This window comes from Malaclemys terrapin, chromosome 1 (genome assembly GCF_027887155.1).
Source record: "Malaclemys terrapin pileata isolate rMalTer1 chromosome 1, rMalTer1.hap1, whole genome shotgun sequence".
NCBI lineage: Eukaryota > Metazoa > Chordata > Testudines > Emydidae > Malaclemys > Malaclemys terrapin.
Window position 1 is genome coordinate 196,699,540 of NC_071505.1, and position 105,419 is coordinate 196,804,958.

At 41.4% G+C, this 105,419-nt stretch overlaps 2 protein-coding genes across 10 annotated transcripts; one reads left to right on the plus strand and one right to left on the minus strand.

Moving 5' to 3' along the window:
• Positions 1 to 13,022: 13,022 nt before the first annotated feature.
• Positions 13,023 to 83,867, plus strand: PKNOX1 (PBX/knotted 1 homeobox 1). 9 transcript variants are annotated; one of them, XM_054005086.1, is made up of 15 exons: positions 13,086 to 13,101; positions 24,245 to 24,497; positions 29,531 to 29,620; positions 42,333 to 42,434; positions 51,825 to 51,952; positions 53,478 to 53,649; positions 67,084 to 67,254; positions 69,921 to 70,020; positions 71,298 to 71,395; positions 74,803 to 74,841; positions 74,987 to 75,115; positions 76,105 to 76,181; positions 77,598 to 77,770; positions 78,138 to 78,224; positions 79,032 to 83,867. In XM_054005086.1, exons 4-15 carry the CDS (start codon positions 42,384 to 42,386, stop codon positions 79,241 to 79,243), a joined length of 1,437 nt encoding a protein of 478 aa, XP_053861061.1. In that variant the 5' UTR covers positions 13,086 to 13,101; positions 24,245 to 24,497; positions 29,531 to 29,620; positions 42,333 to 42,383; the 3' UTR covers positions 79,244 to 83,867. The 9 variants fall into 9 exon arrangements, with proteins under 9 accessions (XP_053861070.1, XP_053861061.1, XP_053861080.1 ...); XM_054005095.1 differs by lacking the exon at positions 24,245 to 24,497 and having other exon boundaries at positions 13,023 to 13,101; XM_054005105.1 differs by lacking the exon at positions 13,086 to 13,101 and having other exon boundaries at positions 23,343 to 24,326.
• A 14,337-nt stretch (positions 83,868 to 98,204) lies between these two features.
• On the minus strand, positions 98,205 to 103,488 carry LOC128830609 (fibulin-2-like). The gene is made up of 2 exons (XM_054016475.1): positions 103,426 to 103,488; positions 98,205 to 99,068 (listed from the first exon to the last, which is right to left on the minus strand). Exons 1-2 carry the CDS (start codon positions 103,466 to 103,468, stop codon positions 98,551 to 98,553), a joined length of 561 nt encoding a protein of 186 aa, XP_053872450.1. The 5' UTR covers positions 103,469 to 103,488; the 3' UTR covers positions 98,205 to 98,550.
• Between the last annotated feature and the right edge of the window lie 1,931 nt (positions 103,489 to 105,419).

Consider the following 105,419-nt stretch of genomic DNA (forward strand, 5'->3'; position numbering starts at 1 on the left):
CAACTTTCTAATTCCAGAAAACCAAACACCCTAGCCCCTACCCTGCCCTGCCCACTGCCCCTCCCATTCCCAGAGGCCCTGCCCGACCCCTTCCTGAGGCCTCGCCCCCACTCACACCATCCTCCCTCCCTCCATCACTTGCTGTCCTCCACCCTTGCTCATGCTTATTTTCACTGCAAGGCCCAAACAGGCATATTTATTGTTTTGACAGATATATTATGCTAATTTCAGGTTTTATTTGTTACAGGACGCTAGAGCTGGCAGCGAAATAGTCAAAAAGGGTAATTTTAAAAAAAGATTCACAAAGGTTTTTATGATTCTTTCCTTCCCCTCTTCCGATTTTTCATAACCAGCTCTATGATTTTTGTTCACTAAAGTTATTATAATTTTATGAGTGGAATTAGGATCACACATTATCACAGCTTCAGTGGATCCATTAAAGGCCCACTCCTGAAGCCCAAATACAAATCCATAGAGCACAACCACAGAAATGCATACATGTTCATATACCTATATAAATAAATCTGTAGAAACTGACTCCGATACCTACATGCAGATACACACGTGTATTCATGTGTACACATCTAGCATGCACTAACACATATACTTCCACGTTATTTATTATTACAGTTGTTTAGTGCCTAGAAACCCCAACTAAGATCAGGGCTCCAGGATGGTAGGTGCTGGACATACTCATAAAAAGAGAGAGTCTGCAACAAAGTTTATAATGTAGCTAGACTGAGGGAGGGAGAAATGTATGATACTTCGGCTCTTCTGCAATTACTAGTCAACATTCACTTTTTAAGAAATAATACATTTCCTTTAGAGTTCCCTTCTCTTTTAAAAACTTGTTATGAAATGAATACACGCATATTTTATGTCATCAATTTTTTGTGTGCGCAAGCCAGCAAAAGGAATAAAAATCGAAGAGTTAGGCTGCAAATTTTATTCACACAGGTATACACACATGCGGCAAACATGCACCTCCCTACACAAAGAGAGACAGTCTCTTATACACATACAATGCATGCGTGCACACACTTGCCTACGCAGAGACACCCAGACAGGAAGGGAGAAGGGTGGGCTGGAGGGGAAAAGATGGGGAATGGGGGTAGAGGAGAGAGGATGGGGAGGGAAAGAGGCCAAGGATGAGAGCAGGGTGGGGGTGAGAAGGGGCAGTGAAGGAGAGAGGAGGGGGTATAGGGGATATGGGGGGATGGATGGGGATGCAGGGGGAGGCAGAAGGCTACAGGTGCATGAGGATGTGGGGGGCACAGGTGTATAGGGACATAGTGGGAGTGCAGCAGTGTATGGAGGTGCAGGGCTGTGGGGGGTGAGGGACATGAGGGTGGCGGCTCTGGAAGGTGGAGAGGATGGGTGGGAGAGTGCTGTAAGGGGTACAGGGCTGAGATGGGTAGGTGTGGGGGGCAGGGCAGGATGGGACGGGGAGGGATGCAGTGAAGGAGGTAGGGGTTGGGGCAGGGAGGGACGCAGTGGGGGGGATGGGGGTATAGCCCCATTTCCAGCACTCAGAGATGAGGATACATACCTCCAACTCTGGGGTCCGGCAATGGGGCAACAGACCGCGGTCCACCGCAGGGCATGTGCCACAGCTTAAGCCCAGCCACAGAAGGAGTGCAAGGAGAAGAGGGCCAGCAGCAGTGGGAAAGGCACGCGCCACGACCCCTCAACAGCCGCTTGCTAGGCGTGCTAGTTCGTCTCCTGCCGTGCCCCAGCCAATGGGAGCTGCGCCTGCAGTTGGGGGGCAGGGCAGCATGCGCACCCCCCGGGCTGTCCGTAAGCCTAGGAGCCGGACATGCCAGCTGCTTCCCAGGAGCCACATGGTGGCTAGCAGAGAGCCTGCCAGTCCCGCTCCAAGGCGCCGCCAACTGGACAGTCAATGACCTGGTCAGCGGTGCTGACCGGAGCCGCCACGATCCCTTTTCAACCGAGTGTTCTGGTCGAAAACCGGACACCTGGTCACCCTATCTGTAAGCTGTGAGGGTCTTAATCACCGTACCCTAGGCTCCTTATCCTTGGGTATCCCTCCTCCACAAATAACTTCAGTAGAGTGTTTGAAAATCATGAGGTGTTCCCAAAAAATCATTAGATGGACTAAAAATCATGTCAGTTAAACATTAATAAAGGTTGTGTTCTGTTTATTTGCCTTCTGCTCTTGGAGCCTTAAGTGTTCACATTTTCAGGTTTTTCCTTGCAACCATGAGGGATGCAGAAACTGGGTTTTTTTTAAATGGAAGTTGAGTTTCTCAGGTAATAACATGATTCTAGCAGCTGGAGCCTTAAATAAAACATAAAATATCATGAGACTTATGATAAAATTCAAAGAGTTGGCAACACTTGCATGAAGCAGCAAAGTGAAAACAATGTTTATTGTCAGTTTCATGTTTGTTCAGGTATTCTGTGAACTTGACCATTCTGATCTGTTTTACTCTGCTGTATCTTAGGAAAGCTGTGAGCAACAGGAAAGGCAGTGATGCTGTCTGCTCTGAAAGCACCACTAGCGGGGTGAAAGTAACTTAAAGGACTTACCGGTACGCCGGAGTCCTTAGGAGGGGGCGGTCTCAGCCCTGGATCCTTTAAATAGCCACCAGAGTCCCGCCGCCACTACCCCAGGGCTCTGGGGATGATTTAAAGGGCCCCAGGCGGTAGCTGCGGCAGGCGCCCCACGCCCTTTAAATCACCACCCGAGCCCTGCCGCCACTTCCCCAGGGCTCCGGCATCCGGGCTCTGACGGCAATTTAAAGGGCCCAGGGCTCCAGACGCTGCTGGGAGCCCCGGGCCCTTTAAATTGCTGCCAGGGGAAGCCGTACCGGGGCGTACTGGCTTATTTTCACCTCTGACCACTAGTGATGTTTCCCAGGGTTGTGAGGCACCTAACTACCACTTACCCTGAGCATGAAGAAGTCTTGTCTGTGTGGATCAGCTCCCTCATTCTGCCAACCTCTGGCAACACAAACACTGCCTTCCAGGCCTCTGCTAGCTTTGCTCTCTCTGTACAGGTTAGTCCTCCAAGCATCTGTCTGGAATGCCCAGCTCCTGATCCACTGAATGCTCGTAGAACTCTCCGATTCATTACTCAAAAGGAACAGGACAGGCTAGCTTACTAGTTTTAACTCAGGATCGCTACTCTGGTTAACAAACAGCACTTAGATATATTTATAGTGAAAACAAGAATAAGTTTATTATCAAAGAACAGAAATTCAAATGACAGTAAGTAAGAGTATTGGAAACAAATGGTTACACAAAAACCAAAACCATAACATGCTTTCTAGAGCCTAAACTAAACTCACAAAACATTCCTGTTTCCTGCTGAATAACTTACCCTAAGTCCTTTTCCTAGCATTTTCAACCAGGATTACTGAGATCCTCTGTTCATAAGATCATGCCTGCTGGCAATGTGTCTTCACAGATTGAAGGATGCCAGGGCATGTCTCTGCACCCCAGATTTACTAAACCAGACCTTTGATCTTCACCTGAAAACAGGGTTCCCTCCCCACCCTTGTTTACCTTTTCCTGTTAATTTCCTTCTGAAGTCTCCACAAGCTCTTCATTAACATTTCACTCAGTATGCTAATAGATTTCTATTGTAAAACACGCAATACACAATGGTCCACCAAGGAAATAGGTATCTCACACTTCCAGTCTGGAGAAGTTTTTTCTCAATTTGAATGACTTGCATTTAATTACAAGGCCTAGAGGAGGTAATTTTCAGCATATATACATAAATCCTCACATTTTCTGTGCATACATCTCACAGTGATTAGGAGGACCAGTGTGACACAGACTTTCATTAGAGATCTTGCATGACATTCTTTTGGTGAACCCAGGGGATCCCTGCACTGCCATGTAGCCCTGTGCCCTCTGCCAGTTGGCATAAATAGGTGCTTGGGCCATCCCATTGGCGAGAGGATTTTACAGCCCTGAAATACAACACATTATAAGATTTAAAAACATATATCAGTCTAAGAATCCACCAGGATCCTGTCCAAGATGAACCATTCATAGTGTTAACAGATTTTTCATTTTTACAGTATGTATTTTCTCAGTTGGTTTAGATCATAAAACAGATATATGTTGTCCTTTTTTATACGCAACCAATAAAAACTTATTGTCAGTAAAGTAAGCAGTTCAGGCTCTGAATGCACATAAGAAGCAGATCTGTTGAGGAAGAAAGCATTTTCACATAGTCACTTTTCTAACCATATCGTTTTAAAAACTATTTGTTTATATAGAAACTAAAATATGGTGTGATCTGCTGTTGCATGGATAGCCACCTCACTGTGGAAGTGCAAGTTGATTTCCTGTTTCCCGAGCAATAGTGATATTATGAAAGATACTGTACTGATACACAAAAATACAGAGTAAAACAAATGGGAAAGACAAAACTTACTTTTGAGCTTGTAAAAGGAGTTTTCAAACAATAGATAATGAAAGATTAAGTAAAATGAAATACTCTTTAAACATTTTTGAGACTATGGGTGAAATTCTGGCCCCGTTGAAGTTAATGGCTTCAGTGGTGCCAGGATTTTGCCTTGTAACTACATAGTTTTTATGGTGAAAGTGTTTCTTGTCTGATTCATTTTTACTGTTTAGATAAATACAGAATAACATTTTCTGGTGTTTTTCAGCCCACGTAGGGCCCAATCCTGCAAGATGCTGAGTTGTTGAGTAACTTAAACTCCTAAGTTAAGGGTTTTCAGCACCTTATATGAGGAATTTAGCATCCTGCAGGACTGAGCTCATAATTGGTGGACATGTATACATTTCCTTCCATGGATTGTGTTTACACTGGTTGATCCCTTTTTATTATTTTCTAAAATCTTCATAGTTACTCATAGCTTCCCTTTCTCTACCCTAACCTGCCCCACCCATTTCATTATTATACTGAGTTTTTATTTTTCAAATCTTGGCTCTGTTATCGGGTATCAGATTGCAGGCTGGGGGCATTGGGATCCCTGGAGATCTTAACAAAACCTCATAACTGTATATTTAAAGTCCATATTTTTCATTGTTTCTCAATAGTCACCTTATTTTTTCACTATATTATTCACTCAGTCTCAAGCTGTTAATAGTTCACTTTTGCATTATGAATTTTTATAGCTTTCTATTCCCCTTCTCTTTTTTCAACGTCCTATCTTTTGTTTAAAATAGGTAGAATAGGTTAGGTAATATTATTATTGCTACACCATATAGTAAATTTTAGGTGTCATACTGCAACTAAGAAGGTTTATAGTATACAAAGGGGAGCGGGTTACTGTAAGTGTAACTGAATAGGTGTAGTAGGGTTCATATATAATGTATACATCTGTGTGAGGGATAACTTTTTATTCATTATGAAATTTTCAAATGACTTGCAGATGTATTACTGCTGCAGCTGTTACAGATCTTATAATGGCATTAAGCTCTGACTCAGAGAGTAATTTTGAGCCAATGGATTCTGGCAGTGACTACAGTTGTGATATTCCCACTAAGAAAACCATTATCAGCAATAGGAATGAGAGGAGAGACTGGACAGTAGAAAAGCCTGGACCAAAGCACGGATTTTGAAACCTTTCTCTCTTTTAACTACCCCAATAATGTCCCACCACAATACTTTCCAGGGGAGTATCTGGAACTTATGTAGTCATTACATGTTTTCACCCACACGATATTTTCAGTTTCTAAATATCTTCTAACCAGATTATTTATACTAAATAAATGTTAAATAAATGGTAAAATATTATTGGTGAACTTTTTAAACCAAAAATGTACAGTTTTTATGGTTTCTGTAGCAGCTATAATTGGGCACCATTGGGCACCTGTGGTGTCTTGTGTACACTTTTATATTATAAAATTGTGGTACTTTGTGCCTCTGGAGACTGTATATAATAATCAATATATTTATTTGGTTGGCAGTGTGAACCATGCCATTGTTCTAAGGATTAACATATGTCCACCATAATACATAATTAATGTGACTTTTTGCATTTAATTTTCTAGTTTTTTTTAATTAAAGAAAGAAAATGTGGAGAATTGATTGAACTTTCAAATAGGCATACAGAGTACATTTATCTGAATGATATCACACTGAAATAGACAATAAGTGGGTTTGTTTCAATCTTCTGATATCAAAAATATATGGGAAATACAAGCATGCTCATTTTTGTGAGCAGACATTTTAATGTGCAAGGGGCAGCATGGCAAAAAGTGAATGAGTCTGACAGTGTTCAGTGGTATTGCTCATAAAGCAGGATATGTGAAACAGACCCTTGAGACAGAAAGCTGAATTGGACATGTGAAATCTTGACTGTGGATAACATCAGAAAGCACATATGAAGAGGGTATTTCATTGGTGTAACTTCTGATATTTCAGAATGTTTTATAGGGTGTGCCCGGTTACAGTTCTGAAAAGTTAATTTATGGTAGCTCAGAGGGCTCTTGTAGTCTATGTAAAGGCAATAAAGTCACATATAATAGTATTCCTGACACTCATTGAAAGTACTTCAGGTGATGACACCAATATTTGAATTCTGGACACAGCTCAGTGTGATATTTAAGTGTATAGTTAAGTATATTGAGATTTATAAAAGGCACACAATCAACATAAAAGTATGCTGTATTAAAATATCCTTATCACTGGTACTAACAACACTTTACTTTATTAAAAGAGAAGTTTTAAAATATTGTTTACTTTTTACTATTCCTGGAATTCTCAAATATTTTGATAGTATAGACCATATCTTAATGGAGATTTCTCATAATAAAACTCCTCATGCATTTTCAGTCACATAATATCACTCTGGGAACTACAGCAGTTGCTTGTATTGAGCAGTATTATCAGGAAAATATGTATGTATTTTAACTGCCTTAATGCAATGCATTGTGTCTTTTTTTAAAAGTTAATATTATTCTCTTCTTTTCCTCTTCCTTTCATTTTTCCCCTCCCATTTGTTCTGTTTCTCTCTGTTCATGCTTCTCTACTGTCTTGCCATCTTTTACATTTCTTTCACTGCACATGCTTGCTTGTTATGTAGACCTCCTGTTCCTCTGCATACATTGTCCCACAGCTTGATTCTCTTTTCTCCTGGACATTATCTCCAGCAGCTACCTGGTCTTTTGGACATACCACCCAGCTGCCTTGTTTTCTTTTCTTCTGCTCCCCTGGTCACTCCGCTCCCATTTTTTATTCTAGATGCTAAGTGTAACTCTTGGTTCCTCTCCTGTTCCATTTATACAGCAGAGGCGGGCTGGCTGGCTGGCTGGCTCCTTCACCTCATTCCCAGCTGCTTTTGGAAAGCCTCCCAGTTCTTCTATGCTATAAAAACCCTGGAGACCTGTAAAAGCAGCTGGAAATGAAGAGTAAAGACAGATCTCCATGGACCATAAGCAAGTGTTTTGTGGACCTTAGTTTGAGAACCTCTGATGTTTGTTTTCTTTTTGCTTTGCATTGCATTTCACTTGGGACCCAATCCGTCTCCCATTGAAGCCAACAGGAGTCTTTCCACTGACTTTAGTTTTGGGAGATAGATCTGGCCCATTTATTGGAAAGTGAAAGTAGACTGGTTTTATTTTTATTTCTAGTCAGTTTCATTTTCAGGTTCTCATGCACTGACTAGAACGGGTCAGCAACCTTTCAGAAGTGGTGTGCCGAGTCTTCATTTATTCACTCTAATTTAAGGTTTCGCGTGCCAGTAATACATTTTAACGTTTTTAGAAGGTCTCTTTCTATAAGTCTATAATATATAACTAAACTATTGTTGTATGTAAAGTAAATAAGGTTTTTAAAATGTTTAAGAAGCTTCATTTAAAATTAAATTAAAATGCAGAGCTCCCCGGACTGGTGGCCAGGACCCGGGCAGTGTGAGTGCCACTGAAAATCAGCTCGCGTGCCACCTTCGGCAAACGTACCATAAGTTGCCTACTCCTGGACTAGAACAATTTTGTTTGCATTTGAAACACTACAGGGTAACAGTTAAATAAAATGTTCTCATTTAATTTTTATATTTAAATCAAAAAAGTGTTTTGATACATATAAGGGCCCCCTTCCTTCTCTGCCCCCCCCTTTCAAAAAAAAAAAAAGATAAAATTTAGGTTTAAAATTTACTGTGTCTTTTCAAACAGTTTATATTTTGGAAGAAAATTTGCAATCGAATGACCAAATACCCACAATTCCTTGGCACCAATAAAAAAAACAGATAATTTCCCCTCAAACTCTGTCTATATAATTTATGATATCTGAAATGGAAAATAAATGTACTGAGTTATGAAATAATTTAGCTCCATTACCATTAAATTCCTGCAGCAAAGAGCGTTGCAGGTAGGAAGGCAATATAGCATTGTTTTGGGGTATTTTTGTAATACTATTCACTCTGCTGTATTTGTTGTGCTGGTACTATCAGCTAACTTTTCAGCCATTTGTTAAAACATTAAAATGGGAGTGAAAGGTGTCAAAGTATTGGAGAACATATAGAATGGAATATATGTATATATATATATATATATGCCTTTTATACTCAAGATAGCCTAACATTCTTTCCAAATAACGCATTCGATACCGGGTAATGCAATGACTCAACTGTATAAACAGATGGAATAACTATTATGCAGCCAGTGATTCAGCTAACATACAGCCCTGGAAATTAGAACTTGTTTTAATGAGAGAGGGAATGCCAAACGGGAGATAGGATTTATTCCTTTCTCTTTTTGGGAAATGTCTTGAGGTCTTTACTTTTTCTCTGAACAGAGATGGGTAAATGAAACCACTGTGTGATATCTCATCCAAAGAATTACATCTTGATCAGGGTGCAGAATTCCCTTTGAGCCGTACTGCACTGCAGTGCCAGCATTTGATATGAGCCCAAAGCCTGCTGTGGAACATGATCTCTTAACATTTTTGCCTAGAGGGAATGTTATCAACTGAGTTATACTGTATTCATGGACTTAATATCTACTTAGATTCAGTTAAATCATTAATATTAACTTAAATAGATTATTATTAGTATTAACATGAGTCCCACATCTATTGTACAATGAGTCCCACAAGTTTTTTTCACTACTGTTACTATGCCACGTAAAACTCTAGTAGACTATATGAATGTTCAGCATACATGGACAGACATACAAGGGCTGCTTTTCTGGATTCACTCCAAATAGCCATAGGACATCAAAATGGTTAACATAGATCTCTTATTATTTAACTGTTTTTTTCCCATTAGTAACAAAAGAGAGCAGCAGTTGAACCCTTCCTTTGTTAAAGCTCAGCACTTAAAGAAACTGACATCATTGTAATGGAAACCTGTGCGAAACACTATTATGCCAATGTTATGCCAACCTGATCATTGGAACTAAAGTTTTTATTCAGTATAATGTTATGCACATTAGTGATTTCCACATACACAGTAACCCATCCCAACACCACTTTAAAAACATAGCTTTTAATGCTTAAATATCAAAAAGCTTCAAAGTACATAATAAACTATTGTCAAATGAAATGTTTCCTTTTTTCTGTTTGAATATGTTAAGTACAAAACTTACATCAATATGATACTATGCATACAGTTTTAACAATCAGAACTTAGGAATTGCAAAAGTTAAGGATGTCACAGTAACCTTAACAGGTGTACTGTGTATATACAGGATCCTGTTTTGCCCTCAGATATAACTGTACAAGTCCTATTTCAGAAAATTGTAGTTGTATGTATATCTCTGAGAACAGAATTGGGCTTGTTATCTATTAAGGCTACCTTTAATAACTTGAGTCCTGAGCTTGCAAACACTTATGCAAATGCCTGACTTTACAGCCATGAGGAGTCTCATTAAAATCCTTAGGGTTGCTCATGGTGGTAAAATTAAGCATATGCATAAGTGTTTACAGGACTGGGGTTTAAGTTATTAAAGGTAGCCTTAATAGACAATAAGCCCAATTCTGTTCTCAGAACTACACATACAGTTTGTACTCAATATGTGCAGTATGAAAAAAAAGTTAAAATTAGTATGAGAACCTTGGTATTTAATTACTTATAACTGCAAGACTTTAGTATTGCCAGTCATTTTAAGCTTTTTGAAAATTGTAATTGCAAGCATTAAACACTGTGACAGCTAGGACAATATCCTAGGCAAACCTTATTGAATTAAATTAAACCTTATCAAATTAAGTTTAAGTATTTTAACAGTTCATTAGATTAAAAATGCAAAAGTTTATGCACTCTTAAGGGACTGTATGTATTTCTGTGGGGGGAAGGGGATCACAGCCTTTCAGGAACTAAGAACAGTGGGAGTTCGGGGGTGGGGTGGGGGGACGTGATTGGGCAAATTAACTCATTTTGTAACACCTTCGGAGAGCTACCACCACCTGGAGAGAGACTTGCCTATACTCGTTCAAACTGAATTATCCAGGGAATTGTCCAACAAAGAAAAGATTTTTGGTTAAATAGCCTGAGCTAAAGTGACTCAAGTGCTTCATTCTGATCCAGCAAACGGACAGACCTCTGCTCCAAGTGGGGCCCCAATCCTTAGGGAAGGGTTGGAAAGTTTTTGGTCCACTGAGGCCCTTTTAGATATGGGAGCAAGTTCTGAGAGAAAACTGTTATGAACTGGAGGGATTTGAAGGACTAATCACCAGTCAGAGCCTTGTTGGGGCAGGGTGATCTCTGGTAAGCTTACTAGCATGAGTGTAGGTTCTTTTATTGTTTTTAATATGATTTGACTGTAGTGCTTTTAGCTTAAGAATAAAAGTGCTTGCTTAGAAAGAGCTGTGTGGTAACTTATAACTGTGGGTAATTACACTGTCTACTGTCTCTGAGCAGAGCAGCAAAGCAGGCCTGCCAAGGCAGTCTATCTTTTCGGGTTAACACAGTGGAGGCAGGCAACTGTTCAGCCTGGAAATACCCCAGTCAGAAGGGAGAGAGACATAGGTCTCTACCCAAGAGAACTGGCAACTGCGGAGCCTGGAGCTAAGAGCCTAGAATGGGTTCCCTTGCTGGACCAAGGAGGGGGAATACAGGTGCAGTTGCCCTGAACTGTGACAACCATTTTATTCAAAAAAGTTTTTGTATTCACTTTGTATGTTTTCTAAGTCAAAAAAGGAGATTTGCACATCAATATCACCATTGGTTTATATTATGTACTCTCACAGCTATGAAACTCTACAGAGTGCAAGAGCACTACACCCACCCCCCTCATTGTGGCTCTCCTCTACCCTTTGTTGTATCATTCCCCCTGTCCTGGACTCTTTGTGGTGCTGGGCAGGGGGAGCACATGACTGTTTGGCAGCTAGGTGTGGAGAGAGAAAAGAATGCATATTCTTTCCTCTAATTCATTTTCTACATTTTTCTTTTTCCTTGTTTTCTCCTTTCACTGTTGCCAACCCTTGAAATTTTAATGCAAGTCTCTTGATATTTTGTTGGTTTTCTTAAAGCTTTATCTTGTGGAGTCAGCTTTCATTTTAAAAAGAGGAAGTTTCTAACCCCACTGGTTGCAGAGTAAAGCCTGCCGTGAACCCTAAAGGCTCAAAAGCCAGAAGGCAAATAAAAAATACAAAATGTATTATTATTATTATTAAAATCTCATGATTTTTCAGACAATATTATGAGTGTTGTCACCTGATTTTTGAAAACTTGGGGTTGGCAATACTCACTTCCCCCCTTACTGTCTCTGCCAGACTTATTCTTTATCACATTCAAAGTCTCTAACTCCACATGGATCTGAATGTACAGAGAAGTGGCAAGAGAGGGAGCTCACTTGGGGTATTGTCTACACTACACCACACTGGCACAGCAACGGTGCTGTAATGTAGACACTTCCTACACTAGAAGAAGGGGTCTTTCCTTGATGTAGTTCATCCACGTCTCCGAGAGGCGGTAACTAGGTCAATGGAAGAATTTTTCCGTTGACCTAGCTGCATCTACAGTGGGGGTTAGGTCGACCTATGTTGCACAGGATATGAAGTTTTTCACAGCCCTGAGCAATGTAGTTAGGGCTACCTAAGTTTTTGGTGTAGACCAGGCCTTGTAGGCCTCCTCAGGCAAGAAGGCGGCTAAAATGACAATATGTGACTGGCTAGGTGGTGATGGTAGGTGTAGCGTGACCAGATTCCAGAGAGAAAAACTGCAGGTGGGGACAGAGCAGGGTTTTGATAGACGGGGAGAAGTGGGGTCATGCTTAGGGGATATGGGACAGGCCTGTGTATTGCATAGACACTCAGCTAGCCTGCTTCCAATTTCACCAGCTCAGCTGGCCAAGGCTTGTCCCTTGGCCTGGGTTTGCAGAAGGCTATGGCAAACAGAGTGCAGCAGTGCCCATTTGTGTAACACCAACAGGCTCTGCCATTCCCAGGCTGCTGCTCCCCCTCGCCCCCTGCCTTTATTTTATTTGCATCCCTGACTGTGGGCAGCGAGGCCCTGGGGATGGGCTGGCTACGTGGGGGGCAAGCACAGGGCCTTGCACGGCGAGGGGGGGGGAGGGGACAGGGGAGCGACTGGGACACAAGCCACACACACAAGGGGGCCTGGGGGCATCACACCTGCCAGGGCCTGGAGGGAGGGGCGCCCTGGCAGCAGAGGCATTTGAGAGCCTGGGGGCAGCAAAGTGGGGGCGCTAAATGCTAGGCCTCCCTCGCCAGCTCAGGGCAGAACCATAGGGGACAACAGCTGTAGCAGGCCCTGATGCAGATGCCTCAGAAGTCGGCTCCCCCGCCCCCGCCACTCCCCGCGTCACTTGGTATCTCCGTCCCCCCGCCCTTGGGAGTTGGTTTCACCTCCCTCTAACCCCGACAACACAGAAGAGGCGGGGCAGAGACCGCACTCGCCCCGCCCCCTCATGAGTATTCATTACGGACGTGTGGCGGCACGTCGGCGTGAGGAGGAGCCGTGCGGCCCGCCCAGCCCACTCGCTCCGGCGAGCGTAGTGGTGGGCGTGCCCTGCGCCGGCGCTCGCCCCGCCCCCTTGGTGAATATTGATGAGGCGTGATGCGCAGCGTGCTGTCGTATAGTGTGGCGCCGACGGCGATTGGCCGGGTGCATGTGTGCGCGGTGACGCGTGTCGCGGCGGTGCGGGTCCCGATTGCTGCAGCCGCTTGTCAGTGTGACGAAGATTGGCACCCAGGTAAGCGCTGTCACTCAAACCCGCTCCCAGCCATCCATCCATCACGGCGCGCCCGCCGCCGCTGGGCGGCCGGGCCCAGACACACAAGCAGACCGGGGATGGCGGGGGGAGCGAGAGCCCGCCACACGGAGCAGCGGGGAGGGGGGCACCCGCGCTATATCCAACCCGGGAGGGGGGTGGATAGGGGCGGCGGCGGCGGACAGGCGCGGGGAGGGGAGGGGGGAGCGAGGAAATTTCTGGAACAGCCGCCGACTAACCGTTGCCTTTGTGGGAGCGCGAGGGAGGCGGCGCGCTCGCGCGCGCGCCGAGGAGGAGGAGGGGGGCGGCGCGAGGGAAGGGGACGGGGAACAGCTGTTTGTGCCGCGAGGGCGGCGGGAGGGGGGACATTTAAAGGGCCTTTGCGAAGATTCCGATGGCGCGGGGGTCGGACCGGGGGAGCTGCTGCCGCCGCCGGGCTTTTGGGCGGGGGCACTGCTCTCCCCCTTCCCCCCTGCAGGCTGGGAGGTGGGGCGGTCGCTGCCGCTGTGGCCTAGCCTGGCCCGCGGCAGTCCCTGGGCGAGAGAAAAGAGCAGCTGCCTGCGTCTCTGCTCGCCGCCTGCCGCGGGCACCGCCATGCTGCTGCCGGGCACCGTCTGCCGATAGCCCAGGTTATTGTTGGGCGCTGAGAGTTTGAGTTACAGTTTTTCAAGCCGGAAGAGCCCAGGAGATCATCTAGTCTGTGGCCCAGGCCGCCATCAGCACCACTGTACAGGCTAGAAAAGCTGGCCTGGGTTCCTGCCCCAAGGAGCCTACAGTCTAAACCCGTGAGCCTGACACCAATAGACCTGGCTTGCACGAGTGGGTTATTAGGCCCCCACATAAACAACAAAGATACCCACTGTATCGTTCACAGTCCTTCTCAAATCCCATCTTGAATTCCACTTTTTCCTTGACACCCACAAGAAATCAGCCAGTTAATGAATAGTGGTCTGGCAGCATGATGCCTTTGAAATGACTCAGAAATTACAAGTTGTGCTCATAGCTAGGCTAGGCAGTGGCTGGTCTTATTAGCTCTATGCTAAACTGACCTGCTACGTTATAGTTGTTGCAGCTTGTTTCAGTTTATATTATAAGCAATTTGAAGAATGGAGCATGACTTCCTACATGTTTGCACAGCACCTAGAACAATTTGGCCCCAAAACTTGTCTGGGGCCTTTGGCCACTATTGTACTACATATACATAGTAATAATATCGGTACCCCATTTTATCTATCCTGAAATATTTCCTCAATTAGCCACACATCCGGAGTCTGTGGAAATGTGTGTCCTATGTACCAGTAGATATCACCCAGAGCTCACCAATTAAAACTTCACTGGTTAACATTTATACTATGTGTTTCTCTGCATGTCATGCTTTATTTATATTTTTTAAGGTGGTTTTTCATCTGTACAATGGTGTCCCAGCAGCTAATATTTCCAGCACTCTTGGAGATGCAATTGCTGTTTTTGGATTTGTATGCATCTTTCAATTAATGTCCTCTTTTTGTCCCAGTCATCTACAGAAATGTAGCTGATGTGTGGTTTCAGGGGGGAAAGTGAGGTTTCAGGTTTATTTTGATAGCCTTATGAATTAGGAATGTTGTGCTACATAATAAAATATTTTATCCACATAGAGCAATCCAGGCAAAACTTATTTTTTAATTTTTTCCCCTTGTTCCTACTTGGACTCTGCTGTCTGTTCCTTTAAATATCTTATTGGAGTAGAGAGTATGAAACACATTTTGGCTTAGTTTGTAGACTTCTTTGGAGAACTTGGGAATCACAGAGGGTTTTTTGAAGATCAATTTACTTTATTATAAAAGGCTCATATAATTTAAAATGTCCTATTTAAAACTTTATTTATTTTTTTAAAAAGCTTTCTTGTACACAGTTATCGCTGCTTGCTTATTCTAAAGTCCATGATCTTGCTCTCATTTCAAATGTTTAGTCTATACTCAGTTTTTGTACTGGGTATACCTAATTCAGTTAGGGGTTTTGTTTTGTTTTAACTTGAAGGAGTTATATTAGTTGGACCCCTAGTTATACGGGATTGGAAATAAACAATACCTATATGAGAATAGCTATATTAATATAAAGCACCTTTGTACTGGCATAACTGGGTCCACATAGGGGTGTTGTACCTCTTTAACTATACATGTATAGTCAAAGTGTTACAATTTGTGTTTGTGTGTATACAAGCCCTAAAATGTATTTCAAGAATGTTAATTGTGTATACAGGATACTTTAATCTCTCAGATTATATTGCAGGCCAGAAAACTAATGACTGCTGGAGCATCAGAAATTTCCTGATCCAAACCCACAATCTCCAGGGTAGCAGATAATAAAAATATATTGTGGACACATTTTCTTAATACCTCTGCCAAAAATTGCAAAAAATGTGTATATTTATAAATTAGTAAGTACAAAAAGTTATAATGAACTGTCTTAAATTATTGAAAATATCTGAGAAATGAGACAAATAACAAATCACATTTATTTGGTGATACAGAACAGTGTGTCTTTTGAGTTTTTGTTTTTACTATAGCTTAGTATTTAATGCTTCTTTATTTTTTGTTACAATGAGAATAATTTCAATGCTCAGTTTGTGTTCCAAACATACCTTCAGTTTAGTCTGTCACCAGGAATACTTTCAGTTTTAGATAGTCCTCTGCCCTGATTTATAATAAAGGACACAAATGTCAACGTCAAAATGTAAACTTTATGGCAAGTTCTTAATTTAGTAAATCACTTAAGGACATACTTTAAGCATGTGAATAGTTTCATTGGCTTCACTGGCAGTGTGGTGTAGAGGATATAGCACTAGAGTGGAACTCAGGAGAGCTGCAGTTCTATTTCCGGTTCTGTTACTGACCTGTTGAGTGACCTTGGGCAAGCCACTTCACCTGTTTCTCCATTTGTAAAGTGGGGTTAATTATACCTGCCGCCTTTCATCTGTGAAATAGATATTTATTTATTACTCACTTGCTTTAAGTGCTCTGCTGAACTAGAACAGTATTTAGTTACCATTTGCTGTATGCTTTATGGAAGTTTAAGAACTCTATGTGGTGTGTTACAATGGAAATTGTGATACACACTTGGAAAGTCCAGTTTGGCATACAGGTTGTTGGCTTGCATTCATTTTCTTTATAGTAAAAGGCTTAACTTTTAGATTTTTGTTGTTTTTATTATTGTCCATGTCAAATATAGTTATAGAGGCCTGGGTACTTCTTTGAGGCATTCGTTATTTGTGATCTCACACTTCACGATAATAGAAGTGATTCCAATGTCCTAAGCATGGAACATTGGTAGCCCAGAATGAAAGTGGGGGAGGGGAGAAAATACAAGGCAACCTTCATCTGACCATGTCAAATTTTAGCTAAGTAAGCCTCAAAACAATCCGGCGCGGTAAGTAAATAGTAATAACTTAGTTTCTTCCTCTGTACAATGGTGATACTGAGGCTACGTCTATACTAGAGACCTTACAGCAGCACAGCTGTATCGATGCAGCTGCGTCGGTATAAGGTCTCCCATGTAGCTGCTTTATGCTGACAGGAGAGAGTTCTTCTGTTGGCATAATTAAATCATCGTACCAGTAGCTATGTCAGCAGGAGAGCATCTCCTGCCGACATAGTGCTGTGCACACTGGTGCTTCTGTCGGGGTAACTTATGTTGGTTGGGATGTGTTTTTGTTTTTTTTTCCCCACATCCCTGACTGACAAAAGTGCTAATGAAGACCTAACTTGAGGTAAGTGACATGTCCAAGGTCGCCCTGTGTTAGAACTGGAAATAAAACCTACATCTTCTGCTTTGCATACATGTGTTCTTCCTCCTTGCATCTACAGAACAATTTTGTGGACGACTTGTTTGATATGATAAATATGTGATCTAGGATAGAATAGTTGTTGGTTATTCTAAGTATTTCAGTTCCAAGTGGCAAAGTACAATCAAAAATCTAATTTAAATATCCCTGGACTTCGCTGGGTATCGTATGGGAAGGAGGGAGAGAAGGGTTTTCAAGTTGAGAGTTTAGCTAGGTCTCAGATTGTTGTTTCTTGTTCTGTTACAATCTGTGTGTCAGATCTGTGTTATAATAGAAAGAGTATGTCAACAACTTAGTATTAGTACATAATTTAAAGCAGTGATACTCAGACCTCAGTGGTTCAGGAGCCAAAGTAGCGATCAACATTACTCACAGAGCTACAGTAGTGTGAATTCATTGTTTCATTTTCTATACATATAGAATTATTTTCCCAGCAAAATGACTGACCAGGTATTATTATTTTATCAACTACAATTGTTTAATAAGCTAGTAAAAGGATTCTGATTGGTTAATAATTAAATCATGTTGTTTTAATATCATGGGATGCAAAGAGCCTCAGGAGACGCATTAAGAAGCCACTTGTGGCTCCCGAGCCTTAATCTCAGTATCACTGATTTAAAGAGTGAATTTTCTGAACAATTTATAAAAAACCCAACTCTTAAAATTGAATGGTGTGCATCAGCAGTAATAAGCCGTGTTTAAATTAATGTATTATTTTGTGCTGCTGTATTAAAAACAAAAAACCCTTGCTATTCCTCATTTGTCTCTTACTGGTGAAGCTTTTAGTAAAGACTCAACTGATAACTGAGTAAAATACTTTATCAAAAATATGTAATAGTTGGGTCTACATTCCAGGCTTTGTAAAGCAGATCTTGACAACTGGGGATAGAATTACCAGTTTAAGAAATAGTCATATACTGTCCTTAGAGTGGCATTCTCTGTCTGGTGGAACTCCCCATCTTCTGCAGTTCCTATTGCTGATAATAAAAGGGATATGGTGATTTACTTCTAGTGGAATAAAATAAAAACGAATTACACTGCCAGCAGATTAAACCTGTATTTATGGGCTTTCAGGATAATTTCTCTGCCCTTTTTGAGGATATAGTGAGTTTTGGGGGTAGTCACAGTGGGCTAGGCCCTCTCCGCTTACTTACTTTAGAGTTAAAAACAATGGACTAAAGAGTAGGGAAAACAGTAATACAGGCTTAGTTTTTGTTCTCTCAAATATATGTCCTGTATAAGAAACATGTGGGATTCTAAAACAGGAGTTGGAACTTAAGTACATAATATGTGTGTGTATAGAATATAGAGGAGTGAGAGGTGTGTGGGTGCATGTATGTATGCACTGCTCATGCTGTACCTGTTTAGCTAAAGAACTTATGTTTCCAGATCAGTCAGTTCATAACCACTAAATTCATATACACCTCTACCCTGATATAACGCGACCCAATATAACACGAATTCGGATAGAACGCAGTAAAGCAGCGCTCCTGGGGGGTGGGGCTCGCACGCCGGTGGATCAAAGCAAATTTGATAAAACACGGTTTCACCTATAACATGGTAAGATTTTTTGTCTCCAAGGACAGCGTTATATCGAGGTAGAGGTGTATATTCTAAGTGATGAAGGTAGCAATGCCTATAGTAAGATTGCCTGACACTCTCCGTTATAAAATCCTGTTTTCAGTTGCTTTTAACTTCGGCAAACTTAAACCATTTGGGCTGTCTTAAACTGAATTATTTTGGAAAGTTTCAGCTAAAAGAGTTCAAAGATTTCTGAGAATGAGGTTAGGGAAAAATACATTTTGCCAATTAAACAAAATCTTACAGCCTTTGTTTTGAGGGACATGGATACAGAGACTTGAAATTTGATAGGGTGATTGCATTTGTGCCAGGATTATATTTTTGGCTGCCCTTGTGAAAACTAGCTCAAATTTATTTGAGTTATAAGCCTCTGGAAAACGTTTACATGTGATTAGCAGTTTGTTAGAGTTTGGCAGCTAAATTCCATGAAGATTCCATCTGCACTGAGCATGCAGCATCCCAGGGCTATAGGGGCTGAGCAGGACCTTCCCTGTAATTGCTTCTCCCAGTTACTAAGGGCTGGTCTACACTGTGTGTGTGTGTGTGTGTGTGTAAGATACATTGACTTCAGCTATGCTATTCCCATAGCTGAAGTTGCGTATCTTATTTCGACTTACCTCGGGTCCTCACGGCCCAGGATCGACGGCCGCGGCTCCCCCGTCGACTCCGCTACCGCCGCTCGCCCTGGTGGAGTTCCAGAATCGACGGGAGCGCGTTCGGGGATAGATATATCGCGTCTAGACGAGACGCGATATATTGATCCCCGATAGATCGATTACCGGCGGGTAGTCTAGACGTACCCCAATACTACTGTGGTGCCAGGCACAGGAACTGAGTGTCTCTCCTGTCAGTGCTCCTCCTACTGGTGCTCAGACTGCAAGAAGAGCAAGGAGGAAGCAGACTGAGTGAAATGCAGAAGGGTTGGTAATGAGGATAAGAACCTGGTGTGGAAGGGGAACAGGAGTCAGGAGAGGGCAACAGGGGCAAGATTCAATAGGACAAAAGAGGGGGAAAGGAATGAGGGGGTTAGGAACTAATGGGAACAGAGGGAATAAGGGAGCGGGACAGGAGTTGGGTGTGGAGGCATCGGGAGGGATGGGCCAAGAGATGTGAATGGGAGCAGAAGGGGATAGGGAGAGGCTAGGGGGAACAAGAGCAGAAGATGCTCTAACCATTACGGCACATTGGAATTAAACCCATTATTCTTAATTCAACATTCCTTTGCTAGCTACAAAATAGTTGTGAAAGCCACTGCCAGAATTTGTCTCATCTCCCTCTAGTAGCAGGTCCACATAGTTTTCTACTGCTGCTGGTTACTCCATTATCTCGTGGCAGAGGACTTTGCTGTGGATGTAACCATCCCAAACCTACTGGACTCCTGACTTATTCAGTGCACACAAGGACTGTGCTCTAGAGAAGCATCTGGGTTTTGTAGTGAATGAGGCTATGGTATTTAGGACCCTTGCTTCATTTGTTGCAGAAGTTGGAAGGTGTGCTGTGAATAAGGCAGGGGACTGCAGGACGAGCAAATGGTGGTTTTGTGGTTAAGACAATTGAATGCTTCACTAGAGAATTGGATTCTATCCCTGCCTCTGGAACGTAGTTCCTCTGTGATTCTGGAAGTTACTAAACCCAACATTTTCACAGTTAGATGCTTATTGGGTATGCTTTGTTTTCTGGGTGCCCAACAAGAGACATCTTGGGCCAAATTTGCAGAAGTGTGAAGCGCTCATGATTACAAGTGATGTCAATGGTAGCTCCAGTCTGTCTACTCATTGCTATAAAATACTAAGTACTTTGAAAAACCAGGTCTTGGGCTTCTCAAGTTGAGCACCCAGAATTAGTAGACACTTCTGACATTTTTGTCATTGGTCTCTGTCCCTTAGTTCAGCATGTCTAAAATGAGGATAATATCGAATCTCACTGGGATATTGTGAAGATAAATTCATTAACATTTGTAAAGAACTAAGGTATTACATTGAGAGCACCACAGAAAAACCTTTAAGAAATTAATAATTCTTTATTCTGTTCTGCTTTGGCTGAAGTGCAGTAGATAGTGTATGGGCCACACTGAATTATGAAGCTAAAATAAAATATTGAATAACTACCCATTCAGAAAGCACCATATGTTAGTCCCATATGAACCTAATTTGGCTAATTGGAGGCCAAGTGAAGCTGCTAAAGCCAGTGGGAATAGGGGACTGTGATGAGCAGGAGGTCACAAGCTTTCTAAGGTTCATGGCGTAAGGAAGCGGGCATGAGCAGGTGAGGGAAAATTCATTTACCAGGAAATCCTAAATGGGTCCTGGAGATTAGTGAGGCACCTATGGCTGAGATCCCCTTCATGGGGCCTTGAGATCAAAAGGAGGGATAAGGAGATTTTTCCTCCCCCTACTCCACTTCTGAACTTCAGGTCTCCTTCCAGTCCACTCTATTCCTTACCACCATTCCTGCAGAATTTAGGAGGACAGCCCAAGTCCTGTGTACAGTAGGAAGCTGAGAGGAAGGGAACTGTTGTGTTCTGTAGGAGAGGATCCCTGATTCTGAGTACCCTTGTAGAGTTACAGGACTTCTCTTCACCAGATGGGCGTGGGGACACTGGTTATTTGGAGACTTTGTAGCCAGCAGCCCCAGCTAGCATTCACTCCAGACCTCCAGGAGACTTTCCAATCTTTGGACCCCCTTCAGTTTATAGGAAAAAGGAGCCTACCTCCAGCTAGTCTAAGGTTTCTTTTTAAAAAAAACAGAACCTTTAAGGTGAAATGAAGATTGCAGGCATATATATTTGGGTTAAGTGAATGTTACCTCAAGAATGCTAGTGTAAAAACAAAAAAAGGAAATGCAGAGTTAGTTTGCACTTCTTAAATGAGGCATCCTAACTTGTTTAATTCTGCCTTCATAGTGATGCACTTAGAAAATTAAAAACTTGTGCTTCCTTATCCATCCATACTAAAGTTTAATTTTAACAGTGACCATAAAAACAAGAAGAAGAACAGGAGTACTTGTGGCACCTTAGAGACTAACAAATTTATTAGAGCATAAGCTTTCGTGGACTACAGCCCACTTCTTCGGATGCATATAGAATGGAACATATAATGAGGAGATATATATACACACATACAGAGAGCATAAACAGGTGGGAGTTGTCTTACCAACTCTGAGAGGCCAATTAATTAAGAGAAAAAAACCTTTTGAAGTGATAATCAAGCTAGCCGAGTACAGACAGTGTGATAAGAAGTGTGAGAGTACTTATAAGGTGTGTATATATATCTCCTCATTATATGTTCCATTCTATATGCATCCGAAGAAGTGGGCTGTAGTCCACGAAAGCTTATGCTCTAATAAATTTGTTAGTCTCTAAGGTGCCACAAGTACTCCTGTTCTTCTTTTTGTGGATACAGACTAACACGGCTGTTACTCTGAAACTTGTCATAAAAACAAGGTTCATTTAATCATACAATGGTTGTGCCACTTCGCAACATTGTTAGTCATAAGTAGCACATATAAAATAATTTTACAAATTCCTGGTTTGACAAACTGTATATTGAAGGCAGTCTTTACTCACTCATCATTAAGGACCTAATCCCGTCAAATGCTGAGGGCACATAACATTTCATGTGAAATGCACAGTTCCTTATAGGCTCAGTCTCTATAGTGACACTTGGCCACATGCCATCAGACACAAAATGATCCATATGCAGATTTAGCATGCCCAGATTATTACATTAGATTACTTACAAGAAAAAAGCAAAGATTAATGTAGTAACAAAGTAACAGTGAAGATGTCTCTATGAAACATAAATCCAGTGTTATGTAATGCATATCTTTAACACTCCACATGCAAAGAAATGATGAAAATAAGCTTTTGTCTCCTCATGGGCAGAGTTTGGGTGCCTTGTTCGAGAAACTTAACATTTCCAACATTGATTTCCAACTTAACATTCTTGAAAGATAAGATGCACTCAAACCTTAACTTTGCCTTACACTCTTTTTCATGTCTGTGTGGGGTAGTGGCTTGATTGGATCCCAAAGCAGTCAAGGGAAAAGTTATATAAAATCAAATTTTCCTCATACTGTAATGGAAAATCATACCAGTGACTTTCTTAGGGCTTGTCTACATGAGGCAATTGACTAGAATATTCTGCTATAGTGGAACAGTTATTTCGCTATAGCTAATTATTCTGCTATAGCTATGCTATTATAACTCCCCTGTGTGGGCATGCTATTATGGAATAACAGTGACACTGTGGAATAGAATGGCCATGCTGCAAAGTCACTCCAGCATAGCTATAGTGGAATCGTTATTCCGCTCTAGATATGCTAGTCAATTTCCCTATGTAGACAAGCTCTTTTTGCAAGCTGATGCTTTGGGAATCCTAAAGACACATATCAATATCCTTCAAACAAACAAAGATTACAATATTTTTAGCTATCCTGTAAACAACAAACAGCCACTTCCCGGCTCTTTGAGCTCTGGTCACGTGTAGTATATGCTCAGTAGTGTTTAGGTAAGTCAGAGACAAGTAATCACTGCAACTGCAGTGGAATGAGTGAGTCCCTGTGACACAGTACACTCTTGTACACTATGTTGCTGTATTATTGCATTAGTAAATTCATTGATTTAAACAATATCTTTAATGTATGCATTTGTTAAGGTGTGCACAGGTCTTCGTGTTTTTAATAGATGAAGTAGGCATTGAGAGAATGAGTGTGCAATGTCAATTCTTCAATTAAGATGCTAGGATATTGTGTGCTTTCTTTTATAGAATTGGGCCTCGGCTCAGGTTACCTTGTTTTGGTTTTTAGCACAAAACCTCAGTGGTGCTTTGCCTTTTTCAAGTGACAAAAGCAAACTGCCTTTGATTTTGACTTCCTAACCTATAGCGATATGCAGTATTTTACACTTGCCAAGTTACTGTACTCTCTCTGACCATATCAAGCTAAAATAGTCTCCATTTTGGCTTTCATTGGTTCCGTGGCCATTGTGATCATCTAGTCTGACAGCCTGTATAGTATGCGCCTTAGAACTGAGGCCTCCTCCTCCCCCACAACATGCTGTAAAAACTCCACTGCCCACCACTGTCACAGCAACTGTTTTTCTGCATATAAAAATCAGGGCCAGCATTAGGGGGTAGCAAGCAGGGGCCCCACAAAGCTAAATTGCTCAGGCTAAGGCTTGAACTGTGTGTGGCGAGGTTCAGGGCCCTAGGCTTCAGCCCCGCACAATGGGGCTTCGGCTTTCTGCTCTGGGCCCCAGAGAGTCTAACATTGACCCTGCTTGGCAGACCTCCTGAAATCTGCTCAGAGCCCCCCAAGGGGCCTCAGACCCCTGGCTGAGAACTGCTGTCATAGAGCACAGCTTTTAGAGAAAATCTAATCTTGTTTTAAAAATTGCCAGTGATAAAGGAGCCACCATGACACTTGTAAATTGTTCCAATGGTAAATTACTGTCACTGTTTTTAAAAAAAATGGTCTTATTTCCAGTCTGAATTTGTCTAGCTTCAACTTCTGGCTATTGGATTGTGTTATACTTTTCCCAACTAGATTGAAGAACCCATTATCACATATTTGTTCCCCTTATAGGTACTTACAGACTAATCAAGTCACCCCTTAACCTTCTCTTTGTTAAGCAAAATAGATTGAGCTCCTTGAGTCTATCACTATACCACATACGGTATTTTCTAATCCTTTAATAATTCTCATGGTTCTCTGAACCCTTTCCAGTTTATCAACATCCTTTTTGAATTGTGGACACCAGAACTGGATACAATATTCCAGCAGCAGTCTCATCAGTGCCATATATGAGGTAAAATAACCTCTCTACTTATGCTCAAGATTCCCCTGTTCATGCAGCTGAGGATCGCATTAATCCTTTTGGCCACAGTATCTCACTGGAAGCTCATGTTATGGTGATTATCCACCAGGATCCCCAGTTCTTTTTCAGAGTTGCTGCTTCCCAGGATAGAATCCCCCGCCTGTAAGTATGGCCTACATTCTTTGTTCCTAGTTGTATACATTTATATTTAACTGTATTAAAATGCACATTGTTTGCTTGCGCCCAGTTTACCAAGGGATCCAGATCACTCTGTATCAGTGACCTGTCCTCTTCATTATTTATCACTCCTCTAATTTTTGTGTCATCTACAAACTTAATCAGTGGTGATTTTATTTTCTTCCAGATCACTGATAAAAGTGTTAAATAGCATAGGGCTAAAAAACAATCCCTGCAGGACCCCATGAGAAATACACCTACTTGTGACCTATCAGCTAGCCAGCTTTTAATCCATTTAATGTGTGCCATGTTAATTTTATGTCCTTCTAGTTTCTTAATCAAAATGTCATGTAATACCAAGACAAATGCATTACAGAATTCTAAGTACATGACTTCAACACACCTTTATCAACCAAACTCGTAGTATCATCAAAAAAAATACCACGTTAGTTTGACAGGATCTATTTTCCATAAATCCATGTTGATTTACATTGATTACCCTTCTTTAATTCTTTATTAATCAAGACCCATATCGGCTGATCCATTATCTTGCCCTGGAGCAATGTCCGGCTGAGAGGTCTATAATTACATGGGTAATCCTGTTTACTATTTTAAAATATTGGAACAACATTAGCTTTCTTCCAGTATTCTGGAACTTCTTCAGTGTTCCAATACTTATTGAAAATCAACATTAACGGTCCAGTGAGCTCCTCAGCCAGTTCTTTTAAAACTCTTGGATACAAGTTATGTGGGTCTGCTGATTTAAGTGTCCAACTTCAGTAGCTGCTGTTTAACATCCTCGTGAGATTCTAGTGGAATGGAAAGAATGTTATGATATAACTACCTCATCTTTTTTCCCCTATATACAGAACATAAATATATATTGAACACCTCTGCCTTTTGTGCATTACTACTGATAAACCTACCATTTTCATCTAGTAATGGGCCAATACTATTGTTAGGATTCTTGTTGTTGCTAATATACTTTAAAAACTCCATACTATCCTTAACTCTTCCGGTCATAGATATCTTCTTGTATCCCTTTGCTTTCCTTATCAATATTATACCATTCCTAGCTTCTGATTTATATTAACTACTATCAACTTCTTCTTTTTTCCATTTTTATATAATATATATGTGTGTGTGCATTCACTTCCTCTACCAGGTAGATTTAAAAAAAAAAAAAACTAATATGGTATTCTTCCTCAGTTGTGAGATTTTGGGCATTTAGTATGGTGTTCTAAATGATTTCCAATTATCATTCACATTTCTCTGATTAAATTCCTCCTCCCACCTGACTTGGCTATAAGTGTGTTAAATTTTGTGAAATTGGCCCTTTTAAAGTACCATGTGTGTATATATATTACTGGTCTGGACTTTACATATTTAGTGTGCAAACAGAATAATCAAGTCATGATCACTTGTATCTTAGCTACCATTAATTTTTAGTTCTGTGACCAGCTCCTTTTTATATGTTAAGATGAGGTCTTATATAGTTTCCCCCATGTTGGATGCAACACTTCTTGAATTAGGAAATTGTCATCTATACTGTTTAGAAATCCAAGGATATCTTATTGCTGGCAGCATGAGACATCCAGAATATGTCACTCAAATGGAAGTCCTCCATGATCATGTAGCATTTCCCCCTATATATTATAGGTAAGTGTGTAAGGAGCTGGTCATCCTGTTCCCTAGTGTGTTTTGCTGGTCTGTAGTAGACACCAACTAATACCCCATCTTGTGCTTTATTTGTTAGGACATTGATCCATAAATATTCAGGATCATTTTATTCTAAGTTGTCAGTGATTCAGAAACAGGTAATGTTATTTTTGACATAGAGTGCCACTCCCTCTCCCCTTTTGCCCACTTTATCCTTTTTAAATAGGGTGTAACCATTGATTTTAACATTCTAATTGCCACCAGATTTCAGTAATAACAACCAGACTGAATTTATACTTAAAAAAAATGAGCAATTCCTTTTATTACCAGGGTCCTAGCATTGGTGTTTAGGCAATTAAAGAATTTCTTCTCTTTGTCCTTTGGTTCCTTTAATTTTCTTCTCAACAGCTAAATCTGTTCTATATGAGTGCTCATACCTTCCCTCTTTTTACCCTCTTTAAATCTTGCCCTATTTCTAGGACTACACAAGGAATAAAATTAGTTTTAAAAAACCTCAGCAATATTAGACTCAAACCTCAAAGGCTTCACACTGTCCCAACCTGTGGAGGCCCCATGATTTCCTGTGGCACTCCAGTCTCCTCTCCCCCCCCCCCCCCCCACTCCCTTTATCTCCAAAAAGATCCTTAAGAGGACAGCACATGCAAACCTCCTCCAACCCTCCCTCCATCATTTTCTCAACTGATGTCTTCTGGAGGAAAACATAGTGGTCTGCTAATGCCTCAAGTATCTTCATGGGGAGGACTGCATAACGACAACCCCATGTGATTCCCTCTCATCCAGACTAACACAATTTCCTCCCACAGCATCCTTTCCCATCCAGTCTCCACACTTCAGTAGCACTCTTCCACCTAGGTCCTGTCCTCCTTAAGCACCTTTCTCTGCTTACACTTGGTGTCTTACATGAGGGAGGGTCAAGGGACTGTTTTTAATTCCTAGAGGAGCAGTGTTAACCCTCCCCCATAGAAAGAACAGGAGTACTTGTGGCACCTTAGAGACTAACAAATTTATGGAGTAACTGTATGGAGTGGAAATCCATCAACCTCATGAAAATTTGTTAGTCTCTAAGGTGCCACAAGTACTCCTGTTCTTTTTGCGGATACAGACTAACACGGCTGCTACTCTGAAACCTCCCCCATAGAGTAGAATACAATCCCTAGCCCACAACAATACATATAACATGTACCGATAACATTCATAAAGCTAATGTGTTGTACTTAAAGTACTGCACAGGATCTTTTCAGGGGGAAAAAGGCAAAACGCCACATTTATTAGTAATACGTATATTAATTAACATTGTATCATATGCATAGGAGATATAGAGAGAGAGAGTACACTCACACACACACAAGCACACTCCGTCTTGTTGTTGTTACCAGTTAGTTGCTCCCCTTAACTACACTGGCCAGGTGAGTTAGATGGGGGAGGGGGTGGAGCCGGGCTTCTGCCTATCCGGATCGATGCTCCCATGTTGTCAAGACGAGACCCGGGATCCTCTGCAAGACACCTCACTTTTATAGCATCTTCCCTCTCATGCAAATCTATACCAGATTCAAAATCTGTGTCAGTGTCCATTGGTCCTTTGTGCTTCTTTCTTCTGGGTGTTGTCCCAATGCTGCAAAGAGGGTGTTTCCAAAAGAAGGTGGTTGCTTCTAACCCCTGAGGCTGTCAATATGTCTGCTTGTCTGGCTCCCAGCCCCTCTCCAAGGGTTGAGGCTGTCTGGAGGTGCTGCCTTCCATGTCTTCCTCATTCACACCTCCTTCATTCAACAGGACAATTGATTAAGAGTGGTGGGGGGGAGGATCTTGTTCTACTGCTAGCAAAAAGACATTTTCCTTCTATCTTATTCTATCCTTAGGGGCTATAACATTATACCAAGGGCAATGCAAAGTTTCTACATGAGGCTTTGAAACAAAAGTTTCCATATACCAAGGCTCATCAATACAAGGTTTCTATATGAGGCTTTGATACAAAGTTTCATGAAAACAGAGGTCACACGTGGGTAGACCCACTACAAGGTTATATGAAGAGGCACAATGTAAAGACATATGAAAATTATCAGAGATTTATCTACAAATGTAGTAAACCCCAGATATACTGCCTGCAATTGCAGTACTGAGGCCACAGGATCTCTCTCCACAAAGACAACAGTGGAGAGTTGCAGAAAACAAGGGGTGTCCAGCTGCTTGTGGGAGGTGGGGCTTTGGTGGATAAGGGGGAAAGTACTGTGAGCCACTGTGTCCTCATTATAGTTTATCCCAGGAATAAAAAGCTGGCCCTTTGAGGTATTGGTTCTACACTGAACACAACTGAAGTTCTAGATCTCAAATCCAACCATTTCCAATTCAGTTTTCAAAATTTGGATTTGGCGTTTGTCTTTTTTCATTCTAACTAAACTTTAGAAAAATTGCTTTATGCTTAGAAATATGGAGTCTTGAATAAGTGAATACATAGTTTTATTTTAAATCACAACTGTGTATTAAAGAATCACTGCTTTTTAGCTGTTGTTTCACTGCTCGACCTCTCTATGGCATTAGCATCTTGACCATTCCCCTGAGATAGTTTTATTGACCATAAATTTTGCTCCTGGGTTAACTCTCATTTTTCAATAGTGTTTTCAGGAACCATATTTTCTGAGTACATTTTCATAATTTCTGCATCAGTTTTATGCTAGTTTTAAATGCTAGTTTTAAAATGTCAAATACAATTCAATATTAAGTGCTAATTTAAAGAAGGCTTTTTAAATTGCTGTGTAAACCTATAATACAACCTCTCTGCATACGGGATAAATAATTCCTAACATTACATTCTGCATATTTTTTCATGTAGTATTTTGAGAGAGTACAATTAAGAATGATATAAAAAAAGCGGATTAATAGTTCTTGACTCTGTGTTTAATTTGATATGGAAGAGCTTTCTTTAAGACAGTACACAGTTGTTCCGATTTGCCATCACTGGATTTATTTTGGAATTTGCCTTGTGTTGCCCAAGCAAATAGATGTTGATCCAGAGAGTAAAATACAAAGGTTCCACATACAGTGGAAAGAAGATCAGCAGTCACAATATTTGCTTTCTTTTGCAAGCACTAGCAAAAGCAACATTGGAGGTTGTAAGATGAGGGCAAGTCAACAATAAAGACTGGGCAGTTTATTCTTTTTTTAATGTATCCTTTTTTCCCCCAGCAAATCGAAATGGTAGAAAAAACATCTTACCATTTTTTTTTTATATAACCCTTGTTTTTATTACTCTGTTTTTTGGGGGTGGGGCAGATTCATTTCCAGCTGATAAGCTATTTACCAAATTATTATTTCCATCTGAATTTTTCTTTTTTGATTCCTAGGTGTGTATCTGCTATCTTGTGCACCAATGAGCCTGGAATTCAATCTGCTGGAATAAGACAATGGCCTCTACGTCCAGTTGAAATAAAGGGGTGAGCAGCTTCCTTGCAGCTGGTACCATGTTAACTCCTCCTTTAACAGGCAGTGTGCAGATGGAGGCAAATTTCATTATATTTTCTTCGCTAGCCTGCCTTGGGCAGGAGAAATATCTTTTTTTTTTTTTTTTACTTTGCTGTGTGTGAACACAAAAAACATGGATGGTTGTATAGAAAGTATTGGTACTACTGGTACTGCTACTAGTCATACTGGATCAAGTCAGTGGCCCACATCTGTCTGTCTGTCTAACTGTGGCCAGTACTAAATGCTTCAGAGGAAGGTGTAGTTTAATAAACAAAAAATCCTATAAGGAATAATTATTCACTAATAATTCCATAGAAGTTTCTTCTTGACCCCGGACAATTAATGGTTGGTTTATACCCTGAAAAATTAGGTTTTATATCTCTTATAACTATCTGCTGTATTTAGTCTTACTGCAGATGACATTGTTTATATCTGTTTCTTTATTGAATCCTACAAAGCTCTCTTTTAGCCACATCTTGCACCAATGAATCCCACAAGGTAGTTATGCCTTGAGTTAATATCATTGGGTGTCCACTTTCTTAGTTTATTATGAGAGTAAATAGGAGAACATGGTTGACCTGTATATCATTAAGCATTTTATATACCTGATTCAGCTCACCTGTTGACCTCCTGTCTAAACTACATAGACATTCTTGTTCACACAAGGAAGTCTTTCCAAGCCTCTAATCATCATTGTTGCTCTTCTTGAACCTTCTCTATTTCTACTCTATCCTTTTTTAATTGAATTATATTTTTGCTGACTAGAATTGAGTGCAATATTACAAATGAGGATGTACAGCCAATTTATATAAAGACATTATGTTTTTTCTTATATTATTCCTTTTTTAATAAAACCTAACATAATTTGTTTTTTACCACCACTGCATAATGAACAGATATGTTTCTTTAGTTATACACAATGAAAACTCAGTCTTTCCTCATAGACATAGAGTCATAGACTTTAAGGTCAGAAGGGACCATTATGATCGTCTAGTCTGACCTCCTGCACGTCGCAGGCCACAGAATCTCACCCACCCACTCCTGTAATAAACCCCTAACCTCTGTCTGAGCTACTGAAGTCCTCAAATCATGGTTTAAAGACTTCAAGGTGCAGAGAATCCTCCAGCAAGTGACCTGTGCCCCACGCTACAGAGGAAGGCGAAAAAACCCCAGGGCCTCTGCCAGTCTGCCCTGGAGGAAAATTCCTTCCTGACCCCAAGTATGGTGATCAGCTAAACCCTGAGCACGTGGGCAAGACTCACCAGCCAGACACCCAGGGAAGAATTCTCTGTAGTAACTCAGATCCCACCCTATCTAACATCCCATCGTAGGCCATTGGGCATATTTACCGCTAATAGTCAAAGATAATTAATTGCCCAAATTAAGCTATCCCATCATACCATCCCCCTCCATAAACTTATTAAGCTTAGTCTTGAAGCCAGATATGTCTTTTGCCCCCACTGCTCCCCTTGGAAGGCTGTTCCAGAACTTCACTCCTCTGATGGTTAGAAACTTTGTTCTAATTTCAAGTCTGAACTTCCTGATGGCCAATTTACATCCATTTGTTCTTGTGTCCACATTGGTACTGAGCTTAAATCATTCCTCTCCCTCCCTGGTATTTATCCCTCTGATATATTTATAGAGAGCAATCATATCTCCCCTCAACCTTCTTTTGGTTAGGCTAAACAAGCCACGTTCTTTGAGTCTCCTTTCATAAAACAGATTTTCCATTCCTCGGATTATCCTTAGTCGCCCTTCTCTGTACCTTTTCCAGTTTGAATTCATCCTTCTTAAACATGGGAGGCCAGAACTGCACACAGTATTCCAGATGAGGTCTCACCAGTGCCTTGTATAACGGTGGCTTCAGTTAATTTAGAGCCAATCAGTGTGCATGATTAGCTCAAATTGTTCTTTTCAGTTTGCATTACCTTGGAGTTGTCTTTGCTGAATTTTATCTGTCATTGTCTTGTCCAGTATCCTCATCATCCACCGAAATCCACAGAAGGAGGCTATAGGGGAGGACAGCTCTGATAGGATTCCTTTTAGAGGTCTTCCTCAAATGTTCCATTTAGAGGAGATGGTGTTGGAGCCCTCCTCAGTGGAATGGGCTACAGATCTGCTTCCAAATATCTCTTCCTCCTCCCCTTCCACATAGGTGGGGGAGATGCAAATGTGGGGAGTCCTCTCTGTGTCAGAATCAGGCATGATGGGGTCATCCAGGCTATTGTTAGGACCTTGTTAAGCTCCTCATGTTCTTCTGTAGGGTTGACTAATTTACATAATTTATCTGCAGATTTTGCCACCATACTGTTCACACTCATTTTCAGGTCCTTTAATAATGGTATGAAATTACATTAGTCTGAAAAAGATTCCTTTGGACAGACTCCCTATTAACCTCTTTACACATTGAAAATTAATGATTTATTCCTATTTTCTGTTTTCTCTCTCGACTAGTTTCTTACTAAGAACAGAACATCATCTCTCATTCTGTGACTACATAGTTTCCATAGTAGCCTTCTGTGAGGGACTTAATATGAACTTTCAAAAGAATTTTACCAAATTATATCTTCTGGTTCTCCTTTATCCATTTAATTTGACTTATTTAAATAATTATAGGAGATCAGAGAGGCACAATGTATATTTATAGAGCCATGTTGGTTTGTCTCTGAAATCACCATAAGACATGAAATGTGAGTAGCCTATAACAGTAGGGAAAATGTACAGTTCTTATCCTCACTGCATTTACAAGTGAAGACATCTACATGGTTTCCCCAAGCATAAACTATCAGATAAAACAGAAAGGGACACACCTGAAGATACGATGAAACTCTAAGAAAGCTGCTACTTTAGAATGTGGCCCTTCAGAATCATACAAATTTTAGTGAAACCTCCACTTTAACTGGTAAGATGAACACTGGTCATTACAAGACTGCTTAGTCCTTACAATCATGTGTCTCAGTACAGTAACAAAATATTTGCTTATAGCGCGGGACCGCACATGGATCCCAAATTTAATTACCTTAATTGGAATCCCTGCTATAACGCGGTCCCCGCGTTAACTCGGGACCGCGCATGGATCCAACACCCCGTGTTCTGGCGAGGGTCCAGTGTACAAGTTTGATTATTAAGTGCATTTGTTCCTTCTATTCTCACCTTCCCCTTTTTTATAACTTCTGTAGTGGAGAAGTCTGTAATATTTTGCCATTCCAAAAAAACAGATACCGAATCTATAATTTTATGGAGATGGAGTAGCAGTTAACCTTCAAGCTAAATATTGTCCTCTAGTAAATATATGGGACAGTGGAATTTGAATAGTAAACCCAAGACAAATGTAGCAAGAATTTTGAAATGTTCCTCATTCTTTCCATTCCATAATAAAATACTGGAATGACACTAACCTAGTAGTAATTACTTAATAAATTTGGGTTAGAAAATATAAACCTCCAAGTATCTAAGGATTTGAAAAAACTTGTTGATCTAATTCCCAAGAAAATAAATGGAAATTTGGCTTATGAAACCCTCATTTAAATACTTCATAATTTCATTATCCTTTTTTATTTTATTTTTTTATTGACCTTTCCTAACGTGTTATTTATAAAGTAGTATAAAATGTGAACCTTTTATTGGTCCTTGTTACATTAAAGGGTGGTGCCACACACAATATTTAGCACCACATTTAAGAAATTAAATAACAAAAATCTATATTAAAATTAAAGTTGTTTCTTAGTGCTGTAAAAGTTTTCCAGAACATAAATACTCTCACCATCCTGAAGAGATTAGTCTTAGTAAGATCAGGTAAGCACAAGACATAGGAGAGCTGGATTTATTTTAAGGAGGGCAGAGAGGGAACGTCTCTGAGGAAGCCAAGGAGGTTGTTCCAGGAGTAGTTGGCGGCCGTCTAGAAGGCAGAGATCTGAAAATGGAAGAAGGAGACGAAGGAAGGAGGAAGGCAAGTGGTCAGGGGGAGGAGGAAGAAAGCATAGGAAATTGAGGGTAGAAGAAGAAATGAGAGCAAAGATGTAAGTGAAAGACAGATTATGTAAATCTTTCTAGGTGATGAAAAGGAGCTTTAATTTTATACAGCAAGAGATGGGAAGGATGGAGGAATTAATAGGCTGCAGGTTTAAAACAAACAAAAGGAAGTACTACTTCACACAATGCAAAGTCAACCAGTGGAACTCATTGCCAGGGGATATTGTGAAGGCTAAAACTATAACTGGGTTTAAAAGAGAATTAGATAAGTTCATGGAGGACAGGTCTGCCAATGGCTATTAGCCAATATGATCAGGGATGCAATCCCATGCTCTGGATCTCCTCAGCCTCTAATTGCCAGAAACGGGAGTGGATGACAGGGGATGGATCACTTGATATAAATATATTCTGTTCATTCCCTCTGAAACATCTGGCATTGGCTACTATTGGAAGACAGGTTACTGAGCTAAATGTAACATTGGTCTGACCCAGTATGATCATTCTTATGTTCTTAAGAATAAAATGTGGTAGTCAAATGGAGTGTGAGAAAACTAACATTAGTAGCATATTGGAATGGTAAAAGATAATTGAAAGTTATAAGAATAAAGATAAGAGGATGATTGGGTGTAGACATGTTTTGAGCAGTGGTCACAATGAGAAAAGGACAGATGTGGAAATATTAAAGAGGAAGAAACAACTGGATTTACAGGGAGTGGATACATGAAGAGGAGGAGAGAGAAGGTAGATTTTTGGAAGTATTGTAAAGTTGTCAGAGAAGGGAGAGGTTTTAGTAGAAAATCTTAAACCTGTTTTAATATGTCTTAAATTTGAGATGGCAGTTAAATATGCAAGAATAGATTCTTCTTCGAGTAATGTCCCTATGGGTGCTTCATCTTAGGTGTGTCTGTGTCCCTGTACCTAGGATCTGAGATTTTTGGTAGCAGTGCCTGTTGGACTGCACATGAGCTCCTTCTCCCCCATATCACATTGTGAGCAGCAGCTATATAGTGCTATTTAGTCCAACTACCATCAGTTCCTTTGCAACCTCCCTTGGCCAGAAATGGAGTCCTTGCAGAGCCCTTTCTAGGCAAGTGCCTTTAGTGCCCTTTATAATATGTTTTTTTTTTTTAAGATTTAGTTCGTTAATAGTTGTTTCCATTTTCTTTCCCTTTTTCTCCTTGTTTAAAAAAATATTTTTTTTCTTCCTCCTAGTTACCCTGTAGGTCAGATTGGTGTTTCCCTAAATTCTTCCCTTCACAGGAGTTATCCCTACATGGGGTTATGCCAGAATACCCCGGGTTCAAAAGGTGCCTCTCTTGCTGGGAGGCCATCCCCATGAGCAATGGGCATTCCCTGTGCATTCGTTGCTTGGGAGAAGTGCACTTCCCACAAAAATGCATCCACTGTCTCAAGCTCAAAACTCGGGCCCGAAAAGCCCGTGAATTGAAGCTGAAACTTTTAATGATGGAGAATTTGCTGTGGCCAACCTCAGCCCTGGCATTTCTCCAGAGCAGCGATCACCGACATCTGCCACCTCACACTCTCCACTATCCATGAAGAGAAAGGCAACAGAGTCTCACAAAGAGAGTAAGAAAAGGGCCATAAGTTTGTCTACCAAGGAACTATCCCAGAAAGAGTTCCCTGACAAGGTCGGTAGCCTCCACACCGTCAGGTACTATGCACAGTACCTTTGACTCCCCTGGGACCTCCAGTACCAACACTGCCAATAAGTCCAAGGACCCCAAGAGGGCTGGACTAGACAAGACTGCACTATCAGGCAATAGAGGCAAAGAGAAGCCCAAAGACAGCACAGAGTACACTACCTAACCACACAGTACCGAGCGCTTTGGCACTGACAAGAACTTTGCCGCCATCTACCTCACAATCAACAGAGCGCATAGTCATCTTGGCACTGTCTGCGCCAACAGTATTGGCATTGATGCACATATCTCCGATGGTACCCATGTTGATGCCGGTGCTGCAGGAATTTAGATTCCCAAAAGACCTGGTCATCCGAAGAAATGGGTTGTAGCCCATGAAAGCTTGTGCTCAAATAAATTTGTTAGTCTCTAAGGTGCCACAAGTACTCCTGTTCTTTTTGCGGATACAGATGAACACGGCTACTCTGAAAACTGGTCATCTCTGAGACTCTGGAATCACCCCTGCTTCGCACTATGCTCCCAGCGGTACACACCTGTCCCTACAGAGTGTAACCGGTACCACATTGTTCACCATCACCATCTGGGACTGCTTGCTCCTTCTCAAGTGAAGATGATGAAGTTCTGTATTCAGTGATATTGTGTACCTTCCTCCCCCCTCCCCCCCGCCCTATCATGGGATTACACAGTGTGACCCGCACACACACATACTAGATGCCAGGAGACCAGGTGTGATTCAGGGCCTTTGTATGGGCACCCCATGGATGCCCCCCCATGCCTGTGCCATGCAATGGCCTTGCTAGGATTCATGGGTTGCTTTTACACAACAGTTTCCCAGAGGGAGAGTACTCAGAGGGAAAGACCTAGACACTCCCTGTCTTCCTTGATATCCAGATCTCAGCCTGAAGGACAATCTTTTGAGGAGCAGGAGAAAATAGAGGAAACTACGCCTCCGACCAACATCTTGTTATCTTCACCAGACAAGACAATTATGCCACGCAGCGCTCCCCTCTTCCCCCCCCCCCCCCACATCAGTAGATGACTTCAAACAATTTCAAGAGCTATTCCAAAAAATTGCAGACTCTCCAGATACCATTGGAGGAAGTGAGAGAATCACAGCACAAGTTGCTGGACATACTGCGAACCTCCACATCTGCCAAGATAGCACTTCCTATCAATGAAGCCCTTTTAGACCCAGCCAAGATTGTCTGGCAGACTCCAGCCACGATACCCCCCACATGTAAGAGGGCCAATAAAAAATATTATGTCCCCTTCAAGGATGTGGATTTCTTATTCATGCATCCCACACCATGCTCCTCCTCTCCCTTGGGGCACTGCTCCTCCTCTTCCCCTTGAGGCCATGCCCCCAGGCCAGGCCGGAAGCCGGAGCTCGGCTGTAGTAGAATGAGCATATTTCCACCCTCCCCCCCCATCTCCCTCCAGCAGATGGCCTTTCTTGTAGCCATCACATCCGCTTGTAGCATGGAGAAAATGGGAACCCTTCTGGCGTACCCATCCTACGCAGTCTTCTTCAAAGATAATGTCACATTAAGACCCCACCCAAGGTGCCATCTTCCTTCCATCTGAACCAACCTATCCACCTTCCACCTTCTTTAAGCCACAAGGAAATAAACAAGAGGCCCTTTCGCACATGCTAGATGTTCGTAGGGCATTGGCCTTCTATTGTAGCTTTCCTGAACAATGTACCAATACCAGAGATTTGTAGAGCAGCATCCTGGCCATCCGTGCACTACGCAATTGAGCAGGACTCGGCATCAGAGGCTCTGTTAAGGCTGACTGACTGTCCTATCATCAGTAACAAAGCCAAATCTGAAGCCCCAGCCTTCCAACCAGGGGGACTGCTCTATAGTTACCTAAGGGGGAGCATCTATAGGGACACTCCTCAAAGAAGAAGAGAAGGTTACTCACCCTGTGCAATAACTGAGGTTCTTTGAGATGTGTGTCCTTATGGGTTCTCCACTACCCACCCTACGCCTCGTTGCTTTGGAGTTCAAACATGGACTCTGCAGTAGAGAAGAACTGATAGCATTTGGACTGCACAGTGCTATATAGCCACCACTCAGGGTGTGGGATGGGGTGCATATGTGGTCCAATGGGCACTGCTACCGAAAATCTCCGATCCTAGGCGTAGGGACGCAGACGCATCTAAGGTGGAGCACCCATAGGGGGACACATCTCAAAGAATCTCAGTTACTGCACGGCGTGAGTAACCTTCTCTTCTTTGAGTAGTGTCCCTATAGGTGTTCCACCTTAAGTGGACTGGAGAGCAGTGCCTCCTTCCATATGTTAGCTAGAAATATGAGGCCGGACTGAGTTGGAAGGTCACCAAAACAGCATTATGAGGTCACCAAAACGGCATTATGGCTCAATTTTCCCATCTGTAAAATGGAGATACTTTCGTCTTCAAGTGCTGTCCCTGTGGATGCTCCACATCAGGTGTCAGTGCATCCCGGCGCTGTTGATCAGACATTTTGAGGAGAAGTGTCCATTTGGGGGACACATGTGCAGTAGTCATCTCATGGCACTGTTGGCGCCTCATCTAGTGCACACACGACCTGACCCCCCTCAGTTCCTTCTCCACCATCCTTGGCCTGAGACAGAGCTCCGTCGCAGTGTCCCAGCATCTCTCACAAACCTAGAGAAACATAATTAGAAATAGTTTGTTTTTTCCTAGTATAGTTAGTGTTTGGTTAGTCTTAGTTACTAAAAAAATCTTTGCAACTGGCCTCTGATCCAGGGCAACAGACTCTTTCCACAGGAGCTCCCCAGCTATATCCACCTCAACTAAGGACAACACTCGTTCCCCTAAAAGATCAAGGAAAAGAGCCACAACTTCACCACAGAGAGAGCCGAATAAAAAGAAACTGTCTCCTGCTAGGTCACTATCTTTGGTGCCTACCACTCCACGGGTGAGTCCTTTTGAGGCACAGTGCACCTCTGGCAAAGTCCGCACTGGGACCTCTGCCTAGCCCCATCGGAAGGACAAGGAGTCGAGGCATGTACCTAAGACTGCCTTCTCCTCTAAAGCACCGACCATACTGTTAAGAGACACGGCACCGAGGCCCTCACCACTGACTATGCCTCCACCACTGGTGCCGGCGACCCCATTGGCACCGACGGACAGAGCCAAGATGACACCATCCATACTGAGCAAGTTGGGACCACAAGTCATCGGCACTGTCCCTGGTACCATCTAAAACAATGACATCAGTACTGACGGTGCCAAAATCAACGGCACCACATCAATTAATACAAAAAAAAAGACCTTGTGGTCTCTTCAGTAGTGCAGTCACCACTCTTCAACATCGATGGCTCACCTGAGCATACAGCATCAGACCATCCTCGCCCCTCCTCCCCCCCCATTATCGAGTGATGATGAGATGAACAGGAAAAGCATGCCTTCTCTTCACCCACAGAACACAGACCACCCTGCAGACCCATTAAATCAAAGGCTCCCTATGGACAAGACGTGCAACCTTGGTATGGTCAACCATGGATGTGCCCACCTATGCCCTTTCCTATGCAATGGTCAGCCTGGAACCTATAGGCAGCATACAGGGCTCATTACAACAGACCTTTAACCCCACCCAGAGGTAAAATAAGATCACCACCACCATCCTTCATACTGGAGACCTCGGAAGCTCAGGAGGAAATGGGATGAGAGGGAAGAGGGCACCGAGCAGGACATAGCAGCACCTGTGCATAACTCTTCTTGGTCCCCACAGAAAGCCATAATGCTGCCACCTCCCACCATGGCTGATGATTTCAAACAGTTCCATGAACTGTTCAGAAGGGTAGCACAGAGTCAGGAGATCCCATTCAAGGAGGTGCAGGACACCCAGCACAAACTCCTCCAGATTCTCTAGACATCGTCTGACTTCTAAAATAGTGTTGCCCATAAATGACATCAGGGAACAGGCAGAAACCATTTGGCAAACACCAGCTACTGACCCACCAAAATGTAAGAAGCTAGATAGGAAGTATTACGTGCCCGCCAAGGTTATGGATTTCCTTTTTTTCTCACCCCCTACCCAATTCTCTAGTAGTAGTGGCCATAAACCAATGCGGTAAACCACAGTACAGGTCCACTCCACAGGACAAGGAGGGCAAGATATTCAACCTCTTTGGAGGAAAGATCTATTCTTCGGCAACCCTACAATTCAGAGTTGCAAATAACAGCGCGCTCCTGGCCAAATATGACTATGATAATTATGGCAAACTGAATGAATTTATTAATGACCTCCCAGAGGAGAGGCATGCACAGTTCAAAGCCAAACTAACAGAAGGACAGTTGATCGCCAGAACGGCACTACAGGTGTCCCTTGACGTGGCAGACACGGCGGTGAGAACAACAGCCACAGCTGTAGTAATGCACAGAGCATCATAGCTGCAATTCTCAAGAATTCTGAAAAATCGCCAAGTAAAAGGGGAAGATCTCCCATGCGAAAGAGGAAAAACTTTTCTCTGACAAAACCAATGAGATCCTCCACTCAATGAAAGCTTCCCAGGCGACTCTCCATGCTCTCAGGATATATCACCTGCAATGATAGGAAGACGTTACCGGGCATACCAACACAGCAGAGACACCTTGTTCCAGCATCAGCAGCAACGACATTACGAACCCAAAAGGCACAGGCAAAGACCACAGAGACATAAAGCATCTCAAACCCAATCCTTGACATCACAATCGACATCAACCAGATTTTCAAAATTATTGCTTGGTTGAGGGTTTGAACGACCTCCCTCACCAGATGGCAAAACTATCAACCAGGCCTTTGGCCACCGCTTACATCCTTTTTACCATGTCTGGGTGTCAATCACTATGGACCAATGAGGTTTAGAGATCGCTTTTACCTTAGATGGAAGGTGTTATAGAAGTCTAGTGTTGTAATATCTAGGTACAAAATACGTTTCTTGTTTTCATTTTTATCCCAATATTAATGTGTGTAAGTATTTTGTTTATGGCAATATAGCAATGTACAATTGTCAAGAGAAATGTTATGTACGAAAGATTGTTATAATAGAAAAGTTTTATGAAGGACATTGTTAATATTTGACGCACCCACAGGGGTGCTGGAACTAGGGGTGTTGATGGTGTAGCAGCACCCCCTGGCTTGAAGTAGTAATAGCAGGCAAATACATGGTTTCTGCTTTCAGCAGTCCCACTATAAAAATTTGTTCCAGCATCTCTGCCCACCCATATCTATATCGATTAGATTAATGAGAATGCAATGCAGTATTAATAGTTCTTGTATCTTCAGTGCTTGCTTTGGGGTTGTGTGGGGTGAGTATAAGGAGAGTTGAATTTTAAATGGAGATGGGCCAAGAATACAAAAACAGGCCTAGGCTTTCAGTTATTAAATGACAGAATCTTATGATCTGCCCTTGTGAGGTTTTTGACTTGGAATGGTATATCTTCTGCCAAGATTAGGTGTTCTTATGTGGCTTCTACTATCTTGGACTGAAATATTGTAAAAATGCCTGTTCTTGTGACATCTTTGCTGTCTCCAGACCTGAACCAGAAAATAGCCTCCTCCTAGTTTATCATTAATTCTGTCAACGAAGGTTTAAAGGATCTAGGAATATGAATCCAATCCTTTTTCTTCACAAAATTGAATGTCTTTCTAAAATTATGCTCTAGCTCAACCACAGGATAAAGGCTTGATTTAGGAATTGCTGGATGCTGTTCTATGGCCTGCACTATGCAGAAGATCAGATGATCATAATGGACCTTTCTGCCCTTAAAATCAGTGAAAATGTACAGTAGTGCCCAGAGGCCCCAATCAGGATAGGAGCTCAATTAGGTTCCATATAAATACGTACAAAGGTTTGTCCCAAAGAGCTAAGACTAAGCTTAAGATTTTGTCATGGTTATTTTTAGTAAAAGTCACTGGCAATAAATAAAAATTCACAGGAGCCCGTGACCTGTCTGTGACTTTACTAAAAGTAACCAGGAGACAGGGCTGGCGGAGGGTGGGGTAGGTAAGGAAGAAGAATGACAGCTGGAGCCCCAATGGGGGTACGGACTGACAGCACCAGCCCCACTGCCATGGGTTGGGGACACGCACAACCCCGACTCCAGCTCCAGCTGCGGGGCAGGGGCACACAGCCGCAGCTCTGGTCCTGGCAGCGGCACACAGCCCCGGCCCTGGCAGCGGCCAAAGTGCACAGACCCGGTTCCGGCCCCAGCCAAAGCCATGGGGCAGGAGTACATAGCCCCAGCAGGGAGAGAGGAGTGGACAACAACAGATGGCTCCGGCCATGGGAGGGTGGCAGCGATGTATGGCCCAGGCCCCAGGCTGGGGGGGTAGGGGTTTGTGCACGACTCTAGCTCAAGCCCTGGCTAAAGGGGTAGGGGATACACAGCCCCAGCTGAAGGCGCACAGTCCCGGCTCCAGCCTCAGCTACGAGGCAGGGCACACAGCCCTGGCCAAAGCCACAGTCCCGGCTTCAGTCCCTGACAGCTGAAGCCAAAGAAGTCATGGAGGTCTGGTAAAGTCATGGAATCCGTGACTGCCATGACCTCTGTGACTAACTAGTATCCTTAGCTATGACCTTCCTCTGTTCATGATATGAAAGCCCTTCAACAAAATGAAAATGGAGAATATTCTTCAAACTATCTGAAATGTTTTCTCAATGGAAAAACTCCACTTGAGACTGTTTTTAATATCTAGAAAATAGAATACATCTGGAAAACAATGAATAATTAGTCATCTTAATGGTCCTATACTACAGTGATATGCAAGAGTGTGGGAAAAATTTGTCAACAACCAAAGCAATTCTGATGACTAGACCCATTACAGAAGGAAAATGTGTAAGGTTCGGAGCCTTAAATTGCCATAGCTCAATTAACTTAAGTGTTTTGTTTGCGAGAGTGATGGCTGCCTAAAAAATGAATATAATTGCATTGTCAATTAAATAACTCATTCGCTTTGCTATTGCGCACAGAAATTTTGGCAACATTTTTTGCATTGTGTAGAATCCATTTTAAAAAAGATTATTTTTGTAACTGACATCTTTTACTCTTTTCTAGAATATGTGTTCTCACTTGTGATGATTTGACATTATAAACCCTTCATTAACCATGATGGCAACACAGACATTAAGTATAGACAACTATCAAGATGGACAACAAGTGAGAGCATTTTTCTCCTTTATGTATTGCATTACTATTAGCAAGTGAAAAATGACCTTTTTGTTTTAGGTTAGATTCTATATGTGATGTGATATGATGTTGCATCTTTGAGCAGTGGTTCCTAAAAAGTCATTCCATTGATCCGCACTCTGAAGACCTGTTCTCCGTTATTGCTGTATGCCAGCTTGAGCACTAGGTACAAGTCTTCCTGCCAGTAGATGGAGACAGTGTTAACTGTCAGAAGAAAAACTGAGTTGTTGCTTCCCCTACAAAGAGGCCTGGTTAGCTGAACAGTCAGTTACCTTTTATTTCCAAAGAGGCAATTCTCTAGATTGCTATCTTCTGTTTGGAGTACCTCCTGCTTTTATTTTGGAGAGCTTTTTTTCCATAAACCCTTTTCTTTGATTGGTTTACTTAGTTTAGAATACTTGTGTGTCTCGGTAAAGAGCTGGTTGCAGGGTGGATAAAAATCAATAATTAAAAAAAAAAAATCGATTTTTTTTTTTAATTTAAATTGGATTTTTTTGATAGTTTTTTTCCCCTCAAAAAACATTTATCTAAGATAGTTTTAATTAACATACATTATAGCTCAAAGATATCTCATCGTGGAATAGGGATTATAAATTCTAATTCTGTAGTATGAGACAATATATTCCTGTAATGTTTAAGAAAAGTTTTGTAAATGAATTCCAATAGTTCATGGAATAGAGACCCAATCCTATGGGGTTCCAGGGACTTTTGTATAGATTATTTAGGTTAATCTTTCTGTCTACCCAATGGGACTCAGTGCTCAGTTTAGAAGATACCATCAGTAATGCTTAGTTTTGCAGTTCTCAAACAGTGGATTTGTGTCTCCACTCCAGAGATAACATGCTTGTTAACAGCAAAAATGTTTTTAAATAAATACATAATATATAGTAGTGAGAAATAAGACATCAACCCTATTGTCCCTCTGCAAATTTGTGTACACAGAGTCAATCCCTTACATCTCTCTAAAAGTGCAAAGTTTCAAAAAGTTCAATGAATAGAAGATAGTTGGGGGCAGAATAGATCTCGACAAGGAGAAGAAGTCTGGAGATAAATGTGAGACGGGAGGGACAGGCAGTAGAAACAAAACTGAAACTGTTTGAGCAGCATATTCCAGAAGTCTTGAGGTCTTTCTGAGTGTAGCCTTCATTGATTTGAGATCTGCCATACCATTCTCTCACTAGAAGGGAAAACCTATAATGGCAGCAGGCCATAAAAGAGATCCAGTTTGGGAATATTTTAATGAAGTTCCTTTACCTGTGGGTAAGACAGGCATGCGTGCAAAATGCAAACAGTGCAACAAAGAAATGCAAGGCCCGGTTGCCTGAATGAAACAACATCATGAGAAGTGTTCCTTCTCAGGAGGAAGCTGCGTTGAAGATGATGAAAGGAACATGTCTGAACATGCAGGATCTTCAGGTTGGTAAACTTTTTTTATTTCATACTTCTTTCTTAAGGACTGCCTATCTTCCTTCTGGACTATTCTTGAATTCTCATGTTCGAGCAAAAAATATAGTTGTTACTGTCTGCTACTATCATTTTAGATGCAGTCGTGATCAAATAAATAGCTGAAATAGGCTGATCTTCCTTTTACAATTTCACCTTTAAAGTAGTACTGAGTGTCAGTGAATGCAATGAATAATACACCTCTACCTCGATATAACGCTGTCCTCGGGAGCCAAAAAATCTTACCGCATTATAGGTGAAACCACGTTATATTGACCTTGCTTTGATCCACCGGAGTGCGCAGCCTCCCTCCCTCTACCCCCCCGGAGCACTGCTTTACCGCGTTGTATCCGAATTCGTGTTATATCGGGTAGCGTTATATCGAGGTAAAGATGTACTAAATGAGCAGTATGGTGGTAATAATTAAATAATGGCATTGACTTATTTTGTTTAGGCGACTCCGTCCTCAACATACAGGATTCTGAAGACTACTCACCTTCAAGGTCACCATCATTTTCTATAGTTTCAGAGTTATCTGCCAATGATAGTGTAGTCACATCATGTATGTCACATAGCCACAGTATGTCACCTGTAGCAAAAAGAAAAAAAAAATCTCCATCATCCAGAAACAACCATAGATAAGTTTGTGATAAGAACCAGCAGATTACAAAAAGACATAATTGATGAAAAAATTGCCCGGTTTGTTTATGCAACAAACTCTCTCCTTTCCATATGATTGAGAACCCACACTTCCTTAACATGGTTCAGTCCTTAAAACCAGGATACAGTCCACCCAACAGAGCAGATGTCGCAGGCAAATTGTTGGATAAAAAGTGTATGAAAGAGAAATTGAGCAGTGTGCAAAATGTCTAGAGGGTAAAATTGTTAATCTGAGTCTTGATGGGTGAAGCAATGTCCACAATTATCCTGGTGTATGTGCTTGTGTGACAACAGAAGAAGGGTATGTCTTCCTTACCGAAACAATTGATACATCAGGAAATGCACACACAGTAAAAGCTATAACAAACTGAAAAAAAATTCAAATGTCTAGTATGCAGCTTGGTCACAGACAATGCTGCAAATGTATCCAAGATGAGAAGAAATTATTTAGAAGAGAGTGAAGAGAGTCCCAAGCTAATAACATATGGTTGAAGTGCTCATTTGATGCACCTCCTAGCCAAAGACTTCAGTGTTCCAGAAATAAAGGCTAATGTTGTTGAAATTGCAAAATACTTCTGTAACAGCCACTTTGCAGCAGCTGCTCTGAAAAACGTGGGAGGAACCACGCTAACTCTCCCACAAGAGGTGCGATGGAACTCAGTAGTGGACTGTTTTGAGCACTATATCAAGAACTGGCCTAATCTGATGACAGTTTGTGAATAAAATTGGGAAAAAATAGTTCTCAACATTGGGCTTAAGAGAAATGTTGAACATATGCTGAGTACCCTGAAGTCTATTTCTGTAGCCTTGAACAAAATGCAGGGAAATAGCTGTTTTATTGCTGACGCTGTTGAAATTTGGAAGGAACTGAGTGAGATCTTAAAAAGAAAAATATGCAATAACAGAGTTAAATTACAAGCATTAAAAAACGAACGGTACAAGCACTATTTACAGCTCATTTTCTTACAAATATTCTCAATACTCAGTACCAGAATCAAACCTTAACTGCTGAAGAAGAGGAGTTGGCTATGACGTGGACATCCAGCAATCATCCCTCCATAATGCCAACTATAAAAGCCTGAAAGCGGGTCCCTCAGTCCCTCTCTTCCTCTTTGAGCTGGTGCCGAAGTGCCGCCAAAGAGGAAGAGAGGGAGCGAAGGGCCCGCCGCTGAAGTGCCGCCGATTGGCTTTACCCCCCCCCCCTTTTTTTTTTTTTTTTTGCTTGGCCGCTTGGGGCGGCATTAAAGCTGGAGCCGGCCCTGCCTTCAGAGCTAAGGGTGAACCATTCAAGAAATATGTTTGCTGCTGATGTTTTAAAGAAAGTCACACCAGTGAACTGGTGGAAGTCACTTAAGCACTTGGATTCAGAGACTATTGAAGTGAATATCTCAATTTTAACAGCAGTAGCTTCTTCTGCCAGCGTAGAAAAAATATTTTCTTCCTCTGGACTAATTCATTCCAAATTGAGAAATCGTTTGGGACCTGAAAAAGCAGAAAAGCTTGTTTTTATTTTCCACATAACGAACAAATAGGAAAATAAAGGTGAAGACAACTGAGTTAGCTGCAGAAGCCAATATTTTAAATTGCTCATATTGACCTGGCTGACATAGTCGATTTTAATTTTTGTTTTTTGTTTTTTCAATAAAACAATTTTAACAAAAACAAAACTGATTTTAAAAAACTTGAATGTTTAAATTCAAAATTCATTTGCTTGTTTTGTTAAAATATTATGTTTCCTGTTGAAGAAAAAAATCCAGAATACATAACATTGTTGTTTTTAGTTAAATAAATTTTTTTTAAATGTCTGTCTGGTGATGTTCTCCTCCTAGTACAACAGGGCAAGAAAATCCTCCAAATATTAATGATTAACCTGTTGAATTGGAGATAGTTCACCTCCCAGTGACTTCATAAATATCCTCTTCAATTACCTTTGGTAAATGAAATAACCAAACAATCATTCCTTTTCTGATATAGCTGTAAAACGAATCTGAAAAGTTTTCAAAATAAATCACTTAAAAAATGTATAGTGTGTACGTTCAAAAAATGAAACCTACATTTATCTCTGAGTTGTGAAGAATATGTATTCAGGTTATAACAACCAACAAGAATGGGGGAATTCTACGGCCAAAAAATTAAAAAATCTGCGCCATAAATTAAAAATTCTGTATACAATAGTTTAAAATTTGGCAAAAGTCTGCATATTTTATGTCAAAATAACACAGCATAATCATGCCAGTTTCAATTATTTTGGTTTTTTATTAAAAAAAAAAAAAAAACCTGTCAGCAAGTATGTAATTTGAGTAATAATTTATTTAAACTACAATACAGAAATGTATTTCCTGCACCCTTCAGAAGCAGTGTAAAGACTTGGGGAAGTCATAAGAACGGCCATACCGGGTCAGACCAAAGGTCCATCTAGCTCAGTATCCTGTCTACCGACAGTGGCCAATGCCAGATGCCCCAGAGGGAGTGGACCGAACAGGCAATGATCAAGTGATCTCTCTCCTGCCATCCATCACCATCCTCTGACAAACAGAGGCTAGGGACACCATTCCTTACCCATCGTGGCTAATAGCCATTAATGGACTTAACCGCCATGAATTTATCCAGTTCTCTTTTAAACGCTGTTATAGTCCTAGCCTTCACAACTTCCTCAGGTAAGGCGTTCCACAAGTTGACTGTGCGCTGTGTGAAGAAAAACTTCCTTGTATTTGTTTTAAACCTGCTGCCTATTAATTTCATTTGGTGACCCCTAGTTTTTGTATTATGGGAATAAGTAAATAACTTTTCCTTATCCACTTTCTCCACATCACTCATGATTTTATATACCTCTATCATATCCCCCCTTAGTCTCCTCTTTTCCAAGCTGGAAGAGTCCTACCTCTTTAATCTCTCCTCATATGGGACCCCTTCCAAACCCCTAATCATTTTAGTTGCCCTTTTCTGAACCTTTTCTAGTGTCAGTATATCTTTTTTGAGATGAGGAGACCACATCTGTACGCAGTATTAGAGATGTGGGCGTACCATCGATTTATATAAGGGCAATAATATATTCTCAGTCTTATTCTCTATCCCCTTTCTAATGATCCCTAACATCCTGTTTGCTTTTTTGACCGCCTCTGCACACTGTGTGGACATCTTCAGAGAACTATTCACGATGACTCCAAGATCTTTTTCCTGACTTGTTGTAGCTAAATTAGCCCCCATCATATTTGTGTGTATATATAGTTGGGGTTATTTTTTCCAATGTGCATTACTTTACATTTATCCACATTAAATTTCATTTGCCATTTTGTTGCCCAATCACTTAGTTTTGTGAGATCTTTTTGAAGTTCGTCACAGTCTGCTTTGGTCTTAACTATCTTGAACAGTTTAGTAGCATCTGCAAACTTTGCCACCTCACTGTTTACCCCTTTCTCCAGATCATTTATGAATAAGTTGAATAGGATTGGTCCGAGGACTGACCCTTGGGGCACACCACTAGTTACCCCTCTCCATTCTGAGAATTTACCATTAATTCCTACCCTTTGTTCCTGGTCTTTTAACCAGTTCTCAATCCATGAAAGGACCTTTCCTTTTATCCCATGACAGCTTAATTTACGTAAGAACCTTTGGTGAGGGAACGGGTCAAAGGCTTTCTGGAAATCTAAGTACACTATGTCCACTGGATCCCCCTTGTCCACATGTTTGTTGACCCTTCAAAGAACTCGAATAGATTAGTAAGACACGATTTCTCTTTACAGAAACCATGTTGACTATTGCTCAACAGTTTGTTTTTCTGTGTCTGACAATTTTATTCTTAACTATTGTTTCGACTAATTTGCCCAGTACCGACGTTAGACTTACCGGTCTGTAATTGCCGGGATCACCTCTAGAGCCCTTTTAAAATATTGGTGTTACATTAGCTAACTTCCAGTCATTGGGTACGGAAGCCAATTTAAAGGACAGGTTACAAACTTAGTTAATAGTTCCGCAACTTCACATTTGAGTTCTTTCAGAATTCTTGGGTGATGCCATCTGGTCCCAGTGACTTGTTAATGTTAAGTTTATCAATTAATTCCAAAACCTCCTCTAGTGACACTTCAATCTGTGACAGTTCCTCAGATTTGTCACCTACGAAAGCTGGCTCAGGTTTGGGAATCTCCCTAACATCCTCAGCTGTGAAGACTGAAGCAAAGAATCCATTTAGTTTCTCCACAATGACTTTATCATCTTTAAGCGCTCCTTTTCTATCTCGATCGTCCAGGGGCCCCACTGGTTGTTTAGCAGGCTTCCTGCTTCTGATGTACTTTAAAAAACATTTTGTTATTACCTTTGGAGTTTTTGGCTAGCCGTTCTTCAAACTCCTCTTTGGCTTTTCTTATTACATTCTTGCACTTAATTTGGCAGTGTTTATGCTCCTTTCTATTTGCCTCACTAGGATTTGACTTCCACTTTTTAAAGGAAGTCTTTTTATCTCTCACTGCTTCTTTTACATGGCTGTTAAGCCACAGTGGCTCTTTCTTATTTCTTTTACTGTGTTTCTTAATTTGGGGTATATATTGAAGGGTAATGGAGGAGTTGAGGGAGAGGAAAGTAATTGCTGGGAGGGAGCCTGGGTGTGAGCCTGGGTGTGAACTTGGATGGTTGTTAGGTATGGGTGGGAGAAGTATGGAACAGTTTTTTGAGGGGTGGGGCGGAAGGGTTGTTAGGGAGTCTCCCCTGTGCAGACCCTCGCTGATCCCTAGCCTCTTTAATTCAATTAGGCATATCTGTCCCTGTCCCCATGTGTCCCTGAACTCCCACTCAGCCAGCCACCTCTCCCACCGTGAGCCTGCACCTTTCTGTCCCCCCCCTAGCCCTTCTGAACCCCAGTCTGTTATTCTCCAGCAGTTCCATATGTTCCACCCTGTCCATCCTCCCATATCCCATGCCTTCTGACCTAGCCCCACAGGCAGGGCGCTGTGAGGACCAGAGCCTTTTCTCTTCCCTACGTGCAGCTGGGGCTGCTCCCACCCAGGAGCATCTGCTCTCTGTTTTGGCACCACAGCAGCCCCTGGTGGGCAAAAGGCGTAACTGCAGCACTTCTTGGCAGAATGTATTTTGTGCTGAGAAAAGAAAATTCTGCACTGCACATGATTTCTGTGCACGCGCAGTAGCACAGAATTCCCTCAGGAGCAGAGCGGTGGTTCTTTTTGTTTTGTTTTGTGCCTCAGGAGTACTCTGCCACAAAGTAGTCTTCTGGTTTTGGTGTGTCTTGGCTTCTGTCATCAGCAGGAAACAGCTGAAAGAAAGTAGCCCCTGGTTTTAGGTAACTCGTTTTTAATTTCCAGTGACTGAAGGTGAAGACTCCTCCACCTACAGACTCTGCAAAAATATGGCCCGACCTTTATGATTCTATGCATGAGTCTGTTTTCCCATTGCCCATCCTTCCTTTTGTTAGCCAAAAAATAAGTCCATCGGTTATGTCTTTCTCCAGGCATAGTGGCTTCAAAATCAGCTAAGCCTTCCAAGAGAACTTCTCGAGGGTCAGGAAGTTCTGCCATTTTCTCAAAATTTCCTTTTGAGCTAGAAGAGGGCTCAGCCATGTCAGACGATAAAGTACAAACAGCCTATGCAAGACTTACTTCAGGATAGCGTCTTAAATTCCTTTTGTTCGTTGTGTGTGGAATTCGGTGCAGCTTTGTCTTTAGATGTCATCTGTATTGGTTACTCTAATAATTACTAAGGGCCTGACTCTTCCTTCAAAGGATTGCTCCTTTGGTGACAACTCTTGTGAGGGTGGGTCCTTCTGTGGCTTTTAATTTTCTTTCTGAGGCCTTGATCCTAGTGTGGTGGTGGTGCTTAAGACACAAACCGCCATGGTTCAAGCAGAAAAAGAATCTTCCTATACCACTGGTTCAGTGCCCCCAGGGGGATGTGACTAATGCTCAAGTGGGAAGAAAAATGTAATCCTTTTTGAAGGGAAGATTGGATTCCATGATAGGTAAGTTCTTCAAGTGGGATGATCTTTCTGTCCCCGTTAAGCGGGCTCTTAGTCTAAAGATACCTTGCTGTAGGTGAAGAAGAATGGAAGTCCCATTTTAGAAAGCCATCAAAGTCTCGAAGGCATTCCCAGTCCATTGATGCCATTCAGGATGTGCTGTATGTGCAGATTGAATTGCCCTACTGTAACTCTAACAATGTTCTTGTGGAGCTATAATATACCCCATATGATCATGGAATAACATAAAACTACCCAAAGATTACAGGACTCTATATCCTGTTAGTAATGTTTAAATCATGACTCTTTAGGTTTATCTTTTAAGGTGCTTTGGTGCTTTCCTGTTTTGCATCTTTTTCTTGCCTCTTAATATTGCAACTTTTACTTGTGCTCTGCACTCCCACACAAACTACTGAGTAGCTGTTCAGACTGATAGTCTCTCTCTAACACACACTATTGGATGCCTTTTTAGGCTGGTATCTTTCACCTAACTTGATTTTAATTTGTTGTTGTTCTGTTTTAAGCTGATTAAGTTTGTTCTGCATGGATGTGAAGATGAGCTCATTTAGTTGAACTGGCAAACTTGTTAAAATATTTTTAATGGCAGTTACTTTGCTCCATTCTGCTGAAAAACTAGTAAATATTGCTCTTTAAATACAACTACTGTTATTTTCTGTTGCTTTTTACATTGAGTAGGTATTCCTATATTGTTTAATGTCATCTGTGTATGTAAAGGTTTAGAGGTAAATTGTAAGGCGAAATTGCATTCCTGATTAGTGAAAGACTGCAACAAATGCTATATTTCAGTTCTGTATAACAAAGTGTGAATTTTAATGGATGAAGAAAGTAGCTCCAGAGTCCCTATTTGCATCAGTGTCTCTGTGGAAAGGGAGAAGGAAATCAATAGGAGGGTAAAGTTTTTATTGTGGTTTCACCACAATGGCTGTTAATCCAGCCTTTCCATAAACTCATTTTTGGAGCAATATATGTCTAACCTATTCCAAAAATAGCTGTTTGTGAGACACAAAATGCTTTAGCAGTTCACTAATATCAATCATTCCAATTTTAAAGCTGAGTGCTGAAACTTGAAATGACCTTTACACTATCCAACAAAAAGTGTCAAGGATTAAATGAGTTTCTTGTTACTGCTTATGCTTTATGTATAATTGCCAAATCATACCAACCTTCTGGCAATTTACTAGCTTTTTGCATTGCTATTTACTTAGAAAACAGTGTACTACTAATAAATCTTTGTGCTTGGTGACGTAAAATAACTTATCCTCCTTTTTCTACAGATGCAAGTAGTAACCGAGTTAAAAACTGAACAAGACCCAAACTGCTCTGAAACTGATGCAGAAGGAGTGAGTCCTGCCCCTGTAGAATCTCAGACGCCAATGGATGCAGACAAGCAGGCCATTTACAGGTAGTATTATGGACTTTGGTTGTGTCTTTGAAGGGTAAAAAGTATAGTTTTAGGTGTTTTTTCTTTCTTTTTCTTTTAACTAGGCAGATTAAAACCAGATGAGCTGTAGTTTGCAAGTAAACAATGAGTAAGTTCAAATAAAATGGTTTCATTTTCAGACTCTTTACTTAAGGCAAAAAATTTCCCCAAATTTAGGATTCTGTTGCATGATCTTGAAGACTATTACGAAGTGCAGATATGTCAGTTATTAAAAACAGATACTGCTATAGCTGTAATGGGCATCAAGCTTAAGTTAGCAATAGTATTTTGTTTAGGCTATTGAGGAATAGTGACTTTAACTCATACTGTCCCATTATATTTTATATGTTAGAATTAGCTTCAATAGTATCTGAGGCCTTTCCTCATTTATTTTATTTTTGTGATCAACCAAACCTGTACCACTTTTTCTTTAGGCTAAAAATAAATAAATAAATAAAAATTGCCTTTTCTCACAACTCTATAATACAAAAATACTTATCTTAGCACTTTTCATTTGAAGATATTAATCACTATGTATAAACTGCAAAGTGAGGGTGTAATTGTAGAACAGATAGGCATACCTGTGTTAGCTTTAATCTAGCTAGTGTGGGTAACAATAGCAGTGTACACATAGTGGCAAGGACTTTAGTATGTGCTATCAAACAGAGTACAAGCCCTCCAGGGACCCTACGCATGTACTGTACTTTGGTTGGTAGCCCATTCTGAAACCTGTGCTGCTATGAGTACACTGCTATTGTGACCTGTGCTAGCTAAATTAAAACTATCACATGTATGCCTACCCATGCTACAATCACATCTTCACTTTGCAGTGTAGACATACCAAAAGTGCTTTACAAAGGCACTGTTATTGCCAGTTTACACATGGGGAAATGACACATAAGGAGGGTAAGTGACTGGGCCAAGATCACAAAATGAGTTAATGGTAGAATCATCTTAGTCCTGATCTGAGCCAAGTTAGCTAATTTCACAATAAGTCTCTCAAAATACAGGCCGTTCTCAGTTGTACCAAACCATAAGCTAATTTTGTTATATTGAAATGGGGCACATATTGGAGACCAAATGGATGCTATCAGGCTTATTTTTTTGTAATTTAAATCTGGTTTCATTCTTTGTGTCAGTGCTAATCCATTACATATTGTACTAATACATAACCTTCTACTAACTTACAATTAATAAAATGGCATTTCAGAGCTTCATAACTGCAATTATGATATCTTCTTATCAATGTCCAATTAAATAGTCATGCTTTATTATACAGCTTTAGTTGTGTCTAAATCTTACTTTTTTTTTTATAATTCACATGGATTTTTGGCTAATATTGTCAGTTGTGTGTTGTATATAATCTTTTCATAAAACTTACAGAATTGCTTTTCTGGATGAATGGTGGTTAGGTTTTTACTTTTTGGATACCTAACATTATAAAGTAGGAAATATAAAGTAAAAAAATATTTATTCAGACCTGATTTTATTATTTATTTATTCCTAGGCACCCACTGTTTCCATTGTTAGCACTATTATTTGAAAAATGTGAACAATCTACACAGGGCTCAGAAGGCACTACCTCTGCTAGTTTTGATGTAGATATTGAAAATTTTGTAAGGAAGCAGGAGAAGGAAGGAAAACCCTTTTTTTGTGAAGATCCAGAAACTGATAATTTAGTAAGTATAAAGCATTTTTTTTGAAGCAAATGACACTTCTCCCTCTTATTCCTTATTACTTCTCTCAACTGTTGCTCTCGGTAGATTCCCAAATCTTTTGATCCTACAATGGTGGATTGTTAATATTGCAAGTACTGAATTCTGAAACTAAAGATCAGAAAAAGTCTGTAAACTTAGTTTGTCTTTTTATCCTTTTTTTCTTATCTACAAACATCTGTTGCATCCTTCATTTTGACCACCTGCCTCACATTTTTCAATAGTTGTTTCCAATATGTGCTCCTAAAACAGCTGAGGTTGACATTATATTTAGAGATGAGTTAAGACACATACCCACTACAATCCAGTTGACTGCACAGAGTAGTTTCTCAGAAGGCAATCAGATAATTTTTGTTCACTGTTCTATAGATCTTATCTAGTCAGATTTTCCTGTGGTGTGTTTTTTGCCTCATGCATCTGCATTGTCTGAGGGAGGAAAGGTTAGAAAATTTGCCCACTAACTTTTATACATAAAAAGAAGTCTGAGGCCTGGTATGCAATAGGAATACTAGGAAATTTAAAAAAAAAAAATTCAAGTAGAACAGTTTGTGTTGAATGATAAATCAGTTTGAGACAGCATTTCTAAATGATACTCAGTTTGGTATTTTGGGCCTACGTAAAAAACTGTTCAAATGGAGAGTCCTATAAGGTTGTGTCTGTTTTGTAGCAATAAATGGAATTCTGCCATTTCAGACAAGGCAGAGAGAAGGAACTTCAAATTAGGTAGCTGATGAGTACTTGCAGGTAGAGGATCAGAGATTCAGTACCTCTGAAGTTCCAGTTGCTCAGAAGAAGCCTACCAAAAGAGCATTCCAACTTACACGGAAAGAACTCACTGTCTGGTCCAAAAAGGCCAATGTGGCTCTTTTGACATGCATCACACAAAAAATGTTTGACTACCTTATTTTTATGTTAGAGTGAGAGATCTTTTCTCTGTGTTCTACCTAGGTTGGTGAGTCCTGCTAGCTTCTCACGCACACGTCAAGCCCAGTAAAGGCCCTTCTCCATAAATTCAACCTCAGAAGTCTGTCTTAGTACATCTTGCATTGCTATTTCTTGGTAGGGCTATGATTTCAGTGTTTTTAACGATGAGTGTCAAAAGAATGTTGGCTTGGGCTTTATGGCATCCACACAGAGTTCCAGACCTATTTTTACAAGGTATTATTGCTTGAAGTCCGCCTCATTGAACCTGTTGAAAGCAGGCAATAAAGATTATTGTATTGCCTTTTGATCAAGATATATTTTACTTTGTTTTTGTTTTTGTTTTTTTCACTCTGTTACAGTATATTTATATTCTTCCTACATTGTTGCAAGTTCTGTATTTTTACAAACACAGCCTTGGAGTGTTAGAGACTCAGAGTAGGGATCTATTATGTATCTTTGGAGAAAAGAGAGTTTCCTATCCTTAGTTTTCTAAAAGTGTGTGCATAAGTATATTTTAAAGATTAAAAGACTGTAAACAAAGATTAATGATAAATGACAATAGATTGAATTGGGGAAGGTGTCTATTGGGATGCCCACAAAGGCTGGTGTTAACATTTTTAGCGGTCTTGAAGAATCAGTAAACATGTTTTTGTTTATTAATTTAACGAAATTGGGAAACAAGTCAGGGCAGAAGAATGTTGTGATAGAAAGGGACTTAGAAAGATTAAAAACATGCAGTTAATAACTTGGGGGATGGGAATAGTGAGAGACACAAGTCAATACATCTGGGGAAAACTTAAATTCTTATTTTTGGGTTAAACAGATGGGAGAAACCTAAGTTGTTTGGAAGTGACAGAGAGGTGATATCAAGGTGATAGTGACAGCAAATTAGACATGAGTGTACATGGCTGCCAAAACCCAAAAATCAATTTTGGCTACATATAGAAAGACATGATATCATGGAGCAGGGAGGTAGGTAATAGTTCTTATCTATATGGCACTTGTGTGACTGTGGTTGAAATACTGGGTTTCTTTCTGGGTACAAGACCCAAAAGGTATTGACAAACTGGAAGGAATTCAGAAAGGATCATCAGAAACTATCAGGGGATTGGAGGGAGTGAAGTATGAGGCAACATTGAAAGGGCTTGATACATATTTAAATTAAGCTACTTGGAGGGAGAGGAAGACAATATGCTGTACTGAAAAGGTTACAGTAGGCTTACTTGCAGATTATATACATTTGAGGTGCAGAGAAGAGCCCATGGTGGAGGGCAGCTCCATGACTGGACTTGAATGAAAGGGAGATAGATAGCTGAGGATATTTCCATTGTCAAGTAGAAAGTTTGTTTTGGTGACTTCTAATTGAACAGAGTTAAACTGGAAAACCCAGTTTTTGTTCAAGAAAGATGGAGAAGCAGTTAAGGAGTTAGTGAAATATTTACATTATATTCATTTATAGGCCTTTCAATGGCACTCCTCTGTAGTCTGAGTACCCCAGAGGCATTTAATGCATAATCAACACCTATGTGAGGTGGAGAGATCTTACTATCTCCATTTTGCAGATGAAGAACTGAAGCACAGAGATTCAGTGGTTTGTCCAAGGTCTCAGCTAGGAAGAGAATTCAGAACTCCTGAGTTCCAGTCTAGTGTTTCAACCATGAGACCTTTGTATCTCTCTAACGGAGAGGCAAAGTTTGGTGTAATATACATAAGAAAAGGTCATTGATATTGTAAAATAATTTGTCCTAACAAAAAAAGACAAAATGTGTTTGTATCCTATAACTGTTCTGTGGCTAAATCCTGTAGTAGAGTGGCTGTTGCCACCATAGACAAAAATAATGGACAGAATGTGGAAGAGAGAAAATAAACCAGGTCCTTCCACAGGCTTTTTGAAAGCTGCAAGCAGCAGGGGCACATGGTGTTTGTTCATTTTAACTGGAATATTAATGACCCAGTGAAGTCTTGTGAAGTATTCATACCACTATATTATCATAAATGTTGGTAATAATAATAACTGCTTCATTAACAGCTATAATAATATATTCTCTCCCATCATATGGAAAGTGTAGCCAAGCCAGTGGAAAACACTGCACGTTTACTGACATTCTGTAAGACCCACCACATTGCTACCACCATTTTAGATTCCTCTTGAAAAGAAAGAGCCCCGCTGCAGACATTTCACACCTTCAAATTGTTTTCAATTAAAATATCTTGTTTAAATATGAGGTTCATTGTCAAAGGGAGAAACACATTTAATGGTTTTAAATAGTCATAAAGATTTCTTTCTGAGAAAGATTGCAGCCATTATTTCAGATTCAGTCATCTTTGAAGTATGAGTCACGTGGTACATGATCTTGTGAGTTTGTCACTTGATAACATGACAGAACTGTAAGCAGAATTCCCTAAACAGATCATTGGTTTTAGAGTCATTTTTAAGTTCATAATCCTAGTATATTGACTGGCAGGAATTCTTATAGTATTAGAATTGAGGGACAGCTCTTCTCTTTCCTCACTTCTACCAGTTTATTAGCCTGTAGTACCTCTGTCAGTTCTTTCAGGACTGACAGCAAAGGGAGTGCCTGACTGCTGCTGCTCCTAAATCAGCCACAGCTTTTGGCTGGCATCTTAGCATTTCCTGTGGGGTATTTTTTTTTTTTTTCAGACTTCTATTAATCTGCCTTAGATTCTGTCTTCAAAATAAGTAAAAATGAAAGTCATTTTATTCTGCATGAAATAGATCAGATGATACTGCCTCAAGGTATTTTTAACTTTTTGATTATTAACAAAGACACTGTTTTCCTTTGTCCTCCGCTCCTGGTTTCTTTGGAGAGGAATAATCAAAATCTTTAAAGCTCTTTGCCCATAGATCATGTGGACTTGTTTATGTCTACTGCAAATACCTTAGATAGGTTCTCTATGGTATGTCTGTTAGCCATACTCCTCCCCTATTTGGGAGCTTTCCACTACGAGATAATTAAGAAATGACACCTTTGACCAGTGTAACCTCTTCCCCCACCTGTTGGTATTATTGGACATTCTGGATTGTTCACACGTCAATATACAGTCCAGTCAGTCAAGGGCACCAAAGAAATGAGCAGAAGAGTTCGTCCCCAAGAGCCAACCAGACACAGGGTTCTTATGTCAACCCTCCTTGAATTATTGGTGCTCCCACAAGGAGGCTTGCAACTGGTTGCAATGGCAGTCTTTCCTCCCTTATAACTTTTACAAATATATATTTATATATCCAGGTGGAGTGGGATCCTTAATTACAAGGTTGATTTCTCCTCCTCCTTCCCCCTGCCCCCCAGCTTCTCTTCTTCTGTCTTTGGCCCCAGCTCATCCAGGCAAAGAAGACAGGCACCAACAGAGTGGGCCACACAACTGCAAGACTCCCTTCCCTCCAGTCCAGGCCCCGTTGCATTTCCTGTGGACACATAAACATGTTGGGGGTAAATACGAGCTCAATAGAACACTGTCATCTTGGAACAAGAGCTGAATTAGGAAGAGCCATGCATTTCAGTATTGATTTTAAAAAAGCCACATATTTTAGTACCAACAGACGAAGAGCCATGAGCTTGGCCAAGGTGAAAAAGCTTTCTTTTTACTTTTGAGGGAGGGCGGGGGAGAGAACAGCTTTCAGAATTTAGACTTAATGGACAGCAGGTTTAAAACAAACAAAAGGAAGTATTTCTTCACACGGTGCACAGTCAACCAGTGGAACTCCTTGCCAGAGGATGTTGTGAAGGCCAAGACTATAACGGGGTTAAAAAAATAATTCGATAAATTCATGGAGGATAGGTCCATCAATGGTTATTAGCCAGGATGGGCAGGGATGGTGTCCCTAGCCTCAGTTTGCCAGAAGCTGGGAATGAGCAACAAGGGATGGATCACTTGATGATTACCTGTTTTGTTCATTCTCTCTGGGGCACCTGGTATTGGCTACTGTCGGAAGACAGGATATTGAGCTAGATGGACCTTTGGTCTGACCCAATATGGCCGTTCTTATGACTTACTCAGTGTTGCTTCAAGGACTGTTCTGAGGTCACAGTAGCGCCACAATAATTGGGATACTGTGACCATGGTCCTCAGCAAACCCCTATGGCTCAAGGGCAGCACAGAGGCTAATTCACTAATTGCAGGATATTCTGAGCAATCATAAAGGATGGTCTGGGAGTCTCCCATGGATCAGTAACAGAACTCTACAGGTGATTCATCTGTCTCATACACCTAAACTGGCTGAGATGCTCCCCAAAAAAGGGGTTGATCAAGTGTACATGGCCTCTAAAGAGTGGTTTGCCAACATGGCACAGATCTTTTGGGAATGAAACCGTTTGGCTAAAATGGGAGTGGATTGTGAGCTTTATTGGGTTGCAGAATCTTAAAGCACAGTGATTCAGCAGTTTTTAGTAAATTTTAGTCATTTTGATGACTTCCTATTACTTTCATCCTATGGGGACTACTCACTTCTTAAGTGAGCTGATGGATTCCTGCATTAATGCTATGCAAAAGATTTCAGCATGCAAAACTCCAGCAGAATTTACTTGAAATATCTCTAAGGACCACCTTAGTGCACCTGTAGTTGAGAATGACATCTAAATTCAAATAATCAGACAGTGCTGAAATTTAATTGAGAGGATTCAGTTCCTCCATGCTGCACCCAATTGAATCAATTGGCATAGTATCCTAAAGGGTGCCACTCCGAACATTGTCTCATACAAAGACCATTGAAATCAGTGGAAAGACTCCCATTGACTTCAGTGGACTTTGGATCAGGCCCCACTGAATAACTCTGAAGTAATCTATCCTAGAGAAGATACACATTAGTACTTGTATTCTGTTCATGCTAGATGCAGTGTAATGTAATGGTACAACCATTGTTAGCATTAGGTAATGAGATTTCTTTATTGGGTCAGTACTAAGAATGCCACAGGGGCTTACCGATGAGTCTTGTTTGCAGTATGTTTTGCCAGTTCTGTTGTTACAGATATTACCAAGCAGAGTATTTAGAGTAGCTCAGATCACCCAGAGTAGTGAAAAGGCTATCTGGCAACATTTAAAAAGAAGACTTAACAAATTAGCAGTTTAACATTATCAACTTCTTTTTACACCTATTTGAATTGATCCAGAGAATTAAAGATGAGTTAGAATCATCAGTTGGTTGCATTACTCAGAAGTGCACACTATCAGTTTTCAAAGGCAACACTGAGGTGTATGTGCATTCTTTTGTAACATAATCTTTGATGTGTCTGCTGACCCCAAGGTATTGAGGTGGCCTCCTGCGAGTAGTGTGTCTGACTATATTTCCCAATATATCCCTGTGGGGGACATATGGAGGGTGGTGGTGCTAATCCAGGCAGTTATTTATCATATGAGAAGTAGCATAGAAACTCAGAGCAGTCCATGTTTCCTTTATCAGATTTATGGTATTATTTAGAGGCAAGGAGAGACTTTCCATAGGAAAAGTGATCTTGAGACAAATAAAAGGGTTATGGTAAAGGTGGACAAAATAATGAATAATATATAGAAGATAAATCTGCGCACTCCTGTTTACTCTTTCTCATAATACAAGAGTAAGGGATTTGCAGTGCAATTTAAAGGCAACACATTTAAGGCTGATTTTAAAAAATAATTTTCACACAACATGTGGAATTCATTGTCACTGAAGCCAAACTTAATAGACATCAAAGGATTAGACTCTCATTGAAGTCAATGGGAGTCTTTCCATTGACTTTAATGGACTTTGGTTTAGATTCAGTACAGTCGCAACAGATACAATACAATTTTTTAGAAGAACAATAAACCCTCATCTTTTAGTGCATAAGCCAATCTGAGAGGGTATCTGATGAGATGGTGGAGAGTCAGAAGGAAACTTCTTCTATGGGCAGTTTATTTTATAACTGTCCTGCTACTTCAGAGGAAGTTGAAAGAAATCTTGTATCTGGTGCTGGCCACTTTCACTGAAAGGATATTGAAGTAAATGGACAAAGGATCTGTATGGCATAGGCATTCCTTTAGTCCTATTTCCTGTTTTGTAGTATATGCCTGGATTTGCTTAAAACAATATCAATGTACTTTTTACTGTCTGGTACCTATGGACAAATTATTCTGCTTACTGGATTTAACCATTAGTGGATGTTCCAGATTTGTTTCTGCAACTGGAAAGACAAGATGGGTGTCAATAGTCATCTGATAATTAGGTGGCATGTAATAGTCAGTCATGCTGGGGGAAAAGAATTCTAATGCTTTGTCCACAGGAAATTAAGACTGCAGATGTACTTATTACATGCGAAAATGTGCCCATCCCAATTTTCAGGCTGTGGTCTCTTTCTCTCAAGCGAATTAAAATGAAATATTATTTTTGCTGCAATTGTCTGGAAGCATTTCTCTATGGTCTGTTCTGTTTTGGACTATTGTGCTAGAATTTTATTTTTATTCTTTTGTTTTTAGTGTGTCTAGCTCTCACTTTATCTTACATTAGTTTTGTCCTTGCTTTAATGCTAATTACAGTATCACCACTAATCTGAGACCGAGGGTCAGAACTGAGGCAAGGTAACTTATTTCAAACAAGTAAAAGTTTTGATACCTAGGTAATACTATGGGTACTGTCCATCTGATCCTATAGATTAGCATTAGTCAAGCCCTCCAGTGAATGCTACCTAACTGTTGTATGCTCATTGTGACTTTGTCCATGAATGTGTTTTGTTCCTGGTCCTCCTTCAAGCCAGTAGAGAATAGTTTGGTGAGGCTAAAAAAAGTTTATATTTAGGCTATTTACTTGTAGCTACATCAAGTCTTGTTTTGCCGCTGGTTGTTTTTGTTTTAAAGTTCTTTGTGCAAAACCCATGTTCTACCATTGCGGCATTACAGGACAATTTTTTAATAATACTTCCCCCAAGAACAATATACCCTTAAAAGCAGGTGACCTGCTGGTTAAACACTTCGTTAAATATGCATGTTCATGATCATTTATATGGGATTTGGTGGTATTTAAACACAATTTTAAAGGCAACCGCTGGAAGAGGGCATTGGTCTAGAAGATTGTCTATTTATACTTTCATAATGGCACGGTGCTTTTTTTTTTTTATCACTAGGACTCTGTGTAGTCAAAATATTGAAATCTGGTGAATGTGCATTCATATTTTAAATAACACTTTGAGCACATGGATTTGATTTTTCTGCAGCTTTTCTTTTAAAGACTCAGAAACATTTGCCATCCCTACAGATAAGGTTTTGGACCGAAGGGCTAGGATTGCCTTTCATTGCTGTGAGTTCTGACATACCGCTTTCTAAATTTGCTAAAACTTCATACAAGAAAGAGATCCTCTCCTTGAAGAGTAAGAAAATCTTCAGGCACAATGTAGGCTGCATCCATCATGGAAAACAATGTGCGCACAAATTTGCCTGTCTTGATCTCCTTAAGATGCCCTTAAGTAAGGTTACTTCAGCCCCTTAGCTTAGTTTCTGCAATATGTAGCAAAATGGGTGACTGTTAAATGATCATTTTTGATCACTGGCTTCAGTGCTCTGGCCAAATCAAAGTACGTGGTGAATATGTCCAAAATAGTGCACAAAAGAAATCCAAACTTTATAGAATAAGGAGGATCTTTTTTGAGATCCAGAATAGCAAGTCAGTATTGTGGATGATGCACTTTACCACAGCCAGCCAAGGAGTATTGTGCCTAAATAACAAGTTTCAGAGTAACAGCCGTGTTAGTCTGTATCCGCAAAAAGAAGAACAGGAGTACTTGTGGCACCTTAATAAATTTGTTAGTCTCTAAGGTGCCACAAGTACTCCTGTTCTTCTTTTTGTGCCTAAATAGTAATTAAGTAATTAAGGAAATCATCTGCAAACACTTGGAAGGTGGTAAGGTGATAGGGAATAGCCAGCATGGATTTGTAAAGAACAAATCGTGTCAAACCAATCTGATAGCTTTCTTTGATAGGATAACGAGTCTTGTGGATAAGGGAGAAGCTGTGGATGTGGTATACGTAGACTTTAGTAAGGCATTTGATACAGTTTCGCATGATATTCTTATCGATAAACTAGACAAATACAATTTAGATGGGGCTACTATAAGGTGGGTGCATAACTGGCTGGATAACCGTACTCAGAGAGTTGTTATTAATGGTTCCCAATCCTGCTGGAAAGGCATAACGAGTGGGGTTCCGCAGGGGTCTGTTTTGGGAACGGCTCTGTTCAATATCTTCATTAACGACTTAGATATTGGCATAGAAAGTACGCTTATTAAGTTTGCGGATGATACCAAACTGGGAGGGATTGCAACGGCTTTTGGAGGTCAGGGTCATAATTCAAAATGATCTGGACAAATTGGAGAAATGGTCTGAGTTAAACAGGATGAAGTTTAACAAAGACAAATGCAAAGTGCTCCACTTAGGAAGAAAAAATCAGTTTCACACATACAGAATTGGAAGAGACTGTCTAGGAAGGAGTACGGCAGAAAGGGATCTAGGGGTTATAGTGGACCACAAGCTAAATATGAGTCAACAGTGTGATGCTGTTGCAAAAAAAGCAAGCATGATTCTGGGATGTATTAACAAGTGTGTTGTGAGCAAGACACGAGAAGTCATTCTTCCGCTCTACTCTGCTCTGGTTAGGCCTTAGCTGGAGTATTGTGTCCAGTTCTGGGCACCGCATTTCAAGAAATTGGAAAGGGTCCAGAGAAGAGGAACAAGAATGATTAAAGGTCTTGAGAACATGACCTATGAAGGAAAACTGAAGGAATTGGGTTTGTTTAGTTTGGAAAAGAGAAGACTGAGAGGGGACATGATAGCAGTTTTCAGGTATCTAAAAGGGTGTCATAAGGAGGAGGGAGAAAACTTGTTCACCTTAGCCTCTAAGGATAGAACAAGAAGCAATGGGCTTAAGCTGCAGCAAGGGAGGTCTAGGTTGGACATTAGGAAAAAGTTCCTAACTGTCAGGGTGGTTAAACACTGGAATAAATTGCCTAGGGAGGTTGTGGAATCTCCATCTCTGGAGATATTTAAGAGTAGGTTAGATAAATGTCTATCAGGGATGGTCTAGACAGTATTTGGTCCTGCCATGCGGGCAGGGGACTGGACTTGATGACCTCTCGAGGTCCCTTCCAGTCCTTGAATCTATGAATCTATAAATTTGGCCTGCACACTACTTTACTTTAATATCCTGTATTCACTATTGTACAATCAGTCTTGAAAGACCATTTGGTTTTGGTTGTAGCTATTCTGCCATGATATTTACAATTCCTGACGCTGTTTTTATTCCCTGAGTAGTACCACTAGCTATCCCAGATTGCAAGTCTTCTGTATCAGCAAAGAGTACAAGATCTGTTGTCATGCGCAAATCAGATATCACCATCTCTTGCTCAGTTACTTACCTGTCAGTTGATTCATCAGCAAGCACAGTAACAAAGCTAGCTATCTGTATATATTTCTGAGGCACTTCCTGAAGAAACTTTGCATTTGTAAAGTCTTCCATGCTATAGTTATTAATATGATTTGATCTAGGACAAGGGTGGACAAACTTTTTGGCCTGGGTATGGAAATTGTATGGCGGGCCATGAATGCTCATGAAATTGGGGGTTGGGGTGCGGGAGAGGGTGAGGGCTCCAGCTGGGGATGCGGGCTCGAGGGTGGGAGGGGGATCAGGGATGGGACAGGGGATTGGGGCGCTGGAGGGGTTCAGGGGCGCGGGCTCCAGGTGGTGCTTACCTCAAGCAGCTCCCGGCAGCAGCGGCATGTCCCCCCTCGAACTCCTATGCGGATGTGTGGCCAAGTGGCTCTGCGTGCTGCCCCATCCATAGGCGACGCCCCTGCAGCTCCGATCAGCCGCGGTTCCCAGCCAGTGGGAGCTGCAGGGGCAGTGCTTGGCGCGGGGACAGCGTGTGACGCCCCCTGGCTGTTCCTATGTGGGGACATGCTGCTGCTTCCGGGAGCTGCGCGGATCAAGCCCTGGACCCTGCTCCCCAGCAGGAGTGCGAGGGCCGGATTAAAACATCTGAAGGGTCGGATGCAGCCCCCAGGCCATAGTTTGCCCACCCCGATCTAGGATTAAGGCCACTTTGGCCTTCAAATTGCAAAATCTCAGAATCCCTTGAACTAAAATCTTGTTTAGTGACTGTAAAGAGTGTTAAACAAGGTGACAAACTGTTGGATCTCCTTATTTAACACTTTACAGAAAATTATATAGTAACAGGTTCTTCTTGGGGGCAAAGCAACTTGTTTTCTGCATCAGTGTATTTTGCATGAGCAGCAGAGAAATCATGTATGTGTAGCAAATCAGTTCTAAAGGTTTTTCACCCACTGACAAGAAGATCTCTCTTATCAGAAAGCTTCTCATGTTTTCTGCAAATTACACACAGAACATTTCATCTTTCTGACATGAACTACATCTATAGTAGCTTTTAATTAATTCTGGAAATTGCATTTAACTCTAAGTATTTAATTTTTCTTATGTGTCATGTGCTTTATTCTTTCTTGGCCCAGGACCTCCAATATTGCGCTCTGCTGATGATGGTTTTTTACCCCAAAACCCAGCAGTGTGGTTCAATGTCTTCCAGACACTTTTCAGATTTGTTTAAAATTAGGTGCGTAGATAGTCTTTACACAAATGTTTCTTAAGCATGTAGTGTGTAAATCAAGGATTGCTGCGAAAAATCAGACTACCTGTCCTTAGTAGCAGTAAATTTGCAGTTTGAAGGCTGCAACAAAGTATTAGAGAGAGATCATCTCCATTCTAAATAAAATCAAATTGTGTTTAGCAGCAGCAAGTAATGAAATTTTTAGTTAGTTTGAGTAAACGATAAACTCTGTGGAGACAGGGGCAGACTTTGTTAGGTACATATAGTGCTTAGCAAAATGGTGTCAATCTCTGATTGAGGCCTCTAGTGCTGCTACAATATAAATAATAATACACAGCCTACTTTGGCTTGGCTGAAATGATAAACCGTTGCTTCCCTTTTTGGCAAAGATACCTGACTGCCTTTGAACTACCTGACTGCAGCAGACCTCTGATCAGAGCACTTAAATCCAACACATTATCCTCGGATATGCTCAGTAGTGTGCCTTTTCTCTTATATCAGCCCCTTTCCCCAAAGCATTGCATATCTGGCTGACAGCAGCGAGGCCCATCCCTCTGCCCAGCATCTCCTCCCCTCCACTCTCACTGGTAGCTCAGTGTTGCTGCTCCTCTCTGTCCCTGCTCTTGAGGCAACTTAGTTCTTTCTGCTCCCCTTTCCCATCCACTCTGTCCTCTGACTATGGTCTATGTTGCTGTGTCTGATGTCATTCTGGCTCTCCTAATGTCCTTGTTTGGTGAACAGGAAGTCTGATGCTTTTACTTGCCCAGATAACAATTCAACTTGTCTAAGGCTTCTGGGTGATAGGGTTTTTCCCCTGCCCTGCCACAGGATTTTTTTGTATTTTGTACATTGTAAATAATAAAGTTCTGTAGGCCAGATAAAATTACACATGCATTCCCATTGTCTTCAAATTATCCCCTGAGTGTCACCAGTGCCAACCCTCTTACCTTCAGTGAGTTTGTACTGGGATAACAGATTGGAACTTCGTGAGCAATCCTGTTGATGCACAAGGTGAAATAGGGTGAGCTGAGGATTCTTTCTTAGACATGTTAGTTCTGCAAATTGGCATAAAAAGCAGAAAAACAATGCGTTTTTGTTACTAAAGTCAGCAGATATGGCTGAATACACATAGGAACAGATCTGTTGAGTAAGATGTCAGTTTTATGTAGTCTTGCTTTGGAATAAAACTGCATTTTAAAGGATATGATTACAAATATGTTTATATCCGAAGGATGGCATGAATGCTTGCTTGCTTGCATGCTTGTTTGTTTGTTTATTTGCTGACGGGCTCTATTCTTGTCTAAGAACTGAAGGTTCCTCTCCCACTTTTTCACTTTCACAGCTCTGTTCTTGAGGCCTTATGTTGCTGCCAATGTCCTTTTAGGTAATAGGGCAGCATTAATTGGACATTTGAGTTGCTGAGTAATGGGTAGCACTCCTCCTCAGCAAGGCTTCCATAACACTTATGGTTTCTCCTGAACCAGGGAGTGAGGGAACGGGACTGAAGAATTGAACCCCTTCTTCCGGGTATAGCTCAGAGTACTATTGTTCACCACACCTGCCCGAACCATTTTTTTTAAAATTGTACAGTAATATAGACTGTGGCCAAGACAAGAAAAATCCTATGCTGTATTTGTGTTTGTTCTGTCTTGTTTGACAGTTTACCTAAGCAATGGAGCAACACAGGATTTTGTTCTAAACACATGCCTTTCACACGCCAGTAAAATACAGCCTGGGAAAGCGTATTGTGAGCAGCCTTCTGCATCAGTAATTCTGTGTTCTGGTAATTGAAATAGTATATTCTTACATGGTTTTTAAAGTTTGCCCTATATTATTCATGCAAGTAATAGTGTTTTCTTGCCTTGTTTCTAAGTCTTTTTTCCATCTTTCTCTCTAGATGGTAAAGGCAATCCAGGTTCTACGTATTCATCTGCTTGAGTTAGAAAAGGTTAATGAACTCTGCAAGGATTTCTGTAGTCGTTACATTGCCTGTCTGAAAACTAAAATGAACAGTGAAACTCTACTAAGTGGAGAACCTGGAAGTCCTTATTCACCTGTACCATCGCAGGTACATTTCAAGTTAGTTTAAATTAGCTTTTGCTTAGAAATACCGCAAAATTTATAAATACCTTTTTGCTGCACTTTGTAAGAATTCCACTTATGCACTGCTTACCTTGTTCTTTGTAATTGTGTTTTTATTAAGGTTAGCAACCCTCTTTTAAGGAGCTGAACAAGTTTATTGAAAAGTGTCAACACTTAGAGACATGCCATAATTACTGTTTGCCTGCATTCCTTTTACTTCTTACCTCAGTCCAGCAACTTCAAAATAAAAAACAAACAAACAAAAACTTGGGATTTGCTGGAGTTGCTGCCTTGATGAGAACAGATGTTAGGAAAGAGAATGGGCACAAGGAAAAAGTTGTCATAATATGCATTGCATCTCTTTGGCAATGTCTCCTTAGCTTTGACCCAGCTGTCAGGTTTATCTGCCTCACTGAAGTTGAAAGGACGGTTTGGCTCAGTGTGTGTGTGTGTGTGTGTATATAAACTGAACGTATAAATTGATCCAAACATTTTAGAGTGAACAAAGGTTACCTGTTGGTTTTTAGTCATAATATTTTAGAGATGTGTCACGTGTCTGTTCTATCTACCTTGTAATATTAACAGCTGCACATAGTCTTATACACGTGCACTGTATTTGCTAGATTGTTGAAATATCTGATTACAATACCTAATCTATTGTATAAAATAATCTGAGAGGTAATGATTGCTTTATTACTCTTTTTGGTACTCCTACTATTCTTTCCTTGTAGAGTGACCAGGTGTCTGGTTTTCAACCGGAACACCCGGTTGAAAAGGAACCCTGGCAGCTCCAGTCAGCACCACTGACCGGGCTGTTAAAAGTCCAGTTGGCAGTGTTGTGGGGCTAAGGCAGGCTAGTCCCTACCCGTCCTGGCACTGCGCTGCGCCCCAGAAGCGGCCAGCAGGTCCGGCTCCTAGGCAGGAGGGCCACAGGGCTCCGTGCGTTTTCCCCCGCCAAAAGCACTGGCTCTGCACTCCCATTGGCCTGTTCCCAGCCAATGGGAGCTGGAGGGGTGATGCCTGTGGGCGAGAGCAGCGCGTGGAGGCTCCTGGCCCCCCCACCTAGTAGGTGCCAGACCTGCTGGCCGCTTCTGGGGCGCAGCATGGTGCCAGGGCAGGCGGGCGGGCAGGCAGGCAAGAAGCCTGCCTTAGCCTCGCTGAGCCGCTGACCAGGAGTCGCCCGAGGTAAGCCCGAGCCCGAACGCCCTGCCCCAGCCCTGAGTCCTCCCCCCCTCCCAAACATGGAGCCCCCACCTGCATCCCAAACCCCTCATCCCCGGCCCCAACCCAGAGCCTGTACCCCCTCCTGCACCCAGCCCCCTGCCTCAATTTGGAGCCCCCTCCTACACCCCAAACCGCTCATCCCTAGCCCCACCTCAGAGCTCGCATCCCCCGCCCAGAGCCCTCACCCCCGTACCTCAACCCCCTGCCCCAGCCCAGAGCCCCTGCTCACACTCAGAACCCCTCATCCCCAGCCCCACCTCAGAGCCCACACCCCCAGCCCAGAGCCCTCACCTCCCCTGAGCCCTTCATCCCTGCCCCCACCCCAGAGCCCTCACACCCTCCTGCACCCCAACCCCCTGCCTCAACCTGCAGCCCCATCCCACATTCCAAATCCCTCGGTTCCAGCCTGGAGCCCCCTCCTGCACCCCAAACCCCTCGTCCCCAGCCCCACCCCAGAGCCCGCACTCCCAGCCGGAGCCCTCACCCCCTCCTGTATCCCAACCCCCTGCCCCAGCCCAGTGAAACTTAGTGTGGAGGAGAGCAAGCCACCAAGGGAGGGGGAATGTATTGGGCGGGGGTATGGTGTTTGGTTTTGTGCGATTAGAAAGTTGGCAACCCTATTTCCCTGAGTTTGGCAATGATGTCATACTACCTAGTAGTGCTTTAGTCTAGGGTGCCGATCCTGTAATGACTTACGTGCATGTTTAACTTTATGTACTATGAATATTCCTAATGGTTTAAATTTCAGTTTTAAAACTCACTTTTTGCTTTTGGTACTTTGAAGCGTGCCGAGGAAAGTTTGAAATTAGATAGAGATTACTTAAAACAATTTTTGGTGGCATGGCTACTAGCTGTCAATCCTGCTGACACACATTTGTTTAATTTTTACACGTGTACTTCCTTTGAAGTCAGTGGGACTGTTCACAGGCAAAGTTAAGAATATGTACAAATATTTGCAAGATCAGGGTGTATGAACATAATTTAAATTACACAACTGTATTACACAGTTTAATTAAATTAAAATAATATTTAAGGTATCATGTACATACTGCATTTTTAAGTCAGAAAGCTACAGAAGGAATTAAGTTATTTATTAAACCTCCAAATTCACTTGTAATTTTACCTCCTGAGACCAATTGTATCTACTCTTTATCTTCTGTGTCTTTAAAAATTGTTGTTTCACTTCTGGTTTAGTTCTGTATCCAAAATCTTTTTTATCCCCAAATATATTTGGGTATTTCATGTCTGCTTTATGAAATTATTATTTAATGACTAATGTTTTCAAGCTGATCAGTTTGCAGTAATGACCTTTGAGCGATGGAGTCTTTCTCTTGGAGATGATCCTCTTTTTAAAGCCCCAGATTTGTTGCAACTAAAAATTACATGAGCATACTTAATTTAAAAAAACTAATTATTTTATTTTTCTAGCAAATTCAAAGTGCCATTGCAGGCACACTGAGTCCCCAAGGGATTATGGTGCCTGCATCAGCATTGCAGCAGGGAAATGTAACTATGGCAACAGTAGCAGGTATGACACAGAAAAGAAAAACTGGCATATTGCTTTTTATTTTGCTTTCTTTCACAGTTGTTAAGAAATGTACAAATATAGGAATATTTTATTATTAATAACTCCTATAATAGTAACTTTCCAAATATCATACAACCGAGTGTCCCAGTAGTTCTTTTGAATACTGGTTTCATATGTTGTGTGTAAATTAAGAATAGTATATACCAGGGTTCTCAATCTTTTTCTTTGAGCCCCCCCAACATGCTATAAAAACTCCATGGCCTGCCTGTGCCAGAACTACTGGTTTTCTGCATATGAACTCCAGGGCTGGCGTTAGAGGGGTAGCGAGCAGGGCACTTGCCTGGGGCCCCATGCCACAGGGGGCCCCAAGAAGTTAAGTTGCTCAGGCTTTGGCTTCAGCCCTGGATGGCAGGACCCCAGGCTTCAGCCGCATGCGGTGGGGCTTTAACTTTGTGCCCCATGCCCCAGCGAGTCTATTGCTGGCCCTGCTTGGGGACCCCCTGAAGCCTGCTCATGGCCCTCCAGGGGGCCCCAGACCCCTGGTTGAGAACCACTGGTATATACTTATGTATATACAACCAAAAAAAGGACATTGCACAGAAATATATCTAAAGGATTTTGTGGGAAGTGGGGGTGAAGGGTGTGATATATTTCTATGCAATGTCCTTTTATAAATGGAAAAATTATTTGATCTATTGTTGAAAAGAACATATGTTTTCTACTGTTTTTCAAAATATTATTAGGCAAAAAATATGTATTATTGAAATGCTGTGCTTTAAAGTCTTTCATCGCATTATGTAGGGTAACAGGAACTGGAAGTCAGTGAAATCCTGACAACATCAAACTGCACCATTGTGTTGGGCTGGCAGTCAAGATGAAATACACTTGAAATGTCTTGTCACTAAGGTCACTATGAGCATCTGATCTGGCATATCTAAAATGGACGGAAATTGAGTCAAACTTGTTATGGTTTTCTATGAATGAAACTTTAATATCCAAGAGTGCATCTTAATGTGTTAGAGAAGTTGTAATAAAATATAGTTAATATCAGTTATCAAAAAATGCATTTCTGTTTGTCAGCAATAATGTTACTAAATAATTAAATAGAATGTTATTTGTCCCTCTTTAAATTAGACATGGTACAAGAATGATGTTTGTCAGTAAAATAACTCCCATCAAGATATTCACTTAATAGTGATCTTAGTGTTGAAATGCATGTTTTTCAAAAATTCACTTTCATCTACTTTATAATCATAATTTTGTGTTTGTTTTTAAAGGGGGTACAGTGTATCAGCCAGTCACTGTGGTCACTCCACAAGGTCAAGTAGTGACACAAGCACTGTCACCTGGGACAATTAGGATCCAGAATTCACAGGTTTGTTTCATGGTCTTCATGGAATAGTTTCTTGGAGTAAAAAACCTATTTTTTTAAAGTAATAGTAATGTATTCAGTATGATAAAGTGACAGACTGAGCATTACACAAATAAACATTAATTAATATAGAATTAATTACTTTAATCCAGAAAAAAATGTTAAGCATTGCTGCAAAGATCCCCACATTTGTAATATGGCATAGGATCTCAAAGATTTGCAAAAATCTCCCTTGACAGGACAGAGCATCATGACATCAACTATCAATTCCTTTCTTCTTGGTGATAGCAGAGAAGTATTTGTATAGAAGAAAAATAGTTTACTGAGTAAACATTAAGCATTTTTAAACTCTTTCTAACTGAACTAGTATTATGGCAGGATGGATGTACACAAGTATGTTATGATGCCATACTGCTGGTGTCAGAAGTGTCACTACACAAGAAGGCTGCCAGCACCAGTAATTTAAAACTTTATTTTTATATATTTCAGAGTTTACACTTGTTAAGAGGTGTTTCTCACTACACAAACTTTCAGAGTACTGTGTTGAACTAAACGGATGACAGCCAAATAGTGTGCATTACATCACACTCAAGAAAGAGAAAGATCAGCCTTCTTTTGCTGAGAAGCCCTTTACAGTTTAGAATAGGACAGTCCAATCAAATCTGCATTATAGGAAAGGAAAATATATGATAGCAGATTGACAGTCTCAAATCAGAACATCAAGATAGTGGTCCATGTATCAAAGTGGTAAATCAGATTATCCAGGAATAAGAAGATCCTAGAGTGGATTAATTTTGTTAAACATTTGAACAGGAAGATTCATCTGCACAATATAAAGTCCATTAACAATTACTGATTTTCTTTCATGAAAGAGTATTTTTAAAATCACTTTTTCTTTGTAACAGCACGTACCTGGCCAAATACTGCCCTAAGAGACATATACCTTTGAGTTAATAGGAATTGCATCCATGCCCCTGACTTGTAAAATTCTCACATAAACTGGATTGTTGGGAGGGAAAACTATTGCTTCTTTGAATGGGAAAAGTGTGGCATCCAGTGAGACAAAATAACCTCAACTTATGCACAAATATGTCCGTTTCCTTTGACTTCTGTTGGAACTCCAAAGTCCATCTGTGGGTTGACTTTGACCCTGTCTTCCACTGTAACCCTTGGGCATGAAATAGATCTTCCTAAATTCCTATTTCCAGTGTTCCATAACTTTCTGAGGGAGTGGGGAAGAAATTATCTTGTGGGAGTTGAAAAATGCAATGGTGAGCCTCTGCAGAGAAGCCGATTGCTGTGAATTTAAAAAAATTGGCTGTGTGTGTTGTCAATTCTGAATGTGTTTGGGAGCTAGGAGAAATTTTGTTTTCACATGATAATTTACACTTAGCTCAAGAACAGCCTTTTAAAAATAGAGTCACACTCAGAATATACACAATGCTTGGCGATGAACCAGTGTTCTGTCTTGTTTGAGGAAACTTGGTTTAGAAATAATGAAGTTGTAACACAGCTGTTGGAAATGATATATCATATGTGAGCTCTATGCTATTTCCTACTAGGTTTGGATAAACACTGAAGAGCATCTCTCCAAATGTTCATAGATGCAGATTTTTTCAATGTGGGAACATCTAGATACACCAATTGAGAGTGAAAAAAGGAGACAAAAGAGGGAAAGATTGATAACTTATGAAGGTTTCATACATCTATGTTAAAAATCATTAAGGTCTAGCTTTTACTTGCTGTTATGGATCCTACAATAGCCTGAACTCTTCCCCATGTAGGCATTACATTAGGGTCTTCCATTAAATGATCCTACAGTATAGAAACAATACAGTACAACATTTTTTTTCCAGATGTCTTGGGGATTGTGGGGAGACCTGGCCAGCAGGCTTTGAAATCTGTTTCATGTTCTCTATCCCAAGTGCAGACTTTTCAAATCCTGCTGACTTCGGTTTCAGAGGATTCCAGCTGACTGAGAGGACTGTCTCGTTTCAAGTCTGTATGCTGTGCTCCTTTTAATCATGCAGTGGCCTGCCAGGTTTGGGGGACCAAGAACATTTACGGGCGAAGCCAGTCAGCCCTTTCTAAAACAGCTGGTGCTACTTGGTTATGCTCTGTAGCTGAGGGAACATGGAGAATATAATACAGCCTCAGGGGCTATAACCCAGAGTTGGTAAAACAAAACACTAAATATGTGCCTCTGAAGCTGTAGAAAAGGTACAGCATAAATATAAATCAAGTGCATGCAGCATTGGTTCCTGACTGAGTAGAGTTAAAATTTGTGTGGAAACTCTAATTCAGAATCTCCTGATCTTTGTGCATTTAAACTTTAAAACTTAATTTTGCTTTACTGTAGTTTTTAAAAATGTATGTGCACATATAGATAGAGATATATGAGGAAAACCTTATTAATTGGTATTTTAAGCATGTAAATTTAAGTAATAGATTCTCCCTGTACAGTGGCTTTGCATACAGTTATATACTTGTTAAAGGAGCTGCTGAATTTCCACTACAATCAGTTAAACTTTGTCATTTATTTTACTCTGTTCTCATGCTCTTTTGAACTTATTGTTGCAATAATCTAAATTCATCAGGCCAAACTCAACTTGAACGTGTATGCATGCAGTTCCCAAGAAACTGCATACATACTTCAAGGACAGAGTTTAGCTGACTTAAAAGTGGAGCTGGTGATAGCTGTTTATTTTACAAACTTAGTTGTCATACATATATTCTTTGTATCTGTTTATATATATATATATGGCTTTCTTTTCTTGTGTGCACCTCTCACCAGTTCAGCTTTGTAGTTTCCAGAGGCTGGAGGCGGGGGGGAACGTTAAGTAGTGAGAGCTGCTTTTTATACCTGTCATTATTGTCTTCTTAGATGATGATGTGTATTGAGGCACATGCACAGACCTATTGTGCTTTAAGAGTTTTGCTGTATTTTTTTAGGCTGGGGAAGTAAGGGCCGTACAGTTAAATTCACCTCAGTGCAGAAGACCCGCACAAGGTGTCTTACACTACTTAAGCTCCATGTTAAACCCCTAGGGCCTGATTCTTCACAGCCTTGTATCTTGTGTAGTCATACCTGCGTAAAGTGAGTGTAAAACACTACAAAATAAGCATAGCATGTTACACTCTCTGTGCACCACGCATAAATGGCTACACAAATTGCAAGTCAGTAGAGAATCAGATTCTCAATATGGTGTTTACAGGATAAGGATGATCTTATGCCTGGCCCCCTGCACTGGAATGAATTTTACTGTAAGTGAAAATAAATTGGCACTTGGTAGCTATGATGAGGTGAATACAGCCTCCTGGCAACTACAGCAATTCTTGAAAGAGGTTCTAGAAAATGCTAAAACATCAGAAACCTGATAATATGTAACCCAGAGTATGGATCTCTTTAGGATAATACTGCAAGAGAACTTCCACCACTACCGCTGCAGGTAAATAAAGTACCCTTTTTTGACACAGATTATAGAGCTAATTTATTTCATTGCTTTCACATGATAAAAACAATTTTTGTGCAATATCTTTATTCATTAAAGTAACTTTATAACTTTCTACATTTTTCTTAAATTATTTGTGCAGCTTCAGTTACAGTTAAACCAAGATCTAAGTATCTTGCATCAAGATGATGGCTCGTCAAAAAATAAGAGAGGGGTTCTTCCAAAGCACGCTACTAATGTGATGAGATCTTGGCTCTTTCAGCATATAGGGGTAAGAATTAAACATCAGCAGTCATAAGTATTCAGAGAAGACTTTCTGAGGAAGATAAAACTTTTTGGCCTTACTTTGTATGCATTAAGGGCCCAATTTAGTTTCCACTGAAGTCTGTTAGAGTTTTTTCCATTGACTCTAATCTGAGATGGATAAGGCCCTAATTTTGCATATATTTAACATTTGAACTGCAAGATCTTACTAAATTTCCTAGAAGTTGTTGTTGTTTATTTCAGTAGTGCCCAGGATTTGGTGCCAGCTACTCCTCCAATGCATGGCTCACTTTTCATGTATAAATTATATGTGGAGGGGAATTGAATTTTCACCAAACCTTCCAACAACTGCTTTGTGCCATTGGCTCCATGTTATTCTACAGTGTCTTCCCTGTGCACGCATACTTGCGCTGGAAGGGGAAGATAGGTCTCTATTAGTAATAAATACTCCATTAATTTATAGCGCTCTATCTTCTGTTTTAGCTAACTGATGTTACAACTGATGAATTATGCATGAAAATCACACGTGCATTTCTTATGTTACATACAGTTTCCTTGTCCTATTTAATTCGGGTGGAGGGGGGTTGTTATTTAACCACATAAGGCTCATCAGCACTCTCATGTGACATAGCCGTCAGACAGTGTAACTAATCAAATCTTACCACATGCTGTGCTGATGAAGGATCACACTGTCTAACAAGGACTCTGGCAGCTGTGAGAAGCATTTTTTTTTCTGAATTTGACATTGGCAATTAAATGTTGGCATATACACTTTATAAAGATAAAATCAGTTTTTGTTTAGTAAAGTTTTACTTGTTAAGTGTCTGTATCAGTAAAAATTTGTTATAAAAATTATTTGTTAATGAAACAGGTGTTTTTTTTTTTATTCTAGCAATTTTTAATCAATAGTAATGAAGAAAGTTTAATTTTCTTTTAACGAAAGAAAAAAGCAAAAAGTTTACATACATTTTTTTTTTTTTTTTTTTTTGTCCTTAGCATCCATATCCAACCGAAGATGAGAAAAAGCAAATTGCAGCCCAGACAAATCTGACACTACTGCAGGTTAACAATTGGTAAGATCCAAAACTTTGGCTTAATGTCCATAATTGGAGTGTGGGTATGGAGGTACACTCTGTGTATGTGAGTACCTTCCACATGTGTACAATACATAGAAATAAAACTAAGAGTCTAACTTAAACTAAAAAATCATGAACATCTAGAGTTAAAAGAACAGGAGTACTTGTGGCACCTTAGAAACTAACAAATTTATTAGAGCATAAGCTTTCGTGGACTAAAGCTTATGCTCTAATAAATTTGTTAGTCTCTAAGGTGCCACAAGTACTCCTGTTCTTTTTGCGGATACAGACTAACACGGCTGCTACTCTGAAACCTGTCATCTAGAGTTCAATCTACAGTTCTACACTAAACTTGCCTGGAAACAATGGATGGTCTTCCATATAATAGTACTCTGCAAACTTAAAGCACCTAAAGACCTCAAAACACCCTACAGGCACTAAGAATTTTCACTTCATAATACCCCGAGAGATATGGAAGTAGTAGTATGCTTATTTTGCTGATAAAGGAATTGAGGCTAGAGAGCTTTAATGACTCGTCCAACAGACCAGAAGTCTTTGTCATATCTGGCATAGAGCTCTGGTCTCCTCATTCAAAGTCCTGTGCTTTGTCATAAGACAATCCTTCCTTACCTAACTACAGTGAAATTAATTACTGATGGCTTTTCAGGCTTTTGAGTTTATGTTCAGGAGCAGAAAAAAGAGGGAAGGATGGTTCCTGTGCAGCAATTGGAGGGGCCTGAAATAAACAGGAGGACAGCAGGGAGTTACAAGGAATTGGGAAGAAGGTGGAGAATCCATTTGGTAGAGACTGTTGACAAGAGAGTGGATTGACTGGCGCAAGAGCCAGGCGTGGGAAATTTAGTGGGACCATCAAAGGATGTCAGGCAGGAGCTAGGGACAAACCAGAGATAAACAGGAAAGAGCCAGGTGAGCAGGGAACCTGAGCAAATGACCCAAGTAGGAGCCATGTCTGGGGGGACCCTAATTAGAGGAACATCCATTATCTGGGCCATGCTGCAATGATTCACAGCTTATATTGGGTGGGTGGACCTTGGAATGCACCTGGCTAGAAGAAGAACTGTACCAGTTGGCAGTAGAGGAGGGAGGAAGAATAGCCTGACAGCCAGGGAGAAGTAGAGAGCTGCTTCCTTAGTTAAAGATTTGCAATATCAAAGGACTTCAGTGCTCAAGGAGCAGGTGTTGTGGTTCAATGGTTCTCGTGCATCCCTAACATGGAGTGTGAAACCAAGGTGCTAAGAAATCGCCTTTTTTATTTTTAATATTAATTTCTATTTAATTTTTATTTTTTGCATAAAACATTGGTTGAGACTGTCTCTGTGTGTGCATGCATGTGCATGCATTCCCAATTTTTTGGTCATAAGCTGTGGGGTTTTTTTTGTTGGTCATGTTTAGGTTTATCAATGCTAGAAGACGAATTCTTCAGCCAATGCTGGATTCTAGCTGTTCTGAAACTCCAAAAACAAAGAAAAAAACAGCTCAAAACAGACCAGTTCAGAGGTTCTGGCCTGATTCCATTGCATCAGGAGTTGCTCAGCAGCAATCTAATGAACTTACAATGTCAGATGGTAAGGAAAATTGGCTGGAACATGTATAGTAAAATGAATTCCTTATTTAAATGTCTTTATTACATAGAAATAAAGTGTTTTTTGTTATATTTTGGGGCATTGTAGCTAAACCACTGTGTTGGTAGTCTGGAAAAAATTGACAGAAATTTCTCTCTCAAAATTTTAGCTAAATACTTGGATTTTTGGTATATAATATATTTAGAAAAAAGTGTGTTTCAAGAATGTTGTTTAGGTTTCTCAAAGTCAAACGCTTGGAAGTTAGGAAATGTCAGAATTAAAGTTGTCCATGCAACCTTCATTCTTCGCTCTGGTGCATGTGTATTATGATATAGTTTTTAGTTACATGAACATGTATTATTTTTCCCAGAGTGGAAGAGCCAGACTTGTTACATGGGGCCTCCTGACTCTCCACGCTGTTCTCATTCGTGCAGACCACCCTGCCTTACTGCCCAAGGTACTACAGCTCCCATTGAATTCTCTTTTAGTGTTGTGTGCTCAGTGCTGCAAACCAGGCCCCAAGAGTCTCACATTGGGCACTGAGAAATGAGGACTATATCATTAGTAACCACCTGTTGAACTTTTGGTTTAAATGACTTGGCTAGCATCATGTAGGAACTTTGTGGCAGAGGCAGGAATAGACCCAGTTATCCCTCCTGGGTGGCATCCAACTGCCTTAACCACAGGACCAGCCTTTCCCTTCCTGCAGACCCCTGCCTCAGGTCCCTACTCACCTTGCAGCATCTGCATCAAGGGCCTGATCTGACTCCCACTGAAGTCAATAGGAAAGCTGCCAGTAACTGTTGACAGGGTGGGTGAGGTAATATCTTTTATTGGACTCACTAATATCCTGGGAGCAACACGGCTACAACAACACTGCAATTAATTGTTGACATCAATGGGAGCTAAATAAGGCAGCAGTCTCATCCATTTAAGTAACCCTGATTCATTCCCTGAGCACCTTCCAGCCTGTGCACTGAATGAGGTAGGGGTACAGTGGGAAATATTAGTTTGTGATCATGTAATTAAAGACTGTATCATGCATGCACACAGAGGGACCAAATAGTCTTGCAATCTCAATTCTGACATTTCCTAACTTTTGAGTGCTTGACTTTGCAACCTAAATAACATAGTTAGTTGTTATATGTAATTTCCAAGGTATCCTATTAAAAAAAACAAATTCTCTTGTGTAATGTTAAATCTAAATTCTGATTTGATCATTGTTTTCAGTTTACTAATTGTATACATGTTTTCACTTCTCCAGGAGCTGTTGTAACAATTACAGCTCCGGTCAACATGAATGTAGACAGTCTCCAGTCTCTGTCATCTGATGGTGCTACTTTGGCTGTTCAGCAAGTTATGATGGCAGGACAAAGTGAGGATGAATCTGTGGATAGTGGTGAAGACGATGGAGCAGACCTCTCAACAACAAACATCAGTGGGCTTGTTTTGGATAACAGTGATTCTCTGCAGTAGGAAGCAAGAGAATGTGACAAAATATTTAGGAAAATGAATGGACTGACTGACTGTTTTTATAGTTTGCACAGCAAACATTTTACACAAGTTTTATTTCTAATATGTTTTATATGTAGATATAGAAGGGTGCACTTTTTTGTATTTCATAGTAAGCTTAAAGAGTGTCTTTGCAGGTGCAGCAACTTCTTTCAAATGTGTTTTTGAATTTTGAAGAGAGGTTGAGTTTGTTTTTTTTTAATTACAAAAAATTGCATCTAGTAATGTAATGAACCACATAAATACCCCTTTTGTTCTCTCATTAGATTGAAAGTGCTACAATTTCTAAAGAATTATGCAGTTTCAATTAGACCTGTTGTTAAAGACAGCTCTTGGTTGACTTAACAATGTAAATTCAAAGCATGTGGCACTTGATCATTAAGTTAGACACACATTTGAAAGATGCTTCTGCACCTTAAAAACTGCCAGTCTGAGGTGGGCAACAACACACACCCACAAAGAAAATGGAGATGTGTGATTCAGTAGCGAATGTATGACAGTTTAAATAAGTTTAATTTCTCTCATAGTCAGTGAGCTTGTTTATCATTTGCTATAAAAACTCCTATTTTTACCTTGGCGGGATTATTGGATAAAAAAAATATTTTTATAAATTGAGTAGGAATTGGAATGACAACTGTATTGAGCATGAGAAAAAAATTTCCAGAAGGGGAAAATAAATGTTTAGTATTCCTATTTGGAAGGTTCTGAAAATTTGACCAAATTTAATAAACATGCCTAATGCTAGTGTTCCATGGTTCTCTGCTATCCCATAGTGGTATAGTATATTTGATAATAGCATAAGAAGGGCCCACAGTTTGATGGGATTTTGATATTGTCAAACTTTGATTTATATATGTGTAAACTAATGCTCAAATTACATTTAACTCTGTATCTAAACTTGTATCTGAAGATATTTGCTAAATAGGTATTCAGGTAAGTAAGTACAATTATCCACAAAATTTCTAGTAATCAACAGAGAAACTTAATAGTTCATGTTTTTTCAGTCTGATTTTTAAAAATGAAAAATTGACTGGCTAGTTTTTCCACCTCAGTTATATTATTGAATTTGAAATTTGTTTCCACATACAAAAAATATAATTTATGGATTATATAAAGAATCTTTTCAAATACAAACATCACTACCAGAATTTACAACAGGCTTGTAAAAAATCCTTGTGTGTCTTTTAACAAACTCAGAACTAGTGATGAAAATAGATTTATCTGTGATAATGGTTAATTTCAGTTTATCCGCAGATCTTGAGTTGTGTATTGTTATTTCTGAACACCTGTTATTGACCCTTCATGCTGAAAAAGTTGGTCTTTCCCCATTGTTAAGTGCAAAGAACAGTAGACTCAAGAAATCTTGTAGCAGGACAGTGTGAAAAGGAGGGTGCTACCTTCAAATCTTAAGCACTGATTGAGCAAAGCACTTAGTTATGTGCTTAACTATAAGCACCTACTTAAAGCCATTCCTGTTCCACAAAATATCCAAGCATGTGCTTAGATCCCGTTAACTTCAGTGGGGTTAAACCATATACTTGAAATTAAACACATGCTTAGGTGCTTTGTTGAATTGGGGCTTTGAAGTCTGCCTTACTGAGCAATTTATAGGCAGCATGAACAGAGACCTTGACAGGAGATGCTAAAAAATTGTTACATGTACATAGAAGGCAAATTTATTTTTCAGAGGTTACCATTAAAAAAATCCTTGTTTTACTGGCATTGGGCTACATTCACCACTAGCATAAGCAGCTGACTTCGCCACTGTAACACCTAATTATGCCTGTGATGAATTGGGCCTGTTGACTCAACTGCAGTAATGAGGTATGATTATGGTTAGAATTATTGAAGTAAAGTTTTTAAAGTATTTGTTTTAATCTATCTTCTCTGTTTTTGCCTCTAATACCCTTTCCATATGTACTGAGCAATTTAAAGAAAATACTAAGAGTGTATAATGAAAGATTTAATTATGAAAACTGGTATAATGTAATTGATTTAAGGCATACTGACAAGTCCAATTTGACCCAAAAATTAAAAGGGCACAGTCAACTTTAAAAATCAAACTCCTGTATGAAAACATTTGCCTACTATTGTTATAAGCAACACCCAAGATGAATATAACTGACTGAGATTGGAAGCAAAAATACTTTTCTCTATCTTTTCAATTTGTTTACTGTTTGCTTCTGCCAGCACTTTTTCAGTGTTTCCATGGTAGAGCCATTTTTTCCTATTGTACTGTGTATGTTTTTCATACAACAGAAGGTGAGAGGAAAAATATTTTTAGGGCTAGATTCAGCCAGCTTTGTTCATGTTTAGTAGCAGTTGAAGCCACAGAGCTGCAAATACTTACATACATGAGTAGAATAATGTATTGCTCAATACGAGCAAAGCTGGCGGAATTGAGTCCTCAAAAAATAGAAAAATGTGATTTTTTTTTTTTTTTAAAATACATATATATTGGCAGGGGGACTTAGGTGGGTGTAGTACCTGAAACTTTTAACTCAGTTGAAAATAAGTAGATTTCAAGTTGACAATGTCCCTTTTGATTTTATGAAAGCAAGCTTGTACAAATCATTACACCAATTAAAAGTGTTTCCTTGGATTTTTTCCTTCGTTCTAGTGGAAATATATATATTTTTATTCAATAGAATAAGTAAGCGTTCTTGCTGGTGTTTGCAGCGTTTATCCAGTGCATAAGTACCTGGAATGTGAAATTGACTGGAAAGTTACTAATGACAAAAGAAAATGGAGTAATCCATTTTTAATGTTAGTCTCAAGAAAACTGCAAAAAGTAAACAGTATAGTGAAAAGTAAACTATATTTGTAAAATTACTTCAGTTTTAATAATCAAAGGTACTATTTAACAAACTATGGGGCCCAAATTTTTTCAAGGACTGACATCTAATAACTAAAACTGCAACATTTAAAAAGAAATCATGGAAATTGTGCAAAATTAAAACAGATGCACTTGATTGTAATTAAGTGAATTTAAGTTACTAATGATTCAATTTTTGGTACCAAACCTGCTTGGGAGCAATTAATGAATAATTATTCAGTCTATGCAAGATGAAATTACCTCTCCAGCCATAACTGTGTGATTTATAGGTACGCTATTGTAGTATTTTTGGTCTTCTTTTATTTTTGATAATCATTCAGACAAAACATTCACTAAAAATTCAGCTGGGTTTAAAGTTGACTAGGCAAAATATAATTTGGAAAGCATGTTGGAAATATAAGTAACCTTCATTCCCTCTTGAAAATCTAAGATGTTAACACTAGTGAAAAGAAGAACAGGAGTACTTGTGGCACCTTAGAGACTAACAAATTTATTAGAGCATAAGCTTTCGTGGACTACAGCCCACTTCTTCGGATGCATATAACACTAGTGAAACATTTCTATTTCTAAACAATTTCCCCCTCTGCCATAGTAAATAGAATGCATTCAGATAGTAATCATCTCCCCCGAAAAGTAAAGCTAGCCAAGAAAAATCAATGAGAATGCAAGTTTAGGTTTTACTTTGTTCATTTAAATACTACAGTTAAACACGTATTACTTCTGAATTGTTAAATGTATTGCTGAAGAGTACTCCTGGAAACATTTAGGACTTGACTGAACTTTGTTGTTGTTTCATTGTAGATTGAATAGCTAGGTTGGCTTTGCCAAACCCAAATCTGATTTTTCTAGGCTTACTAAACTCTTTCAAGTATTTTATTTTTCACATTATAAAATAATTTTACTTAATCATTCAACATGGAGTAGAATGAAAGATGGCGCAAGTATGCTGTGAAAAGATCATGCTAACCATGTCATTTGGTTACCTGTGCAACATGGTAATATAAGTTTTGTTCTGCTCTGTAGTTCTGTAGGATCTACTGAATAATCACTCTTTTTTTCTTTTCTTTTTTTTGACTGTGTGAGAGAGCACGCCTTTTTACAAACTTACTAACCTTGTAGTCTACTGTCAAAATATTTACCTAATGTTATTAGATGCCCATGTTTTCAGATAGTGACAGAAATGACCCTCAATCTTCCACTGTTTTAGCAACATTTGTTCTATAAAACTGACAATCTTTAAAATGTGAACACTGTACATTTAGCTTTTCTTGGATAGTTGTCTTTTAAGGGATATTGTGAAGCAATTGATCTATCAAAGCAAAGAAAAATTAAAAATCAGAACATGCTTCATGGATGATGGATTTTTACATGAACAGTTTCTGTGAATGGAAAAAGCATGCCTTGTCTTTAAAGTTGAAACATTCACATTGCTTTAATTATATTAGCATTATTTAGTTCAACATCAGTCGTATTTTCAGGAATCTGTAACATAGCTGGAAAATATCATATCAGACTAGTTACCCAAGATTTTTTGTCTGGGACAGTTTTTTGGCCTGTTTTGTTTTGTTTACCCAAATGCAGAAAAAATGATTTACTGGTTCTTAATGTTTTTGGGTGGGAGAGGGGGACTGTGATTTTGCAGTGCAAAAGCTGTTTTGAGGAATGAAAGACTTAGCAGGTAGTTAGTCTATGATATGTGTTCTTTGTTTTTGTTGCTCTGAAATTGTTAATTAAAATGGTATGAACATTGAACTTCCAAAAAGTGGCTTCCAGGCATGTACAGTAACTGCTTTTTCAAAACACTTTCAGAACGATTTTTCTTGTGCAATGCAGTACAAATCCTATGTGCCAACTTGTTTTTTCAAAGGCAGATAGTTCTAGAAATCCATTATAGTCTATCATGCTCTATTAGATCAGAAATCCTCACTTTAAAAAGTAGATATGCTTTTTATGTGATTACAGTTGCATTTTCTCCAAACTCATTACTTGGCTGGATATGTAATTATAAGTTCATAAAAATATTTTCAAGGACAACGAAGATTTTATGATTACTCTGCAACTCTGGTATGTGTTCATGAGAGAGGGAGAGAGATTTTGTTGGTCACACTTCATACTAGGAATACATTTATAAATAGTTAATAAAGGGTTAATGATTATAATAGACGTTATAGACATAAGTAGTATGTTATAGTAGTTGGTCTTTGACACATCAGTATTTTATTATGTCTTTAATGTGACATTGAAACCACAGATTTAAAGCTGTCCTGGCAATAATTAAACTTACAATAACCACCTAGCAGCACAGCATAATTACAAATCAATTAACTCCACCAGCCTTCCCTAATGAAGGCGGGTAACAATGTACCTCAGATGAAGACTACAAATTAAAAAAAAAAAAAATCTTGGAAAAAAGTCTTTCAACCACAGATCATGGACAAAAAGAAGAACAGGAGTACTTGTGGCACCTTAGAGACTAACAAATTTATTAGAGCATAAGCTTTCGTGGACTACAGCCCACTTATCCGAAGAAGTGGGCTGTAGTCCACGAAAGCTTATGCTCTAATAAATTTGTTAGTCTCTAAGGTGCCACAAGTACTCCTGTTCTTCTTTTTGCGGATACAGACTAACACGGCTGTTACTCTGAAACAGATCATGGACATACATCCTCATCCTTCCCCCAAAAAACTTACAAATTGCTTTAATAGAAGGTGATAGAAATGGCTCTAAAGCAATCTATTTCTTTCTTGATACCAAAACAATTGATTAACCACTTATTACGGTATATAATAAGCCTTTATTAACCCTTTTGTAAACAGTTTATAAATGCACCTTTTAATACAAAGTGAGAGTTTTTTTAAAAAAAACCTACACTTAATAAAAGGAAATATATGCACACAAAAAGATGAAAATAACCCTCTAACTTAAACTGACACAAGTCATAAAATCAGAGTTCTGCGAAATGCCTGGTCCATCCCCCACTCAATAGTGCCGAGGATATTGCAGGGACAATGCAAGTGCTCAGTACTGCATTCCTGGCATACTCAAAATCCTACTGAAGTCAGTGGGAGTTTTAAGTGTGCAAGGCATGCAGGATCCGGCCTGTCGGCTGTTAAATTACCTACTGTTGGGAAACTCCTGCAAAATCTAGAGCTGGGACAATAGGCCAGATCCCAACTTTACTTCTTAAAAGATTAATAATGCAAATAAGGCATGATCCAAAGCCTACTGAACTTACTGAAAAATCTCCCATTGCATTAAAAGGACTGTGATTCAGGCCTGTTGTTCCCTTGACTTCAGCTGGGCTATTCACACAAGACACAGGAGATTAGAATAATTTCCAGCTTCCTTTCTCTATATATTGGTTTGGGTTCGTTTCTGGCTGACCCTGAATGTTGCTTAAAGTAGGTTTTGTGTGAGATTAGTATTAAAATAAAAACGTCACAGTGGAGATGAGAGGAGATTTTTGTCTCAATCCAAATGTCTTTCCGCTTTATGGGGTTTTTTGGTGAGGCCTCATCTGGAATACTGTGTCCAGTTTTGGGCCCCACACTACAAGAAGGATGTGGAAAAATTGGAAAGAGTCCAGCGGAGGGCAACAAAAATGATTAGGGGTCTGGAGCACATGACTTATGAGGAGAGGCTGAGGGAACTGGGATTGTTTAGTCTCCAGAAGAGAAGAATGAGGGGGGATTTGATAGCAGCCTTCAACTACCTGAAGGGGGGTTCCAAAGAGGATGGAGCTCGGCTGTTCTCAGTGGTGGCAGATGACAGAACAAGGAGCAATGGTCTCAAGTTGCAGTGGGGGAGGTCCAGGTTGGATATCAGGAAAAAACTATTTCACTAGGAGGGTGGTGAAACACTGGAATGCGTTACCTAGGGAGGTGGTGGAGTCTCCTTCCTTGGAGGTTTTTAAGGCCCGGCTTGACAAAGCCCTGGCTGGGATGATTTAGCTGGGAATTGGTCCTGCTTTGAGCAGGGGGTTGGACTAGATGACCTCTTGAGGTCCCTTCCAACTCTGATATTCTATGATTCTATGAAAAGTGTGCAGATTATACTGATGGTCCCTGGTGAAATTGGGTATTTCTTACCTATAGTACTTAATCTGCAAAAGAAAATGAACAACATTTAATCATAGGGAAAAAATCAACCGGATGCTGCATTTTGTTTTAATGTTTATAAAATTTATATACTTCTAATGTGGAATACAATTCTGTTACAAACCTTCGTTGGTCTTGCAGTCCTTAACCTCTATTAATTTTTGTGGGGGTAAACGTGTCAATACATCTCTGCTATGTCAACTAATTCAGCCACCGGTCTGGAGCAGGTATGGTGTCTTGGAGATCTTTTACACTTAGATTAATCTGTTGTAAGCATTTTTGACATAAAACTGTGTGCATGTTTTCTTCCAAATATTAAGGAAAAAAGATTTTCAAAGATGACAGGAGGATTTATCTGCATCACTTCTATTGATTTCAGTGGGTGTGTTATAGCTAAATTGCCTAGTCAGCTTTGAAAATCTTAATCAAAAGGACTAGAATGCTATAGTTCTGATCTTCAGATGTGTTCACCTAAATAGAAGTTGTGGATGCAGAGCACATCTCAGGGTCATGTCCTTTCATCAGAGAATATAATATCTGGAAGATTGACAGCAGTCACAGCTATAAGCATATTCATGTAAAGGTTTAACAGGTGTTCAGGTGGGAAAATATGGCCCAGAGATGCCAGACCTTTGGAGAGAGAAGCTAATCTAGATAAGCTGCCTGGAAACCTTGCTTTTTTTGAGATGTGTTGTGCACATACACATTCCATGACCCTCCCACCTTCCCCACTACTTCAGACATTACATACAGCAGTGGAAAGGGACAGAGGGAGGTGGCAGACACACCTCTTTTAGGTTCTTGCCTGAGAGCACCAGGAGAGCAGGAGCACATGCACCACCTTGTGGTACTGCTGGCAAAAGTCTCTGACTCGAGTGTATTGGGAACACATACACCTGCAGCGGAATGTATATGTGCACAACACATTTCAAAGAACAACATTTACTGTATGTAAGTAACTGTTTTTGCAGGTAGCTTTGACTTTGTCCATTGACATGCTGAAAGAACACACGATAGGTTTCCATTCCTTAGTAGTTCACTTTAATGTTTCATAGTTTTATGTAACAGGAATTTAGGGGGTTCATGTTAAAAGGAGCGTGACAAGTAGTATAGGTTCAAAACTTGACATACCTTAATATTGTTTTAATTTGGTGAAGAAAACCCCATCAATTCTATATATGGCTACAGAAAATAATAACTGAGAATGCTTTGCAGAATTATCACATGGAGCTCAGGCTACTTTTAGAAGTAGAAAAAATGTTTGTGTTTTCATTGACTATTTTCCAACATTTTCACTATATTTTCAGGGCAGAAGGGTGTGTGTGTGCACACAACATTTTCAGGACAGAGGGGTGTCTGTGTGCAGTTTTGCAGATGTGCAAACTAATGATCACATGTAAATCCTGACTTGCATACAGACATACTTGTATATGCTGCAAAATGATATGCAAATTGAGTACCTACAGAAGTGTTTGCACAGCTTTGTGCAATCACGGTTGAAAATCTGAGGCTCAAAGTAAATTTATACACAAATACAAGCAATACTGTGTTCTAAATACAGACAACAATAAACGAAACAGGACAGCACCACTAGAACTAAAATACACTCCTTCCCGCATGAAGTTGTGAATCAGACATACTTGGGATATATGTCTTCTATTTTTTTTCCCCCTCTCTTTTAATTAAGTGAATATATTCTGGCAACAATTTAAATGAAGCTTTATCACAAAGTCTATTTTTTTATACAGAGTTTTTTTCCCTTTAATATGTTAATTTAGTTGATCTAAGAAGGAGTAACATGAACTAATTCATTCTAATATAGTGAAATATATACACAGATCAAAAGAGTGGCTGTTTCTTGTGCTCATACAAATATTGGTATTTGTACAAAACAAGATTATTGTTTAATTGCTATTCGTCAGGTCTGCGCGGGAGTACCCTTCTCCAACCCTCAACCAACCCTATCCCTGGTAACAGATGCATTGGATCTGGGATGGGGGGCGCATCTGGGGAATCTCAGGACCCAGGCCTCTGGTCCCCAGAGGACCTCTCTTTGCACATCAACGTCAGGGAGCTGCGGGCGGTGCGCCTTGCCTGCCAGACTTTCAAATCCCACTTGACAGGCAGATGTGTAGCAGTCCTCATGGACAATACCTTGGCGATGTTCTATATCAACAAACGGGGGTGCACGCTCCTCTCCCCTGTGCCGGGAAGCCCTCGCGTTATGGGATTTTTGCGTGCAGAATTCAATCCACCTGACGGCATCCTACCTCCCGGGGGGTGCAAAACGGTCTAGCAGAAACCCTCAGCCGCTCAATCAATGGTCATGAGTGGTCCCTTCACCAGGATGTGGTAAGTTCTATCTTCCGTCTCTACAGCTATCCCCAGATAGACCTGTTCGCCTTGCAGGACAACAGGAAGTGCCAACAGTTCTGCTCCCTCATGGGGTGCAGCCCAGGATCACTTACGGATGCCTTCCTCCTCTTGTGGGAAGGGGGCCTCCTCTATGCCTTCCCTCCGGTTCCGATGGTCCACAGGGTACTCCTCCACATTCGCAGAGATCGTGCTCGAGTCATACTGATAGCGCCGGTGTGGCTGCGCCAGCACTGGTTCACATAGTTACTGCAGATGTCTGTACAGGTGCCCTTCGCGTTGCCCCTGTTCCCAGACCTGATCACACAGGATCAAGGCCGCCTCCAGCACCCGAACCTGGAGTCGTTCCACCTCACAGCTTGGCTGCTCCATGGCTGAACCCGGTGGAAATGCAGTGCTCACAACAGGTTAGGCGAGTCCTCCTTGGTAGCAGGAAGCCCTCCACCAGGGCCACATATATGGCCAAGTTGAAACATATCTCCATCTGGGAGGAACAGCAGGGTCAAGCTCCGTTGCTCGCCCCGATTCCTCTCATACTAGACTACCTACTTCATCTGAAACAGCAGGGACTTTCCCTGTCCTCGGTCCGGGTCCACTCGGTTGCCATCTCTGCGTTCCACCCAGGAGCCGATGGACTATCAGTCTTCGCTAACCCACTGGTCAGCCGCTTCCTCAAGGGCCTGGATAGACTCTTCCCGCATATGCAACAACCTGTCCCGGCCTGGGACCTTAATTTGGTCCTTTCTGCCCTCACGGGGCCCACTTTCGAGCGTCTTGCTACATGCTCACTATTGTATCTCTCCTATAAAGTCGTATTCCTTATGGCTATTACCTCGGCCAGGAGGGTTTCGGAGCTCAGAGCCCTGACGTCTGAGCCTCCATACACCGTTTTTCACAAGAACAAGGTCCAACTCAGGCCATACCTGGCGTTCCTCCCTAAATGGTCTCTCAATTCCACATGGGTCAGGACCTTTTTCTCCCTGTGTTTTATCCCAAACCACATTCCTCCAGCAGGGAGCATAGGCTGCCTTCCCTGGACGTTCGCAGGCCCTAGCATCTTGTATCGAAAGAACCGGGCCATTCAGGAAATCAGTCCAACTTTTCATTGCTGTGGCCAACAGGATGAAAGGGCTACCTGTCTTGTCACAGCATATCTTCTCCTGGATCACGGCCTGCATCCGTGAATGCTACAATCAGGCTAAGGTGCCTGCTCCGCCAATCACAGCCTACTCCACAAGGGCCCAGGCCTCTTCCGCGGCATTCCTGGCTCAAGTCCCGACACCGGAAATATGCAGAACTCCCACATGGTCTTCAATCCATACTTTCACGTCGCATTACGCCATCACGCATCAGGCTAGAGACAATGCAGCCTTCGGCCGCGCAGTGCTCCAATCTGCGGTGAACTCCGATCCCACCGCCTAAATTCAGGCTTGTGAGTCACCTGCTTGGAATGGACATTAACAACCACTCGAAGAAGAAAAAACGGTTATTCACCTTCTCGTAACTGTTGTTCTTCGAGATGTGTTGTTCATGTCCATTCCAAATCTTCCGGCTGCTGTGCATGCGGCGCACACACACCTGCTTGGAATGGATATGAACAACACATCTCGAAGAACAACAGTTATGAGAAGGTGAGTAACCATTTTATATATTCTGCATTTTGCAGGCTTGGACCTAACATTATTGCCCAATAATCTCAGTGTGGGGGGGGGGAAAGAGAGAGGTTTCCTAAAGCATTCGAGCTTGTCTACGGTTCAAAACTGTGTTGCATTCATAGGCGCCAACTCCATGGAAAAAATCCCCCCCCCCCAGCACCTCCTGCCTGCCGGCGGGCCCCACCAATCAGGGCCCCACCAATCAGTGCCTCCCCTTCCCTCTCCCTCCCCGCACCTCCCTCCCGCCGCAATCAGCTGTTTCGCAGTGTGCGGGAGGCTCTGGGGGGGAGGAGGGTAGATGCAGCGCATTCAGGAGAGGAAGCAGAACTGGGCAGGAAGAGGTGGGACAGAGTGGGGCCTTGGGGAAGGGGTGGAGTGGAGGCAGGCCCTGGGGTACTTTGGAAAGTCGACACCTGTGGTTGCATTCAAACATCATTGTGAAGTGTCAAGTTAGCTGACGTAATAGTGTCCACAACAGACCAACCAAAGCCACGCAAATCGTGTCCGCTAGTGATGATGATCAACATTAGCTGAAACCATGATAAGAATGATTTGCCATGATCTGCACTAGCCACTCAGGCATGGTCAGCAGTGTGCCAGCCAACTCTTCGCAATTGAGTTTGAATACTACAATTTATAACTGGAGTACTTGTGGCACCTTAGAGACTAACAAATTTATTTGAGCATAAGCAATATTACAACAAAAAAAACCTTCAAAAACAGACTCCAACAAGAGACTGATGAATTGGAATTAATTTGCAAATTGGACACCATTAAATTAGGCTTGAATAAAGACTGGGAGTGGATGGGTCATTACACAAAGTGAAACTATTTCCCCATGTTTATTCCCCCCCCCCCCCCCCCACTGTTCATCACACCTTCTTGTCAACCGCTGGAAATGGGCCACTTTGATTACCACTACAAAATGTGGTGTTTTTTTTTTTTTTTTCCTCTCCTGCTGGTAATAGCTCACCTTAACTGATCACTCTCTTTATAGTGTGTATGGTAACACCCACTGTTTCATGTTCTCTGTGTGTGTGTGTGTGTGTGTATAATATAATAATATACCTACTGCGTTTTCCACTGCATGCATCCGAAGAAGTGGGTTTTAGCTCACGAAAGCTTATGCTCTAATAAATTTGTTAGTCTCTAAGGTGCCACAAGTACTCCTGTTCTTTTTGCGGACACAGACTAATACGGCTGCTACTCTGAAACAATTTATAATGTAGACCAGTCCCTCCCACTCCCCGCCCCCCCTCCTTTAGATTAATGCACAGCCATATCTGGCAGCTTGCTCTCATTTCTGCCTGGTTAAGTTCTTCCAACCCTTCTGTTCCTTGTTCCCTTTCTTTCCCCGTCTCTGGCCACTGCTGCTTGTGGAATCAAGATTCTCCCAAGCTCTTTAACTGGGTTACCACCTACAGACTGAAATTCAATATTTAATCACTGTGCAGCAAAACAAAATCTTTCGTTCCAGACCCAGTTTAAAATCAATGTCTTGGGTATTAAACAAACATCATGCTGATAGTTTGTGAAGGCCCCACAGTCTCAAAGCCATCAATGCTAAATAAATGGCCTGCTGACGGGAATTACTGTCATGCTGGAAGAGAGAAAGCTCGCATCTAGCTTCCAAAAATAGAACAGCTGGTTAAAGAGAGATTAGACGCAGGCCATCCAATTGAAAAAAATAGAGCAAAATACCTGAGCAATTTACATTTCTCAAGAAAGGGCATAAAATGCCCTCGATTTGCACACGTGACCCGCCCCCCCTCCCCAGCCCCATGGCATTAATGGGCATTCCGTGTACAAAGTTCACAATCTGGCACTAATTCTAATGTTGTTTTTTCCCCACAGGCGTAAGGGATATCTGCAAGAGTGTTTTAAAATGCACACATCAATTGCTGTAATTTAATTTTGCCTCAGTGAATCAGTTTTTGGTTAGGCATTATTATGCCACGTCTACACTAGTCAGTGCAAGATACGTTGGCATACATACAGCTGCCAAAGTTTGTATATAACTTGGCTGCTTGCATCGGTACTGTGCGTACTCACCAGGAGTGCTTGGGTCAATGCAAAATGCAATGCACCATGGGTGGGTATCCCAGTGTGCCACACAGGGCCAGCTTTAGGCCGATTTCCCCCGAATCAGGCCCCGCACCTAAGAGGACCCCGCACCCTAAAGAAGAGCGCCTAACTTAGGTGGCTTTTTAATTTTTACTCACCTGGCAGTGCTCCGGGTCTTCGGCGGCATTTCGGCAGTGGGTCCTTCGGTGCCGCGGAAAACCCGGAGCATCACCGGGTGAGTCATCCCTGCTAGGGCCCCGTTGAAACTATTTGAATCGGGCCCAGCACTTCCTAAAGCTGGCCCTGGTGCCACATGCCACTTTCTGGCACAAAACTTTTTGGGAAATTTTCACCGTGTGTTGTGAGACAGAAATGACTCTCCCAGGGATTTCTCGGAGGTAGGGCTCAAGTTCCCAGCATGCAACTTTCTCCATCCCATAATACCATCCATATCCCATAACTTTCATGCCTTTTTTTTAAAAAATCCCACAAACCCATGTGGCACTCTTGCGTGTCTGCTATCTCTGACAGAAGCATGGAGATCATAGAGCTCTGCATTATTCTCATGGACGTTACAAATACAGGCCCCATGAGTCTCCTGTATTTGCAGACCCACAACAACAGAGGACACGATGATTTTTTTGAGGACAGTTCACTAAGGGACATAGCAAAAAACAATTCAAGGTTGTTGGTGGCATTCAGAGAGCAACTGCAGGCGATGGAAGGCTGCTTCTGGGCCTGAGAAATGAGCACTGACTGGTGCAATTTCATTGTAATGTAGGTTTGGGGCGATGAGCGGTGGCTGCATAACTTCTGGATGTGCAAGGTCACGCTGCTGGATCTGCGTGCTCAGCTTACTTCAGCACCGGGGCACCAAAATGAGAGCTGAACTGACAATGGAGAAGTGAGTAGTGATTGCACTGTGGAAGCTTGCAACAACACCAGACTATCAGTCCATGAGCAATCATGTTAGACTTGCAAAAACCACAATAGGGGCCACTACCATGCAAGTGTGCAGGGCTATGCAGGACTGTGATTCTGGGCAGTGTGCAGGACATAGTGGATGGATTTGCAGCAACGGGGTTCCCAAACTGCAAGGAGCAATAGAGGGCATGCATATGCCTATTTGGCACCAGCGCCCTTGCCACAGAGTACATCAAAAGAAAGGGCTACTTTTCTATGGTTAGGTAAGCATTGGAGTATCACCATGGATGCTTCACCAAGATCAATTTGGGCTTGTCCATGACACTCACACTTTAAAACCACAAGACTGTTCAGAAAGCAATAAACACAAACATTCTTTCCCAACCGGCAGAGCAACATTGAAATGCTGATAGTGCTTCTGGAGGACTTAGTCTACTCCCTGTTCCCTGGCTCAGGAAGCCGTACACTGGCCACCTTGACAACACCAAAGCAAGATTCAGTTCCTAGCTCCACAGGAGCAGAATGACAGTTAAATGTGCTTTTGGTAGCCTGGAGGAACATTTGGCTCTCAGTGAGAAAAATATTCACCGGCTTATAACAGCCTGTTGTGCGCTGCATAATATCTCTGAGCACAGAGGGAAAAGTTGATGCCAGGGTCAAGATGAAGCAGCTGTCTGATATCACAAGCTCCGAGGCTGAGAGCGGCTTTCAAAGAACACTTTAAAGGGCAGCCACAGTCATCTTCTCTGGACCTCCAGCTTTGGGTGCTGCTAAGAAGTGTGTAGTGCTGGCTGTACATTTATAAATATGACAGGGTGTCTTCCTGAAGTTATGAATTATGAGGTGCATGCAGTACATTTACAAGTACTGTTTGCTTTGAGTACAGCTGTGCATTCTTCAATATGTGGTGTGGACTATCAAAGATAACTTTATTCTCCAAAAATAAAAATTTATTGTGTGGGCAAAACACTGTGCAAAAAAACCAGGCAATGTTCTACTTTAAAATTGGAATGGGAGTAAATATTTCAGTCCATTTGAGTGCACAAATGTGTAACCATAACGGACTACATACACCAACTGTGGTTGTCAGAGGTCAGCGTGTGTATGTGAATGTGGTTTTCCTTGCTAGCTCCTGGTGTGGAATGGTAGGGGTGAGGATGAGGCCAGTGATGCCCTGTGGTGTGTGGCTGTGTGCGCGCTCAGGGAACAGTGACAGTGGAGTTCTTCAAGGACCGCAAAGGGTGATTTATTTATTTTTAAATATCTGTACGTCAACCAGCATCTGCAGCATTTGGATTGGCTGCCTGTGGAGACGCCTTCATTCCTGGTGCACTTCCAGCACCTTGTCCAGGGTCTTTGAATTCCTCCTCCATGCTGTCAGTCATGGTGAACCACTTAGCCATTGTTCATGGGCTGCTGCAGCATGGTCTTGAAGACTCTTTCTGAACAGGTTCACCTCTTCTTTCTCCTCCTCAGCAGGGTCAGGCATTCTGGGGTGTGGAAGAGGCACCTCTCAAGGCTTCCATACTAGAAGCTGCTGATAAAAACAGACAGATGTACCATTAACTTTACAATCTCAAGGGAAAGGTAAGTTTCAAAACTCCCATCCCGTATTCACATGAACACTTTTAAGCAGACACCCTCTGCCCCATTCACTGACAACACCAGACAATTTGGCACTAGGTGAGAAAATAGAAATTCCAATTCCCTGGTAGGGTCATATACTTTTTATCTGCCCACTTGCAGGCAGGCAATGCGATGGAGATGCCAAATGGTCTTAGCAGGTTCCTTAAGAGCATCAGTGATAGGCATGGCAAGCCTCATGAAGGGTGACGTATGTAACCACTCCAGGAGTTTATGGTGGGACTCCTGCATCTCCTCCAAGGGAATCTGGAGGGTGTCAGCAATTCGCTTCATCAGTTCCTGGAACTGCTTGAAGTCATCTGCTCTGGAAGACAGTGGAGTTACTTACTAATATCACCACTTCATCAAGTGATAAGGAGGAAGAGGAGTCATCTCCTTGTCTGCCCTTGATTCTTGCTCCTAGAAGCACAGGCTTCCTCTGGGCCCCAGGGGTGATCTGCCCCCCACCCGCCCCTTTCCCCCCAACTCCCACCCCTGCCCTGCCTCTTCCCGCCCAGTTCCACCCCACTCCCGCAAGCACACTCTGTCCCATGCTCCCCCCCCCCCCAGCCCCTCCTGTACAGCACGGAACAGCTAATTGTGGTGGGCGCTAGGAGGGATGGGGAGGAGTTGATGAGCAGGGCTGCTAGCAGATGGCAGGTGCTGGGAGGGGAGAGGGGGGAACTGGCTGCCGCTGGGTGCTAAGCACCTACTAATTTTTTTTCCCTGGGTGCTCTAGGGCTAGGTACAGGTGGTGGCAAGCCTCTGTGTTCTTGCCATGTGGGTGTCTTTTAAGGTCTAGCCTCCTCTAGTACCTCAGTTGAGGAGGAGGAGTCATGTGAGTAGAGAGGGAACCCTAGACTGAGATTTAAGTGTCAACATACTCCAAGGGAGGGAGGGGGGAGAATAAGGATTCTGCTCATACTGTAGAAGAGGGTAAGCATGGGGTACTCTAGGTGATTGCGGGGGAAGGGGGAGAGTGTTAATCAGGGACTGAGTAAATCTCAGTAGGGATAACTGGCAGGGGAGGAGGGGCCTAAGGATCTGCTAGTCTCTCCTATTAGACTCTAAATTCTTGCTGTACCAATGCCATCAAAGTTGAGGCTGAGCAAAACCACCCTACCCCTCAAACCCCTCAGTAGGTGGGCCATGGCCCTACACCATGTGGGGTGGGGGTTAACTGAATTGTTTTAACAGGGCACCTACAGTGGCCAGAGCCAAATTTGAGCATAGTCACATGCACAAATAGGGCAACGCAAGTAGTCCTACCTTTGAAGTATAGACAGGGGCTATGGCTGTTCTTAGTCTTGGCTATCTCAGGGACACAGTCTTTTTGTGACCTGACCCTTGGATTACAGCTGCATTCCACTGAGACAAGGAAAGTGGTGACCAGTTGGGGCAGGCAGGTGGCCACAGGTGACATTTTCACAGGAACTAGCCCTAGCCTATAGCACTCATGCCTAGACAAAAAACAAGCACTCGCCTCAACTGCCTTCAGAATTAAATACACAGCCCCCATTTCACTCTGGCATTCTCACAATCATATCCTCATTTTCACCAAAAGTGGGCATCTCCATTTTTACACATGGGAAACCTGAGGCACAGTAGATGCCCCACTTTTGTTGTAACAAGTGTGAGATACACAAGGGTCCCGCTTTACAGCAGTGCTGAATACACACATCTCCACCTGAAAGTAATGGGACTTGGGGCTGTTAGGCCTTACATGTCTTGTGTTGGGCACCTAAAATTAGTGGATATATATGTCTGGATAACATCCCCAAGGGTACACTGTGTAGCTTGAAAGCTTGTCTCTTTCACCAACAGACGTTGGTCCAATAAAAGATAATACCTTACCCACCTTGTCTCTCTTGTCCTCGGACCTACAAGGCTCCCACAACATTGCAAACAGCTGAGTCAGTAACAGTTTGCAACAACACCCACTCCCTCTCATCCCATTCCTCTGCTCAACTCCCTTCATGGATAGGTGAACCTCAAAAGGCCTTGAGGCTTGACTTTGATGTTTTCTAATAGGCAGGTGCTTGTTTAAAGCATCTCTGAAACTCTCTTCCTTGAAATCTTGTATGAACAGATAGCCTTGCTTGCTAGTATAGAGTTTGACTAGCTGTCTCTTGGGGCTGGTTAGGTCAGAAACACTGTAAGAACGACAGCCTCGCTCTCGACTTTCAGATTTCAGCTGGGATCAGCCGTGGAAGTGGAGAAGGACATGGAAAAAGATTAGGGAGGAAAGAAGAAAGACACTAAATTTTAAAACCTCCTTGGTGTGCTTTGGCCAGAAGTTTAGCTTAAGTCCTGTGTGTTAGCTAGAGAGATTTGTCTGTCCACTAGTAATAAGGGCCAACGAATAATGATGTACAAGTACACTGAAGATGAACATTAAAATGGCTTTTATTGGGATTCAAAGAAGAAAATTAAAAATTTCTCTGCAGCTCATTCCCTGCTGACGGTGGTGGACGGTCATGTTTAGATATATAAAATAAAGTTGTGCTGTGACCTTTTTCTTGTAGCTGGAAGAGAGGCACAGGTGGATGGAGGATAACTGGGCTCTTATGTGGAGAGACATTTCTTGTAGTAAGCTTGCTGCAGCAGACCCTACAGTCCTTTGTGTTGCCAGGAGGTGTACAGTAATGAATGGAAACTGATACTTTATTTCTGTACAAGGGCACACCAAGGGAAATTATATAGAAAACACAAAGAATGATAAGGTTGCACCATCAAGCACTGGGAAATGACAGAACGCAGGTTACCCATGGACCCTTAGTTCACCTCCCCTATGGTACAAGAAACTGTCCCTTCTCGCAGTACTGGTCCCTGGAACCACAGCCTTGGAGCAGCAATTGCAGAGAGCACCTGGAGACCACGTTAAAGCATACTCAGCCCAGACAAAAATCTTCAAAGAATCTATCATATCTCCACTGAGCATCTGCAAACCGAGATTATCAAAGGCTCATAACCTGGCCAGATTAGGGCAGAGTTTCATGGGAGAAGGCAAAAGGCACAGCTCTTACATCAGGGTGATCCCTCCGCCAAATGGCAACGCCATGCTCCAAAGTATGGAGGTGTGAGAGCTTCTTATATAAAAACCATTATAAGATGATTTTTAATATGGAAAAATACACTGTTTTGCCCCTCATCTCATTCTGAGATGGGGCCAAAACATTTATAGTGAAGATTAAAAGTTATATGAGGCCTGAGGCGGACAGCTGGTCTAGAAAATTTGCTATCTACACCAACTATACACACACACACAAAAGTATAGTCATCTTATAAATATATAAATAGTTGCTTTTTTTTTTTTTTTTACATTTATGTTCTATCAGCAGTCACTCAAACATTCCTGGACACCATCATGGAGAATGCCTATAGGTTAAAACAGAAAATAATAACTTACTATAAATGTTTGGAGCTGGTTTTGAGATTTAATAGAGAATGGCATGCCTTTTTATAGTTTTTGTTTCTTTTTTAGCCCTATGCAATTCTATAGCAAGACTATACTTCACTATTCCATTTTATAGGAGAGTTTGAAACACTTATAGCAAGATAATTATTTTCTTGTACATTCTATAGGATTTTCCATAAGGGTGCCCTCAGATATAATGGGAGTTCTCTTATATTCTAATAACAAAAAGCTTTGCCCTCCTACAATCCTTAGCTTACTTGGAGAACAGAGCCTCTTCATTGTTAGACTGTAGTGGGCTGAGGGGTGGTTGGGGTGCAGAGTAGTTTGCCTCCCTCAGGGGGACATACACACATCTCACTGTCCCTGGGGATGGTGCTGCCAGCAATTACGATTCTGTCATTGTCAATGGGACATACACACTGGGGACAGCCATCAGGAGGGCTTCCGGTCTCCTTGCATGTAGGTGAAACCGAAGGACAAACTGAAGTGCACGAGATATTCCCTGTAGAAACACAGGTGCAGAGTCGGGTGGCAAAGTCTATGTGGAAAGATTTCCCCACCGGGACGTTTCCATCCTCGTAGCCTTGCATGGCGCATTCCAATTGCTGGTAATCTGGACAGGAACATGGAGGGACACATATAGCACAGCAGTTCTTCTCCGCAGTCACCGCTGTGTGTTGGTCAGGGCAGGGGCTACATTTGACAGGAGTGCAGTCTGCTTTCAAGGGTTTACAGGCAGCTGTGGGTAGCAGAAAGCAGCCCAGCAACTGGCAAAGCAAGTGTTCAGGCTTCATGTTTTCTATTTAAAAAGAGAGAGAGAGAAGCAAAGAGCAAGAGCAGAAATTGTGTAAATGTTAAGCGTTCTGTGCGGAACTGTGCTACTGAAAGCAAATGGTCACGTTCCCGTGAAATAGTTACTCACTGGTCAGCTGTACTATTGTAATTATAATCTGTGTAGCGATAGCACCTCGTGCCCCCAGGCCAACCATGCTAGCTGCTGTACAAAGCACAGAACAAAACAAAAACCCCTGCCCCAGAGAGCCTCAATTAGTTCTTCCTTTACTTACCCGGCAAGGCCAGCGTTCCAGTTCTGGGTTTCTCCTCAAGAATGGACTCAAAGTTAGTCTGTTGTAATGGACTGATCATTGTACTGGGAGCCAGGGACCATGAGAGCTAATGCTGGCTTTGCCACTTACACTCTTTAACCTTGGGCAAATTACTTAAGCCCCCTTGCCTCAGTTTCCCCATTTATAAAAATGGAGATAAAATTTACTTTCCTACTTCAGAGGAGTGATGTAATTCACAAAGTGCTTTAAGGATGAGAACATCTAAATATTAAACTTTTAAGTCTATTTATAAAAGCTGGTTTGGTCATTTTTAATTTGCATGTCACTGCCTGCTTCAATAAAGTGTCGTGTTACAAGATTTGGAGATTTTTTCAGGCCAGGAGGGATCATTAGATCACCTACTCTGACCCTGTGTACGGTATAGGCCATAGAATTTCATCTAGTTACCCCTGTATTGAGCCCAATCATTTGTGTTTTGGTTAAAGCAGATCTTCTAGAAAGGCATCCAGTCTTGATTTGAAGTTTGTTCCCAGAGCCGGTGCTAGCCCATTGGGGTCCACAAACAGGAATATCCTCCCCTCTCCTCTCCCTAATACTAAAGCAGGCAACAAAAAGCAAATAGGGGGCCCTCTTGAGCTTTCGGGCCCATAAGATATTGCTTAGTCTGCTTATGCCTAACGCCGGCTCTGTTTGTTTCAATGGTTGATGACCGTCACTGTTATTCCGATTAGAAAGGCAAATGTTTTTGGTCTGGCTTCAGCTTCCAGCCCTTGGTTCTTGTTCTGCCTTTATCGTCAATTAAAGAGCCCTGTAGTACCTAATATTTTCTCTCTGTGAAAGTACTTATACGCTGTAATCAAGTCATCTCCTGATCTTCTTTACGATAAACTAAACATACTGAGCTCTAAGTCTCCTGCTGTAAGGCATGTTTTCCAGCTCTCAAATCATTTTGTGGCTCTTCTCCTCTCCAAGTTTTCATCATCCTTTTTAAAATATGGACACCAGAACTATACACAATATTCTAGTAGCCAAGGCCATATACAGAGGTCAAATCACCTCTCTGCTCTTACCCACTCTGCCTGTGTTTGTACATCCAAAGATTGCATTACCCTTTTTAGCCACAGCATTGCACTGGGTGTTCATGTTCTGTTGTTGTCTTTCTGACACTAAATCCTTTTTCAGAGTCACTGCTTGCCAGGATACAGTCCCCCATTCTGTAGGTATGGCCTGCAGGTGGCGGTATTAAAGGCATTCTGTTTGAATGGGCCCAGCTTACCAAGTGTTGCCAACCACTCTCCTGATCTAGCATGAGGCTTGTGATATTTGGTGCGTTTCTTAAAGCCCCAGCTCCTGGAGTTATGTGAATGCACAAGAATCTTAGTTTATTTTTGTTCAATGAAATTCTCTAGGCTTCATGGTTGCAGAGAGAAGCTTGAAAACATTACCCAAATGCACCTTTAAAGGCTCTGAAACCAAAGGCAAATAAGAACTCAAAAGGGATTTTTTTTAAAATTCTCATGATTTTTAAGCCAATCTTCCAATTTTTGAATGCTTACCAGTGACAATATTGCTTCCTTGTCCTCATCATTATTTACCAGTCAGCCAATCTTTGATTCATCCACAAATTTTCTCCGCAGAGATTCTACATTTGCTTCCAGATCACTGATAAAAATGGCACCAGACTTAGAACCGATTCTTAGAAACACTTCCATTAGATGGTGATTTCCCATTGAAAACTACTTTTTGAGATCTGTCAGCTAGCCTGTTCTTAATCCTTTTAACGTGTGCTTAATTTCTATTGTCTTGTGCTAAGCTTTTAATCAGAATGCTGTGCAGTACTAAGTCAAAAAAATCTAAGTATATTACATCAATGCAGTCTCCTTTGTCAACCACACTTGTAATCTTCAAAAAATAAAATCGGGTTTGGTTGACAAGACCAATTTTCCCTAAAGATACAACATTAAATAAATTTGTTAGTTAATAGTTACATAGAGATGAATTTTCTGCTCAGATCAGTCCAATTTTCTTTAAGATACCCCATGTCTCCTGACCTGATCTCCAGACCCATTCCCCAGCTACCACACACTCCTGGAAAATGGCCTCTCTAATTGAATTAACTGCTTGTAATTAATATTTCAGAATAGTAAAAGGGATCCTTTTTTAAATCAAATATGTGACTGTGCTCTAAAATATAAAACAGTTTTAATTACCTGGATAGTCTTGATGCCAAATGTGACAGATGATTTGGCCCAGGAATGGTGATCAGCCTTTTGATTTTTCTCCCAGCATAACCATACCAGTTCAGCTGCAAGGTCATCTATTTATATGCAATGGCTCTCTGAGCCTTGATGCAGTACAAACAGGGAGGGAAAGCCTTTGCAACACTAAATGCGTGGCTGGGAGTGGTCAAAAAGATTTTTATCTTGCTAATGTCTTCAGTTTAGTCTATATCTCTCTTGGTGATCTGTATATCTGTGAAGTCTATTCCAGATTGTGGTGCAATCCTACCCTTCCCCACCCCGCTTTAAACTTTGACTGAGAGTAGTGAAAAGACCATTAGACTGATAGCCTGCTAAGCACAATAAATATAGTGTATATTTGTATATGGTTTTCCATCCACAAGCGTACAGAAATGATTCGAAAGCTAGGAATATACAACACTACTGAACTGCATCCAACACTGGGGAATAACAAACTCAGCTGGTAGCTTCTGTAGGCCGAGCGCATTGCCCATTCCAGGGGCTCCCTGTGCGCCACCCTCCCATCCTCCTCTAACTGTGAGTCCTTGCAACTCCCCCACACTCACCTCTGCTAGGCTGCCATATTCTTTCCCCCCATTCTACAGGCTGTGAACACTCTACATGCTCCTCTACCAGATTCCCTGCCTTTTGGTCCCCATGGCAGGGGATATGTTTGCTTCCTTTCCCTCCATGCTCCTCATTCACTCCCAATCTCTTTCCTGCCAGGGATTATGTGTGACCCCCATTTGCCCCCACCCCTAGAGCAAGGTCCCCCCCACTCTCTATCAATTTTAATCCCATTCTAATCTTCGTGAAGCGTCCCCCTCCCTGTCGGATTTCTGTTCACCCAACCACTTTCAGTGGGCTACTGACAAATGTCTATTGTTTCTGTGGAGTCTATTAGCTGGGACAAGCTTTGCCCATTCTTTTCTAATTCATCAGTGCCACAACTCTTCCAGTCTCAACTTCCACAGCTACAGTGCCAGTTTCTGGGGGCAGCCCAGCTAAGCATCTGTCTCCTGTCTTACTTTCTCAGGTGCACCCCTTAAACCTGAGAAGCACTTTGCACTTCACAAGTTAGATAACACCCAACACTTGGCCTAAATGAGCAAGGAAGCATGTGATCCTCATGGTAAATGCAGGTGGTTTGAGTCATGCCAGCCATGCCCCAGATGGCATTTGCAAGTAGGGGTATTTGGAGGAATGGGCCCATTGAAGGAGTGAATTTTGGGCCTGATGTTGCAAACAGTTATACATGTTCTTCCTATAACTTCACTGCGACTCCTCCTAGTGAAGTGACACAAATGCTGAAGTGTTTGTTTGCAAGATTGGGCTCTCCCAGTCATTGTGAAAAAAAATGTCCTGGTTAGTTTTTAGCCACAAGCCTGACATGGTCTACAAATTTAGCCTTTCTAATAGGGGAAGAAAGAAAAGAAAAATACACCTCATCTCCCCACCCACCCCTTAAGCTTAAAATTCCACTTCACATTGTTCCTGTCTGATGCCATCCCTGTGGCATTATAAATATGCTCCCACCTAAGCTCTAGTTCAAAGGTTAAAATCTTTAAAATTCCTGCATTGGCCAAAGGAAAAAAAGGCAAAAGTCACACACAAATAGGAGCAATTGCTGTGATAACTCACCCCTGAGTGGCTAACAACTTCCAAGTGGCACCTCAGTTGTGTTAGCACAGGCAGCGCGTGTTAGGCAACATTACTAACAAAATCCTCTTTCAACTGTCACACTTGTTTCTTAGCCCTCCTGACTTGAGCACCAGTCCCATTCCCCAGCTGCCACACACTCCTGAAATCATCCAGTAACCACTCAGACCCACCCCCATTCCCAGCTCACCTGCAAACCCCTCCCATGCTCCACTGCATGCAACATGCTTCATCTTCTCAAAAGATTGGAAGGTAAAGGAACACTGCCCAGGAGAAGGGTGGCAGAGTGAGGAGGGTTATACAAGACAGACAAGGTAGGTGAGGTAATGTCTTTTATTGGACCAACTTCTGTTGGTAGGAGAGACAAACTGACCGGCTACACAGAAGAAGAGCTCTGTGTAGCTGGAAAGCTCATCGCTTTCAGCAGAGGAACTTGGTCCAATAAAAGATGTTACCTCACCCACCTTGTCTCTCTAATATCCTGGGATCAACAAAGCTACAACACCACTGCAACCAAGGATTATACAAACAGGAGCGGCTCTATGTATTTTGCCGCCCCAAGCACGGCAGTGAGGCAGCCTTTGGCGGCATGCCTGCGGGTGGTCCGCTGCTCACGCGGATTTGGTGGCATGCCTGTGGGAGGTCCACCCGTCCCGCATCTTCGACGAACCTGTGGGACCATCGGACCTCCTGCAGGCAAGCTGCCGAAAGCGGCCTGACTGCCGCCCTCACGGCGACCTGCAGGCTGCCCTCCACGGTTTGCTGCCCCAGGCACACGCTTGGTGCGCTGGTGCCTGGAGCCGCCCCTGTATACAAAGCACTTGTGGCTATAAACAGTGGGAAAGGGAGAGACTTTACTGTAATACCCAAAAAAAAAAAAAAAAAGCTGTCAGTCAGAGGGGGAGAGAAAATAGATAGAAAGACCTGTTAGATCACAGGTTTTGTTGTTTAGCTACATAATTGCAGTATATTGGTCCCAAGTGCATGGGGAAGTGTAGCTGAGGCAAAGGCTGAAATAGCTAATTGCTGTTTTTTGTTTGCTCTATCCCATGTTTGTTTAATCCTGCAGTCTTTTTGCCTGTGAGAGACAATGATATTTCATCTCCTTTGTAAAGCCCTTTGAGAGCTACAGATAAGCCATACTATACAAGAGCTAAGTATTGTCATTATGGTTCTATCACACAATCTCAAATTCCTCACATACTATCCCAGCAAATAAAATCCCCACCCGGCTGTCTGAGTTAAGCCACCTTCTTCCACACTCATAACGTCTACAAAACAGTTTTGCTTTGTCACTACAAAAATCTGTACCAAAGTGAAAATGTACAGCGTAAAGTAAATGTAATATAAAAACAAATAGCACGAGGAATTTAGTTTGGGATGTATTTGTTCATTTTCATATTTCATACAATCCTTTATTTTAAATTTACCTGTGTCTACCCCAGAATTTGTAGTCTGCCTTAGAAAATGTATTGTAATTCTGATTATTCATGATTGTATGATCAAGGTCATGGCTCCTGCCCTTAGGGTTTTACAGTCGAAAGCCAAACAAAATGTGGTTGTAACAGACAAGAGGGCACGGAGGACAAGGGTAATGATAATAAAGACGCCAGCTTTCACAGGTTAACAATCTCATGGCTCTGAATCATTTGAGAGAATATTCCTTTTGAAAATAAATGAAACCAGCTACTCAGAAACCAAGGTGCCTTGCTACTGATTGTAGGTAGTTTGCTTCAGGCAGCACACACTTGGCCTTGAGTTAGACATGAATGAGAATGACTTTTATAAAGAATTTTTCTCAGATCCTACTCAGAAGGATCCCAAAATATTTTACAAACAATGAACCTAGGGTTACCATAATTTAATTTAAAAAAAGGAGGACACTCCACGGGGCCCTGCCCCCGCCCCAACTTCGCCCCTTCCCCATGTCCAGCCCCACCCCAATTCTGCCCCTCCCCTGAACGCTCCGCCCCCTGCTCCTCTCCCCCCGCACCCCGCTTCCCGCGAATCAAAGGTTCGCAGGAAGCCTGAAACAGGGAGGCAGAAGGTAAGCTGGCGCTGGGGCGTGGTGCGGCCCAGTCTGGCCGAGTGGCTCCCTCTAGTGGCCGGCCAGCCAAGGCCAAGAGGCTCTGGCCCTGGCGTCTCCCGCCCGGTTTGGCTTGGGCCCTGGGGCGCCGGCCCCCG

Bases quoted from the DNA above. Each gene is read 5' to 3' on its own strand.
- PKNOX1 (XM_054005095.1), top strand. From the start codon at position 42,384: ATGATGGCAACACAGACATTAAGTATAGACAACTATCAAGATGGACAA. The intron at 71,396-74,802 runs GTTTGTTTCATG...GGATCTCTTTAG, and splicing joins TTAGGATCCAGAATTCACAG to GATAATACTGCAAGAGAACT. The intron at 77,771-78,137 runs GTAAGGAAAATT...TATTTTTCCCAG, and splicing joins TGAACTTACAATGTCAGATG to AGTGGAAGAGCCAGACTTGT.
- LOC128830609 (XM_054016475.1), bottom strand. From the start codon at position 103,468: ATGAAGCATGTTGCATGCAGTGGAGCATGGGAGGGGTTTGCAG. The intron at 99,069-103,425 runs GTGAGCTGGGAA...CTTTTTAAATAG, and splicing joins AGCATGGGAGGGGTTTGCAG to AAAACATGAAGCCTGAACAC.